General features: G+C 43.1%; 2 protein-coding genes across 10 annotated transcripts; both read left to right on the top strand.

Annotated features, from left to right (window-relative positions):
• The first annotated feature begins 23,143 nt into the window (after window positions 1–23,143).
• LOC119372697 (membrane-bound transcription factor site-1 protease) lies at window positions 23,144–85,489 on the top strand. 2 transcript variants are annotated; one of them, XM_037643152.2, is made up of 26 exons: window positions 23,144–23,336; window positions 23,603–23,879; window positions 25,401–25,552; window positions 26,147–26,255; window positions 26,441–26,520; window positions 29,908–30,025; window positions 30,421–30,531; window positions 30,634–30,743; window positions 31,124–31,240; window positions 35,035–35,102; window positions 35,203–35,305; window positions 36,241–36,317; window positions 37,680–37,754; window positions 42,718–43,027; window positions 45,575–45,757; window positions 46,372–46,448; window positions 48,276–48,371; window positions 52,210–52,289; window positions 52,398–52,433; window positions 55,246–55,527; window positions 57,047–57,124; window positions 58,075–58,218; window positions 59,049–59,168; window positions 62,673–62,799; window positions 79,817–79,979; window positions 85,105–85,489. In XM_037643152.2, exons 2-26 carry the CDS (start codon window positions 23,687–23,689, stop codon window positions 85,366–85,368), a joined length of 3,273 nt encoding a protein of 1,090 aa, XP_037499080.1. In that variant the 5' UTR covers window positions 23,144–23,336; window positions 23,603–23,686; the 3' UTR covers window positions 85,369–85,489. The 2 variants fall into 2 exon arrangements, with proteins under 2 accessions (XP_037499080.1, XP_049275664.1); XM_049419707.1 differs by lacking the exon at window positions 23,603–23,879 and having other exon boundaries at window positions 23,147–23,336.
• An 8,899-nt stretch (window positions 85,490–94,388) lies between these two features.
• On the top strand, window positions 94,389–117,857 carry LOC119372687 (NADH dehydrogenase (ubiquinone) complex I, assembly factor 6). 8 transcript variants are annotated; one of them, XM_049419682.1, is made up of 10 exons: window positions 94,389–94,617; window positions 94,744–94,786; window positions 94,894–94,974; window positions 95,034–95,132; window positions 97,769–97,871; window positions 99,625–99,758; window positions 102,098–102,193; window positions 110,652–110,708; window positions 117,557–117,693; window positions 117,812–117,857. In XM_049419682.1, the coding sequence occupies exons 1-9, from the start codon at window positions 94,454–94,456 to the stop codon at window positions 117,683–117,685; spliced, it is 906 nt and encodes a 301-aa protein (XP_049275639.1). In that variant the 5' UTR covers window positions 94,389–94,453; the 3' UTR covers window positions 117,686–117,693; window positions 117,812–117,857. The 8 variants fall into 8 exon arrangements, with proteins under 8 accessions (XP_049275639.1, XP_049275621.1, XP_037499060.1 ...); XM_049419664.1 differs by having other exon boundaries at window positions 94,687–94,786; window positions 117,557–117,651; window positions 117,770–117,857; XM_037643132.2 differs by having other exon boundaries at window positions 94,687–94,786.
• Window positions 117,858–144,179: the final 26,322 nt, after the last annotated feature.

Below are 144,179 nucleotides of genomic sequence, written 5' to 3'. Positions count from 1 at the left end.
GGAGAGCGAAGAGAAGAAGCAGGCGTACTCATTTGCAAAACTATGGTCATGCTTAGGGAAGAGCCCTAAAAGTCATGCTTAGGGAAGAGCCCCAAGTGCTCGTGTTAGCAAACAGCGAAAAGGTCAAGAGGTAACTGCATGACATAGAGATGGGAGCTTTAAAGAAGACAGAAGTATCGTGGAAAAACAGGGAAAATGCTGGACTGCATGTATAAGAACCTCAAGTAGCATACATGTCTATTGTCACCGGCCCGTTTCGAACGGGTACCAATAGCGATCATCATCATTAATATCATCGCCATCGCCGTAACTTGGGTGTTTCGTTAACTCCCCGACAGTTGGCCTCCTGGTCGTGATGGCAGCTTTCCGATAGGGGCGTAAAGGATGAGAAAAAGCACGCTTGTTCTAATATTTTTGTAAAAACACCAGATGAGCGAAATTAATTCGAAGCCCCACACTACAGCGTCCCCTACAGCATCCTGTGATGTGTGACGATAAACCATGCATTTTAATTCACCATCTGAATGTGCCGTACGCGTACATACTCGGGTACGGCCGCTTTCTGTTTTGTGGATAGTTAGCCGAGGAATTTTCAGGCGGATCGTTGTAGTAAAAGCTAATCGGCTCGTAGTTTTCTTTCGTTTGTTTTGTAGCGTTAGCTAAACTGGCCGAGGCGGAGCAGTTTCGCGTGGCAGTTCGAGAGCCGTGCTGCGCATGCGCGAGGAGCAGGACGTCACACGGCGCACAGCTGGCGCACCTGAGCCGCCACCGCCGCGCGCGCCTCATCAATCTGCGCGTTTCAGAGGAGTGACGTCATAGCCGTGGCAGACGCATTGGCGCTGACGCGCGCCAAGCTGTGCGCCTCCATTGCGCAGTGGCCGGTGGCCGGTGGCCGTTTGACGCTGCGCCGGAGCCGCTTGATAGCGCCTCTCATTTTGCGCGCATACGCAAACGTATCAGCGGGGGTATACATATAGCGAGGGGAGGGGGAAGAGGTGGAAAAGAAAAACGGAAGGACAGGGAGATTAGCCATTTGTCAGACCGGCTGGATGGCGTTTGCCAGTTTGGTATAGCCATGGAGTAGGAGAGCGCAAATGCTGCTAAGCGGTGCAGAAATCGGAGAAGCTTGACAACCAGGAAAGCTAAGAATAATCAGCTGAACCTTAGCTGACGCTACGTATATCCTGGGATAGCCGAGCTAAGCCACTGGAATTTTTTTTTTTTTTTTGTGTGTGTGTGTGTGTGTGTGTGTGTGTGTGTGTGTGTGTGTGTGTGTGTGTGTGTGTGTGTGTGTGTGTGTGTGTGTGTGTGTTGCCCCGCCACGGTGGTCTAGTGGTTATGGCGCTCGACCGCTGACCCGAAGGTCGCGGGATCGAATCACGGCCGCGGCGGCTGCATTTTCGATGGAGGCGGAAATGTTTGAGGCCCGTGTACTTAGATTTAGGTGCACGTTAAAGAACCCCAGGTGGTCGACATTTCCGGAGCCCTCCACTACGGCGTCCCTCATAATCATATCGTGATTTTGGGACGTTAAACCCCAGATATTAATATTTTTTTGTGTTGACAATGAAGGATAAAAAAAATGTATCACTCTCAAAAAAATGACGCTTCGATAAACCTGACTTCTTGTAGCTTATATATGCTTGCGTTTGATTTGTCCTTGTTCCTTTTGCACCGCAACCGTCGACACAAGATATCAAACCACCATTCAACTCAAACCTGCTGAGGCTTTACTGCAGCGGAACACTGCTGCGATTTTTTTTTTAATCAGCTAAATGCAGAAATACCGCACGAAATATGACGGCCAAATTGCACCGCTCATTCACTAAGCGCTCGCGCTTGTAAATATTTTCCTTTCCTCTAAACTAATATGCAGTCCCCCATTCCCTCGAAGTCACTGTGACACATAGTATTCATGTATGCAGTCACACAACCGCACTAGCTATGGGGCCGCATAGTCAAGTACGAGCGATCCTCATCATTCACTATTACGAACAATGTGTGCTTTGCATGCTGCGTAAGAATGTTCGATGCTGGATTCACATTTGTACACGAGTCCCACCCAAAATGAGTAACCAACGATATTACAGTTTTCCTAAAAGTTGCACTCGAAAATATTGCAAACATAATATAAAAAGAAAACTCTACCGCGGTTGGCGCATTCACGAGTGATTAGGCAGAAAATAAGGATAAAATGAATACACCAATGGTTTTTTTTTTTCTCACTTAACGTTAGCAAGGTTCAATGAAAAAAAAAAAAGAAGAAGAAGAAAACTGGCAAAATAAACGGTTATGAGACATACGCAGCGTTCGGTCATCTGTCCTATTCCGCTAGCAAAGCATTTTAAATGCGAAGCATTTCTTAGCGAACCTCTGGCACTTTGAGCGTTTCTATCTACGTATCTATCTATCTATCTATCTATCTATCTAGCCGCCTACGTCTGGGTGTTCTCACGATCGCCTCCTTAACTTGGTGTAGACCAAAATTTGCATGGGAGGATAAGAGCATTTGACGAATATGATTGCCGGGTCATTACAAGAATAACATCAAAATCCTGTCGCATACGTCGTCAAACCCTTTCCACTAGGCACGTGTGGCACATACCCGTTTACTACGGGCCGTGGTGTACGGGTATGCGCCACAGGTGATTGACAGTTTATATCTATCCAGGAACGGCGAGAACAGTCATTGGTAACTTAAATGCGAGAGCGTTAAGGGAAACCGACATCGGCAGCGTTGACTAGACGAACGTAAAGAATGAAAATTACGAACGCAGCAGGAATCGAACCCAAGCATTCTGCGTGGCAATCAGGTATTCTACCACTGAGCCACGCCAGGTCTATAAACTGGTTTTGAAAAACAGCCTACGCAGGCGTGATGTCAGTGCAACGTCTATTGTGATTGTGGTGCTGGCTATATAATTTTACAAGAAAGCAATAAACACTACATGATACTCCTACGATGTGTACTCCTACGATACAGGCGTCATATCAGGTTAAAGTCTGTAGTTCCAGTGTTGGCTCGGCTTTTATAGCAGTCTAATGAACATTACGTTTGTATTCCTATGATTCAGCAAGCTATATTGAAGCATTGCTCGACCCCGGTGGAATACATTAAGGAAAGTTGCATATGATATCCACATCACCGCACCGTAACATGCACTTCATGCACCAGAACGACGCAGTGTCCTCTTCAATTCTTACGACGCTGGCCGATGGCCTCATGCTGACCGAGGATGATGCCAGATTGATTGACAGCCGCTTTGTAGACTAGGCTACGCAGGCCACATACGCCCAGGTAGTCTAGAAATACGACAAACACCATCCATTGATGTTGGTCTACGTAGCACTATCCAGGCCTACCAGCCTCGTCGGCCTATACCTCACCAACGCGAAGGGTGGCTTCAGGTTCCGACATGTCGCCGGCTCTGTCGACAGACAATTTGTCGATGAAATGACCGAGGCATCCACGAATTCCAACAGCTCTACTATACCACATACTTCACCACACATGGACCCCTCGTCACCACGATCACGACCGGATCCTATAACAAGTCATGACCAGCTGCTGGTGCTCACTGATCACGGTGATGATGCCCTTGTTCAAGAACTGTCAAGAACTTCTTGCACACACGCACACGGGTTCGTGAAACGTGCGTGCATTCTCGGGACACGTATAAGCACTACATATCAGCTTACCGCTTCTCGTGTTGGTAATACCCACGTTGCCGTTGGCAGCGTTACCCAACCGTAAACAACTGGTTATATAACACATATGCGGCTCTTGAACATATACACGTGTGCGTATAAAATTTATACAAATCATTAGCGTCATTTTTTAACGTGTCGCTCAGTAAAAAAAGTTACGTCACAGTCACCTACCCACCGCATGCTTCGCATAACATCGACTCCCACGGTACGTGGGATCTGCCGAATTTTTTTGCATGCAACGTACCTGTCTGATTAAATGAAAACTATTAAAAATAAAACAAGTGGCAGCTTGGCTAGCGTTAGTTAGCTCGCTCCACTTGCACGAGTAAAGTGCCCGGAATAAAAGAAAACAACCCCACTACATTATCTGTCAAATATATGATGATGTATACTAAGTATGTGCAGCGCAAAGAAACGAAGCATCTACCTAGCATACATCAAAGCATGTACCAACTAGCCCACCAGCGCATTCTTTCAGAATATTATGATAATCGTAATGAACCTTAATTTAACGCTAAGGAAACACGTAATCTTGACGTAATCTATGCATTTTTTGCTGGTTCGGGTGGATTACTGCGCACGCCGTCTTTCAATCCATGAAGTGAATTCCTGCAGAAAGTGGGCGAGTCGTTTAGTCCTGTTTTATTTTTTTTTCTGATCCTCTTTGTCTGACGTTTTCGTCTCCGTTATAATTATGAGCTGTAAGTCACCCCTATATTGTTCCCATGCGGATGTTTATAAGCCACATAAATCATCGACGTCCGTATCGGAAAGATTTACCGTATCTGAACGTACATAGATAAAGACAGTAACACCGTATACCCCTTGCAAGCTTTATTTTTCCTTGTTGAGCGATAACTTTATTATTTAGACTGCCGATCCTTATGACATTTAAACACTGAAAAACACGTTCCGTATTGAAGTTTTTACATATACATCCCTTTCCCAGCCCCTTATTATGTTATTTTACTATCTTTTGTATCCACCCCAAAGGTGAATGCCCGTTTTCGAGAAATTTTCGCACATTTTCTTCTCCGAGGAATACGATTATAGCATGTTTTTTTTTAAGCCAGTAGGTAACGGGCGTAGTTACAGTTTGGCCAAGAAACAACTTGACATAGAGTAACGAGATGGCACAGAATGAAGTGCGCCTAGGGTTCTCTGCGGGCTTTTATTACCTCTTTTGAGAAATGCGTTACGTCCTGAAATGTCAAGCGATAAATCCCTGAATACAGAAAAATATGTTATGGGTAGTATCCACCTCTGAAACAATCTTGGAAAGTAGCAGGGCTGGTAATTGTATTTTCTTTTTCGTTTCCTAGCAGCCTTTAAACAGCATATAAAGAAGCGACGCGTGAGACCCAGCAAGCCAACTACCAGCTTTCTTTAGCGCGCCGCGGGCGTAGCCCTCTCGGAGGTCATTGCGAAGAGCCGCGCGTTCTAACTTAGCGATGCTTCCTCTCATGCTAAAATGTCAAAATTTTGCAACCCTGCATTTATGCGTCTACATAGGCATAATCCAGTCCAAACTTAGTTGCAGTTGGCCCCTAAGGCATTTCCTAAGCCCCCTCCCCTCCCCACCTCTTCACTTTCTCTGAAAAAGGCCACGAAGCTCGCCTACTAGTTATCAACAAGCGCATTTTATGCCTCGAGCGATCCCCTCTCAATGACGCTATATATGTAGCGGAGCTAACGCGAACGTCCAGAAGCTAATTTAAATTACATGCGCGCGCTGGCGTTCCATGGGCAGAGCGTTTGGCTCTGCCGTTGTCTCTGCTGTGCAAGACGTTGAGGCAACAGCACTGTTGTTGTATATAGTGGTATAGGGTGGATAACCGTAAAGGTGATGAATGGCGATAGTTTTCTGCCGATTAACTACGTTTCTAAAGAGAAACCAATTCAAGGAATAGTTGGCTTCAACATGATACTAAGCTGGTGCCCTTTAAAGGCAGATACGTTTCCCAGGTTCCTCGTCGTCGCGCCCGTCGTGCGGGGTCGCTCTTCGCTTCTCTTCGTTAACGCAATGGCTGCCGTAAAACTGAAGAACCTGCTGTTCTCCGCAAAGCTGGCGATAATTAACACAGTCAAACGTGGGGAAAAGTATGACCTCTCGCCGCTGTGTACAGCATCCCAAGAAGCACGTTGTGCACGATAATGAAGAACAAGGCTGGCATTAGGACCAGGGCAGACCAGAGGCATCCAGCGCCCGACGAGTACGTAAAGTTGTGTATAAAATATTGAGCCGCTGTTTGCATCAATACCGTATTTCCTCGAGTATAACCCGCCCCTGCATATAACCCGTACACCCCAACTACGAACCGCGGAGAAATAAAAGCCAAAACAAGTCACCGCGTATTGCCGTGGAGCAGCCTTCCTCGCGTTATCGTGAAGCAGTGCCGTGAAGCCAACCTGCTCACCAAAGTACACATTGATAATACAATGAATTCTTGAAGGTTTTATATCGAATTATTCGGTATATCGAACTGATTCCCGTTATTTTGTGAGTTCGATATATGCGGGTTTGACTGTATCCACGTTCTTGTATACACTACAGTGCATTGTTTCCAATCGGGAACTCTTTCTCTTTAGCCAGGCTATTCAGAATAGCATTTGCTTTGTCTTCATCATATTCATTTTAGGCCTACTTTAATACTTTGTTGATGTAATTCCTCAATCATTATTTTGCATTTCGTTGCCATCGTTACTGAAGAGTACTGCCATCTTCAATTCGTAGAATGCTGGGACATTCTCCGTTAACTTTGATTCCTGCTTCTTCCCGGTCTAGCTGTTTAAATACTTCCTCTAAGCATGCAGCGAACAACATTGACAATATTGTATCTCCTTCTCTGACACCTTTTTTAACGTAATTTTATCGCTTTTGTGTGTGTGTGGGGGGGGGGGGGGTGTGTGCGTGTGGAGAAGTAAGGTAGCTGTGGAGTCTTTGTAGATGTCGGCTAAGATATTGACATAAGTTTTAGGTACTCCTTGTCGACTTAGTGCTTTTAAGACTGTTGGTATCTCTGAATGTTGGTATCTCTGACGATGAATGTGATCCATTGTAGAGTATTCTTCCCTGAAACAAAATTGTTCTCTAGGTTGGTTGACGTCAGGTTTTTTTTTTTTTTTTATCCTCTCTGAACTTACCTTTGTAAAGTAACTATTTCGTAGAGCACTGAATGCAAGCTGATCGGCCTATAATTATTTAAGCCTTTTATGTCTCATTTCTTGTGTATTAGTGTAATATTAGCATTTTTCCAGCTCACTGGAACTTGTTTTGAGGCACTGGGTGTAAATCGTAGCAAGTTGTTTCCAAACAAATTCTCAGTTTTTGGTCAGATCAGCTGCTATTCCGTCATCACCAGCCGCTTTTCCGCATGGCATATCGCGTATGGCCTTTCTAACCTCGTCGGTAGTTACAGAAAATGGAACTTCCCTATCTTGCTCGTCGTTACTTCCGCTCGTGGATGGATGACTTATTTTCGAACTATATAGTTCCCTGTTCAGCGTAGAATTCCTCCGCCACCCGAACTATGTGACTGAAGTTGTCGATGCAGTTTTTTTTTTTTTCACCGTTTTGATGCTGGTGCCTTTTATGACTGCTGCTTCTATCGCTTTGACGTTGTTGTTCTTTATGTCACGGACCTCTTCATGTTTAATAACTTTGTTAGCTCAGCGAACTCTATTTTACATCTTGAGTTAGTCTCCTACATGTGCTGACCTTTCTTTAAGTCTTTCGTGGATTGTGGGAGTTTGCCTACGTACTCCTTAACTTGGCGCTTTACCTCCAACTTCGATTGCTGCTTCAGAGATCAGTCTAGCTACTGTTTCGTACATTCCCTCGACGTCAGTATTTTTCTCTTGTCGTAAAGCTGCGTATTTGTTCTAGATCGTAATCCTAAAATCTTATTTTATTCTCATCTATACGTCTAGGTTGGGTTGCCTTTTGGTGGGTAATCTTGCTCGAGATGCCTCAGATTAAGCGCTATCCTCACCCTCACTAACCTACAGTCACTGCATTTTACCTTGCTTATGACATCAACGTCCTGTACTATGCCTGGGTTGTCGCAGAGAATAAAATCTATCTTGTTCTTTGTTTGTCCGCTAGGGCTTTTCCACATCCACTTCTAATTTCTACGCTTTCGAAGAAGGTTTCTATTATGCGGAGACTATTTCACTCTGCGAATTCTACTAACATCTCTACTCTGTTATTTCTAGTCAATACCATAGTTACCAAGTTCTTCTTCCCCATTTTGTTTCCTTCCTACTCTTGCATTGAAGTCTCCCATGATTATACTGTACTGGGTACGTCCTTTTTTCATTGTTAATTCAATATACCCCTATAGTTGTTCCACTCCTCCGTCGTCATGACTGGATGTCGGAGCGTAAATCTATACTAATTCGGGCTTGTATCTTCTGTTTAGTTTTATCACAAGGCTCGCTATCCTTTCATTGATACAAGAGAATTATTCAATGTTGCCTGCAAGGTCTTTGGGAATTAGAAATCTCGCCACATTCTTTTTCATCAGGAAGTCCTCTACAGTAGAGGACGTGAGCGCTAGTTAGTACCGTACATTCTTCCCTGGCTCTTCTAACCTCACTAAGGCCAATAGTATCCCAGTTAACATTTTCTAACTCCTCAAGTAACTCAGCTAGTCTTGATGCACTTGATGAGGTCATTGTGTTAAACGTTCGTAGGTTCAGTTTCCAGTAGCGGCCCGTTCGAGTCCAGAGATTATTAGTACTCTCCGCTGCTTTACAAGTCCGACCGCTGCCGTGGTCAGGTGTTCGGCAGCTGCTGTAGTCTGAGGACCAGGGTGCAGTTTTTATGAGATTCATTCGGGAGGTGTCGGCCAGATACCGCACCAGGGAGGCCAATTCCTGTTCTGGTGAAGGAGTAAGTCGTATTGAGTTAACACAAAGAGTATATACCGGTCAGGTGCCTCGCCGGCAACCAAGGGACACTGACAAGGGAGGTGATTACAATCCATCCATACATCCATCCAACCATCCATCCATACATACATACATAGATACATACATACATACATACATACATACATACATACATACATACATACATACATACATACATACATACATACATACATACATACATACATACATACATACATACATACATACATACATACATACATACATACATACATACATACATACTCCCTTTCGCATAAAGGCAGTGAGGGAGCATGGTGATGGGCTAAGAGCTGTATTGTTCAATACAAAATGTTTAGATTTCTTACGTGCTGCCTTATCGCGACTCTTTTCCAAGATTCTTACTCGCTTGAGGATAGTCTTCATCAGCATTGCTGGCAATAAGGTAAATGGGAGCCGATTTCGCTAGATAAATACCGTTCACTAATTAAATTAAATTCAGGGCGTTTACAGGCCAAAACCACGATATGATTATGAGGCATGCCATATAGTGGTAGATTCCGCGTACTAATTTTGACCACCTGTGGTTCTTTAACGTACATATATAAGTCTACGCGCACGAGTTTTCTTGCATTTCGCCCCCGTCGAAATGCGGCCGCTGTGGCCGGGAATCAAATAAATAAATAAATAAATAAATAAATAAATAAATAAATAAATAAATAAATAAATTATTTTATTTTCCACTTCAGGAAGTAGAGGGCATGGGAAGAAAAAGCTCTTGTGAGCTTGACTAGGCTTCCCAGCCGATTACAGTTCAGCATACAGTGACGGTATACAAAAAACTGGCGTACATAAGTATAAACACGCAGAGAGCATACATTATTCATGCACATATTCACAAAAAAAGAACGCAACAGGTGCACGCAATAAAAACATACATCAAAGATAAGTTCAAAGCTGACATTTTAGGTATCAGCTCACGAAAAAAGCATGAAGCGCAGGCCTGCAACAAGAAATATCAAAATCATTTTGCGATAAAAGATTTAACACAGAGGGCAAAGTTACTCTTAGCATCTGGGCGCCGTAATTTGTGCGTGGTGTTCTTGTTTCGTACTTTCTCATGAGCCGTAAGGGATACGAAGAAGAGTATTCAGCTAACTCTGCCAAATCTGCAAGCATTGGAATATTGTTCTTTATTTCATATTCATATCTAAGAACAAGGCGTAAGTTATACGTATTAAAAACCGTTGGGATATCGGCAGCTCGGAAGAGCTGGGCAGAAGGGTGATCTCTGGCTAAGTTATAAATGATGCGTAAAGATTTCTTTTGTAGGACGTAGAGCTTCCTTAAGGTTGTGTGCGTGCCAGTGCCCCGTACAAGTTGGCAATAATTCACTTGAGACATAAACAACGATTTGAAAAGCAACAATTTGATATTAGTTGGAAGAACGCAGTTATTGCGGTATAAGAGACCAACAAAACGCGAGACAGCTAAACACACGTGGTTGACATGCACATCCCACAGCAGCTTTTCCGTAAACCAAACACCAAGGGTTTTAAAGGCTGCTACGATTTCTATGTTTTTGGAGCTATAAGTCAAAGATTCACAAAATGATACAGCTTTACCCTTAGGGCGGAAAATGACCGCTTTCGTTTTGGCTGCATTAATTTCTAGCGCATTTAGTTTCGACCAGCCTTCCAGTGTGGTAAGCATTTCGTTAGCTTTTCTTATCAGTTCGTCAGGATTTTTACCGCTGAAAAATACACTGGTGTCATCCGCATATATAACATAAAATGAGTCATCATGAATATTGACGATGTCGTTAATATATAAATTAAACAGAAAAGGCCCCAGTATACTTCCCTGCGGCACACCTGAGGTAATACCTAGCGTTTCTGATGAGTTCCCATTAACTTTAACATATTGACGTCGATGCGCCAAATACGAGTTCACGAGTCCAGCGGCACGTCCTCGAATCCCATAGTTTTCAAGTTTGGCAAGAAGTATTTTATGATGTAAACTATCGAAGGCTTTCTTGAAGTCAATAAAAAGGGCAAGTACTAGGCGTCTTTCTTCAAAGTTTCGAAGAATGAATTCTTTCTGCGCAAGTAACGCAGTTTCAGTCGACCTATTTTTTCCTGAAACCGTGTTGAAATGGCGTCATAACGTTATGTCGCTCAATGAGCCCGCATCCTTAATTTTGCAGCCGCGCAACATCTTGGCTGCCACAGCGGGTGTAAATACCATTCATGCTATTTTAGTCCTTTGGAAAATGACCAATAAAATAAATTATCCACAAAATATTTTTGTAACGTGCTCCGCAAAGCAAGTACGTACGTTATGATGTCGCTAATGCAATTTCCACGCCACCTAAGCTCGCACGCCATCCGCAAAACTATTTCTTTACGTGGAACAAAGCTCGCATGGGAAAAGAGAAATACAAAATTTATCGCGGCATTAACAGCATATAGAATGTAGGGAAACGGGACGGGACCAAGAGCGCTCTTTGCCTCTTCTTGTCCTGCCCCGTTTCCTAATCTTGTATGCGCTAAATGGATCCTTACCAACTCGCCCCAGCTTCAACTATTATATTTACTGTGCTGTCGGCAATATAAAGTCTATTAGGTTCCATGGATTCTAGGGTTACCAACTCTTCAATGAAGCGAGTCGGGACAAAGGGGAGGGGGGCGTGCACTAACACAGGGAGCTAGCGAAGTCGGTTTTCTTTATTGCGCTATCTTCCAGACAAATCCGTTTTTTTTTTTCTTTTTTATGTTGCGACCTCTTGAAGTGGTACCTCACCTGGATACGTTCTGCTCGCAACACTTCCTCTTGCTGGAGAATGTACTAGTAAAAGTTGTCGCACTTCACGCGGAAGTTTAGCTAAAGTGGCTAAAGCACCTCGCACCCCTTTTGTCTTTTCCTTCTTTTTTGCTTATTTGATAGATACACATAAAGATCACAACGCTTCTGCCAAGTGTACCCCTCTGCGCCCTCCCCCCCCCCCCCCCCCCCCCCCCCCCGTCCACTCTGTTTCCTCAAACCATCGGCCCCTTTTAAACTGCCACCGTGCCCTTCAAGGGTTGCAGAAATAGCAATAGCAATGCCTTTTCAGCTATAGTTTGCTCTGGCCAGGTCCGCACTCTTAAAAAAAAGTAGTGGTGCTTACTAACTTTCAGGTAGTAAGTGCTTGTCACCTTTACTACCTATGTATTAACTGAAGGTAGTAACTGCCAAATTAGTAAATTTGCTGCCATAACACTTACTACTTACAGTTACTACCTACAATGCAGCAGTAAAAGCAAGTTAGTAACTTTACTACCCAGACAAGCTCAAATAAAAAATTAGACTGTATACGGTATTGTCTCTTCATGTGATTACCCTCGTAAATGCACACCACAATGACATCCTCAGATAATAATGTATGCGAACACACCCGCACATATAGACCTTTTCAATAGAGAGAAGGATCACCTTCTTTCTGGTCTGCGGCACGGGAGTACAAAAGCTGACGTCACAGTCTCGGCAGTGCATTTTGGAGGGGATCACGCATATTAGCAACAGCCTAGAGAGTATTATGTTGCCGCCCATGGAGTTTTTGTTGACAAGGTGCATATGCGCGCAAAGAATATTCAGGTTTCTGCGCGTAATACACTCCTAACAGCAATCCAAAGGATATATACAGGGTGTTTCAAGAAATGTGTCCGAAAATCTTCGAAAGTGAGGAGAACGTAATATTTGCTCGCTGCCTTCACAAGTGCTTTTCGTGTGGCGGCAGGCATCTTAAGATGGTTAAAGACATCATTTGGGACAGCAATTAAGAAAGTTAAATTAATTAACTTTTTAACTAGTGGAGTTAGGCGGTTATGCCAAATAGGAGAACTCAAGTTCTTCGTGCGAAGGAACCATCGCAGCTTTGAGATATAAAAAAAAAGCAGTCCCTAGAAATTATTTTGGGTAATGAAATTCAACGGCAAAACCGAAACCAAAGCACCGTTGAGCGCAACAAGCAGACGACTAGAATGACGTACGTCACTGTTCAAGAAAACGATTACAAAGTGAAGCTCTTTCGCATTCGCTAGCGTATGTGCGCCATGCGTGCCATAATTGCAAGCGCAGCCCGCACACCCCCACAACGAAGTCGGTCGATGGTTGATATAACATATAACAACGCTCACACATTCTGGACGTCTCAGCAGAATATGGCAGTTGGGCTCTTCCGCTTTCGGTGCTTTTGCGAAACCGAAACGCACCGAAACTGAATCTTTCATGTGATGTTGTGTCTACTTTCACCTTGAGCAGTTTAACATGGAGGAAATTAGTTTTAAGTATGGAATACCAACTAGACCGATCCCACACGTTGCTTCGCCGCTGAATTTGGACGAATTTCGTTAATTACTTCGCAATTATTAATAGAGGTCGCTTTCGAAATCTCAAAGCTGCAATGGGTTCTTTGCATGAAGGACTTCACTTGACATAACTGCCTAACTCCACTAAATAAAAGAAGTTAATTAATTTTACTTTCTTAATTACTGTCCTAAATGATGCCAATATTAAAATGCCCGCGGTTACAGAAGAAGTAATTGTGAAGGCATCGAACAGTTATTGCATTTCCCTGATTTTAGAGGATTTTCGGACACATCTCTTGAAATACTTTGGGGTGAGCTAACCTAAAGTCCCTAGATTTTTCACTTTCACAAAAAAAGATAAAAAAAATCTAGAGACTAAGTTTACCATGAACTTATACTTAGATTTGATGTTTTGGGCCCGGATTTTTATACCTTACTACACGCATATGCGTGTATCATGAATACTAGCATAAAACTGTTATACCAACATAATTAAGAAGATCGTAGTCTGGCTAAATTTTTCACTGTCCCAATAAGGGATTGGATTGGATTGGATTGGATTTATGGCCTCACCCTTTGTAACGGGCGGGCATCAACCGATGCCCTGGCCTAAGGACTTAAAAAAGAAAGAAAAAAAGTAAAAACGATAGCGCGTACACATAAGTGGCTACACACACATCTAACCACCACGGTACATGCACATGTTCAACGAGGAGAGCTTCGACATGTCAATGTGCGCGCACCTTTGTCCACCACTCACTGAGTCGCTTCTGCAAAATTTACAGCGCCATCTGTCGACGATCCCATAAGTTCGATCCATGTTTTGTTGGGCGCGAAAACGAAACCACTCGCATATCGCAGCCTTTCAGATGCTAGGGAATGTTTTTTTTTTTTTTTTATCTTCATTCTGCGACGACTTCCCAATGCTTCGTGCGCTGTTCAGGCAATGAGGGAGCCCTGACAATGCCGGGGACGAGGTAACACTATTTTTAGTCGAATTTATCGGTTACTTGAACAAAGAAATATGTACTGACGCGAACTTGTTTCGTCAACAAGATCCCCCTCGTGGGTATGAGCCAGTCTCCTTAGGGGCAAACAAACAAACAAACAAGATCGGCACTGTGCTTTGGTTCGGAAGTGACCGGCGCGCGCGAAAGCGCTCTTCAACCTCAGTTATTATTTCTCCGTGCGATTTAGTTGCTCGCCTGCAACATAAGCTAGACTTGCAGAACAATATACAGTGAAACCTCGGTGATGCGATCACAGCTCGTACGAATTTCGGGGTGATACGAATTTTTCGTTGGTCCCGGCCAAGGCCCATTGGCCTGCAATGTAATGAAGTGTGGTTGTTGCGAACCGATTTTCAGCCAGCGACGTTTGATACGAACGTACGCTACCGTCCAGGTACGAAGATGTGCTGTCCGCGCTGTCGCGGAAGACGCGCCAAGCACGCGCGAGCGCGGGGACGGAAACGTGGGCATGCGTTACATTCGTTACTTTCGTTACATTCGCTGCAGTACTCCGTGATGCAAAAAACCATATTAAAATTTGGAAGGGATTACCTCTGTCGCTGGTCACAGCACACCTGGTTCATTAATTAAATACGCGCGTACGGGCTGTATATTTACGAGTGCTAGTACGATTGCCGACATCTAAAAACTTAAAGGACCCCTGACAGCGACATTTTTGTTGGTGACTTTTTGGCTGTAATTTGTAGCTTTGTGTCTGGTAATCTCTAAATTAAATCGTAAATGCTCTAGCGTATCGTACAACTAATTCTAGCGTAGTTAATTGTGACCATTTTAGCATCACTTCAAAACGCCCGCCTAAAAACCACAAGAAACTGACGCCCCATGCGGGGGAGCGTCAAAGACCACGTGCACTCAAGCTGTGGTGACGTTGACAGCGCGGTTTTCAAATCAGGGCCCCGAGCCAGCGCCTCCTCCCGAGCGCGGTAGAGATTGAAAGTATGTGGGTGCCAGTGGCGTAGCCAGGAATTTTGTTCGGGGGGGGCTCACGTTGCAGCGCGACCTCCTCATTGAATTTTTAGAACGACTAAGTATATGAATAACATTTATTTATTTATTTATTTATTTATTTATTTATTTATTTATTTATTTATTTATTTATTTATTTATTTATTATATCCTCAAAGGTCCCATATGGGACTTTACATGAGGGGTGGGCGTCATAAAATGGCGGTATCGATGAAGGTGTATGTTAGGATGTGGTTGAGTCTGCTTCCTGGATGGCATTTTTGAAGCGCGCAAAATCGCGGATGACTGCTGCTTCGTTCGGAAGGTCATTCCAGTCTCGGGTGGTGCGCAAAAAGAAGGGCTGCTGAAATGAGGTGGTGTGGGCACATGGCGGAATCACAGCATTTGGATGACTTGTGCGATGACCTCGATGGACCGGCTGGATGAGGTGGTTGTCACGCGGGGTTGAATAAAAGAATCTGTGAAAAAGGCAGAGACGTGCAATACGACGACGAAGAGCGAGGGTAGAAAGATTTAACTTGTATTTGAGGGCGGAGACGCTCGAGTAGCGGGAATAATCTGAAACAATGAATCTGGTTGCTCGGTTCTGTACTGACTCAAGTATTTCGATATGATTAGTTTGGTGGGGGTCAAAGACAGCAGCTGCATACTCAAGTTTTGGTCTGACAATGGTGTTATAAGCGAGTAGTTTAACGGAAGGTGGTGTCATGGAAATGTTACGGCGTGTGTACCCGAGAGCGCGGTTATCGGAGTGAATTATGTGATTTATATGGTCGCCCCAAGATAGGTTACTCGAAAGATGAACACGCAGGTATTTAATCGAGTCAGTAGCAGCTATATGACAGTTGTTGATTGTGTAAGTAGCCGGCGTGTGGTTTCGGCGACGATGGAAAGAAATTAGTAATGTTTTTTTCGCATTAAGGGACATCAACCAGGTGGTACACCACTTCTGAATGCGTGAGAGGTCATGCTGTAGAGAGGAGACATCGGTGGGGTTATTTATAAGGCGGTAGAGGACACAAACATCAGCAAAAAGACGGATGTTAGATTCAACGGAAAGCGGAATATCGTTAATGTATATTAGGAATAAAAGAGGCCCTAGGACGATACCCTGGGGCACGCTGGACAAGACATGCGAGAGGTCGGAGGAGTGATCATTAACATGCACGAATTGTTTACGGTTTGTTAGGAATGCTTTAATCCAGTTAAAAACATGCCGATGAAGGTTTAGACGCAAGGTTTTTTGAAGGAGACGGGAGTGGGGTACCTTATCGAAGGCTTTTTCAAAATCTAAGAACAGTGTGTCAATTGGGATGTTACGGTCCATGTGAAGGTGAATGTCGTGCAGGAATAATGTTAGTTGGGTCTCGCATGAGTGATCTTTACGAAAGCCATGTTGGTTTGGGTGAAAGAAGTTTACGGATGATAAAAATGTAGCAACATGAGAAAAGATGACGTGTTCCATGATCTTTGAACAAACACTAGTGAGCGAGATTGGTCGGTAGTAACCTGCAAATGAGCGGTCACCTTTCTTGAAGAACGGAAAGTCCTTCCCAACTCTCCAGTCTAATGGGACTTCACCTGTGTCGGGTGACTGCTGAAAAATGATTGACAATATGGAACTACATACATGTTTAGTATTTTTCAGAATTTTGGCGTTTATGCCATCTATACCGCATGACGAAGAGTTATTTAATTGGTTAATAACTTTTACAATTCCCTCTGAATTGAATGTAATCTTTGGCATTGGCGGAAAAGCAAAATGCGGAAAATCAGGAAGTTCGTTGTTAGGTTCGTTAGTAAAGACTGAACAAAATGCAGAGTTGACGGATGGAACGTCGCAGTCGGCAACGGGGGATCCAGAAGTGTCACAAATAGAGACTGTGGTTTTGTCGTCCGGTTTCATAATTTTCCAAAAGCGGCGTGGGTATGTACATGTATTACCATGTACATACATTGTCACTGGTATTACCATTAATATGTATTACCAGTGAAAATTTGTATTAGATGCTGCAAATCACTTCTTGAATGGTCGATGGATCTCAATGAAATTCGCTGGGTACGTTCCTTTGCACGTTTCCGTCATTTATGCCAAATTACAGGCTTGAGACATGCACAGATTGTTTGCAAATGAATTTTAAAGATTGTCTGCAAACGCCCTCCTGGCTTCCCACAATTATTGGCAACGTTGCGTCTGTGACGTCAATGTTGGGAAGGCGGCGGAAGTGACGCAGCTGAGGGCACCGCTAACTTCGGCGCTTCGGCCGCTACAGCGAGCGTCTGCTGTGCACAAGGCGACAGACAGCGTTGGTTTGACCGGCGCTTCGCTGGTCGTCCAGGCTGTCACAGTTTTCATACTCCGCGCCGGCGTGACCGGCATGCCTTGCCCGACTTCCGGTTCGTTCGTAACAACGTCTACGTCATACGTAGACAGTACACTCGGTTGGGTTTCGGTTTCGGTGTTGCGCTTTTTTGCTATTTAAAATTATTTTCCAATTTGCCGAGTATTTCTGCTATCGTGCCCGTAACAGGAGCGTCTCAGGAGTAAGAAATGTGTTTTTTCGTAAAAATATTATGTTGGCATGCCCGCAAAATCTTTCCAGGAATAACTGTCTTCAATCTTTTCAATATTTGTGTTTGTGTGTGTGTGTAACAGGTACGGCAAATATCACGTAAACTTCGGAACTGCATCAGCTTTGAACTGAAGAGGTGCCTGATAACAAAAAAATGAAGTCCACGAAATAACCAGGATTTTAATGCAGATTGTTTACGCAAAATGTTAATCTTTTTGCACAAATGATGCGGCCAGGGAAAAGCAAGAATGGGAAAGTACACCTCGAATACGGGCAAAATATAAGTCACCGGAAACAGTGCGCAGTATGCTTACGCAAAACTTCACAAATGTACATTTAAATATGCAATCAATAAACGGAACTAAGCAGTGATCACTATACATAATGGCCAATTGATATGTCCTTGGGCCAAGCTGCTGTCTCGGACGCACCATGTAAACAGAACTATAAAGGAAGAGCGCAGAAATAACGAAAGAAACTACTTCAAAACTGTTTTAAAAGTGCGAACCACTATTGTGCACTCAATTTAAAGGAAGGTTGCCGCTTCTAGTTCAAAAAGCAATGAAGAACGAAAACGACAAATGAAAGTAACAAACAATGCTGTTAGTACGGCTTCCCAATAGTTGAATTTGTTTGGTAACGCCGCGTATGCCGACCTCTCAGTGAACAAGGTGAAGCTGTCGATTGGCTGGTAATGTCCACCTGATGCCCGTATTCTTATGTTTATATTAGGTCACAGTGTTAACTGCTAAAAGGTACAAAATCCTCACGGCTTTAAAAGGTGGTGAACAATAATATTGCGTCAGAATTACGGGCTCATTGACCTGAACTCTGGAACAGTAGTGTCTTTTCCTTTCGTTTGCGCTGATTTTTGTCCTGCTCGGTATCAAAGGACAACGTTGACCCGGCGAGGAAGCTTAGCGAAGCGGTCAATGACTTCCGACAAGCTGATGTCGACATTTCTGTGGGCGTACAGAAGTGCCTGGCCAACCATGCGTTCCTCAGACATCGTGGAGCGTAAGTAGTTCTTAAGTAACCTCATGCTTGAAAACGTTCCGTCTGCGCTGGCAGTGGTCACTGGAAGGGTGACTAGAATCCGGAGTAGCTTGTACACATTCGCACAGAACCTGCTGTCGCAATGAGAGAGGGCATCGGTTCCTGTACCGGGGCTCTGGTTTGCTGCTTTGTTCGCCCACTTTGTCCACCATAGTCGCAGTTCTCCAAAACCAGCCCTCGTTTCGACGTCATGCGCAAAAACGGTCAGGAGATTTTCTGCTCCTTTCTCCCGATCATCTTGCATTGGTGGTATTGCGGATGATACAATTAATGAAAAGTCCTTTAGAAGTGTCCTGTGCTGTTCGAACCGTTGGTTTAACTGGGCTAGTACGTGGTTCATGAACGGAATGAACAGGGTTCTGCGAAAATATTCTTCCGCACTTTCGAATGCATTGCTCCCAAGGTTTTGCTTTCGGACACCGGCTCGACGGCTGGTGATCTCCACATTCAGTTTTTCTGCCAATGCCTGCATTTGTGCAAATATTTTTGAGAAAGAAACATTCGTGTTCTTGCGGTCACTTTCAATTGTCTGCTGTATCACTTCTATGTCGTCAATGGCAGCGCTCATGTCGATACTCCTCGTCTGCAGCTTCTTTGACAGAGTAAGTGCTAACACGTGTTCCGTCACATGCAGGCTTACAAGGAACGCTGGTGAAAAGAGTGCCAACATTAGACTGTTTGCCTGCACTGGACTTTCGCCATTTCCGTTAAACTCAGTCTCCTCTAGTGCTGCGATCAACGGCTGAAAGAGGCTCACAAATGAAAGCACTGCATCGTGCTTCTCGGCCCAACGCGTTTCGCATAGTCCCAAAAGGCGCTGCCTTGTAGGCTCAGGACAGCTCAAACTTATCACTTTTCGCAAAACGTGTGAGCGGCTAGAAGATTTACGGAAAAAGGCTGACGTCGCCTTCAGAGTCCCAAACAGTTTCGAATGTCTGTGATGGAGCATGCTGCACACACAACTAGATAAAGGGAGTGACACGCGCAGTGAATACATAGAGTGCGGCTGGATATTTCTCACGGACAGCAGCTTGAACACCATTCGTTTTGTCGGCCATCGAACTTGCACCACCGTAGCCTTGACCACGGAGATGCTGCATGTTAATTCCCATTTCTATAAGGAGCCGTATGATGGTGTCGGCCAGGGCCCGGCCATTTGGTCGTGAATTGGCACAAAGCCTAAGAACACTTCTTCGATTCCGTTCGCATCCTTATTAAGGTACCTTGCACAAACAGTAAGCTGCTCGATACCCGCAACATCCGTCGTTTCATAAGCAAGTACGGAGAAGCAGCCTGCAGCGTTTACTTTTGCGACTAGGCTTTCCTTGATGATTGCAGCAGAGATTTCTATAATGTGGTTTTGTACATATAAACTAAAATATGAGGCCTTATTTGGGCAACTTTCCAAATGCTTTTTTTTTTATCTGTGTCGCCACAATCCGCGCGCATGCGAAGCAGCTCTTTGAAGTTGCCTGTATTTGTAGAGGAGGCTGTGCTTGAATCCATGGGACCACTGTCTCTATGTCCACGGAGAGCCACACCTTGCCACCCGCAAAAGAGAACTGTCTTAACAATAGGCTGTAACTTCCTTCGGATCTCTCTTATTTGAATTTGCCTGCCATGGTCCAGCTGATCAACAACACTGGGCACACATCCTGAGAAGGTTTGAAGAAAACTATCGGCTACCAGATGAGCGTCAGTGTGATATTTAGTGACTTCATGTGCACCGAAGACTTCGAGGGCGTGCTTCCACTTTTGAAATGGATTGGATACGAGGGCCTTAGTGCGCGCATGTTGGCCCTTGCCAATCTCACTTCTGCTAAAAAGGACACACACTCGGCAAAACGCGCCCTCTTGAAGCGCTGAGAAGCTAAGCCATCGGTACCTGTCCAGCCAAGCCACGTAAACATTCGTTTCTGCTTAAAATCGTTCATAGACTTAAACATATAGCATGGCGGAGGAATCCAAGGAGAAGCTAGCAGTTGATGTTTTGTGTCATCATCCACTTTTGAGCCATCTGTGTAGAGCCCGATATTAAACTTGCTTCTGCTAACGTTTTGAGGGTCATAAAAAGATAAATAATTAAATAAATGATAATCAGGCTGAAGCCCAATAAATCCCACCACCCGGGTGACGCCGCTGGTTGGTGGTGTATGAGAGCACGAAAAATTTCGGGGGGGGCTGAAGCCCCATAAGCCCCCCCCCCCCCCTGGCTACGCCCCTGGTGGGTGCCTCGGTATGGGTTAAACCTGTTTTCGTGTCCCCTCACGAAAACTACCTCGAGAGCAGCCCGACAACAGAGCCAACACTTGGAACGTCACACGGGGCCTCTATCTACGTCATACCAGGATGTCGCAAGGTGCAGCCAACTCAAGTGAGCACTCACGCTTACTTTAAAACCAAATTAAGATATCTTAAAGGCAACGTTCGTCACTAATAATCGGTCAGATGTGCCCCCGTATACAGAAAAGTCAAACAACACAAAGATCTCGAGGTTTCAGTTTTGGTGTCAGGGGTCCTTTAAGTGACAATTATTCAGTGTTCTTCGTGACGTTGCTGTGGCCCTGAAAAACAATAAATGCAAATGTACGGCAGCTTTCTTTTGTCACATGCTAATTTTTCATGCTTTCAGGTGATACGAATTTCGAATGATACGAATATTTTTGGTGGTCCCGTGAGATTCGTATCACCGAGGTTTCACTGTATTACGTTATATGCATTAGGGACGGCCGACGCCGCACACGTGCGAGAGAATTATTGATCAACATTAATTTGTCGGTGTTGCAGATCCGCGAAAGCAATGATTTACGTGTATAAACGTGTGTAGGCAGTGCCACATCCGTGGTTAATCAGTGCCGCCACACGAGACTTGATCGGCGCAGAGGTTCCAACAGGCATCATCTTTGCAAGCTTCGCAAGGCAGTGTGCGCCGAAGTACATAGTCCACATGCCGCGTCTGCCCTTCACTTTACGCATCCTTATCCCTCCCCTTTTATTTTTCTTTTAATTTCTTCGGTCAGCGTGCGCTGCGAACACGGAGCAAAGAGTTTCGGAGCCGTACAGTAGATGGAGCTGTATATTCGGTAGAGGTGACTTTCGGTAGAGGTTATGTCCGTAAATTTTAAAAGGAACACTAGGTAGATCATCGCACTCATCTTTCCGCTGATCGCTGGCCCTCGCATTCGTATGCTGTTCTTAATATCGCGCGGTTATGCATGCCTCCAAGGCGTGCGAAAGCAAAGAGCGCAATATTTTAAAAAGATATGTCAGTGAACGCACACGTATAGCGTATAGCGTTCAAGAAAATCGGAACGACAATACTAAATGCATGTGATAGATTACGATCACAAAACATTATAAACAACCAGTGTGCAGTAAAAGGGCATTACTCGGGCCGCTCTCTTTGTAAACAGTTGAAACGCGCGATCATATGCACATGTCGATGATTGTTTATTTCGAAAAAAAAAAAACTACTACACACGCTACTGCGGAGGGTGTAGAGATAAGAAATCAGCCGAGGAAAGCAGCACAGCGTTGCACAGGTCGCGCAGAAACAACGAAGTGTCGGTATCTGACGAGTGTTTGACGCGTACGTGTATAAAATCACAGTGTACAATGGAGATTTATTGCAGTGCAAGGTTATCTTTGACGTTTGACAGTCACACCTTCTCTGCAGAGAACACTTTTCTTGAACGCCCACCTTAGATCGGAAGCGCACGCCACTAGAGAACAGCCGTTCAGCTTTGCGAAGCGGTGCGCCTCTTGCAGCTGCCCACCGGATGAGTTTTTTAAGAGCGCAGAGCTCCGATATTGAGTTCTCGTAGATTTGTGGCAGCCTAGTGATGTCCGCTGATATTCGGTGCTAGATGGCGAAAGAAACAGCCGCATTTTCTTAGTCTGCAAGCATCGCCAACGACTGCGGCTCAGCCTCTCTGTGGCCTCTCCTTATGGCGGCGCTAGCAGACGATTCCGCGACGGCGCCCAACAAAAAATGGCGGACGCGCCCAGTGTTGCCGGAGCACCAAGCATTATAGCATAGCGCAGCCGACAGAGGCAGTAACGTCTACTAACTCGCCACGTACGCAAGTGCCAAGTAGTAACCTTTATTAACCCTTACACGCTAAGTAGTAACGACAATATGTACTACTTCCAAATGAGAAAACGTTAGGGAAAGGTAGTAAACGTACCAAGGGGGTAGTAAACGCTGCAGTTACTACTCTTTTTTTTAAAAGTGTGCTACTCGATTTACATCAGAGAAGGGAGGCCGGGAAACAAAATAATTTTTATTTGATACAGTGCCAACTCTCCACTTTTTTGTTACAATCTACAGCATACATTAAGGAAATTTCTGCTGTGGGGAGACAGAAGGCGTGGGGGTTTGCCATGTCAGAAAATTTCGGGGGTGCGCAGCCTACGCCTCATAGAGTTTCTAACTCTATGCTACGCCTACATCGCTTCAAACTTGCCTGTGCGTACCTGTGCGTGAGGTGACGGCCTTTCTGGCTACAAATGGCGCAAGCTGTGATTTTCACCGTTGCCTTTTGGCAACCATGGGCTAGCAAGAGTCATCTTTAAAAATGGCCGCTTTGGTGCTTTACTTACGAAGATGTCAATTTAGGGTAGTTGTTTAAGCACACGAGTGATGCGATTTGCGATCCCGCAATGCATGACATAACGCCGGAGGTTTGCAAGAGACGACGGAAACTTTTTGTTTTACTTCACAGTGGATCAGCAGATGAACAACAAATATGGATCAGGTACTTTGGTTTCGACCACACCACACTGCGGTCTACTGTATTGTGTTATATGTAGTACCACTACAGTACATACAAGCAGTACTTCAGTTGTTCTTGTGCAAGGTGCCCAGTAAGATGACGGCAAACGCATTCTTAAAACTTGGCGACCTAATATCACCGTTTAGTTTCGCTGTGGAAGAAGTGCGATGAGCAGTTAATACTGTGGTGGGTTAGTGCCAGTCGTAGTTTCGTCCGTGCGTTCACATTGTGTTCTTGTTTATTTTCAGTACTCACAGTGCACGTGCCTGGATGGTGTTATTGCGGTGACTGAATATGCTTGTTGCCGTTGAATTGAACAATTCCAAGAAACCATGAAACTAAGGGCACGCTGGAAGCGCAGGAGAAGTCATCTTTTTCTCTCCTGGTTGACTATCCTTTGGGTATTATGTACTCCGACGGGAGCCAGGAGCGGTTTGAAAGCTCAACTGGCGGAGTCTGTGTGCAATACTAGCCATCCTGAGCAAAGGGTTTTGCTGCAATACTCCACTTCAGTTGTGCGAAACGGTACGCGTTTATTCTTTCTATGCCTACATATAACATTTGTAAAGTCGCGCAGATTGCCAGGCGCTGATCCAGAGAGCGAACTACATGTGGCATGTGAAACTAAAAGACAAGTATCGTAACGTGGACATTTTTTATTGTGAAGTTATTCGTGCTTTTCAACTGCAACGTGTGTGAATTGATATCATGTAACGTATCAGCTACATTTTCATTTTGAAAATCAATATCTAAAGCTTCTAGCTTTCGAGTGTTTATCATGGTGTTTTAGTTTGAAACAGCTTTTGTTGTTCCCAAACGGTTTACAAAGTCTGCTTTTTGGAAACTGTTTGATGCACAGTAAAAGTTAAATCCTTATACTGACGTAAGCTTTTGCAGTAGATGTCTTGAATAAAGAGCATGAGTGATTCCGTGTATTAAAGTGTTTAGCTTTTGGCTGTTTAAACTAGACTATGTATAGCATTTAGTTTAGTTTCATCATGTTTACAAACACTTCAAAAATACAAGGTGAATTCTGGAGGCAGCTTGTTCTGTACATTGTGTAACTACTCTGCTTTTGTGCTCAGTGAAAAATACAATGCCTTGTATGTAACAAACATATACATAGTTATTAAAAAATAGATGTAATAGTTCTGATGTTCTTAGAAGTGTCTGCTTTTTTTTTATCAGTTTCAAAAGACTTTCTGTCAGCACTGTTTGCAATGGCCACATTGAAGGAAGCGACCTCCCATTTCTTATTCACTAGTAATGAAAATACTTTGGCAAGCACAGTTGAAAGGGCAGTCTTCAGTACATTTATTATTTGATTGTGTTGCATGGAATAAAAGGTATGAGGTTGAAATCAGTTAATGAAGTGTTTATTGGCCATATTAATTTGAAAATACCAGTGAACTCAAAGTGCCACTTTCATTCCATAAGTATTCGTGAAAAAGTAAACTGAATATAGGAGAAACTTTCACTTAATACAAAAATAATGAACTGCATATTGACTAACGTGCCAAACTTCAACATGTTTTGATGATATTGGATAAAAATACAGTGTTTGGGGATATTTTGATAGTGAAGGGTTACTGTGGAGTTAATTTTTTGTCAGGAAATCCCAAAAGTTTATAATAAAGACAAGGAAAGTGTAGGCAAAATACCTGTGGTCCTAATCATCAGGTTGAAATGATCATATAAGGAACATGAAAGTGAATTAAAAGAAACTTGCTCCTGATGGTTGGCAAACCCACATCTCCCACATTACAGATATGATGCTCTACCACTTGAACTGTTGTAGCAGCTGTTCTCCTGTCTACTTCCTTTTGTATTTATGTCTCTATACAAGATCCCCTTGGAAGTGTTAGCCAGTAGGATATAAAGTTTTTATTGAATCATATGGGCCTATTACATGTTTATTTGCATTGTATTAAAGGAACAGTGGATTTATTTGCTGTGATCTCATCGCAGCAGTTAGCTTCTTGATTACGTTGCGCACCATAGCTGTGTATAGTGTGTATTGTGTCTACATCAGGCCTCTTATTTCAGAATATATTATCACATTCAAGCACTATTATCGGACAAATGCACGAGACAAGTTCATCAAAGCAGCCCTCAGAGGCTCAGGAATTCATAACTGGGAGCGGTTGCCCCGCCAAAATGCAGCTACTGACTACCCCAGTGACTTTGAACTTATAAGGGTATGTGAGTACAAAGAAAAAAAGACAGGTTGTTGTTGTTGTTGTTGTTGTTGTTGTCGTTGTTGTTGTTGTTGTTGTTGTTGTTGTTGTTAAGTACTGTCGAGTCACTGGCGACTCCTAGTGACACCATGAGTATGCAGCTGCTGCTGAATGGCATCTCAAGATGACTATCAATGAGAATGTCTTGCACACTAGGGAGCAGATCGGTTGAGCTGGTATAATATAAGGCATAGTTGTAATAGCGTGCTCAGAAAGAAAAGTAAACGAGAGAAGAGCAAAGAACATGTGGTTTTTTTCTGTTCATCCTTCTCTTGCTACCTCTTTTTTCTGAGTGCACTTTACGCCTATGCATTATCTTGCGCACTGTTCATGCAAAATTACTGTTACATACTGAAGGAAAAGTATTTTGCTTGTCCCATTCTCATGTCAAAAGGCTGCAGGACTGTTGTAGTAATTAAAGTTTGAATACACTTTGAGTAATTGTTTGTAGCATAAAGTTTTCTACTATTCCAGTAACTTCATCTTTTACTTTATTGTGCCACTACCGTTTGCACATTCTGAAGTAACAGTGTTGCTGTTTTGCTCTACCCTTAGCTACTTGAAGGAACTGTAGAAGAGGGACTGGCAGCTCTTCAGGATCATCCACTGGTCAAATATGTTACGCCACAGAGGAGTGTTACTCGTACCCTGAAGTTTCTTAATGGCAAGTAATTATTTTTCCCTGTCTACGAAAGCTGCACTGAAATTTCCCAGTGTGTTGTCAAATTGTAGCTGTTGTGACACCCCTTCCTTGTTTTTGAACTTTCTCGTGGAACTTTTACTGTGGTGTAATTGTCCTGCTATGGGTAAATATTATTGTGCACTTACATACTTATCTTTACTCCACAGCCTCTGATGAAACGCCGTGCAGGGGCACTTCTTGTTGGCATTCATCACGTTCATTCTCGAGACGAAACAGCCTTGCGTGGGTATGTCGCTGCTGCTTAATTCTGGATTACTGCATGGCTGAAAAGTTCCTAAAACAGTGTGTCACAGTGGTGCAATTCGGATGGCATCTGATCATGTGCACATAAAGCTTTCTTTTTTTTTTTAAATGAATGGGATAACATTTGAGAGTTGCGTATATGTAGCTTGAGTGACTCACTGCAATAACGTGAAGTTTTCAAATTCATTAGTGTTAAGTAATGGTCCTTGCAAATGTGTGTCACAGATTTTCAGGTCTTCGGTTCTACTGAATGTAAATTTTAGAACATGGAACAAAACAGCATATTTGCGGAGTAACTTCCAAGTGTGATATCTTTCAAATACATTTTGGGCTCTGGTAAACACTAATCTATTATCTGAGTAGTGTATGCTTCTGCTGTGTGCTTTATGGTTTTGCTGAAGTTTCAAGTGGATGTGTTGGATAGTAATTGCAATTCAGCAGGAATGTAGTTGTACACTGAGTTTTGTCGGGCAGTTGGCATTCTAGAAACTAGGAAATAAAGAAAGGTTCAGCATTTGAGGTCCCTATTTTATGCAACATCTCCTCAGAAAAAAAAAAATGTAGCTGAAGGCAAGTGTTCTTTCCATTCAAGAATTTTATGTTCGCATGAAATTGTTTCGTTAAAAAATAGAAATACTTCAGCTTTTATGTCATGGTCTTGAACCCATAATTGAGGTGCACATGGAATGAGTTGCACATGTTCAGTTGGTATAATGTACAGAATGAGAAATCTTTTGCCATTATGGTTTAAGAAACAAATTTACTGTGCTCTTGTGCAATCACACCTACATTACTGTCTGTTGGTCGGGGGAAGCAAAATGGAATGTAACTTGCAATCACTATATATTTTACAAAAGAAAGCTATTAGAGCCATTAGTAATATTAAATCTCAAGATAGCACGTAAGAACACTGGAACAAACTGGGCGTACTAAACATACACAACTTAAAGATCCTGTGGTTGGCTCTTAAGACACATCACTTACTTAAGAATGGCTCTGCCTTTTCACTCGCCTTACAAGGCCCTAAAAAATTTCTACCTTGTACATTTTGACATGTTAGCTATAAGAATAACAGGATCAGGACAAACTATGGTTCACAAATGCTGCGCTACCAGATTACGACACTCTTGAACAACAACAAATGTGTAGAAGAAATAATAACAAACCACAAATCAGGAAAAATAATAAAGTGAGAAATAAGTCAACTACTTCTTTCATAGTTTTTTTGTGTTAATTCCAGCGTATATTGCTTTTTTATCTGTGCTTAATGATTTTCATTTACAACAATTATACGTTTAAAATTGTATATTTATCTGCAAAATAATATTGTATCTTTGCATAAGTATTCAATGTTTTACGTGTACTTTTACTCTTCTGTATGTTTCCTTGTGTAAGTTTTGAATCAATTCCGTTTATGCTCCCAATGCTTGTGTGCAAACTGCTGTTGTTACAGGTGGGAGGACCTCATTAGGCATTACCTAATGCCTTTTGTCCTCTCTTTCCTAAGTGTAATTTTTGTACACTTGAATAAAAATCAATTCAGTTCAATATTCTGTTGGCACATAATTACTACTTTCTTAGTCACCCTGTTTATTGCTATGATGCACCTGCCAAAAAGAATATTTTCACATTTATTCCTACTGATTTAGGTGCAGAAATGGCACGAACCACTGAAGTGTGTTGGATACAAATGACTTCATTTGCTATTTGTGACATCACAGCCAGGGGCGTAACCAAGGGGGGGGTTGGGGGGGTTCAAACCCCCCCCCCCCCCCCAAAATTTTTCAGTTTTGCTTGCGTACATAGGCATGCACGCATACAAACGCACGCATGAACATACATAAAGTATGGTTGAACCCCCCCCCCCCGAAAAAAATTTCTGGCTACGCCCCTGATCACAGCAATCAGAGACTGTGGTCACTTGGTATAACCACTATGACATGCTAAGCCTGCTGCAGTGCTCATAAAGTATACCATAGCTGTGTAACCTGAAGCTGGGAACCTGACACCATGTCAGCCGCTCTTTCTTCAACACTGAACTTTGCTTCACTCTGAAGGGACCTTATTTTCTGGAAGCATGGAGCAGTCCTCTCATTTTTTTCTGCACCGTTATTTCGTCAGGCATTCAGCGTCACAGCCGTAGCGATTGCTGCACTGGGCTGATTGAGGGGCACATTGGCAGTTTACAATACGACGCGATTGCCACCTCTGATTTCGGTGAAGTCATGTAGAGAGATGCCTGTTTCACTCTTGGTGTTTGTATGGAAATGATGGTCACATTAAGAAATCGTTTGTTGTGCTTCCTGGGAACTGAAGCTTCATAGTGGAAACAGTGATTCAACAGTTATCCACTGAAGAAAAAGCAAATGAGACAAAAGTGTTGTGTAGAGTAGAGTTTATACATAATCTGTAACTGAATGTGTATCTGCTCTGAAAGAGAGTCATGTGTCTCTGTGTATGCAGTAATTAATAGGAGCCTTTATTTAGCTTCATTTACCATGTCATTTATCATTGCTTGCATGTAAGTGTGGAGTGTTAGCAAGAGCTAGGGTTTCTTTTATTATAAGAGTGGGGCATTGCTTATCTTCATGCATTACTCAGACTAAAACTGAAAAATAAATCACATTCGGGGCCGCAAAATGTTGAACTATTTGTTTATTGAAGTCCTGCTAGCATATACAATGTTGCACCTGTCGGCACTGGCTACTCGAGACTACCTGCGTCGCGTGCCCGCCTCGTTTCTCAGGCGGACACCGTCCTCTTCTTTGTCAGCGATGCTGCTAAAATGTCGACCTAACTCCGTCAGCAGCTTGAAGCTCCAATGAGCACATTTCCTTGGCCCGAGGCAGACGCCAGCCAGTCAGTGGCTCGGGGTTCAACATCCGCGCCAAATCGTTCGTCCATCTGGTCTACGGGCCGTTCTTGCGACACTGAAGTCAGTTGTACAGCTTTTGCAAAGCAAGGCACAGTGGCATTCTTTCGCAGGGATATCGGAGACTGCGATTCAGCCGGCTGGCACCTTGCGTGAACAGTCTACACGGGCGCACGTATACGGACACACCCCCTTGCCCTAAACATGGCGATTTCTATCCCATAATACTTTGCAAAATCAAAACTGATGAAAAAATCACTGCAAGGGGCCGTATTTATGAAAGGGGTCTAATGACTGAAATAGATGCGGCCCTTGGACCAAATTATATGTACAAGTTATACAATGCATCGTTAAATGAATTCTGGCTGTAGTGCCTGTCACTGTCTTTATTGCCTCGTGTGGTGCAGTTCTGTAGCAGGTACGATTGCCACTTGCTTTCTCTTATTCTACAGGGATGTGGATATGTACGGTGGAACTGTTTGTTTTTCTGGTACGCAGGACAGTGCCTTCGCACACGAACCAGAGCGTAGTCCGCAACGCAAGCTTATGCGTGCTATTCCTAGGCAAATCACAAAGGCGCTACAAGCTGATGTTCTCTGGAATCTTGGGATCAGAGGTATGTAGCTTGTGCACAAAGGCAGATATACTGGCAGAATTTGTGGGCTTAATGTGTAATGGTTTCATCAGCTCTGCTCAGCTTAGTAATAATACTTGTAGGTTTCATTCAGCTTTCTTGTAATTACCAGTATAAATTATGAATCATATGCTGTAAATACTTCTTAAGTTTACTTTCTTTTTTTGTTTCTGTGTCACGTGTGTAAATGTGAGTTATGGCTAGCGCGTTCCTGGTATGCATACCCTTGTTTCAGAAATGTCAGCGTAACAGTAAGCAATGCTTCTCTGCATTCTATGCAGGTTTGCTTGCTTGCTTGCTTGTTTAGGAACTTGTAAATTTGTGTTGTTTTTTTATTTTTTGTTTTTGTTGTCGGTTCTGTCACTTCTGTGTTTCAGGTGCCAAGGTCAAGGTGGCAGTGTTCGACACTGGGCTTCCAAAAAACCATCCCCATTTTAAGAAAGTCAAAGAGCGGACAAATTGGACAAATGAAAAGATGCTTGATGATGGTACGTCCTTGGTGGTTGTGAGCACAAAGCTTTGCGAGTAATTGCATGTGGCTATAGCGCAAAAAGGGGTACGAGAAAGTTTCTCATTGAGTTCACCTGCAGGTTTAGGCCATGGCACTTTTGTGGCTGGTGTCATTGCAAGCAGCCGTGACTGCCTTGGCTTTGCACCTGAATCAGAGCTGCATGTGTACCGTGTCTTCAACAAGGATCAGGTCAGTGCACTTACTTGTTTTGCTGCTTGCAGTGTAGATGTGTAATCAATTTTATTTTATTTTTCATTTGTTGTGCTAAATGGATGCTTGCTGCGTTTGTTTTGCTTTTGTTCCTATGGCATTGATTTCTGTTGTTGGCAGCTCCAAAAAAATGTCAGATATATGCTTTACAGGGAAGTCATTAATTAACTAGGTCTCTGAAAAGCCATTTGTTGCATTTTTCTGAACAGTGTGGTGATATTTGGTCAATTTGTGAAAGTATGTATATTTGTACCGAGTGTAGGTTTGGTGCAGGTCTGTTATGTTACAAAGCTGTTATGTTAGTTTGATCAGATTCATTTGCATATTGTAATATGTTGCTTTCCTTTGATAATTTTCAGCTGTCCTACACGTCTTGGTTTTTGGATGCTTTCAACTATGCCATCCTGAAAAAGATAAATGTTCTTAATCTGAGCATCGGTGGGCCTGACTTCATGGATCATCCTTTTGTGGATAAGGTAACTTTTCTTTCCATGGTTCCTGTTGATGAAACTTATAGCCACTGAGCTTAGTTCATTCTAGTATACTCACATTATTGTGAGATTGTGTGCAAGCTGTGTACATTTTCACAGAAGTAAATTTTGACTTTTGTGCAAATACATCTGTGTATGGGTATTTTTGCATCCAGCATTGCCTGAGACCTTCATGAATTAAATGCTGCTCATTGTACCAGAAGGTTCACACTTTTGTTCCTGTTAGCTGATGTGTTTTTCTATTATAAGTGAAATGGAGGATTGGTGAATTAGCAGTTACTATCAAAGCTTTACATAAATCAACAATTTATATCTCTACGTATTGTCTAGGAGGTTCTCCTCCACTTTTGCCTCCAAGGCCAGAACACAGCACAAAGGACACAGTATGAAAAAATGAGTAGTTTAGGCAAAGAATCCTTCAAGAAATCCAGTTAGGTGTTCATCATTAAAATAAAGCATATCAAAAGTGCCAGTAGAAAGCATTGTTAGTACTAGTTCATCACTAATGAAATGGTTTTGCCTTTCTTTATCTTTGTGTTACAGTTTATTTTACCGCTTATGCTTCAGCCTTATTTTCAAAACCTAATCACGACCACGTTTGCAGCCTTATAAAAAAATCCAAACAATAAAATATGTAGCAATATGAAATTGCACTTGCCTGTTAGAGTTTGTCTGATTTAAAACCTGTTATAACTGCACTGGGGAACACAAACACACACACACACACACAAAAACTGCATGGACACGTGGTCATAACTTTACTGTACAATCTATTTCAGTTTGAAGTCTCTATTTGTCCTTTTCTTTCTCCTGCTCATAACCTCTTTTTCTCTTTTTCCCTGTGTAGCTGTAACAGTAAGAAAGCCTGAAAGCTTGGATAAAAATGATGAAGCGGGCTAATCTGACAAGGCAGTTATTTTAAAAGTTACCATATTAATAAAAGATTGTGTTTGCTATGACCAATTGATACATTGAGTCAGCACCTGCTGACTTGACATCTAAAGTTTGTCCTTTTTTTTTGTCCATTTAACTGCCTTGTCCTTTTTTATCCATTCAATTTTTGCTCACTTAACATAGTGATAATGAAGAAATTCAGTGTCTTTGGCATTCACCAGTAACCACAGGATAACTAAAGCCTTATATGGTTCAATGTTTTAATTAGGTTTACATGCCATGCGATGTACAGTCGCGCTCAATATGACTCGCAACACGGGAGCGCGTGGCCTCACGAGTTCAAAGACGGCGCATGGCTTCCACTAGCCCTTATTTCGATAACTAAACGCTGTTCTCGCACTTTGGTATGATCCCAAATACGAAAATATCAGTTAGTCTTTGAAATAAAAACAGTTGAAGTCATGCGCAATCTTTGAACTCGTGAGGCCACGCGCTCCCGTGTTGCAAGTCATATTGAGCGCGACTGTACTTGCTTTTGTTGTTTATTATGATTTGTGCACCTTCCAAAGGGAACTTGGAAAAAGTAAGCAGCTGTAGTTGTGTTGTGTAAGGGAGTTGTGAATTGTTGAGGCTAAGCTGCTAAGCATGGTCTCATGTAATTATTTTTCTGTTTCAAAAAGGGAGGCAGAAAATTAAATAAATCTTAATTTATGATTGCATTCATTGCGGTGCTGTTTGCAAATGGAAGTGTGCTCAACTGAGGGCATGTTACAACTGAGCAAAAGAAGAGAAGCCACTGTTTCTGTGGTTAGGACAGTCGCTATGTTGAGGAATGGGTCATACATACATTTTGAAATGCACATACTTTGATGTTAGTCTGGTTACATGATTGCTTGCATTGTTTAGAAAAAGAACGTAATGTTGATGCATTACTACGCAGTGCTTTATATAGTGCAAATGTGGCCTTCAGCCGTATGACAGAGCTTCACATAATTTGCAATAAAAGTGGGTACGGCCCAAAATAAAACATTCTTGTTCAAGTTACCATATCTTGATATGTTCGGGCATGTTCGTATTGCATTTTAGCCTTTTAGCACAGGAAGCAACATGGCGTGATATATGACAAAGGCAGGTGCCGACTGTCCAGCAGATTTAACATCTTTTGGAAGTTAGTGCCTGTCTTCGTTATGTACAACACTGTCTATGTGTTTTTTCCTGTGCTAAGAGGCTAGGCAGGTATTCTATATTTACTTAGAATGTTTTGTGTGATATAATTTTGTCAGATTCTGTTACTTTGATCCTGATGGGACATGAGAAGTTAGTGTGGCTTAAGCAATGTTTAAATTTAGGGGAAAGAAATTGTTTGAAATAATTCAGCTACTTTTGGGGACTTTGAACATAGCTGGATCAAAAGCTAGGTCAAATTAACTGATGTTAAATTTACAGAATTCAAGTGTCGTTGAAAAACCTGGATACTATAAGGTCCAAAAATATATTAGTTTGATTTTAATTAGAAGTACTTATTTCAACTCACAAATTTCGTGTGTTAAACTCCTGCTACTTTGAAGTAGAGCTGTTCACGGGCCGTATTTCCGAGCCCGAGCCCGGCCCAGGCCCGCTGACTTTGTCGAAGGCCCGCCCGAGCCCGACGGCAAAGGGCTGCGAGCCCGCCCGGCCCGGCCCGATGTACGAAATCACAATCCCGGGCCCGGCCCTTCCCAGCTTTTTGAAGGTTCGCTGCGAAAACAAAACATCGTTTTCCAGTAATTTGGCATTTTATTGAGCATATCAAATATGATCAAACGGCACACGACGAACAGTCTCATTACACAGATTACAAATTGTCGTGCAAAAACAGCAAGCAGTCCAACGATTCCGGCTTCAACGAAGTGCCACGCTTTTGCGTTATGTAGCCCGCTGAGCTGAAGTTACGTTCGCTGCTTGCACTCGTTGCCGGAATTGCTAATATCTTTATTGCCAGCCTGGCAAGCTTGGGAATTTTATTTGCATCGTATACCTGCGAGAGCGCGGCATTTTTGCTATACAAGTAGACGGCCTCATGCCAGGAACAATGGAGTTCGCTCGCCAAAGCCGTCACCTGTATGGGGTATGCCCATGCAAGCGTCAGCCTGTACGAAGGCGATCTACGTCGGGTCGCTCGTCACTGTCGCGTGCATTTTCACTCATATGGGATTTGGCCTTAAATCTAACGCGAACAGTCGCGTGGCGCCGTCACTAGCTCAGGTGGTGTTACTTCTCTGTTTGTCGGAGTGCAACAGAGGCAGTGCTTTACCTGCTCCCCTTTTGTTTAAGGTGGTGAATGGAAAGGAAAAGCGGTAAAGGGCGGTCGCGGAAAAGGCGCTGCATGCATGCTGGAAAACAATTCCCGCTCATTCTTTATATTTCGGGCTTGAGTCGGGCTTTGCGCCGGGCCCGAGCCCGGCCCAATAAAACTCCAAGTAGCCCGTGCCCGGCCCGGGCCCGAGCTGAAAGTACGTCGGCCCGCCCGAGCCCGGCGCGCGGGCCGGGTCGGGCTCGGGCTTTCGGGCTACCCGGAGCCCGTGCACACCTCTACTTTGAAGACCAGCAGTATAGAATTAAAACTCCATGCGATTGTTTTGTGTATGCAAACTCAGTAGTATATTGTAATTAATGCAGAAGGTTACTTGAGCCAAGAATTGGCGACTTCAACTTGAATTAGAGATGTGCCTATTTTGGGAATTACTAGTACAGCTTTTATATGTTAAAGTGTACTGTCATACCTCTCTATAAGTACTATCGTGCATTATGTCGAAATAATCTGCTTGTATTCATCTACCCTCACTCCAGCCTTGTGTGTTTAAGCATTATAGTTGTTAAGAAATTTCTCTGATCTTGCAACGCAGGTATGGGAGCTAACAGCAAACAATGTCATCATGATTTCTGCTATTGGCAACGATGGCCCACTGTATGGGTAAGGCACTTATGAAGCATTGATTTTACAATGGATTTCCTCTTGTCCATTTCTTCATTTTGGACTTGTGAAATTTGTTTTCTTTGCATGGTGTTTCAAGTACTCTGAACAACCCTGCTGATCAGATGGATGTGATTGGTGTGGGTGGAATTAACTTCGAAGACCAAATTGCCCGTTTTTCATCCCGAGGAATGACAACCTGGGTAAGTATTTTTAAGATGTTGAAAGGCTGTATTACTCTTGATGCTTTGTTGGCTGCCCTGCTGCAATATAGTGATTATAGTAACCAAAGCCACAGCTTTCCCATTTTCCTAGGCGAGGGGAGGCTTTTGTGCCAGACGGACTAGCTGTGAATTGAGGAACGCATATAAAATAAATCAGTTATCAAAATTTCAAATCTGTCTACTTGTGGTTTATTGCAGCAGTCTCCTACATGTCAAGATCAAAATGCAGCCAGTAATTGGGGCTGTCAAAGGTTTCCCCTTGCAACTGAACCTTATGGTTTTAACTGTGCCAGATTAAGTAGTTGCATCCTCTAAAAAGTACTTATGCATTGAGTGCATGTAAAAGTATAACATGACAAAATTGCTTTCACCTAAATTTTCAGGAACATGCACCAGGATATATTAAATGTACTGCTACCATTCGGCATAGTGGTACATGTTTCTGGTGGTGTGTTTCAAATATTTACAGTCATATACTACTTCATACACAGCCACTAGAAGGAATAGCTTTTATAATATAGTGATTCCTGCCGCTTAATTCTATGTCACTCTTATCAACCATTCACAGCTATCTAATCTCATTAACATGTTTTTTTTTTTTTTTCACATTTCTGAGCATTGACCGAAGTGGGAAAAGAAATGGTATTGGGCATAGGATCATTACACTGCCCATTGTTAACATAAGTTTACACAAGCACACAATTTAGTTGAATGCTGCTAGCTTTACAAACAGAAACTTTGAGATCAACTAATGGCTGATACTAGCGATGCCAGGGGAGTACCACTCTGTCAGTGCAGGGCAGCATGTTTTCTAGACTAGTTAAGGATTATCTCTATAAGCCTAATGAGCACAGGAAATGGCTTATTCAGTAGATGTGTGATATAGTGAAAATACTTTCATGGTCTATATGTAGGAACTTCCTGGTGGCTATGGGCGCCTAAAGCCGGACATTGTTACGTATGGCTCTTCCGTCCGAGGCTCTGCTGTTTCGTGAGTATCTTTTGGTTTGCATTGTTCTTTTCTCAGTAATAATTACCTTGCAAAGTTCTGGCAAAGTTTAAGTCATTGAATGCTGTGTTCTCTAGTTTCTTCCAAATAAACTGTACTGTAGTTCTTTTTCTTTAGTGTGTCCAAATGAACAGTACTTCTGAACTAAAAACATCTAAGTGGTTTTCGGTTTGTGTCAGTTTAACATTACCTTATACACTCGACTAAGGGCCACACTCGTGTAAGGGCCGCGGGCCGCTCCCTCCAACTTGGCAGTCCAAATTAAAAAAAAAGAAATCTCGCCAGCAAACGGTACCGTCGTCGTGTCTTGCGTATGGCGCATTTTGCGGGAGCCACCAGATGGCATTAGCTGTCCTGCGGCTTCGTCACGCGGCGCTATCTGTGAGCTTCCGTCGCGCAGCACTATCTGGGAGATCTTGTCACTTTTCTCGCCGGCGCCATTGATCCTTTGTGCCGCTGTTCGTTTTGACGACTGCCTATAGCACAACCGTTTGCGAGACGCCCGATATCCCATCGTTACGTATATATGGCACAATTAAATAAGTTTTTTCATACGTGGATCGAAAATTGAACAAAAATTTCACACTTCTGTGGAAGGGCCTCACCCTATCAAAATCGCGGAAAAAAAGTGCGGCCCTTACACGAGTGTATACGGTATTAGCGACACAGCAAAAATTGATTGTATGATATCAAGCATAGCAGTTGCTACGTTGAGGCAATCAGGAGAATCTTGATTAACATGCTTCAGTAAAAGTCAAAAGTACTGTGTCACCAGATGTGAAATACCATGATGTGGTAGATAAAGATGTCTCCTTATTTGACACTTGATATTTGTATACTATTTTTAGTGCAAAAATAGGTGGAAGTAATGGGGTGTATGAGATGCAAAGTGAGTGAATACCTTGATGTGGTATGCTAAAGATTAAGCACACAAACAAATAAAAATTATGTGATGGACTTGAAATCGATTGGTGATTTGACAGATCAGAACAATATGAATCACAGCAGTGCAGCCAAAATGACTCAACTGACCATGACACAGTACTTGCTCATCACTTCATAGGTGGCTGAATCTCCTCTCAATATTCATACCTTTGAAGCCTCCAAAGTTGGATAAGGACCCAAGCATGTGTTTTATCAACAGTTCTCGTAACCTACAAAATGTCTAAACTTAGGCTAAGGATGATTGTATACAAGCTGTTTTCGTGTTTGTTGATTTACACTCTTTCTTCTTTCCTGTTTTTTTCTTTTTGCCAATTTTCAGCTAGTATAATATGTAAGGCACTACGTTAGGTTTTCTGGAAATTTGTAGTAATGTTTTTGCTTTATTCTTCATCATAACAGAGGATCATGCCGGTCATTGTCAGGAACAAGTGTTGCTTCACCGGTGGTTGCTGGAGCTGTGACACTTCTCATGAGGTGAGGCAAGTGCAGTGTAACATACAAATACTAATCCTACAAATATACATCATGTTAACAGTTTGGGCTAAGGGCACTAGAAAAAATAATAAATTCACCTGAAAAGGTGGAGGGTGACAAGACTCGCCTTAGTACTACCTCAGTAGTGCCTCAGTGCAAGTTTGTTGGCTCGACCCCCGTCATGCCAGCTGTGTTCCCATGGAGACGTTAAAGAACACCCAAGTGGCTATAGTTAATCTGGTGTACCTCACTACAGCATGCCTCATAATTACATAATGGTTTTGGCATATAAAAGGCGAAAATTTAATGAAAATAATTCGACAAGTTCAAATATTTGGGCACTGGGTAGCATTTTACATGCATTGAGGTAGTAATCATCAAAGGAATCTTATATTCGGAGCTCTTAAGTACAGTAGAACCCCGCTGATACGTTTTTGAAGGGACCGTAGGAAATAAAAGTAAGAGAGGGGAAACGTAAGAGCCGAAAAACAGGAAAAACGACACAATATTTAGTGGTACAGAATTTTATTTCAATGCTTACGAGCAGCACGTAAATTGGCGCGCTCAGCCGCGATCTAATCGATGGATAGAAATGCGGAGCTGGGGACGGCCTCATCCAGAGAAATGTAATCAACGTATATGTGATTTTTTTAATACCAACAGCTGTAGGCATGAAAGAACTAAGCACACGCAATCACGACCAGCGCGGCGAGTCCGACCGCGAACCGCGCGCACGACCATGCGAGCTCCAACCAGCTCGAACTCCTCCCGTCCTCCGACAAATAACGATGATGATGAGTCTACGCCAACGCGATGGCAGAAGTGAATGCCAATCTGGAAGGCCTCTTTCGCGAGCAATTGCGTCATAGATGCCATGTTTGTGCTGTACAAATCTCAAAGGCTATGCTTTTGCCAATAGTAAATGCCAATCTCGAAGGCCTTGCTTCCGCGAGCAATTACGTCATAGACGCCATCTTTGCAATACGAATCTCGAAGGCCATGCTTTTGTTTGCATCAGTAGAAAGATCCTGTTGCTTGCGCCTCTCATGTGGCTAATATTACGGTCAAACCAGGCCAAGCTGCGTGAAAATGCACCATGGCCGCTCTCTTCGGTAGTCATTCGGTCGGCTCCGAGCGCGCTTCGCAACGTATCATACGGGAACGGTCCGACAGTTACGGCGTAACAGCGGGGTTCCCAATACATTGTATCCTATGGGAGCTATGCCAGGACCGGCGGAAAACGACGTAACAGCTGGGAAAACGCAGCAGTGAGGAACGTAACTGCGGGGTTCTACTGTACATGGGAATGGAAAAATAGTTTTCCTAAGCAGCCACTGCACCAAATTTGATGAGGTTTGTTGCACTCGAAAGAAAAGGCTTTGTTCTATTGGTCGTAGGAAATTGATTTTTTATTTATACCACAAGGCTTCAGTTTTTAAAACGAATTCATGAAAATAGCAAAATTTCAAAAAATTAATCGAGTGAAGTTCTGTTTCCAAGAAGCTACTTCCAGTAATATTCTTTATTCCGATGTATATTTGTGCATATTAGTATGTAATGCATTGCAAATTTTTAATATAAATGCCTGGTATTGTTTCTGGCCTTTTTTTGTATGTATGTTATACCATCCTCTCAATAATGCTCCATGGGCCCTGAAGATATTGTAATAAGTAAAATTAATTTACAACTCTTTAACTCAACAATGAACAATTGAAAATTAAGATTACAATTCCGTAAACTGTACCTATTAACACACCGAGAGAGGGCAAAATCGATGTTCATACACTTTTCTGGAATATACCACTTCTCTGCAAGTATGGCTCATGCAAAGTCTTGGTAAACATGCTAACAAATTCACAAGATGTGAATTCATATATGTATAAAGATTTGTTTGCTTTAGATGCAGTATACAGTACATTGATATCTTTTTGGTGCAAAGTTACAAATTTCTTTACTTTGGACTTTTACAGCGAAAGCTGTTATAAGATCACAAGGGCCGTTTTTGGCGCTGTAGTTTTCCGCCGCCGCCGCCGCCTCCGGTGTCTGTAACCACTATCGCGCGAAATAAGAAAAAAAAAACTAAATAAGAAAAAAATATACCTTGATCGAATGCCATGCCGGTGCTTCGAAAGCCACGCTGCTTCGAAAGCCACGCTGCTTCAAAAGCCATGTGAAAGCCTGTTCGAAAGCCATGCCGGTGCTTGAAACTGCTTTGCAAAAAGGCACTATACACAGGCTTCATGTCGGGAAGGAACCACATTAACATATGTAATGTCGCGTGGTACAAGAATAAAATAACAAATAGGCGTCACACAACGTGAATTCTGTAACCAGGCGTCACACAATGCGAATTGTGCAGCAAGTGGGTTGTTGAATGCTTCCAACCCATTACAAAGGGCTCTGCCATAATTCTTTATCGTCATCAGCCACAGCATCAACAAAGTGCACACAATGCCTTACAGGTGTTTAGCGGGTACCAGTGCTCTCCGCAGAATGATGAAAAATTGCATAGTGGCCGCTCCCCTACTTCACAAAAATTATGATGATTTATAGCGTAGTGGGTTCCTCACAAGTGCACTTCTATTGGTTGCCAAGGAAGCCCATAAGGCTCCCATGATCCATTTCCTCAGGGTCTCAATAAAGTTAATTCCCTCTCTTTCTTTCTCACGTTAACGTATGGTATAAAGCGCGGTGGGAGAGTTAAATAACGACCAGGCATCACACAATGTGAATTACGTAACTAGTGGGTCGTTTAAAGCTTCCAACCCATTACAAGGGGCTCAGCCATAATTCTTCCTCATCAACCGTCGCATCAACAAAGTGCACATAATGACTTACAGATGGTACCTCGCTTCTCCGCAGAATGATGAATGATGTCGTGGTGGGTGCTTCCCAACTTCGCAAAAATTATGATTTGTGGCGTAGTGAGTACATTGCTAGTGTACTTGTATTAGTAGCCACAAGAGAGTTTATAACGGGTTCTGGAAATGCTGCTCTTCCAGCTTTCGCTGTGACTGTGCTGCACTTTTGGCGCAGGCCTGGCGTTCTTTTTTTTTTTTTTTGTGCTTGTACATCTTCGGCAATTTTTGCCAAAAAACCTTGGGCCTTAAATCAAATTTTCGAGCAGTCGCTAGAATGTAATCTCTCTCAAACACAACATATTTTGGTTAAAGTAGCCAAATGCTTTTCTAAATTTCTGCATTTTACATATGTTTGAATAGGTAGCATCAGAGTTGACCCCGAGTTAGAGCTTCCTGTTAATGTCATTGCTATGCAAATGTAACCCACTCTGTCCATTCATTGAGCTCGCTTCTACTGATTCCTATGGATTTTAACTTTTTGTTTTTTATATGTGGTGGTGGGCATTTCATGTTTCATGACAGTTGTAATCTACTAAGTTAATGCACAGGGTGCGCACAGGTCCTTGAAACCCTTGAATACCCTTGAAAATCGAAAGTCTGTTTTCAAGGCCCTTAAAAACCTTGAATTTCAGACCAGTCCTTGAAAAACCTTGAATTTGTTTAATGCTAAATTTGAATTGGTATTTGTCATCATGGAAACTGTTTTCATTGCTGAACTTTTGTCTTTTGTTTGGAGTTCTGAAATGCGGCCAAGAAACCATACCAATTTTTATACCTATTTAGCCGACTCTCGTTAGGTAGCTGGCAACATTAGACTTGGTGCGAGTCTCGGAGGCAGCGTTCACTGTAGATGTCGTGTCAGTGACCTAAAACGTCACCATCGGTACTAGCGGAAGTAGTATCGGCTGCGAGCACAGTGGCCCCATCGCTATCGCATGTCCATTGTCTTGTCTCTGCCCAACTAGTGCAACGCGGCGTCCGAGTTTGTGCGCGGGCTTTAACCTTTTCGTGTTCTTGTGCTATCAGCACTTTTTCGAATGAGCCTGCCTTCGTGTTAGTGCAAGGGGTGCAAGTGATGTGTGGATATGTGAAACAATGCCCAGAAAAAGCAAATTTCAGACTGCGTGGCTCCACCATGACGACTACAAGCACTGGATTGCACCTGACACGACGAATCCACATCGGGCTAAGTGCGAGCTTTGCGGCAAAACTTTTGATGTGACTGCCATGGGTGAATCCGCTTTAAAAAGTCACATGAAATGTGCCAAGGATATTGGCGCAATCAAGATGAGGCGAGGGAGTGCGTGGAAAAGCTACCTGACGCCTGTTGTGACAGAGCAGTCCACTACAGCATTTCCGTTGCAGTCGCCAAGCTTAAATGATGCTTCTAAAACACACGAGCTTTTCACTGACAAATTTACATTGCGATATTTGGTAAACATGTCTTTATTTATTTTTTATTGCGTGCAATACAAGCAGATTTGTATTGTGGCATGTGCTTTTCTTTGTACAATAAATGTCAGACCTTTTGAGCGCACTGTTTCAAGATCTTCGACATGGGCAAAAAAAATTACCTCTCGAAGAGGGCCTTGAAAATCCTCCTATAGGGCCTTGAAAGTTCTTGAATATCCTTGAATTTTCTCCTTTGAAACCTGTACAAACCCTGATGCAGTTCAAGTACACAGCTGCTTAAGGCAGTACATGATGAAATGCTGGCAGTTTCAGTTAGCTTGCAACATTAGAAACCTGCTATATATATATATAGTGACCACTATTGGGAGAACCGTAATTATAGAAGTGAATCAGTGTGTCAGAATATTTAATGCTGTAGACCTGTATCACATTAGCAGGGAAGCTGGCATTGTTTTAGCACATTTTTGTTGTTCTGTGCGTAATGTGTGTGTGTGTATGTGTGTGTACACATACACACACGCACATGTTGCATGTACATGGTAGCACATTTCCAAGTTTCTTTTGTATGGAAGCTTATGTATGGCATATTACAATGATAATACATTAAACATAACAAAACAAGACAAATCAACATAATATGTATGTATGTATATATGTATATATGTATGTAACATTATATACTTATACAGTGGTGCGCTGCATCTGGGATCAGCCCTGAACCCTGCCAGTGTGAAGCAGGCTCTGATGGCATCAGCCGGCCGACTACAGGGCTTCCCTATGTTTGAACAAGGCTGGGGCAAACTGCAGCTGCTTGAAGCTTACCGAGCTTTAGTCAACTACCGTCCTCAGGCAACACTGAGTCCCAGCTACTTGGATCTCAGTGAGTGCCCCTACATGTGGCCCTACTGTACCCAGCCACTCTACCATGGTGCCTTGCCCGTCATTGCCAATATCACAATTCTCAATGGCATGGGTGTATCCGGCCGTATTGTTGGGAAGGTGAGTGGTACATGTATGAGGCTAATCCTTCACTTTTTGTTTATATAATTTTCTAACCATTAAAAATCTGTTTAGCTTTATGAACTGTAGCAAATATATACTGAATTTATGAGAGTAGCGCTGAGGTGAAATCATTTTTTTTTCATAGTTCTGGGGAAGACTCTCTTAGTTCAGTAATTTAATTTTGCATGAGTTCTGGCTTATTGCCATAAGCCTAGGGAATAAGAACAAGTACAATTGTCTAGACATTTAACATCATGCAAGGGCTGGTCTTTCTGGCAGTCGATGCCTTAACAGCAAAAAGTAGCGACGTTGGCTCTATTGTGATTGTGGTGTTCTGTGCCATTCAATTAGTGGTAAGACCCATACTCTGCCAGAGCTGTCTTTTTTTCTCCTGCGTATAAAAAAGTGGTGCGAAGCCGAGCACCTTGACATGAAACTATATCAACATATGCTAAAGAAGGTTTAGTTTTGTAGCAAATAAGTATTGCAGAAATTGGACAGCACACATGTGCTTGTCTGAGGAGTAATTTCTCTGTGTTAACCTTTATGAGTGAGTCACTCACTAGGAATTAAAAATGCATTACCTCTATGTGTAGCACAGGTTTTGCTCATACTATTCATTGTCTTCAGAAAATTTTGAACACTGGATAGTGGTACTTGTAAATGATAAAAGGGGGGGGGGAGCTGCATGCTTATATGCTTTTATTTCCCCCTTTTGCTTTGTCCATGCGGTCTTTTTTAATAATACATTAAAACGTTTTTTTTTTTTTTTTCACTTTGGACACATTAAGAAAAAAAAACACAAGCCTGCAATGCAGCTGTGGTGTACACAGGGAGATAAGACGCTTGTCCCCTTTGTCCTTTCTATACTACCTGTGGACATGTGGTAGCAGTTGCTAATTTTAATGCCAGTTCTTGCTCTTTTAGCTTTGAAAGTAAAATATAATGGTGCAGCTTTCTGAAGCTCCAGTCCCTCTTCTTTGCAATGGTAACAACGTAGATGAGCTGCCTCAATAGAAAGCCACACAATCCACAGTGCAGTGGCGCCTCTCAAACCCCAATTTTCTACCTGATATTTTTCAACAGCACACTAGAAAAGCACAGTTTTTCTCAGCTGCCTCTTTTGATTTTTTTTCTGGTATTGCCTGATGGGATAAATCACGCAAGAAAAAAAAAACTTTGGCCAAATTGGCCATTCAGATTTCAGAGTCTCCCCTCAGAGAAGTTGGCAGTAAGCTGGAAGGGTGAACAGCATTTCCCGTGTCGCCCACTGTTGGGAGAACCATAATTATAGAGCAGTGGTATACAGTGTGTCAGTTTATTTAATGCTGTGGACCCGTCTCACATTAGCAGTAGAGCTGTGCGAATAGCAAAATTTTGGTTGCGAAGGGAATTCGAGTATTGAAATGTGAGTGCGAATCGAATCGAATATTTTTCTAATATTTCTCGAATATTTCTAAAATATTTTTCGAATACTTCGAAGCAAAATTGCAGAAAAAAAAAGTTAGAGAGGATTCTTAAGCATATTCTTATGAGATAGCAACATGAAAGTGTTTCTTTTCGCTAGGTGGATGAAGCACTTGTGGGTGGTGTTTCATAGTTGTCTTATCAAGAATGAGGCAATGTAGAGGCCGAATTCTATTTAAGTACATGATTTGGTGCAACCAAAGTGTTGCCGACAACACTTTACACGTGATGGGCAAAGATGCCATTTCCTCAGCCTCTCCTCCTCTTTCAACTTCTGTGGAAACCCAACTGATGTGGCAGGCAAGGGTGTGCTCCCTTCAAGTCCGAAGTTCCAAATCTGCCCTGTACACGTCGATATATAAGAACATATGAAATTTTGGAGGCTAAAAGGGGGGGCTTCGGCTTCCGATTTTTCGGACTTCCTGCCCAAATTTCAGGTCCAAAACAGCATTAATTGACCCTCACATCTGCCACACCTTTCATCTCCATGTTGGAACCAGCGTTTTCTTGAGTTAATACGTTTGCGATCGTAGCAGAGCTTGAAAGGCAGCTTTGCCGCAATACCGGGGTGTGATGAGGTGAAGCATATCGAAAATCTAGGGACCACTTCTAATCGGACGTTAAATGTGTCTTGGCAAAGTTCGACAGTAACGGAGCTTGAAAGGCAGCTTTGCCGCAATACCGGGGTGTGACGAGGTGAAGCATTTTGAAAATCTAGGGACCACTTTAAATTGAATGTTGACTGTGTCTTGACAAAGTTCGACCGTAACGGAGCTTGAAAGGCAGCTTTGCCGCAATACGAGAGTGTAATGAGGTGAAGCATATTGCATATCTGAAGGGGTCACTTTCAATCGGACATTGACTGTATTTGTTTTTGGGAAGTTCGAATAGTAAAATTCCAGTTCGAATCGAATCGAATAGCAAACACTATTAGAAAAATATTCGAAATTTCGAATATTCGCGCACCCTTAATTAGCAAGGATGCTGGCATTGTTCTTTTAGCATATTTTGGTTGTTCTGTGCATAGTCTCTGTATGACTGCAGTTGTCAGTTGAATGCCCACTCTCCTCTGCCCAGCCCGAGTGGCATCCATACATTCCAGAGCATGGCCACTACTTGGAGCTTGCATTTGGCTATCCTGAGGTGCTGTGGCCCTGGTCAGGCTTCCTCTCCATCCACTTCCTGGTGACTGCAGAAGCTGCACAGTGGGAGGGCATTGCCCAAGGCCATGTGTCTCTCACTGTAGAGTCCTCACCTGGGGTAAGGCGCTCCAGACTGTGCTCATGCGCATTAAGGCTGCTTCATAGTCTTCTTGGCAGCACATGCATTTGCAGCAGCCCTTGTTAAGGAGTTAACACAATGTAATGCTTGCCAGAGCAGCCATGGTTATATAGAGAAATGCAAAGTATTTATCACTGCTTTTGTGCACACGTGCACTATCATTGCTATGGCTCTTTAGATTAGAGGCATGCACATCCTTTGGCATTATTGGAAGCCACGGCTTATGTAGGTGGGATGCACAACGTGCCCTTTCTAGAAACTAATATATTGTTACCTGAAGCTCTAGCACTGTCAGTGATTGAGTGATTCTTCACGTGCGAATTATAATGTTTCTATGCTAAGAGAGTTTTTCTAGTTGCTCATTAATACCTTTGCCTTATTTTCCTGATTTACATACTCTTCCATTACAAATGTAACATTTTTTTAGTTCTTGCTCCTTATATTTTTTTCTGATTGGAGTGTGGCGTTAAATTTATTTAATCTGATTTTTAAGTAGCCGCGTGGTATTTGCTTTCTCTTCATTTTCCGTTAGTTTTCTTGTGGTGCTTTCTTGTTTATTAAAAAAAATTATATTCCACTTTTCTTTCTTTTAGGAAGGGGAAGTAGAACCACGGCGATCGAACCTAAAGTTGCCAATTAAGGCAAAGATTATTCCAACCCCTCCTCGCAGGTAACCTTTTTTGCTTTTTCTGTATAGTAATTTTGTTGTGTTGTAACTAATACTGTATTTACTCACGTAATTTCCGCGCCCCTAAAATAACATGTTGGCTTTGAAAAAGAAATTTTTACTCGCATATTTTGTGTGCCCTGTCCCATGGAGTTTGACGCAGTCACAACACCACATGTGTACTTTGGGCTGCATACAGAGAAGTTCAAGCAGAAACTCCATGTCGGGGCATTGTCGTATGCAGTAAATCCTCATTGTTGCGTACCCTGTTTAATAAATACTAATGGCTAAAATGTAGTAACTAGGCTTGTGTGAATATTCGAGCATCTCGAATATTCAAACGAATATTACAGTATTCGAATTCGCTTATATTCGAATTTAAATTATTGGAAATTTTGAAGTATTCGAAATGAACGAATAGGTGTATATTAGTCCGCATGTATCCCCCCTCTGTAAAGGTGGTTTCACTAAAATGGAGGGGTGCTGTACCGTGAATGCAACTTTCCAAGAAGAATCCGCACTGCCGCTCCACTTCAAGGTTCACTGCTCTTAAAATTTTCTTATTTCTTGATCGATTTTGATGAAACTTGGTGAGCTTATGTATATTTGTGTTCTGATTTCAAATATACAGTTATTTTTCTAGTATAATGAGTAGTTTTTAAAACACAAAATATTTCATGTGCCTTTTGGGGAGCCAGATTTTTACTAAACTGAGAGAGTTACAAAGTAAATACACTCAAACCTCGTTATAACGAACACGGATATAACGAATTACCGGTTATAACGAAGTAAATGAAGAATAGTCTTGTCATAGCTACAGTGTTACAAATAAACGTTTATAACGAATTTTCAGATATAACGAAGTTATTTTCGTGGCAGATGCGACTTTGTTATAATGAGGTTTGAGTGTAAGCATATCACAATAATCTGGAAGCGGCAGGTACCAAATGTATTTGCGAGAGCCTGGGCGTGCACCAAAACGCCTGGTAATTGTACTGGGAGGCATTAAAGCTATTTCAGACGTGGCTGTGGCGATTTGACTGCTTGAGCAGAATAAAAAAGCATGAATTCATTTTTTCGGACTGCCCAATTTTTCGGACGATTTCGCGGTCCCTAGGGAGTCGGAAAAATCGGACGTTGACTGTAGTTCTCAGTAGTGCACAGATATAGTTATATAAGGATGATAGGCTCCATGCAACAGTAGGTGTCTCATTTAAGTGAAAGGGCACTGGTTTCTGTTGAGTTGTAGATTGCCTTGCACAGGTACTTCAGATAGGGAAAAGCTATATGAATTGTGTGTTCTGCCACAATGTTTCCTGTCATAGTTTGAAATGCTCCTTGGTATAGCCACTGTATGCTGTTGCACTTTCATGCAAGAGAGAGAGGGTGGGTTTTTTCTTTTTGTCTGCACTTTGGTAAAAAGAAAAAAAAAATGCCTTGTACTAGTACAGTGGCAGTTAGTGCATATTTATGCCACACGTTCCCGTCAGGTACATATTATTGGGCTTTTACTTTAGTGAATAGAATAATGGGATTAGGACTTACCGCTGTGTCTGTTTTTTGGTGCTTATTGTTACTCGCTGCCACTGTTCAGTCAGCTGAAGCTTTGGTTATAATCGAAAGATTTTTTTTTTGGTTGGAATCAAGCAAACACAATATTTTACAAACCATGACTTCAGTAGATGTTACTGAGCTCGTGTTTTGAAAATTACAACTTCCTTTTTTTAACCCCTAAAATAAGTAAGTATGCAAAACTACACGAGTAAATACTTATTAATAAGCTCATCGAAAGAACATGTAATACATCTTTGTATGCTTTTTCTATTTCAGCAAGCGCATATTGTGGGATCAGTACCACAACTTGCGTTATCCTCCTGGCTATTTTCCAAGGGACAACTTGAAAATAAAGACAGACCCTTTAGATTGGTAAGACCATATAAGTTTCATCTGGCATTATAAACCAACTGACCTACATGCCATGTTGTTATTTCAAAACAATGTTACTTTGTAACTTGATAAGCAAAGATATACATTCACTGTCATATGAAGAGCATATACGAACCTCGTTAATTCAAAGTCACTGGGACTGCGAAAAATCTTCGAACTAAGCGGGTTTTCGAATGAACAAAACATACAAAAAGCAGGATGGAAGGAACTTTGAATTACTGAAATTAATTAGAGGTGGTTGTTTGCTGTGCCTGCTAGTTTGCGGCTCGAAGGGTTATGTTTTCCAGCAATACCCGGCCCCAATTTTGCCGGAAACCCGGTGAAACGGCCGGCCTCGCTGCTGCCAGTGCAAAAAAAAAAAGAAAGAAAAAAAGACTGTTTCATGGTCAGCTGAAATGCGTGCCTGCAGAAAAGAAGATGTGCTTCACTGCAACACAGTTATGACACGCGGGCAGCTGGTCACCTGCTCCTCGCGGCGTGAGCGCGTCATGATGCGACCATTCACCCATTCTTTCTGGTAAAATCAAGAATTTAATAATGGTCAGTGGGATGGAATTTGCGAGGTGTTCTGGCTGGAAAACATGATCATTGAAGTTTTCGAAGAGTTTTCGAAGTAGGCATTGCAGGCAATAAACTCCACCAGCAGCGCAAGTGCGCAAATAGCCGGAGCAACCGCCTTTAGGAGGTTCGCATACATCGCGAATTCCGTCAGAATGTCCTTTAATTATTTCTTTATTTTCCCAGAAAGAATGGGTAAATCATGACGCGCTGACATTGCGAGAAGCATGCACCATGCTGCCCACGTGTCACCGCTGTGTTGCAGTGAAGCACGTCTTCTTTTCCGCCGGCGCGCATCTCAGCTGACTACGAGACTGCTTTTTTTTCTTTTTTTTTTTCTTTCTTTGCGCTGGCAGCAGCGAGCCAGGGGCGCTTCACCTGTCACTCATTAGTATCGCTACATTATATTGCCTTGTGGCTCCTAAGGGCTGTCGTTTCCGAGGATTCGCGGCGCAATCAGGATTGAGAATTGGCACATGGCACCCAAAGTTTTCGAATTAACCGGGCTCGTGCTGGCCGCCGCTTCAAATTATCCATTCAATTTTGCATTGCAAAATACTGGACTGCACAAATCCTTCGAATTAAGCAGGATTTCGAAATAACCGAGTTCGAATTATTGAGGTTTCACTGTAGTAGGCACAACAGCTATATTGTATACAGTCATTGTCTGTCCTATTTTTGGGACTCTCTAGGGACCAAAATTGTTTGAAAAGTTGGGCAGTCAGAAAAAACAAAAAGGTCTTAGCATCTGAACCATTGCATTAGCACCACTGGTAAGATTTAAGTGCTTCTGTACGTGGCATTTGCATTTCAGGGATTTCTTGTCATTGTATAGCTTTCTGCCCCACTCTACCTTTGCCAAAGTTACAGGAAGTAGCGAGTGCGCGACCTTTGTTTTCAAACAAACACAACTGCAGTTAACAGCCATTGACCAAAGTGTCTGTTACAAGTGAGGTTGTTGACCAACATTGAAGAATAACTCGTTCTTTACGACCAATTGTTTTCTACATCCGGTGTCTGTTACAAAAGAGGTCCAATTAATGGGAGAGCTAGGGCAGCCAACCATGTGGCTGCATGGTTTCTATTACATCAAGTTTTCTGTTGCACCAGTGCCTTTTATAACGGGATTGCAGTGTAGCTGCGATTCCTGTTATCTCCTGGCTGATTAGCGCTCGCATCTGTCTAGGGCGTCGTGGCTTTCTTTAGAGTGAGCCGTGGCATGAGATCCATGTCTTCATCCAAGACTGCTTTTCTCTACCGTGTGCAGATCTTGATTAATCATTTCCTTGAAAGTGGTTTAATCAGTGATAAATTGTCCTTCCATCACAATGTAGCCTGTGTTTTTTATGCCAGTGTGCAGACTGCAGTGAAATTGCTTTTCTAGGTGAAACCATTGCTCACCACAGCCACTGCAACCAAAACTATGGTTTAATCAGTGATAAATTGTCCTTCCATCACAATGTAGCCTGTGGTTTTTATGCCAGTGTGCAGACTGCAGTGAAATTGCTTTTCTAGGTGAAACCATTGCTCACCACAACCACTGCAACCAAAACTGTGGTCACATTTGACGTGATCATCGATAGTCACCACGCAGTCCTGAAGACAAGCGGTCAACACTGTATATTATGCGACAGTGAATGCATGAATAGAGGCTATAAAAGTGCAAGAAAACATGAAGCATTCTGTCATTCCCTTGTCATTCCCATACTGTTCCCACTGATGACTTCATCGCTTTATTTTATTTGGATGCTAGTGCCATTTTCACTCTTGTATGTTGCACATTTGTGGCACTTCTTGCTTGGCGCACTGCAAGGGTCATCCAAACCGGGGTGCGGCCAAATTTTTCTGAATAAACGAGGGTTTGATGTCATTAAACATTGCATACAGTTTCCTTGACAAGTCCAAGTTATTCTATTTTACATATTAACATGAGCCAAGTTAACAAGGTCTTACTGTAATATTAATTAATGCAACTCACAAGAATAAAGCCATAGTTGCATGTAGACCGTAGAAAAAAAAGCAAGATTTGATAGAGTAGCTGTGGCAGTTGCATCTGTTTCTTCTGAAATATTTCACAGGCATGTTTAATTAGCCTTCTAAAACAGTTTTATCCAGTTTTGTCATCTTGTTATTTTGAATCGCAAATAAGACGACAAAACAAAACAGCTCAAAACAAAATTGTGTTGACAAATACTGAATGGCCTTCAATTAGTTTAACGTAATTGTTAAGATGGCCATGCTGGCATGCCTAGAGATTTGTCCATGCTCTTTTGTGGAGACGATAGCTTATTATCTCAAAGTTTAAGACCTGATTGTTAATGGTTAAATTAGCAAATGCTGCCAACCATTTGCACCTAAAGCTCAGACCACATTCAACGTAAGTGTCAAAGGGGTGTCAAGGTACTGCTCTCCATAGACTGCTTCATAAGAGTGCAGTGTTGTAGCAACTAGAAACAGCTGAGTGAATGTCCCAGTTGAGTTGCTTGAGATGTTGGGTTGACCTCATTTGGCAAATTGGTAGCCTGCATTGTTGTTTTTGATGAACTCACTTTGGCTGGCTGCCTATTACTGTCACAAATGGTCAGGCTTTTAGGCTGGCCATATGTGGCCTTAGCAAGAATTTCTTGGTTGTACCAATGAGAACACTTTCTCAAATTGATACATACCCTGGGTGAGACACGGAGCATGTTTAGTTCATGTGCAGGATTGCTGGTGTGTGCATGTGGCAGTTCTGCCATTGCCTTTTATCATATTTCGTAGGCTTTCTTCTATATACTGAAAAAAAAGTCATTATATAAACTGCAGTGTCTCGGAGACAAATAAAACTAATATTTCCGTATGTTTTCCAGAATTTTCCATTACCATATTTGCTGTAAATGCAAAAATGATGAAATTAACTATTCCTAACTAATTAAGTGCTAAAAGTGCTGGGGGCCATCTTAAGGCAGCAGAGTACTACTCGTTTAATTTACGTAGAGGGATTTGCTTTGCAGGACTGCAACTGTTTAGTCATTGCACTGCTTTATTCGCTGCTGTCTATTCCCCTTTCCCATTCCTCCAGTGTAAGGCGGCCAATCAAACACTTTTCTGGCTAACCTCTCTGCCCTTCTGTTTTCTTCCTTCCTTTGCAGTCTTACGTTCCCTTAATTGTGCTGTCCACATGTCATCAGCCTACCAGCCCATCTTTCTACCTTTATAATTTTACTGTTTAAAAAAAAATTTCTCCAAATGTAACCGAGAATTTGCTCTGTCCTTACAGGAGTGGAGACCACATCCACACTAACTTTAAGGACATGTACCAGCATTTACGAAATCATGGTTATTATATTGAAGTTCTTGGTAAGTACGACACACTGCCTTTACCCTAGAACACAAATACAGCATTGTTGTTTTTGTGAAGTGTGTTGGTTTTGAAGGGTATTGAAATTTTCCCTTTTATATCTGCAGGTTTCCCATTCACATGCTTTGATGCACAAAACTATGGTAGGTGTTCTGAATTGTGCATGCTTTGTTCAAATTCCCATGTTTAGTTTTTCTATTTGTATATTAATAATAATAATTGTTTGGGTTTTAACGTCCCAAAACCATAATATGATTATGAGAGAGGCCGTAGTGGAGGGCTCTAGGAATTTTGACCGCCTGGGTTTCTTTAACGTGCACCTAGTTTTTCTATTTGCTATAGCATGCTATGTTCTCTGAAATATTATCACCCCTCTCATCCAGTGTTGTAGGCATTACAAACAAAAGAAGTAACTAAAATACGTTGCTCATTACGCTAACAAAAAAGAAACGCGTTACCGCCCTATGTTACCCACACACAAAAAAAAAGGTAACACGTTACCGTTACAGAAAAAAAAGCAACACTCGTTACTTCTGCCATTACTCCATTTTGAGAAATTTTAATCAGTGCGCCTTCGCTGCAGGAACCCAAAATAACAATTTCGTCAAGCTCATATTTGTATATTTCACATAAAACTTCTAGCCCAAACAACAAATTTAGAAGAATTACTGACATAACGAGAATATTTTGCATAATGTGCTGGACTTTAGTGTATTGGCCTAAAGTTGACCGTAGAGTTGCATGTGATGGCTCATAACCTTGTGGCACATGGCCAGTAAAAAGCCATTTCTCAAAGGGACATTTGGCAGAAAATGAGACTTCAACAGCAATGGGCTCCACTCTCCGGGAAAAAAAACGTCGCTGATCTCTCAACAAATTTACAGTAGTTTTCACGGCATGCTTATTCCAACAAAATGCACTGATTTTATAGCAATAAAGATGTGCTTCATTTGCATAGTTTCAGAAAAATAATTGCAGCATAAATAATTCTTGCCCTTTAACCCTTTGTAGGCTCACCTATATTTTTGACACGATGTTATAAAAACCGGCTGTGGTATATACATATAAAGCACAAAGAAATAGTATAAAACCAATTTCATCAAAATAAAGCTACTACTTTGCTGGGAAATAGTGGGACACGTATGTCCCACTGACTCATGAAGGCAGGGCCGTAACTAAGGGAGGGTTGAGGGGTTTCAGACACCCCCCAAAATTTTTTCATGCTTTAACTTTTTGGGTGACACTAAAGTACTTGTAGTAGGACTGAAACGCGGGCAAGTTGGACCCTATCTATGGTTGGGTAGTGCACAGACAGACAAGACACGAAGGAAGAAGACGGGACAAGTGCTGGTCTAACAACTAAAAGACTTCATTTGAAAAATTTATATATATACAGAAAACGTAAGCCACACACAAGCTTACGACAGATCAATGAAAATAATCTCTTGTTCCGATAGTGACACCAACGACTGAATTATCATATTGCTATCTCACTTTGCCATGTGGTATGCCTCTGCTATCTCACATGTGCGTTGATCATGATGGTGTGTGCACGCGCACTTGCACGCCTTCACAGCAACCACCAGTTGCCAAAGTTAGCTGTTCTACACACAAACACCACCCAAAAAATTCGTGGGTATGGCCCTGCATGAAGGTACCATCATGCGATCACATCATTGGGTATTTTGGATGAAACGACCAAAACAAGTGGCAGAGAGGAGCACTTGTCAAGTTGTGCAGAGGGACATTGTGCGCAACACATTTCCAGCAGCAGAACAGCACCTCTTTGCCTTAGAAGCCTTCGCAGGGCTGTGGTGTGTTCCTGTAAAGGTTGCAAAAATTGCAAGTGTTTATGTGAAGGCGTTCGAGATCAGCTTTGCTCGCTCAGGAGCTCTTTTTAGCAGGTTTAGTAAAACTTCTTAATCGCTGCCAGATGTCATTTCTGAACCAATCGTTTCTAAGGTAGGCTATCTGCTCTTTCCTTCAACTTCTGTCAACTTCCTGAGCCTATAATCCTACACTGGAAACTGCCTGCCCCTTGCCTCAGCTTACTGCAGTGCCTGTTCCATGTGAACTCAGTTAATCGTCATTATTGCACAGTTTAAGAGGAACAGCAGCCACTACTTTATGACCGCTGCTACATTATAGACATACATTACTTTCACCACAAATATACAGTCAAACCCAGATATATTGAACTCAAAGGTGATTTCAAAATAGTTCAGTGTATGTTTGAAATGCACAGTAGGGTTATTTGAAATATATGTAAAAACTCTACGCATTTTAGGCAGTCTCTTAAGATTGTTAAAAGCAAGAATTTACTGATTTCTTGCCCTGAGGCCACATCAACAACATAAAAGTTGAACACTATTTGCCAAAACAGTGCCATTTTGTCTGCATGAATATTTCTGATCACACGTGTAACTTGTCGTTTTGTCTGGATGAATATTTCTGATCACACATCTCCTAACTTTCCCTCAGAGGAGAAGAGCACTTGCAGGGTAGCAGCCCGGCGGAGTGTTGAATATGTGGAATTTGGGGATTGGGAGTTTGGTATAAGTGTAGAACATCGCAAGACTTTAACACTGGATTTCCAAGGGGATCTTATTACTATCCGATATAACAAATAATTCACCGTCGCCTGGTTTTGATATATCCAGATTGAACTGTACTTCTGTACTATGGTTTTCTGTAGGCAATGTTACTGCCATTTCATTTTATGAGCCATTTCGTTATAACTCGCCCAGCTTTTTACCTTGCCACATTTTTAACTGGTGTCCTTCTTTCTTTGTACTGTGGTGTAGCCAATTTGATACCTCATTTCCATGATTTGCAGCCGCAACCAGCAGCACTTTTTTGATGTCTAAGGGTTGTGAAAAAGCTTAGCAGGTGTATTTTTGCACTTACTTGTACTGGTAGCATAGAGTTCATATAGTTGTGCTTTTATGTTTCCAGGAACTTTGTTGCTTGTTGATCTTGAAGAAGAATACTTTCCCGAGGAGCTGGCTAAGCTGCGTCGTGACGTAGAGAATGGGTTGTCGCTGGTGGTGTTTGCCGACTGGTACAACGTTTCTGTCATGCGCAAGATTAAGTTTTTTGATGAGAACACACGCCAGTGGTGGATGCCCGACACTGGAGGTTCAAATGTGCCAGCCATCAATGACCTGTTGTCATCTTGGAACATTGGCTTAGGTGACCACGTCTATGAAGGCGAGTTCACCATTGGAGACCATAAAAGTAAGGCGATTTCAATTATGACTTCAGATGCATTAATCACAACCATATGATGAAGCAGACAATGAAGCTAGATGCACAAGGCACTTGAATTGCACCACATTTTTTCCGTTTTTGTAGAATCTGTGTTTGTTTATTCTGTAGCTTGTTTATGAGTAGGCATTGCCATGTTGTCAGGGTTGCTGCAGAGTGCTTCTGCCTAGTTGGCAATTATATTGTTAACTTATATTCAGTGCACAGTTCAACTTACAGTAACTTATTTTTCATTCATACTGTTCGAATGATCATAATATAGAGCAGGCAAGCATGAGAATCTTATGCTAAAATAGAAATACAAAAGGCCATGTGAACCGAATGTGTTGCATTGTTGCAGTTGAGCAGCAATTATTTTGTGCTATATAATTGCTCTTTTTGGATGCTAGAAATCGGTATCACAATGGTAGCCTCAGGTGAATTTATCGTAAAACCATTAGACTAAATAAAAGGTATGTAGAGTTGTCTATGGAAAATCCACACGTACTGGTTGCTTTTGTTGCTTCTGATTCAGTTGCTTAAAGGGACACTAAAGGCAAATGACAATGTATGTCAGAGTGAAAGGTGAACATTTGAGAACGCCTAAAACGTCAGTATCATCAACAGCAATGCTCTACTAATCGAGAAATTAAGGTATATGTAGAACACGATAAGCACCACTAGTGGGACACTTTGCCCGATGACTTCAAGAGTCCCGAGTACAATTAATCACTAGTATTCAGACTACTTATAATAAAAAAATAATATTCCGTACATTAAAAGATGTAATAAAATGCTTGTGCTTTTCTGTTTCATTCATGGAAAGAAGAACTTGGCGTTACCAAGGAGAACGGTGCTGGTGGTTTAAAAGTTCTGTTTTTGCCAGGCTGCTTTCCGCTCGCGCGGTCACGTCTCAGGAGTAGTTTTGTTGTCGCATACTGTTGCGTGTGCTTTGCACGCTCATGAAAGTAGCTCTAACGGAAAGTTCGACAAAATGCCGCGTCCCTGTTGTGTTACAATATGTTGAACTTTCACGAGTGCATCAATTTCAAGCTGGGACTTCCTTCGCAAATGTTCAACATACCGTAACTTTTGTTCTAATGGGCTTAGAACATCCATTTTTGTTGCGTTGCACTCAGTTCTAATAACAGGTTATTGTGATATGCTGATTGACTTTGTGACTCTCTCTGCTAAAAAAAATCTTCCTCCCCAAAAGGCACATGAAATAGTTTGTATTTTAAAAACTACCGGCTATACTAGAAAAATAATTGCATATTTAAAATCAGCACACAAATATACATAAACTCACCCAGTATCATCAAAATCGATCAAGAAATAAGAAAAAAATTTTAAGAGCAGTGTCCCCCCTTAAGAAAATGGCTAAGTGGTTAGTGAAAGAACACCTTTGAATATTCCACCCACATAATGCATTGGCATTAAAGTGTCTTGTGTTTTGCAGTTCTGTTTTTTTCTTTCATGTTAATTTTTTCTCTGCCTCTTTGTTCTGCAGTGTACTACGCCTCTGGTACAAGCATAATCAAATTTCCAGAGAATGGCCTTCTGATTCGGAGAACGCTCACCAATCAAGGTTTGAATTGTACTCCTGTTGTGGGTCCGAACGCTGCTGTGTTTTCAATTGGGGACTTCTAGAATAAAGTTCCCCAGACTAACAGCCTACCTTACACGTTCTTGGACTGACTTATTTTTGTCAAGATGGCCTTGTTATTTGTCGTGTTAGTTCTGTAGTTATTTAAATGATGTGGCAACAAGTTAGTGTCCACAATGGAAGAAATCTGCAGTAAACCCCTGCAACATTCGCTAACCCGCATGTTGGATTCTGACACTTGCAGCAATAGTAACTCGAGTTAGTGTTGATGAACTCTGGTGTTAACTCAGTAGTTTTCCTTCTCTTTTTTTTTTTTTGACACTTTTGTACTTACTAGGATAGAAGCTGAATAAACCACACAAATCCCTATGTACCGTTACTTTACTGAGCTTGTTATCTCATAAATCTGATTTGAACTTAAAGCAAAGGTTGACTTGTATTTTTAATATGCCTGAGCGAGTCTTAATTGGGAACAGTTGAGTAAACCATCGAATAAAAAAATTCTCTGCTAACGTATTTTCAAGGAACTTGTACTTTTATTGTATTTGTTTACTTCTTTATTTTACAGATGTACTCATCATTGCTGCAAATAAGGATAAGCAACTTGTTCAAAATTTTCTTGTTGTATGGAGTTTAGGTTCTATGCAGAACAGGTGCATTAGCTTAGTAGCTGGGGTGTTACCCTCAGCTGCTTTATTTTGATAAGGACGAAATGCAGAAAGCTCTAATGTGCTTGTAGTTTGGTGCTTTTTGGAGGTTTCCAGCTGGTCAAAATTAATCCACATGCCCCACTGCATTATGCCCCACAATGATAGTGATGCCTAGTGACAGCCAAAGCCCCAGAATTTTTTAAATTTTTTATCCTCTGTAGAGTTCAATTGTAACTTATGTGGATGAATAGAAGGTGACTGAACAACTCTTTTTCATTTCAGGCCAGGAAGTGTTGGAAAAGAAAGCAGATCATGTTGAAGGGGTTCCTATCCTTGGTTTACTGCAAACTGGCAGTTCGAAGACTTCTGGGCGCATTGCTGTCTATGGAGACTCTAATTGCATTGACACTACACACATCCAGAAAGGTTTGTTTTTTGTCTTTTGTTTTACAACTGGTGATTAACTGATACTTGTCAGTTAGGGTTTGTGGTTTCATGGCAAAATGGGATGCATCATTGTTTGAAGTGACTCACAACCGGCCAGAATGTGTGACAAGACACTGGTGGAAGTGGATTGACTGAATTATAGTGACCGAATCAAGCATTATTTTTATGATTTGAATAGAATATGCATTTTTAAATTGCATTTGAAAGTTGCAGAAAGTGGCATCGTCACATTACATGGCGGACAAGCCTTGGTACTGCACGAATGAGTTGATCGGATCGTTGTGCATAGTCTGCTGTTGTTTAGGCACGCCACAATTTGTGCTTAAAATTACAGTCTGTATATTATTTGGAATCCCCACTTTATTCTATGCTTATTGCCAAGTAAAAAAAAGTCAGCGCTGACAAGCAGCACTGCTTTTGCGATAACTATTTGAACTATGTCTAGCTGCTGCGCATCAACACAAATCGTTGTCATGCTCATCTACCACTGTTTGCAACATGTGTCGCATGTAAGGCATCATCAGTGCTGCAGATCAAAAAACTCTGATAAGTAGTGTTTCCTGGTGTTTTCCGTAATAACACTCCATGATTAGACATTCTGACTGGTAAGCTTTTTGTTGCACTAAAGAAAACAAATACCATAAAAATTGGTTGTCAGTCCCTTTAACTGTCTGGTATTGGCATCTTCTTGCCATGTTCACTCTGCCTTCATGCTTACATTTGCAAGATTACCGTGGAATGCATACTGAAGTCATCTCGGTGTCTAAGTCAAAATATTATTGCCCCTCCCTCGCTCTCTCTATTTTCAGATTGCTACTGGCTGCTGCACGCTCTGGTTCAGTATTCAACCACAGGCCTGATTGCACCTTTCTTTGAAACTACCAATGCAGCACTTCCCAGTGATCCAGTGTTGCCAAAACGAATGGAAGGTAAAGTGTTCTTGGTTTATTGTACTCAGTAAGAAATGTGATTGAATATTTTGGTCCTTTCAATCTTTTTCTCAGGAATGTAATGAGATGCCAACTTTCAATTTGTATCAGTAATGCAGCCACTTGTTGATGCTGGGATTCTTTCCATATGGCAGCATTGTCCATCTTATAGAATTTTCATGTATTAAACACTGCAAATGTCAATGTTTTTACAAAGTACAGTATTGGCATCTCCTTGCTCTATTCATCGAATGCGTGGTGATTGTGTTGAATATGATGGAAATTTCACTGTTTACTATTCCTTTAGGAGCAGCACTCTTATTTGTAGCAGCTGAAGTAGTCGCATGAAGTTGTAAATTCCTTGACAAGAGCAGAACCAGCGCAAGCCTTGAGTTGATAAGTTGTCTTTCTGCGGGAGTAGCGCACCTTGCCTCACTCAGAGTAGTGCTTATCTTCGCTACAATATATATATATCTGTGTGTGTGTGTGTGTGTGTGTGTGTGTGTGTGTGGTGTGTGTGTGTGTGTGTGTGTGTGTGTGTGTGTGCACGCGCGTGCGTGCGTGCGTGCATGTGTGTGTGTGTGTGTGTGTGTGTGTGTGTGTGTGTGTGTGTGTGTGTGTGTGTGGATTGGAAACCTGAGCTCTGTAAATGCACCTTATATGTATGTCCAAAGCGACTCGTAACTTTCTCATATAAGCCCACATCTGCCTTTTAAGTTTGATGTGAGCAGTGCACTGAAGAGGAACAATTTGGTGGTACCGTCTAGCACACTTTTTAGTACAATAGTGTTAAGGAGCCAGTGTTGCAAAAAATTCGGTGTCGTCAGTCTGTTCATGAGCAAAAAATCCCAATGACTGCAAAGAATAAAAACAGGTTAAAAAATGCTCGGATTGACTCCAAATTTCTCAGGTCAGCTCCTGCAAACAAAGTAAAGTAATTGAGTTGTAAAGAAAATTCGGTAAATTTACGTCGGGGTGGGAATCAAGCCCAGGCCTTCTGGGGGCAAGACGGGCATGGTTCCCAAATCTCATGGCAGCTCAGTCATTCAAGCTGAATAAAGGGAGATCTAGTGAGCGGGCGTGCAATCCAAAGCTTTCTGCCCTAGTGCTGCCATCATTGCTGCTGCTAGCAGCCTCTGTGAGCAGTCCAACCTTTGCATTTGCGCACATTTCAGCGAGATGGCACCACCTGCTCCCATGATTTGAAGGCAATGCGAACGGGGCTGTGTATCACTATTGCGTTCCACTATATTAAAGACGAAACTTAAGCGTCCTCCAACTTTTGGGTGTTTCTTTCGGGTTCATGTTCCTCAAATAATCTAGTTTACAACAGCAGCGTACATTGTGCCTAACTTACCCAAAGAATCAAATAACCTTTCCTTTATAAGAGTGATGCTCATTCAAAAATTCATTTTGAAGACTTTCATGGCCAAGATTCATTACAATGTTGTGCTCAGTAGTTCTTCTTTTGGATGCCAGAAATGAAGACAGCTGGAAGGCTGTAGTTGCAGTTCTACAAAATTATGTGGTTCCATGTCTCTTGATTCTTTGGACTTAATGCATGCGCAATGTCATAAAATGGAAAAACGTGGCCATCATGAGCAGAGTTGCCTTAATTCAGGCTGTTGCCTTGCTGTAATGTGATTTTAGACAAAAGATCCTGTGTCTGTCGTGTGTGACACTAGTCGATGTTGTGCATTGATCGGACTGAGTGTAGAGCAAGTCGATTAGATCAGTGTCGTACCTCTGGGCAACATCTGAGGTTTTGATGGCAATCCGTGGTGACGGAAGGGGAGGGGTGCAACAGCTTCTCTTACGCTTATTAGCACAGTTCATTGGACCTTCATTCCTTTCGGCTTTATGTGTAACAGCCACCGTGTATAGATTACTTCGCCAGCATGGTATCAAGTTGTGGTAGCCAGATCTCGGGTTCAGGAAAATTTATGTTTAATAATGTTATTGGAATTAGTATTTTTTTATTTCTGCCTATTATTAAAGCATTTTTGTGGCACAGTCCATGTGAAAAAAAAATAATTTGACTATATACTTTGCATAAAATATCAAATATCAGTATAGCAAAGTTTCGATATCACAAAAGAAATTGCCAACCTTACCAACTTCATTATATCGAGGTTTAACTGTATTAGCTGTTTGCCTGATTACTTTATAGCCTAGGATTCTAGGTAATGCCCCTGCGTACGACAAGCCTACCTTAGCTTAGCTTTACATTTCCCTCAAACATCCTGTTAGAAAGTACAGTTAAAAATATTAACGAAGGCCATCAATGTAGCATATATGTATGGTATGAATTGTCCATATACACATTTTGTTTATGTGCACCTTTTGTGGCTTCCGGCACATTTGTTTTGTGCATGAAAGGTAAAGAATAAGCAAGAAATGTTAGAGAAAACATTCTGGCTCTGATGGTAGACTGAGTGTTACGGATGCTTTAAATGTTGTTTGGTTTGTTATCCGAATATTTTAGGCATTTGTTGGACTTATCAGAGAGTTTAGCATTGTATACCCAGGACTTGAGTGTCTTGGGTTTATTGGGTTTGCGTAAGCGCCACAGATGTTTTAGAATAGGGCTTGCCCTCTCTAAACCCAAACACAAAATAATGGTGCTGGAATGTTCACAAGGTCAATGCAAAGGAGCTATGGGGGTGGCTTGGTTATGTATACTATTTTTTAAAAATAGGGGCTGGAAGCACATGACGCATGCACAGTGGGAACAACCCAAGACACTTGAATATGCAAAACTCTGGGTGCTATATTTTAAAAGTGTCCGTTATTTTGGAAAATGAAGTTGGTCTTAAAATTGGGTAAATATAGTATATATATGTGTGTGTGTGCATGCATACTTTTCTATCTCTGATTAAGGCCTGCACACAAGTTTGAAGGTTTCAAAAGCATTTTGCCTATGTTCCACTTTTTAGCAAATTTTTGGATTGTGGACGACTTCTTTTGCATACTTCAAAAATTTTGGGGACTTCATTGAAACATTGTACTCATGGTCTTAAGTTCTCTTATGTTCTCGTCATATTGTAATATCTTAAAGGTCAAATTTCATATAGAGGTAGTCAGGGTGTACAATCATGTCATACTACCATATACATGCATTAGGTAATTCAGTTAATAACACTGAGAAAATGGCTAATTATGTGAACATTGACTTGATGAATTCACAATTAAATGTAAGAAAAACAACAAAGGTTTAACAAATAAAATAAATACAGTGTTCCTCATTAAATGCCATACAGATAGCTGCTGTATAAAAACAAATGAGTTTTTATTAAGTCATGCGCTGTTACTGGCTTGTGTTTTGTAAGTTGGGATTGAGCAATAAATGTAAAAGTGAAGCTTTCTTTCCCTTCACCATTTACCTGCCCAACAGGTTTTATGGAGCGGTTATGAGGTCACTTATACAGAAATGAAGAAACATTATTTGTGTTTCCTAGGAAACTATTTGTACTTCTACTCCAAGACATTATTTGTGTTTTCTAGGAAACCGTCTGTACCGGTACTCCAAGGTCTTCCAGAACCACCCTGGGGTGCCTGAGCTGCGGGCATTGCCTCCGTGCCAAACGCTGAATTGGGCAGTGCCACAACCACTCAATGAATCAGCACCAAGGTGAGCATCTTTCAAATGTGGTATCTAACTTAAACCACAACAACCCAATTCAATGTGACCTAACCACATTATGAAAATGGCAGAAAATGGAGATGGAACACTGGAGGCCCAAATGGATGAATCCCTGATTCACAATTAAATTTATGGAACACTGGAGGCCCAAATGGATGAATCCCTGATTCACAATTAAATTTATTTGAACAATATTTATGGTTATGTTCTGCATAAAAAAAAAAGGAAGCACTTGTAAATAGAGCTGGAAATAACATAAGAACCTCCACATACCATAGTGCAAGCACCTCTTTTCGCTGTGGCAATTGCAAGCCTGTCCTTGTGCTTGTAACATCTCTTTTTTTTTCTATAACCTGCATTGTTTTCTCCATACTGTATATTGTTTAACCATCAAATTACCTAGCTGTTAATTTGTTTGAGTTTAAGGGGAGATGCGGCTCGAAGACACTTTTTTTTTCTAATATTCATCCTAGAGCACGGTGTTAGAATAGGTTAGGTGTACCGACGTTCCGCCTCCGCCACACAGCCTCCTCGCCAAACATAGGGACGCGCTTCGCGTTTTTTCCGACAGGCTGCGCTGGGTGTATCGAGGCTTCAGGTCAGCCGCTTCAACGGGGGCCGCGTCGCTTACAAAGCTGCATTTGCGACAACTCTTTAACTGCTGGCCGTTCCTTTTTTATCAGGGTAACCGCACATATCAATCTGATTTGAAAGTAAATGCACAACATCAAGAAATTCAGTGGCGGTAGCCAACAGATGGAAACACATAGGAAATATAGCCTCTGCGAACAGCGATAATGAGTTTACAGGTGAACACGAATTTCAAAAATATTTTAGCTCGTGCACAAATAAGGCCACAGTGGCAAATTGGTTGAGGCCACCGCGACAAACTGGGTTAATAATAACAGCTGGTGTTTTACGTCCCAAAACCACGATATGATTATGAGAGACGCCGTAGTGGAGGGCTCCGGAAATTTCGACCATCTGGTGTTCTTTAACGTGCACTGACATCGCACAGGCCTCTACCATTTCGCCTCTACCGAAATGCGACCGCCGCGACAGCGGAACACCGTGCCCATGACCTTCGGTTCAGCAGCCGAACACCTTAGCCGCTGGTCCACCGTGGCGGACCCGAACTGGGTTAGTCAAAAAGAAAAAGGTATTCCCTGAAAAAGAAAGCGGGGGTGAGGGGGGTTGACGTCTCTCTATATGATGCTTGTAAGAAGAAAGCAACACATTTGACAATGGTAGGTTAGAAATTCCTTTCATGGGCATGCACCATATCGCATGGATTCAAGCAGCCGCCCACGGTGTTAGTTATTGTTCAGCCGCCTTTGAAACGTTTACACGTGCTGGCTGGCGCGTGTTAGTGAAGGTTAACGTCCGTTTACCGACTAATCCATCATGACTCACCATGTGCCATTCTGATTCTGCCTCTCGTTATTCGTCACAGACATGCTGTTTGTTGCAGTAGCAGAAGTAGAACTTTGTACCCTGCTCTGGGTGCACAAACGTGAAATGGTCGTGCCCGTTTCCTTTTCAGCATCCTAACCATTTGCTTTCCAGTTTTTCTTTCGGGAATGACAGGAATTGGGAGTGACACCATATTCCGTGACGTCACTGTCTGACCCGTTAAAACTAACACGCCAAACCAGACGAGGCCCCATTCGTGCACATACGTTCGCCAGTCGAAACGCCTGCCGCCTAAATGCTAGCCTATTTGAAATAGCTTATCCTTGTTCATCGTGTGCTTATTTACACAACTTATATTGTCCAGATGGGCAAGAAGTGCTGTTTGCCGCGATGCATCTCGGGCTACAAATCGTGCACGGAGCAAATTTGCTTTTTCGCTGCTCCGAAGGGTAGTGACCGCTTGAAAATGTGGCCACTGCTATTCCACGGAAAAATCGCGAGTTGGAAACAACAAATTTTGTTTGTGAAAAACATTTTGATGCGCAATTTGTCACCAAATCATGGGAAGCGCTATTTAAAAGGAAACGTTCTTGTGAGGAAACATTCTTTCGTATCATTTAGCCGCATCATACAATACTCGAGCTAAAGCAGCTTTTTCAGGCAAAAATATGTAAAATTCGTAGATTGTGCCAATACTGTGATAAAATTCGTGGCGCACCATAAAGTATATATATCTTGCAGTCTATTTATTTTGAATATGTCAAAGAGCGGCTTCGTAGTCATCGGCCACAAGCTGTCGCCCACTTCATTGCATTCTCTTTCAATCCTGTATTTTCCGACGTGGGAGCGGCGCGTCACCTGCTAGTGCACGCCCCGAAAGACATAGAGTTATTTTATTCCATTACATCAAAGCATCCGTCTTCTCGCAAATGTTTACAGAAATTGCAAATAAGCAGTTCGTAGTAAAAGATTCTGAAGGCTCACTTGATCTCATATGCGAAATGCCCCTTAACATGACACCTGCTCTTTATATGATGCTGACCGCAAATACATTAATTAATATTTCGAGGGCAAATGAAGGGTGAATTCAACACGTGTCACGCAACTGCAGATTTACATTTGTAGACAAATGCGGGCACGATCGCCTAGGCCACGGTGTTGCCGAGGCCGAAGGTGGTGTTTATGAGCTTCACGCCGCATGCCGAACCGTCATGCATAAAACACTACGAAGTCTTTATATCTAACTTATGTATATGATATTACAATACCACACAATCCTCACAGGCCCTTGCGATATTGCTAAACACGCTAAAACACCGCATGTTAGAAGCGTCAGGTTTGTGTTGGGTATAGCCAGGTGGCCACCGTCCCGCGCGCGCCTCCTTTCGGCAAGAAAGGAAAAGAGGTCCCCGATTTCTCCTCATTCCGATGCGCCATCGCTCCACCTAAACTATTCTAACACCATGTCCTAGAGCAATGAAACTTAGGGTATTTTTAGAGATTTTTATGCTGATTTCAAATATATAATTAGTTTTCTTGTATGTTGCATACTTTTTGTTGTGCACTATGACAAATGTGTAAAACATAGGCCTTGTAGCCCCCCTCTTTCAATCCTTAAACTTCTATATATTTTGACAATTGATGGCTCATATTGCTCCATTTGAACTGTAGCTCTCCAGAAAGTGCATATAAAATATTTACTAGACGTGAAAAATTCAAACATGGGAAGTCCATATTACCCAGACCCCAGTAAATGTTTACTTGCAAATTTTCTAATATGCATAACATAATATTGAGATTTGGAGGAGATAACTGCACTCCTCACACATTAGAGAAAATTTGGGCAAAATTTCATGCAGATCTGAGCACCAGAAGTACCGAAAACAAGAAGGGCACGTTGAAAAAGTTGCCAAAAAGTGTGTTTTGAGAGAAACGAACTTTAAAGTTAAAATTAGATGTCTATTTATGAAAGAGGTAACGAAGTCCGATCAAAATTGCACACAAAAGAGGTAAATTGTTCTTCTAGTAGCCACTACCACTAAAATGAGCCAGCGCCATAAGTTTCTCCTTCACAGCTCTTTCGAGCAGAGTAGCTATTGCGCGAGCTCCCGCTGCCGTAGGTTCTGCTTGCAATCGGTCCGTCACTCGCCCGCCGCCCCTACACTGGCCTCCTCGCTAGAAGCAACTCGCCGCAACGTATACGTCATCGAAAGAATACTTTCGGGGCACTCGCTGTTCTCGCATTGCAGTTCCAGAAACGGCGCCTTTGCCTTTGTAAGCTGGTTCCCGGATGCGTACAGTAAAAGCTCGTTAATTCGGATTTCTAGGGACCGGAAAAAATGTTCGAATTAACCGAATGTCCGAATTATCGAATGGTCGAAATAAACACAATAAATGCACGAGTTTTTTCAACATACCTTTACTTAACAAAGTAATCGCGGATGCTTGTCTGTTTTCGAGCAGAAATTCGCGCGGACACAATTTTTCTGAGCCCTTCAGGGTGCTCAGCAGCTCGCATGATGTCTGCAGTACCGCAAAAGTTTCACCCGTCATCCACGCTTTTCGGTTGGCACGGTAATCCACGGGAAGATTGTTGATGTTCTTAAAGCAGCGTGGCTTTTGAACCTTTCCGATAACGAGAAGCGGCAAGCGCTCTGTTCCCGTCACGTTGGCGGATAAAAGTACGGTTACTCGTTCCTTGCTTCTTGCCGCCGATTGAAGGATCCCCTTTCATCACTCTTCATCACTTCTTGTCGGGAGAGCCCGTTATTCAGAGCACGCAAAATTTCTACTTTGGTGGTGAAGTCCTTGGCCTCGTACTTGGGCCGCTTCGCCGGCGTTGCCATCGGCGGAGAGTGCGGTCGCACGAGAAGTCAGCACAAAAGCACCAGCAACGATCAAGCTAAAGGAGCCGTACTGAAACGTTCCTCGATAAATCGGCGATCAACGATGCAGCACACTGATGTAATCGGGGGTCTGCCCAGATGACCGGAGCCAGCCAGAGTCCCGGGGAGATGTCGAGGAGAGGAGCCCGGAGCTGTTAACAGTAACGTTTATTTACAGGTAGCGTGTTGCTACATGATGGGGTTAGCATCATGGAAGCTCTCGGAGCTCGTGAGAGCTTGAGAGAACTTGTGAGAGCTCGTCGGGAGCGCATCGGCGCTCGCATTTTATGTCCTGGCCTTCCCAGGGTTCCCTGTAGGAAAAAACAATGGAGGCCAGGACAGTCCAATGAAAATTTCCATCTTCACCTCCGCCCCCAAAAAAGGGGAAGGTGAAACGCCGCCTCCTTCCCAACCCACGAAAGGAGAAAGAGGCACGTCCAGTTCGTCCCATGGCGAGGGAAAAACACTGCCCACCGCGCACTACACGGCACAGCACGAAGACGTTGAGTCTTACGTGGAAGTCAATTTCGTAGTCTGTTGCAATGATGGTTATGCGCGAGGCAGACCACGAATTGTGGAAACAGCGGCAACAAGGCGCCACAGAGAACGTGGGAAATGCATCCGCAGACTGTTCCCAGACGCTGGGTCCTTTGTCCGGGGCACCTTGACGACAAAGCAAGCCGCCTCGACGGCCAACAACTCTTCCTAATCTGTCAGTCGGTCAGGCGTGCCCAAAGGGTTTTACGAGGGGCGCAGACAACCTGAGAATTTTAGACGAACGACTTTCGTGTTGTCGCCGCTCTTGGTGCATCTCTGGAACCGCTGACCCGGAAGAAATCAGGGTAGTCTTAGCCGCAACGTCTCATGCGTCAAAGCGGCGCCAAGCCAGGCAGGCCGATCATAACAGCCCGTCCACCGTCACAGGAGGTCTCGAAGGGGTTGCAACACCAAAGCACTCCGCAGAGACCGTAGATCTGCTCCCTTGTAGACGTTGACGCAGGCTGCACCAATCTCTGGACCTGAGCCATGGTCAGCAAACGCCAGAAACGAACCACGCAAGACCCGAGGCACAACAAACATAGAGCACTCAACTGACCTCGAGAAATGCCAGGTTACAGTTTTCGTAAAACTCCCTAAAAATTTACAATTGGTGCGCTCACTCGTGAAAATCAAGAATCAGATAACGAAGCCATAAACTCAGACCTACTACGTGCGAAGCAAATCAACAGCCTAACGTTTTGTATCATTTCCCAAAGAGATTCACAGCGTTCAAGGCACGCAGGTGCTACGGGCGAAACAAAACGAACGGAGGTAGTTAATGAATTACGCCTCTCACAGTATAAGTAAAACTCAAAATCAAACTTGCGCGTATGAAAATAAAACAAACAGAGAAACAAAAAACCTACACTACACTGATGCGCATACTAACAAATGTGCTGCAATACAAGGTTTATACAGAGGCCTTTACCCTCAGCCTACTTCTCTGTTAAAAATCAACTTGCGCAAAACCCTCTACTCGGGTGTTAGGTTTCGCTAAATGTAAGCAAACACTCAGTTCAACAAGTATCTTAATGTCTGCAGTTATCATGAGGAAGAAAATGAAAGTTACAAAAATCGACATATTCCTTGCTCATCTGCAGACACGCGAACATTAAAAGCAAAACAATTCAGAACTGGATACAACAGAAATTCTTGGTAGCCTTACACTGTCCGAACATTATGCGGATAAAATAAAATCAACAAAAGCAAAAACCTACACTACATTGCAAAAACATAAGGTTTAAACAGAGGCTTTTTACCTTCACCCTACTTCTCTGTTAAAATCAGCGCAAAACCCTCTACTCGGGTGCTAGCTTTTGCAAAATGTAAGCAAACAGGCAGTTTAGCAAATATCTCAATGTCTGCAGTTAAGATGAGGAGGAAAATAAAACTTTCAAAAATCGACACAGTCCTTGCTCATCGGCAGACATGCAAACGTTAGACAGCTAAACAAAACAATAATAAAACTGGATACAAGACAAATTCTTAGTATCCTTCGTGACACTGCGTAATTTAATGCGGCACCCTTTCAGACGTGCTCTGGGGGGACGCGCATACCACAGTTGTCGATGGGCCAGATCGCGACGGAGGGACAAAAAGCCAACCTGTCCGAAGCGCTCAGTGGCGGTGACCTTTGTTCCGCGGGCGCCGAACTCCGACAAAGAGGCACCCGGACGCTTAAGCTTCCTCATTGTGGGCCTTCCAGAGCAGCGGTCACCCTCTCGCAAACTTGGGGGAGGACCTTTGTCGTTACAGTCGCGTACGCACCACCTCGCTTTGCTCCACCGTTTAGCCTTCACCAAAGATGATGAAACCAGGCGACCACTTCGGCGTCTCTTTTTCTTGGCCCTCGCGGCACGCTTTATGCCTAATCTCGATTTGTGCGAGACCCGCGACTTTTGGCTTTTAGAGAACCTATTAGGGGTTTCCAGCCTCCGCTCGAGGCAACTTGGACCTTTCCCCTTTTCCCGAAGTTTTCGCTGGCGCCTTTTTCTTTCGGGGCGGCACGGAACGCTCACCGACTCGGCAATAATACTCGGAAGTACATTGCTCAAAACTCCAGGCGGCTCAACTGGCTTATCCTCGGCGTTATTTCTAGCTGTCTGCACTTCAGAAACAACGCTACAATCGACACTTGCTAAACCAGCCGGCTCGCCATCAGATGTCTCTCCTTGATGAGAGTCATCACCTCGCGCTAATCTAAGCGCTTCATCACCTCGCGCTATGTTGAGCGCCTCTTCCTCTCGTGGTAAGCTAAGCGCCTCATCATCTGAACTTTTACAGTCTGCTTCATTAGCGCTTTCTGCTTCCGGAACCTCATGAGCAGACTCACAGGCCATCGGATCCGTCATAGCTGCCGCCAATTCGTCACCAAAACAAAGGCCTTTCGAAAGCATATCCACGTCATTCTGAGAGGGATAATGCTCGGGCAGGTTTTGGGACACCAAAGTTTCCGTGGCGAGCAGTCTGAACGGTCCCTCACTCGCAACGCGGGCTAATGGCAAACACACACTTTCATTTTCAACTAGTTGCCATGCATACGGGCGTTCCCCTGTGGTCACCTCATTTGTCAAAGAGTACGGATGTACACTATCAAACGTTGCGGCAGAGCCCCGCGGTACGTTTTCCTCAACTAATTCCTGAATGGGGGGTTTCAATTGTTCCAGATCATTGTCGCTGCTGTCCCCAAAACAGAGAGCATTCCTAGGCTTGCGGCAGCCGATTGCGATGTGACCTAGCTCTTTGCAACGGTGGCATACAACCGGCTTCCTAGCCTTAAACGCCTTTTCTTTCTTTCGATCTTCTGAGTGGCTCACTGTAGACGTGGACTTAGCAGGACTGCCTTTCTTTTTCTTATCTGAGGGTGCTATCTCTTTATTCGGGTTACTTGATGCCTGATAAAGTGCTAAAGCCACTCGCCTTTTCTCATTTATCCTGTCTTCTTCAGCCCATCTTTTATTCTTCTCAACTTCCTCCCAGCACTCCTCAATTTCATCATCCTCCGCCCCGCATTCCTGAATAGCCTTAATCAGCTGTGACTCTCTCTCTTCTCTCCCAACCTTAATTCCCAGCTCTTCACACAGTAGTAAGAGGTCTGGTCTCTCTAGCTTCTTTACCAACTCCATGGTCTTCACGAGTGAGGACTTTTTACCCGCCGTGACGTTAGGTAGCGAACAAGCGAAGCCTAGACGCACGGTAAAACACTGCCAGTTTTAGAACATGAAAACTAAATTGGTGAATAGCTGTGACGTATGGTAGCGGTACAACGAAGCCTATACGCACAGAAGATTACACACAGATTTAGAGAACTTCAAAAGCTAAAACCTGGCAAAACTCAAAGAAAGTCAAGCACTCACCATATCGTTGAGGCCCGAGTCAAGCATGGGTCATCCCGTTGCTGCTAACCAGTTGATGTGATCCAGTTGTCAGCAGCATCCCACCGCTGCCACCAGTTGATGTAGTCGGGGGTCTGCCCAGAGGACCGGAGCCAGCCAGAGTCTCGGGGAGATGTCGAGGAGAGGAGCCCGGAGCTGTTAACAGTAACGTTTATTTACAGGTAGCGTGTTGCTACATGATGGGGTTAGCATCATGGAAGCTCTCGGAGCTCGTGAGAGCTTGAGAGAACTTGTGAGAGCTCGTCGGGAGCGCATCGGCGCTCGCATTTTATGTCCTGGCCTTCCCAGGGTTCCCTGTAGGAAAAAACAATGGAGGCCAGGACAGTCCAATGAAAATTTCCATCTTCACCTCCGCCCCCAAAAAAGGGGAAGGTGAAACGCCGCCTCCTTCCCAACCCACGAAAGGAGAAAGAGGCACGTCCAGTTCGTCCCATGGCGAGGGAAAAACACTGCCCACCGCGCACTACACGGCACAGCACGAAGACGTTGAGTCTTACGTGGAAGTCAATTTCGTAGTCTGTTGCAATGATGGTTATGCGCGAGGCAGACCACGAATTGTGGAAACAGCGGCAACAAGGCGCCACAGAGAACGTGGGAAATGCATCCGCAGACTGTTCCCAGACGCTGGGTCCTTTGTCCGGGGCACCTTGACGACAAAGCAAGCCGCCTCGACGGCCAACAACTCTTCCTAATCTGTCAGTCGGTCAGGCGTGCCCAAAGATTTTTACGAGGGGCGCAGACAACCTGAGAATTTTAGACGAACGACTTTCGTGTTGTCGCCGCTCTTGGTGCATCTCTGGAACCGCTGACCCGGAAGAAATCAGGGTAGTCTTAGCCGCAACGTCTCATGCGTCAAAGCGGCGCCAAGCCAGGCAGGCCGATCATAACAACACCAACGGGAACAAAGCAACAAAACCCACACTACAGTGTACTAGAAGGGGAAGTGTGCCGTGCGCGGCGCGTTACAATGGAGGTGAGGGGGCCCTCGCAGCGATGAAGCAGCTTTGGTACAGCTTGGGGACGCTAGGGGCGCTGCGAGCCAGAGGAGCGTGTGTGTTAGCACGTGTTGCATTGCCAGTTTGTGCTGTTTACGCGGGACCAGTGCTTCGTCGCCCGTACTTCTCGCCGCATTGTGCTGTAGTTGAGTGAAGAAGTGGCGGTGGTGTCTGCGCTTGTCTACGGGAATGAAAAAAAAAAAATGACGGCCTACGGGTTACCATTCGCTCAACTCTGGATATTGCGGAGTACCTTAGCTCACAGTGCAGTTTCCGTTATCTTCTAACCTGTAGGCTGAGTCAGGACAAGTTGGAAAACTTGTTTGGGATTGTGCGACAATGCAACGGCTGCAACGATCACCCGACACCTACCCAATTTTTGGTCACTGTGAATGCACTGGCCTTTTATGGTGTAGCACAGCCACCAAAAACAGGAAACTGCAGTCCTGAAGTGATCAATTCACTAGTTGGCCATTGCAATACCAGGTCAAGCCAGGATAAGCCAAACCCCATAAATGCACTTGACTAGAGTGACCTAGAATGGTCACTCTAACTTGACTGCCTTGTTGATGATGGGAAGCTCGATGACGTTGAAGCTGTTTTGGATTTTCTTCCACCTGAAGATCATAGCAGGTGTGTCACTCACCACAGCTCAAGCCGCCTAATACATTATGTTGCAGGCTATGTTGCTAGGAAAGTTGCCAGAAAAACTGCTTGTAGTACATGTAATGGGCTCTTGACAGTGAGCAAAGAGCAGGGCCATTCAAATACCAATAATGACTTCATTACACATTGTGATTATGGCGGTCTGCTATACTCATCTTCTGGGCTTTCCGGTCTTGTGAGCGCTTTAGAAGAGTCGTTTACCGTTTTCTTCAGTTCAAAGAAAATGAACGCAGAAAGCATGCAAGACTTTGCCATGTTCCTCCAAAGTGTTGACCTGCCAAAGCCAGGGTGTGACACACATCACAAAGAGCTGACACTAAGTATAGCGAAATTTTATGTACTTCTTCGTTTTCGATTCTATGCTAAGTCATTGAACAAGGAGCGCAGCTCTAAGAGACAACAGGCGAAACACCTGAAGCTGAGGCGATGTAATTAAGCAGCTTTCTTGACAGGTGGGGTTAGTAGTAACTGATAATTTCTGGGTTTCTACGTGGGAAACCACGATATTATTCTTTCGATAAGTTTGTGTCTCGTGAAGATATTTTGGTTTAATCGAAAGGAACAGCTGGGCTGAAAAAATTTTTGAATTAGAAATAAAGTTCAGAATTATGTTTGTCTGTCGGTGTCTTCCTTGCGCGCGACCAGTCGCAAAAGTAGAAGCAACACGCAGATGCATCCGCATGAAGCTTCCCAACTGTTTAGCATGCAAAGCAATATAAAAGATATAAAACATGCATTACCGAACACAGTCATACGCATTAAATAGAGATGTTTAAGCTCTATGAGTTAATGCGTTAAAATTCATCCAATACCACTTGAAGGTATGTCACTACTTGATAGTATTCCTGAATTAAAAAAAAAAAGACAGGCTCGACTGGCGAGAACAAATTGTAATCGGGTGCTTTTTGTACACGCTCGTTTTAGCGAGAAAACTGCTGCCGCCTGTGTGGAAGGGCTAGATTTTCTGATGAGGTGGCGTTGCAGTGGTTATTAATCGCATAAACAGCCGCACTTGCGCGGCGACAACTCTGAACGATACAAAAAACAGCCACGCAAACCAGTGACGCAAACCACTCGCAGAGGTATCACCGCGGCGAGCGTAGCGCTCCTGTGGCCAGTAGCGCCCTCTGGTGGCGCGCGGAGCGGTCATCGCAAGAAGGACCCTCTTTCCGGCGCCGCACGACACACTTCCCCTTCTGGTACACTGTACCCACACGCAAAAAAAAAGGCGTTCAACCAGTCTCAATCCAAGCCAAGTCGATAATTGATGTCCATGGCGATGCTGCGTTTGAGCTTCACTTTTGTTCCGAATTGTTCTTTTTTCGTTTTCGAGCCTTGCCAGCGGCCCGAAAGTCGCCGAATTATCCGATTTGCGGTCAAATCTGTCCGAAATAACGAGCGCCCAGTCTCATAGAGTGATGCGTATATTTACAGGGACCAGATGACGTGTCCGAATTAACCGATTTTCCGAATTAACGAGAGTCGAATTAACGAGCTTTTACTGTATTCCCGAACGGTGACACGTTGGACACACTGCACTGATCACGAGGATGTTCAATGCTGTTATGTCAGCGATCAAGGAACTCTTTCTACGGTGATCTTTCTTCGTCGTCGAAGAGTCCGATCTTCTCTTTGAGAGGCAATGACATACTCGAACGCCACGGCAAACTCATCGGAAGCATCGCCGTCGCCGTCGCTAGGCCTCGCGGCAGCAGACGCACTTGCCGTTCGGCAAGTGTTTGGCTTCGATTTTCGCCGGCGTCCTCGAAATTTGTTCACCGAGCGATACTTCACTGGCCGGTGACTGCACTTGCTATGGTTCGCTTCGTCCATGGATGGATGGATGGATGGATGAATACACTTTATTTCAGCATGATGAAAATAAATGCGCGAGAGAAACGTTCAGCTGCGCAGCTCGATGAAACACGGACCCTGCAAGCAGGCTTCACAACACGCAAGGCGTGCAGCGGCCAATGGCGGTCCCCGATTCGTGCCACGTGATTTAAAAGCCAGTCGCAGCGCTTGAAAAGCGCGGCAAAAGCATGCTTTCTTTATTATTTCTTGCACTTCTGCAGCGCAGGAAACCGTGGTTATTTGGAGATCTCCTCATGCGATCCCCAATTGCAAGCGGCCGTGTGTTATCGGCCGCGAGGTGCGAGAAGACGTCACACTTTCGGTCAAGATTAACAGCCACCTTGCTCTTAGATGCAGTTTTAACGCATTTCCAGTTGAGTCTCCACTTTGATTTTTATTTTTGGAACAGTAGAGATACTAATCTTAACAAAACAAGTGAAAACAAAAAATCGATAATTTTTGAAAAAACTCTCGTTTTTCGACCCGCATCTCCCCTTAAACTTAAACCTAACTTAAAGGACTGACATCCAGTTTTTACAATGTCTTTCTTTTTTTTTTTTAGTGCAATGGGAAATGCCATACAATATTTTCTATCAGAATTTTTCAACTTGCATAAGGATGAAATATGAAATTGTACACTGGAAGCTTGCTGGAAGTGGTGATGGGTGAGCGCAGTAGCGATTGTATGCCGGCATTGGCAGGAAGTGGTAGGATATGCTTGTAGAGCTATTCATTTAGTGCTGACACCACCTATTTACAGCAGAATCAAGCATGAAACACATGGTGCAATTTTGGATACTATCCGTTGTAAGACTATTCAAATCAACAGCTGAATAGGGTAGAGGTCCAACAGGTTGCGACAGCATGCAGTTTCCGATTTCATGCCGCATACACAACCAACTTACTGGATGTGATCATCAATCTGCCACGTTGGTCTGACAGTTGCAGTGAGTGGCGGCTCCCCCAAGATGCATGTCAAGTAGTCCTGGCAAGTAGCCCCATCGCCAAGTAGCCCTGGCAGGGCAGGGCTGGCAAGCTAGTTCCTCATTAAGCTGATTACCCCAGCCAAAGCACTCACTTCTTTGCAATTGACAGCAGCACAAAATTTACTGCGATTTGTTCCTGACATGAAATAACTAATAAAATAAAGTAACTTCAAAAATGTGCCTGGTATGAAACGTGGTGTACAGTAGTAAATCATTGACTTGAAGGTGTTAGAGGCAGTCAGTGCAGATGCCACAGCTATTGTTTCTTTGAAGCTGGTTGTTTGGCTGTCATGTTAGCTCATCAGTGCCAGAGGTGTTGGAAAAACTTATTGTATTTGTGCAGACAGTGGTTGTGTTGATGAATATACACACTAATGAATTAGGCATACTATATACAGTCAACTGCCGATTTTTCGGACTCCCTAGGGACCGCGAAATCGTCCGAAAAATCGGGCAGTCCGAAAAAACAAATTCATGCTTTTTTATTCTGCTCAAGGGGTCAAATCGCCGTTGTGGAAAGTTTGCCAAGCATGCTTTTAGTGATATTGTTCATGTTGAATGAGTAAGTGTTCTGCAAAAACATTTCTTTTCACTTTCTTGGCAAAGGTACAAGCGATTTCAAGTGTACACAGCTGGGCTCTGAATTTTGGTGGAGCCTACACACCACTCGCTCGTCCTTGTCATGTCACAAATGGTCATATGAAGCAAGTTGGACTGCAGCACAACGCGAAAGCAATGGCCTTTTGTATCTTACAGGGAGACCTTGGAACATTACTTGCACACTTGCACTCACGTGCATGTAAAAGCACTGAAGTGCACTGTCATTCACCAAGTGCTGTTCCACTAGTTGCTGTAAAAACAGTGCCACTTGTCAGCACGAAAATTTTTAACTGCATAATCTATGAATAGAATAAAGAGCAAATACCTGTATAACGACTGCAGTTTTAAGCACTAGATATAGTGGCACTGCATAACAGCAGACTACTTGAAGCATCTTGAATCCCTCCATTGCGCAGTACCAAGACTTCTCTTGCAAAGTGGTGCGATATATACCTAGTTTTAATGCACTAGTGCTAGGGCTTCCAATCAACAAGCTATTGTGTGTCTATCAATGCGCTGTGCAACCATGAAGAGCCAACAGCAGTGCCATGTGGTGGATAGGAGGCTGGTAGGCTTGTGCGAATAGCAAATTTTAGGTTCGAAGCGAATTCGAAGCGAATAGTGATTTTGGTCGAATAATTTCGAATCGAATTCGAATAGCATATGTCACATATTATAAAGAAAAATGACCGTATCTGTCATGACCCAACCAAACGGCACAATGTTTTAAAATTGTAACAAGGCATGTGCAAATGTCATTCTTTTTGGTTCTAAGGAAGTGGAAGCAACCTTGAATGGTAGCAGGATTTGGCTTTCGGTGGAATGCAGGTGATAACCTGTAAAATATGTGACGTTTTAAAATTTACTATACTTGGAGCATATAAGCTGGTATAAGAAGCTTTTAAACTTAAAAAATGATGGATCGATGTGAGGGTAATCTGTTCATTTAACCTTGAAAGGGTGCTTCGCGGCAGTGCGGATTCTTCCTGGAAAGGTGCATTCACGGCATAGCACTCCTCCATTGCAGTGAAACCACCTTTACAGGGGAGTTACATGCGGACTAATATACACCTATTCGTTCATTTCGAATACTTCGAAATTTCCTATAATTTAAACTCGAATCGAAGCGAATTCGAATACTGTAATATTCGTTCAATATTTGAAGAGCTCGAATATTCGCACAAGCCTAAAGGCTAGGAATAAGTATGCCATGCATTGGAGGAGAGTAACCAGCTGCTGCAGCCAATGATGTGTTCCCGCTTCGCATGGCACAACCTATAAGAGCATGTAAACCACGACAGCTGCAGCCAGTAGGAAGTCATGCTCAGCCTCCATTCAGTCTGGTGGGGGCAAGGGGCACATGTGCTTCTCCTTGTCTCACAGATAGTGTCGAAACAAGTCGTCTCGCAGTTCCTCAGAGATGGGCCATAAATGAGGCACCATGTCCTTTTGGGTTGTACGACTAAGGGCAGGCTCAATGGAATGCACAACTATGGCTGAAGTGACAATGTGAGCATGCGTCGACTGATCCTGACATTGCTGCTTAACAGACAAGTTGGAAGCAGGCAGGTTGAGCAAATGACATGAACACGCAAATGACATTTCTGCACAGAGGGAATGCCATCTCCACACTGATGCCAAGGCCACGAGAAACGTACAGGCTAATGAAACTCCCAAACAGGACATTGCTGCACAGACACCTACATTCATGCTATGAGGGCCGGGTGAAGGAATGATGCTGATGCACAGTAGTTCAGGCTTAGCCAGGGCTGATCTGTCAGCCTTCTCTCTCTCTTTTTTTTTTTTTTGTGACATTGTGTGGCAGTTTAGAAGAATGATTTCCACCTAAATAGCAAACACTATGATTTAACTCTATCATTATAATTCATGGTCTTTTCATTTCTACTAACACCTCATGACACGTTTTGCGAAGTTGTCAGTCCCTTTAACCTAGCCCATTCAGTCAAGGCTAGAGCTTGCTAATAGGGGAACAGTTGGATGAACTACACAAGAAGTGTCAACAAGTAAGTTTGTGCTGGTGTTGGTAGTGTCGGCAAGACCAACTGAGAATTCAGTCAAGAGTGTTTCCGAATACAAGGGAAATGATTTGGAATCCATGGAATTATGCTAGCTACCAAAAGAAGTCATCCTTTTGTCGAGTAACAAAGTGAGGATGTCCGTTTCTTTTTTTTTTTTTTGGTACCAGTGGCATTTGAACTAAACTAGTGCCAAGACACAGCAGCCAACAGACTGTGCTGACCATTGAGCACATTGCACGTATGCCCTTGTGATCTTTAATGCACAGCTTGGCAAAGTGGCTTTTAGAGTTTCATTGCATGTGCTGCTTGTGGAGGCAAGAAAATAAAAATAGATCACTTTTGTTGGAACAGTTAGCATTAGTAGCATCTTGTGTGCCGTAAAATAGTGGTTTCAAAGGATAATTAGCCAAAAGATAAATGATGGTCAAAGAAATGCTGTCTCAGGATGGATCCAATGTTTCAACAAGGGCACTTATGTTTGTCAGGGCACATAGGGACAGACATATTGAATTAGTCACTCCAGCTTGAGACATAAAGTACTTGAAAGAGCCATGACACCCAATTTTCAGGGTTTAATTATGCGTTGCATGTTAACCCGTACGCATCCCGCGACAAGCTCGGATCATTTGCTCAAGTTTGCTAAATGGCGGATCGGAAGACAAAGCTTGCTGCACCATGCGACCTGGCAGCGAATTTCTTCTTTTATCACAACTTCTTTGTGACTATGTTGGGTACAATTCTTTTTGAACGACCTGCCTCCAATTTGCAGCACATCAGCTGCGTGGCCGCTAAGCTGAGTTGGTCACATTTGGCTTGAACTTGTTAAATACTCAAATAATGCAATCTTTTTTTTTTCTTTTAGTGCAGAATGGATGACAACGTTCTTGATTTTAACCGAAGTGATTTTTCAAAAAAATTAAGAATGGCCTTTATTTAAAAAACTATTCTCAGGTTTCTGCACTTATTGTAAGCCACATATGTTTCAGTACAGTTTTAAAGTATAACAGTGCGAATACAAAAGTCAATATCCACCGAGTTTTATTATCCTCGGTTTAATTGTATGCACAAAATAAATTTCTGTATTACAAATATCTTGACCATTTACCATGTTTCCGATTTTTTTTTTTTTCTGAAAATTCTTTCCTTGACGAAGTGAAATAAAATACTCATAAGGTTGAACTTTACTTGTTCTTTGTTGGGAAAAAATATTGTGATCGAGAAGTGTGCCATTTTTTCTTTTTTCGCTAAGTGCGCTCAAAGTTCAGAAATTCCGAAATTGGTGGGAAAGTGTTTTTGGCGGCTGAAATTTGTATGTACTTTTTTAGGCAAGTGAAATTGTTTCCACGAAACCAACTTTGGAATTATTGTTCTGGGTCCAAAACCTGTACCTAGAGTAAGTTTCGTCAAAATCGAGAATGGTGACCATGGCCACCTATTTGTTGTTATCTAAATTCACCCCACAGACGTAGGAAACGATTTGAACTAGAAAAAAAGAAAACTGGAGGTTATTGCGACATTAATGTTCTCATCTCAGAGCTCGACTGCGCTCTTGAATGTTCTTTATTGCATATATATAATGTATGGTGATTGACTGATTGATTCATCAAGCTACACTTTTTGCCGTGTGTGCAGTGTCTTGTGGAAGTCCCAGAAACTGCTCTCCGTTGAGCCCCTACCCCTGGGAGCTGGCGCAGGAGGTGTGGTTGATGTTGCCGACGAGCTGGCGTTTCCGTCCCTGAAGCAGCGTTGGGGTGGTTGGGCCTTGCAGCCAGATGAAGACGACAACAGGCAGGCTGTGAGCGCCTCTGAATATTTCTCTCCCTTGCGACTGGCGCTGGAGCAGCGTCGCACAGTGCTGTGCTTTGGGGCACTGATAGCTGCCATCTGTGTCTGGCTGCTGTATCGCCGGTGCTGCTGCTGCAGAGCAGCTGCCCGCAGAGGGCAGGGCCGCAAGGGTCGTGCACGTCGGCGCATCCTCTCACTACCGATTAGCAAGCTGCTGCGGGGCGTGTGATGTAATTTTGTAAAGTTTTCCAGCCTCTCTTGTCCACCACAGTGAACTTGTTTCTTCTGTGTCTTTTTTTTTTTTCAACAACATTTAAATCTCGCACACCTTTTACACCATGGTGAATGTCAGAACCGGTGTTTGAAGCTGCGGCAGGTGCAAGAAAAGTTATTCTTGCATCTATTTTAGCGCTAGCAAGTTAAACTGCTACTTATTAGCCAAGCCCAAAATAGTCCACTCAGCAGAAGGTTAAAGTTATTATTTGCATTTTGAAACCGGTGAGCGCACGAAGACGGGGACAAGATGACAACACTTATTTGCAGCTTCTGTTTCTCAGCACAATTTTTTTGTTCACTGTAGTAAGCATTAAATGCAAACTAAGGGATCTTGAAGGTCACTTACATACACGAAATTACGTATCATTTAAGCTTATCTACAGGAATGAAATCACCTATGGCAAAAGCTTTCATGAATTTGTAAAATGAAAGGTCAGCACAGATAATCAATACCTCACATTTATTAGAGTTGTGTTTATCTATTTTTAAAACTGGTGTAGTAGTAATCTTAACAGCTATCGCTGTTTACCTGTGTCAGTTTATTGTTTCAGTTTGCTGTTTAGTACATTATTGAGTCCACCATGGCAATTTGCATGTCTAAGCTTTTACACACTTGTGCCATATGAAGAGTTAGGGCTACCCTTTCTTAAGCTACATAGATATTCAGCATCTTCAAGTTGCCTCTCAAATCCTCGTTTTTCTGTATTGTAGAATTTGGGTGGAATTTCAGTCCCAAATATTTCTTCAAGAATTGCTTCATTTTTGTGTGTGTAAAACAACTTGAGCCAGGATGAGCTCACAGCAAAAAAGCCTACATTTTAAGCTAACTGTTCATAAACCTCTTAGCCATTGTCTTATTCGTTAATATAGGAAAGCACAGCGAAACCTTTATTATGTCTCTAAAGCACGGAATCTGTGTAAAATTGTTCATCGAATAGGAGGGCCATTTCCAATTGTCTGCCCATTTGCTGGGTCCTGCCACAGAAAGTTTTGGACAACTTTAAGTGTTCTCATTGTTGCTTTGGATTTCGTACTGGACTGTTTTTAGGAGGGACTCTAGATGTGCTTCTGCAAATTGGTTAAAACAACCATCATCCTAAATAACTGTGGGCAGGTATACTTGTGACACATTTGTAGCTAATGGTAGCATATTTATTTTTACCCTGCACTCAAAGGGTATATGTCATTACGTAAGGATTAATAGACAGGTAGCTATAAGTCACAGTTGCTCAGTGAATGTGAGGCACAATTGGTTAATATGCTGCACATAAAAAAGCTGCCAATAATACAAAACTGAGTGACCGACCTCGCAGTTCAAGAAAGTAGGGAGATTTTGGATTAGATTACTCTTTCTTGCTCATTAGCTCAGGAGGCCTGTCATTTTTGGAAATGAAATGCATTTTTATCACCTCTACTAAGAGCAGGCAGTTGCTTGCATCTTTCTTGGACATTTAAAACAGTTATGTGAAAATGAAGGCATGTGCATGTTTAAACCACACAAAACACCACGGGCCACATCATTTTCCTGCAAACACCTAGTGCCTTTGCAATGAAAATTTTTTTGTACTCATTCTGGTGTGTGTAGGAACTTGGAAAGCAGGTCTCTCATGCATATCAAAGGAGAGCAAACATGCTACATGTGCATCACACTTTTTTGAGTACTTAATGGAGTGGTCAGAAAAATAAACAGCAGTGTACTTAATCTCAAAAATGCTTTTGTTCTAGATAGACACTTAAAAGGTCCAGGGAACAGACAGAATTTTTCACTTGGTGCATTGCACCTGAAATATGTGGGCGCATGCAAAATAATGAGACACACAAAAAAGCACTGGATTGCAGCTGCAGGTACATTACTGAGACACTTGTTTAACAAATGCATGGCATATGTAAATGCTCGTGCTGTGAAGGCTACTATGCAAAAACAATAAAACTGAAGATAACTTTCCTCTTGTGCGTGACCAGGACAGCAATCAAATGCCCAGTAAGCATGCTTTTTTTTTGTGCAACTGAGAGGCAGCTAATAGATGCATTGTTTCACTTGTCATTTTCTTTTACATCCAAGTGTTTTCCTTGGTATAGCTTATTACATTCCCTATTCAACTGAGTTTTTGTCGGTGTGTTTGAATGGCCACAATCTCTACAGTGAAAAGCCAGATGGCCTGAATATTTTTGTGTAGTTGTAATTGGGTGCTGTTAGTCCCATGTTGAGGCATTGTCTGTTTTTCACAGTGCACTTGTGTTTCTCAAGTGTGCTGTTTTAACGAGTAAGGTTTTTACTTGTTCACAATGCCTCTTCAGGCTGTACTATATTAAAATGTGGCATCCTCTTTACTTTGACAGTTTGGTTCATGTTTTTATAGCTGAGGTCCACAAGGTATAAGCTTTAAGGTGAAAAATTAACAAGGAGTAAATCTGAGCTTTACATACAGCGCTTTTGTACACCTACTATGCCACTTCATTTTACTATAAATATTGTAATATTGTAACCTGCTTTCTGAAAGTAGTGTTTTTCATTGTTTGTATTCTAACCACCAAATGAATTGATGAGGCAGAGATTCATAGTATGAGAGAAACACTCTTTTAAATTAAAAGCTACTCTTTTAAAATCTTTCTGGCATAACAGAAAGCTATCCTTTCCCACACGTGATACTGTTTGCCTCACTAAGAGCATTTAATGACTTGACAAAATGCAATCAAGTTATCAGGGATAGGTCCCCATCATGTATACTTTTTAATCATACAAAAGTTTTTTATAAATTTCAGGTAAATTTAGCATTGCAATCAGTAGCAAAGAACATGAGATAAACTGTTCCATCTGTATATCCAAAAGTAAACGATCATGAATTGCTTTGAGGATCAAGCATTGCATGCCTTCTTTGTAGGGATGGGTGTGTTGGCACTTTTTTTATCCTCTTGTTTTTAGATGGTGTTAAAACATCACATTGAAAACCAGCCTCCTATTCTGTACGGAAGTGTATCATGTGTTAAGTTATCAGGTATCACATTCTGTGATAATATTTACTGTATTAGTGTTTTCTAATAAAAATTTATCTTATCCACTTGTGCAGCTATCGCATACCTGCACTAAATGTGGGCTCCATATTCTGGCAAATCATGTAGAATTACTCCTAGAGGGCTATGGAAGGAACATTGAACATGGGTACTGCAGAAGTGTTACACTGCAATTTTTGATGCTTATCTTTTTCTAAACTAGGCAGTTGATTCCTCTTTACAGGCAGTGATAAACAGCAATGTAAAATGTGGTGTAGCACCAACATAACAAAACATTGTTTCAGTGTAAAGTTTGGGAGACAATAAGAAAGTAACAATAAAGAATGTATGAAACACTTTTTACAGTTTGAACAGTGATGAGACAAGGTATGGTAACTTTGCTTGAAAAGTCTAAACATTTTGCCCATACTTTGAAAATATTGGGAATCCCACCACGCTGCTATGGAGGCTTGCCTTTTAAAACTGTCCTGTAAGCTGCCCATCCTTTCAGCCTTGCTTATTCATACAAAATGTGGTTCTGCATTTCGGCTTACGGCAGAAATATAAAAATCTTTTCAAGGCTAGTTTCACAGTGCCAGCAGCTTAGCATCCTGACATTCATCTTTCTTTATCTTAGGAACTTTATTTTATGAATTCTTATGAAACTGCGGATGTATTTTCATTTTGGCTCATGTACTTTATCTGCAGCATATGATACAGTGTGCAGTGTGTTGTCATTTAACCAATGCTATGTAAGGGTTATCAATCTTGCATACCTGTTTTAAGAAGATTGATGTGTGTTGGTGATATGTCATGTTTTCATTTCATAAAACCTTACTTCATTACACAGTTATCTCAATGATATGCTTTGTTGCATTGATTGATATAAGGAACTACTTCAGCAGATAAGTTCAAGTTAAACAACCTTTCAAGAAAACCATTATACGTACGTGTAATGACATTGCATCATCTGGTGCTTAGCTGTTAAATTTTCATATTTATTGTCATTGCTGTGGGTTTGGCACGTAAAGCCCCATAATTTAATTTTTTTATTGTCTTCATCAATTGTCTTTGACAGGCATAGACTGGTGTACCTTGTGACTTTAAATCACTCTAGAATTGTGCCCCGTCTTATAGTATGTAGTGCGGTTTGTTAGTGCTGTGTAATTACTGTTGTGCAGCATTGTGGGTGTGTTTTTACTGTGAATGAAAGCTCTTGTAGAGGCTCTGTGAACATTATAGCTGTACAAGTGAATATTTTGTAATCAATTAGTGACAAAATTCTTATAATAGCAGCTACCTGTCGGTGTTTTTTTTTTTCACCTTCTATCTCGCTGTGTTGGCTCGAATTTGACTAGCAGCTTTGACATGGAAAATGAGCCTTTGTGATTTTCTTTGGTCAGAAATGCATGTGATATTTATTGAGACCTTAATTTGTTGCATATTTAGCGCCTTCATTTCTCACTATAGAAATATATACAGTCCAATCATCCATGGAGTACTGTGCTATATGTATGCATGGTAGGGTTCGCAAGTTATCACTGTTAACTGTATTGCGACGAAGTACACTGAAGTGCCTTGCTCATTGTTGTCCATCTTGAAGACTTTGATTTTGTTGAGCTTCACTCATGTGCAGTGTGTCTGCGATTTCTAGTACTTCATCAGGTTGAGCCATAATATTATGCAAGTGGTGGTGGAGATTCTTTAGCCCCTGTGTGGAAAAGGTTAGGCCAGCTGCCTGCTGCCTTCATCTAGGCAGCTGGAGTACTTGCTGACTAACCCACTCTGGAGGACTAACAAGAAGACTCTGAGTGAGGGTGTGACCTTAACGCCATCTGGGCCCGACAACTCTGTCGTGTCTTCTGCAGGTGGTTTCAGAGGACAGTGTGGCAAAAGACAGTGAGCCATTTTTGTGGAAAGATGGCGGTGTGGTGCGAGACCTGGTTGAAGCTGCTGAAAATGGCCATCACCGTATTGACTGGTCCTCCATGCCTCAAAGTTTCCGCCGCATCTCTGATCAACATGAAGCAGGACGCATGACACCGGGTGTGGCCATTGATGATGACACAGTCAATCATGTTCATGTTGAGGTTCATGTTAGTGTGAACTTGCACCAACATATTGAACTGTGACAACATGGTTATTTATGAACGCTAGTGTATATATATTAACAATACATTGTGTGCATTCTGCGAAACTTTGTACATCTGGAAAAGGCCCACTCTGAGAAAATAAAAATCTGTTTTTTCTTTATGCAGTGTATGTTTTCTTTTTTTCATTTGTATATTAGCAGGCCTTTTGTGTGTGTATAAGTAGTATGGTCGCACACTTGAAATAATTATGCTTTCATGACGTCTACAGCACAGCATAGTGCTACTTCTCCAGTGAAAATTTGGTTTGTTGTGGTTCTGCAGGGGTTAAAAGTAAGTTAAAATATCTGTATAGGCTCCATCGGCTGTTTTGAAGCGGATGCTGTATTTACGTTAGTACCACGCCCCATGCAGTTATAGCTACTGACAGGGGGCCATTATTTGACGTCGCCAAAGTAGTGATGCACATGGCTGTACTCGTTGTCGTGACAACATGCATGGCATGGCATGGCATGGCAGCCATGGGGCACCTTTTTCTCCCTCTTGCTTTTTATTTTGGCGAGCTCATTTCCTTCACCTCCCTTCTCTCCACCTTGTACGTCAACACCCGCTATCCAGGCCACGTCACACGCCTGCGTTTCTTTAAAGGGGCCCTGCAACACTTTTTCAGCATGGTCAGAAAACTCTGCCTTTCAGTAGTCGAGGCTCCTGAGAACACGTGAGCCAAGCATTGTAGCGCAGCACCCGGCCTGAGATTTATAATACTCAGTCAGCTAATAATTGCTTCCTCTTCTCTCGACGAATGATTCTATTTACTCAAAATCACTGTGTCATTGACTCAAGTTCCACGCCATTGGCTGATTTGAACATGGTGCGCTCGGTAGTTACTGCGGCTGCTGCGGAAGGCCGCCACATGCCCGTGCGTGCGTGCTATCGCACTGAAAGTACGCCGCGCGTTTGAAGAAAAAAAAGTGCTAATGGTCACGAGGCGGGCATGACATACCTTCTTCCCTCATGCCATCCCTCCCTGCTTAGCTTCCAGCGCTTTCGTCAGGTTGAGACAAGAGAGAAAGCAATTACAGCGTGCGACAAATCTTTGTAACTCCGCTCGTACTGAATGGATTCTAAAAATGTTTGCGGTGGTTGATTCATGAGACAATAAGCTCATTTAGTGAAGCCATTCCATGGCTACTTGGAAAAGTGTTGCAGGGCCCCTTTAAGGTGAAAGCCTTAAGGACACAGGGTAGGGTAACATCTTTTTTTTTTAAATCGAAATTTGGTTGTTTGCTTGTTTGGAATGATAAGGCCTTCCTTAACAATATCCAGTGCCCCACACATTTTTGCACGTTTTGATTGAGCCAAAAGGACCAGGTTTTCGAGGCCAACTGATGAGCAGCCAAGCCCCCTTTTCTCAGATCATGCACAAGCTGAGCTTTCTGCCTCAAGTGAGCTTTTGAAAAATCAAAACTGGTAGTTTCTCTGAGCTTAGCAGGTTTATAACAAAATATTCCGGCACATGACGCAGTTTTTCTTTAATGCGCGTGTCATTTACAGAATCCACTTGCCTTGTGTGTGTGTGAGACCCGTATGGAGACGGGGTTCTGCGCATTTATTTTGAGTTCAGTTGCACCTTTGTTGATTTTGTTGCGGCGGCAAAAGATATTCTCATGTTGACAAATCAAACTGTTTAGAAAGCGCAGTATTATTGGAAATCGACACGCTTCGGCTACTAACAGAAACACGACCGAGAGCGCTCGTGTGAGCACTTCATCAAGTAAGCTTTAATTGTCCTCATTCTGCGTCTCCGCAAGAACAAAATGTTACCTGTGGTGACAATGGCTATTTATGTGGATCTTCTACAAACCGTGATACGAGTAACTGTGTCTGCACAGAATGTGGAGGAACCGTGGCACTCGTAGAGAACAAAATGGATCGTGTTCCTTGGGATTGAAAGCCTCAGAACTGCGACCTTTGGAACCATTCTAACTTTCAAAAAGGCCTGCATGGCTTGAGTAAACTTTCTCAAGGCCATTTGGCATATCACCGAGGCGCAACACTGCGATGTGGTTGGGTGAGATCGACCGCCATCAAAAGTATTTGTTCAATAGAGACACAGAAGATATTACAAAACAAGCCAGGAAACCAAGAAAACAAGCAAAGCAAAAAGCTGATAAGTGTGATGACTATATGGCACGTTGCTATTAATCAAATTGTTCAGTACATCTTCTTTTTGAACAAAACATGAAATAAACTTGTTTCTCCTCTTTAAAGGGACTCTAAAGAGAAAAACTATTTTTGGCGTATTAGTAAATTACAGTTTCACAATACCGAAAACACCACTCTTACTGCTAGAAGGTGCTTGAAAAAGTGAGAAAACGCGTGGAAAGGAAATGTGGGTGGCGACGCCACACTAAAATTCCTGCACCAAACGCCGTGACGTCATAGATTTTGACGGCGTCTACTACGTCATATGTTGTTCCTAATCGGTAAAAATGAAGTACATCATCCTCTAAGGGGCCATAGACTTAACATACCAAGTTTTGGGAAATTTTGTTGAGTCAAATGTCACCAAAATACGAAAAATACACTTTGAAAATCCGTGACGTCATGCGCGGAGATGTCGGCGCGAAATTTAAAAATGAAACTTTTACCTTGATTTTTTGGTCTATTAATCAACATATGATAGTGAAATTAACGACATTAGAGTTCTCAGAGTACAATTTATCAATCTAAACTGATTCATTGTTTCTCTTTAGTGTCCCTTTAACTATAAATATCTCGAAATCAATTTTTTTTTGTACATTTGCCCCATTATCAAAACAACTTGTGAAATCAGAAGACTGATTTTTAACCAGAATAAACCAAACATCAATACAAAGCTACTGAACTAGATTGGTTTACGTATGCAGAATAATTTTCATTTTTTTGGCAGTTTTATTTTAAAAATAATAACAAAAACTACCTGCTTTGCTAAAAAAATTGGAAAAATGTCAGCACTTGAAATACAATTGTAATTCTAGTTCCATTGCAATAAGAGACACTGACGAATAAAATGAAACAAGCCTGGACGCTTCACCTAGAGCAGTCTCTGAGAAAATGGGTCTTAAAGAAGCCTTAAAGGGGTCATGAACCACTTTTCGAAGTAATGATCTAATCACCTCAGTATCGGAGTTTACTGCCTCCCGAATCGATTGCCGCAAAAATTTCTCGAATCCGTCAAGAATCGGCGGAGTTACGGGGGTTTGGTGCACGCTCCCAGCGCTTTCTCTCTTTTCTCGTGCCGACGAGCGCACTGGAAGCTAGACAGGGAGGGATGGCACGTGGGAAAGAAGTTACGTCAGCGTGCGTCATGAAACGCGATCGCTCTCCCGCTGTGATTCGCTTGCGCGAAGGCAGCTACCGTGTACTGAGGAGTGCGGCACCGGCAAGTGGCGACACACCGCGGCAAGAAGCGCATCTGATCCGAACGCCGCTCTCGATTTACGTCGGCTATCGGCCAATAAGCATGCTATCTATGTCTCTTGCGACGTAAACTGGCAGATCCGCGACGTCAACGTGTAGACGCCCCGCCCACCGACGAGAGTGAGAACCGGCCTCTGTTTGAAAAGAGAGTGCCTGGGGAAACGGCAACTTCATGCTCCGCTTGTGGCCTTTACGTGGCGCGCACGGCTGTAATATTTGGCAGAGCATTTCATAGCCGTGTCAGCTTTCCGGAGGATGTATTTTTTCAACAAGCCCAAGGGGTGCTTCATGACCCCTTTAAAATACATGGGAGGTATAGGGCCTACTCTGTGCCCTTAAATGTCTATTTCAAGGTCATGTTGAGGTCCAAAACAAATATTCCAACAAAAAAAAAAAGAAGTGAGCACGTCAGCTACATGTGTACTTCATTCACCTCATCTTTGCGGCATTCATGTGAGAAAAAAAATTAAAACACACGTGAACGCGTGAGCTGCAAGCCTGCTTGTTCAGTGGCATCTTTGCGATGTTCGTGTGAGCAAAAAAAAATCACAGCATATCCAGGAAGTAAATGATGATGAATCCGGTAAACCATGAATCCTCTCTACATCTGCTCAATCATCATCATATAAAGAAGTGACACAAGAGTTGTTGTGGTGTGATTGTATATACATATTATATACACAAAGTTTATAATTTACATATCGATGCACTATATACACAAATTTACATATTGATGCAGTATATACATTTTGTTCAAGAGCTTATTTACGGATCACATAAGATTGGGGGAACGTTTTCCTTTTAGTATAATGGCTTCTTCTGCTTCACGGGCTCTCGGCTCGGGGTCCGCTTGTGTTTGCGCCCGCTTCGCTGCGGGCTTGCGGCCTCATGCCACCTCCGGGTCCACTTGTCGACGAGCCCGTTTAGTAGCGGTAGCAAAGTTTTTTTTTTCTTTTTTTCAAGTGCACGATTCAAGGGTGCGTGGTCCGCTCTCGGCAGAGCACGTGCCCTTGAATCAACGGAGGGCACAGCTGCACCTCTAGCGGGAGTAATGAGAACTAGCATACACGGCAGGAGGGAACAAAAGACAACACCCCAGCAAAAGCATCATGCTCCTAAAATGAAAATTCAGGCGATGCTTAGAACTTTATAAGAATGTGAAGGCGAAAGCCTACTTGGACCTTCTCTTGATCTGCTGTTCAACTTTCTGCTGATGTGCTGAAATCTATGATGCACGGCAACTACTAATAGAGGCATGTGTATCGATTTTTTGCATTTCACCATAAGGAATGTGTAAAAGCGATTAAGTATACTTGATGCTACTTCACAGATCATATGGTAATGCTTGTGAGTGTGAATACCAAGCACTTGCTTGGAGTTGCTGGGGGTGGTGTATGCACTTGTGCTGTGAATCAAGTGGACAATGATATGTCGTTTGAAGTGTATGTGGAAGATGTGTGCAATGGTGATTGAAGTGTGTACTGGGAGAGTTGGATCTCATAGAGCAGGGGTCTCAAGCACTCGGCAGGCGGGCCATATGCTGCCCGCAGACGTTTTTTTCGCGGCCCACGGCTTCACAAGGAATAAAATGTTCAGAAGGACGGAATGCTGGGCGCACCACTGTTCTAGGTAAGAATAAAATGTTTGTGACCTTGCTAAATGGTACTCGCATTATTTACTTGCCTATTGCACTTTGTTCGGTTAAGCTACAAAGGCGGCATTGTGTGCTAGTGTTTTTTTTTTTTCGCTCGTGAGGCACCCCATGAGGTCATGGGGTGTTCTTCGTGAGGCATCCCATGCGGACACCCATCAAGGCTTGAACGGGTGCCCGTCGAAGCCTTGATTTCGGTCACTGTGTGTTGAAGCATAACCACGAAACAAAATCTCTTTCATAATTGGAGTCCAGATTTGAGTCATTCTAGAGATCAGTATTGATATGGCACCAAATCCCCTTCAGCAATTATCCATATATCAAATGCACTCTTTCAGTACACCCCCCCCCCCCCCACCCTCTGCTTTAATTTCCTTCATTGTCCCGGCCCTTGGGGAACTAAATTTCGTGACTGCGGCCCGCAAGCCAAGGTGAGTTTGATACGAGACCCCTGCCATAGAGTATTATTCAAGTTGCAATTAACCCTTTGCAGTCCATTGTCGGGCCCCTCCCAACAAAAATACATGGCTGCAGCGGTCCGTTGTCAGGCACTGCTGGACAAGCTCTTTCATGGTTGATTCACACACGTGTTTTCTCACTGCATTATGCCCAATCTTTTAAAAGAGTAGGTAAACTTCTTTTACTAGAGCTTTGCTTTTTTTAGTTTTGGACCGAAACAGATGAAAGGTGGGGAAGGTTTCGGACCATGAAGGGTTAAACAGTTCATTTAGTATGGTCCGAGTTCATTGCAACTTAATAAAAAGAAAGTGGTTTGAGAGCTTACATACACAATTTAATGTAAGTGATCGTAGTACAGCATCGGTTTGACATGACTCTGGCAGAAGGTAAGTGATACTTGAAAGTTCTCCAGACGTTTGTATAACAGTACATAAATGTAAGTACATAAATACGGTGTATGATGGTCAACGGGAAGTTCTTCGGAAGCCTAACAGGAGGTTTAGCTAAATTTCCACATGAAGTCTGACAGAAATACTGTCACAAAGTTTGACAGGACATCAACTCTAAGTGGAACATAAACTTCAACTGTACATCAGCAGAGTGTTCATCACAAAGTTCAGCACATCAGCAGAAAGTTCAACAATACATAAACAGAAGGCACTAGTAGGCTTTTGCCTTCACATTCTTAGAAAGTATGAAGCAGCCCCCCAATGTTTTTTTTTTGTACAGCTGTCAGCGTGCTTAATATGAACGCTCTGTAGCCTGGCCTAGACCAGCTTCGAAATGCTCGAATATTCGCACATGCCTAAGCCATGAAGTGCCTTGGTGAAAAGTAAAGAGTGGTACATACATGGATGTTGCTCTACTAGCTTAAAAATGTTTTCACTGGGTCTGGATCGAAAGTTCTTGAATATACCCTTGGATTTTTGTCTCTCAAACTTGTGTGAATCCTGACTCGTGACATAGGGAAAGCTTTCCTAGATTAAAGCAACTGCAGTTGCTCAAAAAAAATGTTCTCCTATTTAACATGATATGTCTGCAGCTTCTCCTGGCATGTTGCAATGTTGGCAGCAAGAATGCACGATTAGCGAGTACCACGACACATCATTGGATGTTAGAAAAGCAGCAAGCGATGAATTGGAATGGAATGGCCTAAATAATATACATGAAGAGAATAATAATAATAATATCTGGGGTTTAACGTCCCAAAACCACGATATGATTATGAGAGACGCCGTAGTGGAGGGCTCCGGAAATTTCGACCACCTGGGGTTCTTTAACGTGCGCCTAAATCTAAGTACACGGGCCTGAAACATTTTCGCCTCCATCGAAAATGCAGCCGTCGCGGCCGGGATTCGATCCCGCGACCTTCGGGTCAGCAGCCGAGCGCCATAACCACTAGACCACCGTGGCGGGGTACATGAAGAGAAGGAGATGCGGGAATGTAGGAAAGGTGTATATTCAAAACCCCTCCCCCCTCACTTGTGCACATGAACTGTCACTTCCTGTGTCAGTTTATATTGTGCACTGTGGATTGCATGCAAAATTGTATATTGAAGTAGCAAGCGTGACGGTAATATTTTTTTCCGGACGTTTTTTTTATGACAGAAGCCAATTGGTAATCATTGTTGTGAGTTAGCTTTCGTGATACCCTGCTCTGCATAACTGCATTGCATTCGTGTTCGACATGTACAGTCGTGCTCAATATGACTTTCAACACGGGGGCGCGTGGCCTCATGAGTTCAAAGATTGCGCATGCCTTCAACTTGTTTTCATTTCAGTAACTAGATGATATTTTCTCATTTGGAATCATCCCCGAGTGCAAGCACAGCGTTTAGTCACGGAAATAAGGGCTAAGGGAAGCCATGGGCAGTCTTCGAACTCGTGAGGCCATGCGCGCCCGTGTTGCAAGTCATATTGAGCGCAACTGTACGTGTCATTTGGCAGCAAGGCTCTCATGGCACGGAATTTTGTAGACGATATGCCAGGGTGCGTTTCTTTTTTTTTCTCTTAAGGACTCCAAAGAGTTGCTGCTTTAGCTTGCTTGAGAAGATGTTGCAGATTTCTGCTTCATAATCTTTCAAAATTATATTGCAGTTGACTCCCTCACCCCTCGTGCATATGCTGAAGAATGTGAAGCTGGCTTCCTTGTTGACGATGCTCTGTAGGAGGGTCAAGGTCTTTAACAGCGAAGCTGTTTCAGTTTGAGTTCTTTACAGTAGCTGGCGACCGCTCAAAACTCGGCGTAGCTGTGCAAAGCGAAGTGGTAGCATAGCATAGCCACGTATAGTATGGTATATAGGGTGTGGGAAATGGAAGTGAGGGTGAGGAGGGGAAAGAGCATAGCATAGTCGTATAGTATAACTAGGGGTGGTAAAGGGAAGTCATGGCGAGAAGGAGGCAATGGAGGAGAGGGTAAAGCATAGCATAGCCATGTATTGTACAATATAGCAAGAAGGTGGGAAAGGGAAGTGATGGTGAGGAGGAGGCAGAGGGTAAAGCGTAGCATAGCCATGCGTAGTATAGTATAGCAAGGGGTGAGAAGTGAAAGTGAGAAAGATCGAGGGAAACGAGGAGGGGAAAGCCAACAGCTCTGCTGTTTCCTCAATCTTCGCACCACTATAGTGTATGGCTGCCCCAATTATTTAGCAGTATGCCTTTTGATGTTTCGTCTTTTTGACTGGCCAGCATAGCCATTAATGAACGGGGTTAACTCTGAGAGAACTCCGCATTTAGTTCATGGAATGAGGTCGACATGGAATTAAAGAGGCCTTGCAACACTTTTTGAACATGGTCAGAAAATGCTGCCAATCAGTAGTGGAGGCTCCTCCGTACATGTGAGTCAAACATTTTAGCGCATCACGCAGCAGAACATTTACAACTATGTTTCAAAGTCAACTTGAATTTATTAGTCGCCCTTCTCTCGACAAATTATGCGTCATAAGCTCGGACACGCCCATTGGCTGACATGAGCATCGTGAACTGCATAGTTATCGAGGCCGCCGCGTAGTGTCTGTGTTTCTTTTTCTTTGTGTGTGTGTGTGTGTGTGTGTGTGTGTGTGTGTGTGTGTGTGTGTGTGTGTATGTGCGTGCGTGCGTGCGTGCGTGCATGCGCGTGCGTGCGTGTGTGTGTGTGTGTGTGTGCGTGTGTGTGTGTGTGTGTGTGTGTGTGTGTGACTAAAGATCTCAAACTGGTGATCATTGGTTATTTCTTATTTCCGGCTTCTAGCGCTAGAATCTTTCAACAGCCTTGAAGACCGTCAACTGTCTCCGAGCATGCTCCGAGTCCTCAGAGTTTCACGTAACGCAGTTGTTGAGGCAATGGATAATACAAAGTGAGCAATATCATAGCAAATTCGAGGAGGAAGGAGAGAGCAAAATATTTCTGCAACGTTGAACTTAAAAAAAAAAAAAGATTATGGTTTCGGTTTTGATTTTGCTGGGACGAAACAGGAAGTCGAGACAAGACAAGTAGTGACAAAGATTGAGTTTCGTTTTTGCTGTGCATGTTGCTGTGCTGTTTACAGCATTTGCAACGAACGGCAGTTAAGCAGCATGTTTTGGATTAGTTTAAGAACTACAGCTCGTTACGGAAGCTTACGAGAGAAATGCATTAATCATAGGTCACTTGTAAAGGGCACATCTATGCCCAAATTATTCAAGTCGTCAATAGCGGAGCGAAGAACGTCCCCAGCTGCTTACTGCATGGATCAAGTAAAGTAGGTATCACTATCATTGCATTTTCGCCTGCTCTACGCTGAACATTACACGCAAACATTATATTGCAGGCAGTACGACTACGAGAATTATCTGTGCTCACTTCTCTTACCGGCTGGTTTGCGAAGAAGTGCCTTCGCTATCCGGGCGTTCAACGTCGAGCTCGCTCAGGTGATCGTGTCGCAGTACATGTACATGTTGGCTTGTTGTAGAAGCGTTTTGTTCACTGTAACTTGTTCCCCAAACTTCAAACTTCCCCCTCTCGTTTCTGTGCGCAGATTAGAGACGTTGTGTCAAGAGCGGACATCGGTGTGATGAGGATACACTTTTGGAAAGATGCTGTCGAGAGGGTTTACAAGGTGGCACCCCCTCTTGCGAATTGTGTTGCCTGGACTGGACAATATATTTAAATTTACAGGGAAATCCTCCCGAACATCCAGTCGCACAGGAGCTGAGCGTGATGGTTCAGTCAAAACAGCTGTCACGGCATTGGATGAGCAGAATGATTGAATCAAGGGTGTGTAACCTTCTAAGCGCCTTTTCATTGCGATGAAACCTACATTGTTTTATAATTGTTATAAGCATAGGTCTAAATAAGCTATCAGTTTTTATAAACTATGCCACCTTGAAATTCATGTTTGAATTTTTACTTATCTCTGACCATTGATATGATCAGTATATAAAGCAAAAATTAGTGCATATGTCACACGTACGGTGTGTTTTTTACCATCATTTTTGCCTCTAACATAGAAATAGTGGAATTACCTTCCTGTTGACATTGTATCCGTTAATAATCATGAGAATAAAGAAAAGTTAATATTGTATTCTAGCAAGCATTTGTATGAATTAATGTTACTTGTTCTTTATGCTGCTTGTATTAGGCTTTGTCATAATGCTGTACTCGGACTCACATGGAGCGAAAATTATATAATTAGAGAGTGATGTGTATAATCCCATACATTTTCCTCTGTTAGCTCTTCTGTAACTCACTCCCATCGCTAATGTATAGAGACAGTGAGTGTGAAAATAAATTGTAGTGGCTGTTGCTATTAACAACCGCTAAACTAACAAACTTAAGGTTTCTTTATACCAAGCTATCAGAGAAATTGTCAGAGTACATGTACACTGGGCAAGTGAGGTATTTGAGGACATAGTGACAATCTTTAGGAGATACCGGCAGTCTAGTTGGCCGTACATGATCAATAAACAGCAGTGCAATTTAGAAGACAAGGACAAACACAGCCTGTGTTGTGTATAAGTGACTTTGTTTGTCCTTGTGTCCTAAATTTCACGGCTGTTTTATTGATCAGGCATTTGGATCAGGTATTTGAGCTTAATTTTGCACACTTTTTTTTTTCATTAAAGTTATTGAAAACTGTTGAGTAAAACCACTTTCAGCCTCAATAGTAGACTGAATGTAGCTTCAAAAACTGCTGCATGCTTGGATCAGGATGAGCATGTTGATAAAACATGTCTTCTTTGATATAAGCCTGAGAGTAGCCATATGGGCTTTCAGGTTGACCACTGGCACTCGAGATGTAGTTGTATAATGAGTTTGTTTTATGAACAAGAGGGTCATCATGGGCGTGACGTACAGTTTCACAAATATCTACCCTTTGATCACTCTGGTTATATAGGAGATATATATAGGAGACAGGCACGTAGCCAGGATTTTTTTTCGGGAGGGGCCCAAGACCTAATTGTTCGAAAGAAAGTCTTTCCATGGCAAAAAGAAAAAAAAAAGTTGCCTGGGAATATAGAAGACTGGACGAATTTAGGGGGGGGGGCCCTGGCCCCCCCTTGCCTACGTGCCTGATAGGAGAGTACACTGGAGCTTTCCACATGCAACAGCAGTGCCAGAGCACACAGCCTAGCAGACAGAAGAAGCAGAATTATACTGTGGGTAGACTATAGGTGAACATGGCACACACCTTTTGCCCCTTTTAGTCATTCATTATTAGATGGACCATGGCTGGATATGACTGGCCTGTAGTTCACGTCCGGTTTTTTTAGACATGTGCTCCAGGCCAGCTGTGGGCGGGACCAAAGGGAGGACACACGCACGTGTATTATTTTCTTCTTACACCTAGCAGATGATGTTGGAGACTGGAGTGTTAAATGAAAGTTATGTAGTGCCCTCAGTTCAGTGTGTGGTGCCTATAAAAAGATGCAAACTCATTACATAATACTTCTGCCTGATGACCTTGTGCATAGGAAATCTGACTGTTGACTGCCTCCTGAAACTGTATGACAGTATCAATCATAGGCCTTCCACTGCTCATGATGGCCTGCACCTGTGGTACAAGTTCAACTGTTTGAATGGTGTCTGACTTAATGAGTTCACTAAGGTAACAGTCTGGGCTTGTTCATGTGACATGACACAGGGTAAATGCACAGAAGACAAGGACAGAGAAGAGGCTTGACACAAAATATTGTCGTAAGTCCACTCGTGTGTGTCAAGCCTCTTCTCTGTCCTCGTCTTCTGCGTATTTACCCTGGGTGACTTTATGAGGCTTATAGCGTATGAAAAAGTGCTGACAAGGAAAGGCGTGACACACACAGGCTCCTATGTGTGTCATGCCTTTCTTTATCCTTGTTTTTTCATGTGCTATAAGCCTCATTGTGCCATACCAACACTCCGAAAACGCTACGGTGTCTGACTGCTGTTAATGCTTCTTTTTAAGAACTTAGGTTCGGGCACACAAGCATTGGAGGAAGCAAATTCCATTTTAGGCTCTCTGAATTCTTTTGCATGTCCAGCAGTTTTCACTGAAACATATGAAGTGAAAGTGCACGCAATTGTTATCCTGCATCAGCAAGTGGTACCTTCTACTAGGAAACAAATCTGCCATATATGTAACAGAGGATTTGATGAAAGCAAAAGGAAGCAAGCAGAAGCATGTATTGGAAATTGGAAGCTTTGGCAATCTAAAGCTACGTTCTCAAATGCCTTGCACATGTGCTTCATATCATTGGAACCAGTTGGAAACAGTGGTACAGGTTGTCTAACAGCCACATCTCATTGTACATCAGACACCTCCTATTACCGTATTTTTCTGGTTGGATAATCAACTCATGCCCTGTTCTCCTTCGACATGCCGGGAAATTGTATAATATTGCAAGTATGTGAGCACTCCTTTTTTTGTTTTTCAGGAAAGTCTCCTTGGTGACAAGCCACATAGCACCATTAATGAGCTCGAAGAATACGCTGAAAAAAGTGTGTCCTCCACACTGTATCTTATCCTGCAAGCCATGGGTGAGTGTGGAAGTGTTGTTTACAGAAAATCTTGAAAGTTATCATTTTATACTTTCAGATAAGTCTACCATTTGCAAATTTTTGTGTTAAAAGTTTGAGTTTGTAAATATACTCATGGAAATCTCACATTTCTATCCTAAATGCTACCAGAAACATAATTCAAAAGCTTGCAACATTGGTTGCCTTTTAGAGCCCTAGCTTGAAAATGAGATACAGTGCTTACTGCTTAAAAGGGCCCTGCAGCACTTTTTCAAGCAATGATCAAATGACTTCATTAAAGTAACTTATTGTCGCGGCATCTCGCGGCCACGGCGGTAACTATGCAGCTCACGATGCTCAAATCATCCTGTGGCCAAGGACTTTGGCTTTATGGTGAGGTCACTTGGGTTTATGGCATCATTTGTTGAGAGAAGAGCGAGCAATTTCTAGCTGACTTTGAGAATTAATTGTAAATTCCAGGCCGCGTGCTGTGCTCTAATGTTTGCCTCACATGTTCTCAGGAGCCTCGACTACCGATAGGCAATGCTTTCTGACCATGCTCAAGAATGATTGCAGGGCCCCTTTAAAGACATTTAATTTATTGTCTAAGAGTTTTGTAACATGGGAATAAGAGTTTTGTAACAGAAAAGGTATAAGAATCCCACATACTGTGGGAACCATTGTTATGGGAAGCATCCTGCAGATCACTTGCTATCTAGCATCATTTCAGGTTCTGAAAAGTGATATTACATGGTGCGGGATCTCCAAGTCATGCAAGTGTGGTGTGTGGGATGCAAGTGCATTTAGATGCAACTTGCTGGCAACGTAAGGTACATTAAATATTGCACAACATTGCACATTGCATCAGATGAAATTGATGAGACACATTCTAGGCAGTTATATAGCATTTAAGCCACTTAATCCCCCTTCCTTTTCTTTGTATTTTTATAGTGCAGTGTGCATGCTGGTTCTGCGTAGTTTTTTCCCTCACATTATTAACTTATTCTCACAAGGTCACACAGCTGTCTTCATCAGAGATGAAGCCACAATCTGCCTGATTTAACTTTTTATGACAGGCAATGACAGGCTATTGTAATTTTCATTGTTGGTGTGCAAATATTTTATGCATTTACTGTCAGCTGCATTGTTTCAGCTGAAGAGATGGGCTGGACATGGTGAGTTTCTTGTGCTTGATGAGCTAATGCTATAGCATATCATACATAATTATTTCCTGCAGCTTGAACGTGTTTTGCACTAGTCAATGGACTGGAAAGCTGTTCGAGTCTCATTTCTGACCTGATCGTAAATATGAAAAAAAAAAAAGATGAAGGCAATTTTTCAGTAAAAAACAGTGTTGTATCATGCACATGGACTTATTCAATTTCATTGTTCAGTTTGCAACACCGTGGCCTTGCGATTGTGTATATTCATGGTGCAGTTGTCAGGATTGGCTAGTAGCCTTCACATATGTCACTTCAATCACCCAGCACAAAATAGTTTAGTTTTAATGCAAGTCTGATGTACGGGATTGTGATTGCAAGCCAGTTGAAGCTTTTAAGCTGTTTAGCATATCACTTGGTATTGCCTTCTATCAAATAGTACTGTGAGATCAGGTTATTTATTAAAGCCTGTGCATTGTATTGTTGATTTATAGTTTCTGTAGAATAATGTAAAATACTTAATTTTATGTTCTTACTTATTCACCTCCGGGTGTTTAAGAAGGTTTCACAAAGTTGTGTACTTATTTTTCCTCTTTTATCTTATTTCTTTTTAGGTGTACAGAATGTAGCATGTGATCACGTTGCCAGCCATGTTGGAAAACTGCAAGGATTAACAAATCTGATTAGAGGTGTCCCTTTCAATGCTGCTAGAGGCCGCGTTTATCTTCCATCTGAACTCATGGCCAAGGTAAGACTGCTTGAAAAGATGCATACCTATGTTGAAAGTTTTTGCCATACTTCTTGCTAACCAAGGAATATGTCTAGTAAGGAGCACTGTGAGAAGAACTCCAAGGCCATATATTTTAGCCCGTAGAGTGATTTGCTGTTTGTTATAAGGACATGTTCATTAGTTTTCCAGATATACTAGAAAGCAGTCATATTTTTCATGCTGGCCAATCATTCTTGCCACGCACCACAGTACTCAGCAACTAAATATGTTCCTGCAACATTATCTTGACAGTCAAATAATGTACTTCTGTGTCTTTGTTAGACAGCACTGAGTTAAATTAAGAAAGAACTGCCGCAGAAATTTGTGCCTGAAAGCGTCCCAGAAGTACTTGTTGTTGGACTAGTTGGTGCATCTTCTGTGTCAATAATAGAGTTGGTGCCAAAACTGCGACCTCGCAATGAACACATAGATGGGACTGTTTTTGGCATGATTTGCTGTTTTTTATAAGACACTGAAAGATAGCTAACTTCACGAATGAAGCTGACATTTGACATCTTGCCATGCTGGGCCAGGCACTGATCCATAAGACCTGCAAGGCTTTCAAGTACCTGGCACAGACTTTGCATAGGTGTCAGATGGCTGCACATCCATTCTTCAGCCTGCATACATGCATTGATGAAATTGTTTAAAGACAGCCTCTATGAGACGTGGCCTGCCTTCACCTTCACTGGGGTAGTAATTCCCAAGAGCACTCTGAGGATACCGTCATGGCAGGATGTCAGGACCTTTGCATCCAAGACTTAGGCGTCCATGTCCGCAGTAGTTGTGTGCCTCTTTTATTCAAGCACTGTGGAATATTTACCATGCCCAATAGGTCCAAGACAGTGAGCTATACGAGTGGCTGGCATTGATAACTATACCTCCTACTCCTCTACCAACCACATCTGACCATGTGTGTGTTGAGGTCATTGGCATTTTGTTTGAAAGCAATAGTGACTGCTCTTTTGTGGAAGGGGCATACGAACAATCCTTCACAACCGTTTCCATGATACTTCTTTCGACTTTTCTTTATTTTACACTAAAATTTGTCCCTTTTAATCTTTTAACTTACCTATTTAACTGTAGATTTTAGGTGGGCTGTCTCTTGGGATATTTATTATTTATTTTATTTACACTTCACCTACATTGCCGTAAGGCATTGCGTAGGGGAGGTACACATGGGTAATAACATAACGCAGTTAACAATCGATATAATAGTTACAACAACGACAACGATACACAAGATACTTTAAGCTGCAATTTCTGCCTCCTCACCATTAGTGGCTCCCATCCCAATGTTTGTTTTATTTCTGTTATATACTTGAAAAGGAATTATAGTTGTTGCTAACAAATCTGGCTGCTTGATTTTGAATTTTTTCCAGTCTGTCAATCAAGTACTGCTGATGGGAATCCCAGATTACACAAGCATAATCCAGAATAGATCTTACATACATGAGATAGAGGGTTTGTTTCACGGTCTGTGTAGCTTGCTTAAAATTTCTGTGTATGAAGTATAGCATTCTACCCACCTTTGTCACGGTCATATCTAGTATGTGTTTAATCCACTTACCATTGTCGGAAAAATGGACGCCCAAATACTTATAATGAGTAATTAGGTTGTGGGTTGGGGTTAGCTTGTGGTTTGGGGGTAGAATGCATTACCTCACATGTAAATATGCTTTTGATGTAGTGCATCAGGGGCTTAGCCAGGAGTTTATTTCGGGGGGATCCGACGCCTTTATATGTATGCCTGTGTGCGTGTTTTTTAGTGCACGTGTATAGACACCATGAAAACTGGAAAAATTCCATGAGTAGGAGGGTTTAATGCCCCCAAACTCTGGCTATGCTTATGGTTCACATCAAAAAACCTGATGTGGTCAGAGTTAATCTGAAATCCCCTACCATGGCATGCCTAATAATCAGATACTGCTTTTGCTGCGTAAAACTCCAATTGATCTGACACTGTTGACATTGTCAAGAGAGTTGAAGCATGTTATGCTTCCATAATAAATTACAGGAGATTAGCACAGTCTAAACATACTCAATTTGTGTTGCATGGCCCTGTGAAAAAAAAAAAAGTACTAGCAGTGTGACCTCAAAAGAGCTCTGTGTGCAAATTTATTTTTGTTTTCTTTGTTTTTGCTGTATTGTAGATGGGTTTGGTTATGTTGTGCCTTTCACTTGTGTTAGTGGTCGTACTAGGTACTTTGGCACTGTTAACAGTGTAGGCTTCAAAGCTCAAAAGAAATCACGTTTACCTGCTGTTGGACGTCTTTTAGAAGAATTTAACATTTTCTTCCTTTTTCCTCTCCTTGCAGCACAAGGTGTCGCAAGAGTCAGTTGCACGTGGAAAGGCGGACTTAAAGGAATTGATATATGACATTGCTTGCACGGCCCATCAACACTTAGCTAAGGTACAGTGCAGTCTTGCTCATTACTGTAAGTTAATGCTGGTTGAAATGAATGAAAAAAAGGGAGAATCAATGGAGGGGCCTATTTTTTTAGACACAATGATATGAAGGCAAGAAAAGTATAAGGGGTGTAATTAGTAGTTTTATTGCGATAGCAATTATATGGACACTCTCGGCGGGTTTTTGCCATCGGTGTTGCCATCATGTTCCGTATAAAGTCCAGATTGATAACATCCCTCCACGCATCGTATGTTCTACCCACAGGTAAAAGCGCGCGTGAGCGGGGGCGACAAATGTAGCTGAAGTAGCGATCAAACGAGCCGGCCCATCTCTGTCGCTTGGAGGGCGCATGCGATAACATCCCCCTGCATGTTAAACCTGCCATCAAATGCTGTTCAAGCAGAGAGGAAACGCCCCACCCATCTTTAACAAGCATGAAGGGACGTGGGTGCATGAAGGAACGTGGAAGCATGAAGGGACGCGGGCTTGCTCGAGCAGCAGCTGTGAACTTTGATTCTAAGGGTGCGGTCGCGATCGTTGGCGCGCCCGCTATCTCGGCAGGCATCAGCGGACGGTTCGTATGCCCTTCTACATGCTGCGCTCTCAACGCGAAGAGACTGTGCAAAAAGAACATCTGTCCCTATAGCAGCCGTATTCTCTTACTCCAGCGTTTTGTATAGTTACGCAAGATCGGATCCAAAACAGTTAGCTGCCAGCCTTATACTTCGTATAACATTACAATTTGTTGCTGTCGCATTTATTGCTTTGCCCTTGCAGTGAAACTGGGATATTTTTAATTGAAGTATAGTAATTATATGATAAAAGAAAGTGAAAGTGGATGAAAAAACATCTTGCCACTGGTGGGAGACAAGTCCACAACCCTTGCAGTATGCACCCTGTGCTAAGTTGGTGACTATTCCCTCGTACACTTTCTTGGGTGTCTATGTATGTCCAACACTGGGAGTGTTAGCCAGTGCCACCCATGGTTATGGTGGCGAATGTGGAACATTCTTATTGCCAAAAGGCATCGCATAATATGTGACCTTTATGTGTTATCAGCTAACCAACAAACCCTCGCATGCTATCTAAAGGTATTGAACTTGCCAGTGTTGAGATCTTTGCTGTGAAATGAACAAAGGGGAATCGGCTGAGGGACCCATTGAAACCAACCACAGAGTCACTTCAGACTTATAGGGTTTTATGTCTCTCTGGTAACCATAGGTCGGCAAAAAATGTGGAGCTGACTCAGACTCACTCATGGAATATATTTTGCCCTTAGGGCTCACTCGGACTCAGACTCACCAAAATTTTCCTCAGCTGGACTCACTCAGACTCACGGCTCGATCTGAGTCTGAGTGAGTTGACTCATGAGTCCATTATTGTATAATTAGCTTTTTGATCAGGATGTCAGCACACTTAAACGCCAATATGTCGCATAATCGGTGCTCTACGATACGCATTTTGATCTTGTACCTTCACATACGAGTTATCAGTGAGTGCAATCCACTAAGGACATTTTTATTGAAAGATAGAGTCAACTCACACGAGATTACATTATGAAGAAATTCCTTTCAAAAATTTTGTGCGGGAAGGGGTCAAGGCACGCCTCTGATGAATAAATATTGAGCTGGCGTATGAATGCTAGTGCGTTAAAATATCTGTGAGTAGGATTGAGTATCAACGTGAGCCATCACAATGTTGATGCTAGTAATGCTGAAGTTGAGTAGTTATCACAAGAGGTCAGCAAAAAATTTTTGAACTCATTCAGACTCACTCAATAATTATATTTTGTGCTTAGGGCTCACTCGGACTCAGACTCGCCAAAATTATCCTCAACCGGACTCAGACTCACTAAATTTTTTCTCGACCGGACTCACTCGGACTTAAACTGACCTCATTATTACTCACTTGGACTGACTCAGACTCACGACTCGATCTGAGTCTGAGTGAGTCGACTCATGAGTGAGTTTGCCGACCTATGCTGATAACTGCACCATCAATGTCTGCCGACAAAACCAGTCGGCAATAATTTTTTATATGGGTCATTCCATATCAAGTGTACCAGATAAATTTTTGACCATCTCCGATCATGCTGAAAAAAATCGTGCTAGTGTATGTGAATGTGAGAAGTAGTTATTGAGGCGCTATATTTCGGGAAAAAATTTTACGTTGCCTAGAGGGCGCTTCGAACTTTGGGCACGGAAGTGAAACTGTGTCGCGCTAAATAATTTACGTAAAATTACTGGTTTGAGCAATTACTCTGAAACGATTTTTTCCTTTATCTCAAGGTGCTGATCTTTCATGACTATGATCGTTTATTCATTTTTGTTTTAACTTACACTATTTTTGGCCTCGATGAAAAATTGCAAAATGCTGCATGTTTAGCGCTTTTTAGAAAAAGAACGCACACACACACACACACACACACACAGTGAAGTACAGTATACGGGCGTGTGAAGCAATTTATTGACGTTTCGGCCGGGGTCTGGCCTTCATCATATTCTGGTGAAGGCCGAATCCTGGCTGAAATGTCAACAAATCACTTCACATGCACGTCTGCATCTACTGTACTCTTTTTTCTGGCATATATGTGTGTGTGTGTGTGTTGTATACACACGCACGCATGCACACAGAGTAGACTCTCGATAATTGAAACTTGAGGGGACCCCAGGATTTTGTTTGAGTTATCAGAAGTTGCTTGGGGCAATATACCAACTTGTTTTGTAATGAAACATTTACACATACATTCCTACGGACCTCAATATTCTAGAGAATTTTAAAGGAAGGGGGTGGAAACATGACAAAGGGGAACTGGTGTGCATTTTATTTATTGTTTCTCAAGGCAGTAGCAACGTCATAGACAGATCTCAGTGATTGCCAGTAACATTTTTAGAGGAGGAGGAGGAGGAGGAAAAAGACATTATTCACCCCAAAAGGGAAAGGGGCAGTGGTGGAGGGAGAGGAGCAGCCTAGCCGGGGTAGGTCTCTGCTACCCTCTTGGTCCAACCCAGGAGCTGGTCCTGGACCTTGGGCACACACGCTGCTGCACATGGCAAGTAATAGTAAGGAGCAGTGAGAGGTGCACATAGAAACCTCCCACTACTCCTTACAACTAATTATAAGAGATTTAGGTGGTGGGTGCTGAGTACACCCCCCCCCCCCATAATGTGATCGAAATTAGCCCTTTGATGGCATAAAATGCATAAGGGGGAGGGATGTATCGCTGGGTGTATCAGATGGCAGAAAGAGAGGGTAGGGAACATACGAGTTTATAATTGGCACCACAGTATCTCGTGGTGGCGAGTAGCTCCTCGGTGTATGGGGGTGGTGCTGGTATGTGGTGCACTGAAGGCGGTAGTGATGTGTTCTTATGGATGGTCAGAAAACGATCCCTCACGCTGAAGGGGGGGGGGGGGGGGGCGTGTAGTCTAGGGCTTCGTCACTGGCCTGCGCTTGGCCCATCATTCCTTGGGCACAGGCATTAGGCGCCTCATTGCCACACAGCCCCACATGTGCGGGCATCTATATGGGAGTGACATCTTGCATGGAGGGATGTTTATTAAGAATATGAAGGGCAGTTTGTGACATGAGATCTGCACTTAAGTTATGTATGGCAGTTTTCTCAATAACAATCATAGTGATATCGGGGATGGATAGAGCTAATGTGATGGCAGCCATAGCAGCCTCCTCCGATGAGGTGACAGTGATGGGTGGTGTTGTGATCGCCCTGCCGTTGGAAGCCACAGCCAAAAGGGTGTAGGATGGAAAAGATGGGTATTCTGCCACCTCGACATAGAGCACATCAAAGGCTTCTTGTAATGTTTTCTGAAGGGCTGTTGCCCTTTGGATTCGACGTTGTGCATGATAAGTAGGGTGCATGTTTTTGAAAAGGGGAGGCATGTGTAATTGGTTGTGTATGTGGTAGGTAATGTTACACTTAGCATTGTTGATAGAGGTGAAGTTAATTCAGCAAGAAGCTAATGTGTGACAGCGTGCGCTATTGGTTGCGAGCTTAGCGTATTGAGCTGTTAAATGGGTTTTGCTAATTTCTGGTAGGGTATTGATGATTGCTTTCTGATGGAGTCATGTGTTAGAGGCATTGGATGTAATTCCTAATGAGTATTTGAAAACTCAGCGAAGGAAGGTGTTCACTACTTCCTCCTCTGCCGCTATAAGGTATTGAGGGGAGTGTATATGTGATTTTACTGATCACCAAAACCTGTATGAGACGAAGTATCTCTGGCTCCCAGAGCCCTCCGCTTTTACGTGAGATTCTTCCAAGCATACTAAGCGTGTTTTCAATGGTAGTGCGTAAAATGTCAAATGTGCATGTGTTAAGTCGGTTGTTTTGAATAAATAGACCTAACACAGGAATGTGTGAGACTAGAAATCATTAATGTGAACCTCGATCATTGGAACGCGTTTGTTTTGACAGTGAGTTGGGAGAAGGAGTAATTCGGATTTGCTGGGGGTACACTTAAGATTCATGTGAGATGTGAATGCTGCAGCTATTTCCATAGCTGCTTGTAAAGTGTCTTGGATGTGTCTATCTGAGCCTCCTTTCACCGATAAAGTGATATCATTGGCATAGATGAAAAAGATTAAGTCTGGGACATGTTGAAGAGCAGTGGTTAAAGGATGGGGGATAGCACCGATCCCTGATGCATGCCAAAGCTGCCTACCTTCCGAATGTTAATGTTGCTGTGCGGTTTGTGAAGAAGCTATTAATGTATGAGTAAATTTTAGAGCCACAAGAAATGTCGAGGCCAGAATATACCATAAAATCCTGAGCAAGCGCCCCTACCCGAGCAAGCGCCCCCTGCTCCTTTTCGAGACATTTGAAATATGCGCCAATGACCCAGCAAGTGCCCCGCCCTCCTTCCTGCCATCTTTTGTTTCACCCCGTTCTCCTCTACAGAACCCTGCAGCAGCAGTTCCTAGGAACCCAAGTTCTGAGAGTCTTTAGATATGTCCACAATTTCTTCGTACTTTTACAGCGTAGTGCCTTGGGGTTGCATTCTGAGTTGTCACAAATTGTCAGAACATTTGAAGAACGTCTTTCCTTCCTTGTCATAACAAATGAAATTTCACACGAGGATTCCCTCCGGTTCAGTAAAAACAGTAAATGCACGTGTATTCAATAAAGCATTTCATCAGAGCCCCCCCTCCAAATCTTGTCCGATTATCTTTCACCGAAGGGGGGGGGGGGGGGGCGCTTGCTCGGGATTTTACACTATAGCCAAGTGGCTATGTTATTGTAGACGTCAGCGGTCATACGTTATAATACAGCGTGCACATGCGCTGTAATATAACGACAGATTGTGCTGTGTCCCATGACAACTGGTAGCCCCTTCCCAATCATAGCACACTTTTCTGCATGACACCAGTGTACTGCGGCGAAAGTGACTTAAAGGGCCCTGCAACTTTTTTCGGCATGGCCAGAAAATGCTGCCGATTGGTGGTCAAGGCTCCTGAGAACATGTGAGCCAAACAATATAGCGCAGCACACGGCCTGGAATTTATAATTAATTCTCAAAGTCAGCTAAAAATCGCTCACTCTTTTCTCGACAAATGATACCATAAACCCAAAGTCCATGGCCATTGGCTGATTTGAGCATCGTGAGCTGCATAGTTACCGCTGTCGCCGCGGCATGCCGCCACGGGTCTGCTGGCGCGCTCGCGGTCACAAAGTAAGCCGTGCGTTCAAAGAAAAGAAAGTAAAGAAAAAAATGCTCTACGTTATGATGCACGCTGATGAACGGATGTAGCTTTTTACCTCTTTGTCATCCCCCCCCCCTCTCCCTGCGTAGCTTTTAGCGGGCTCCATAGTACGAGAGGAGAGAGAAAGCACTTAAGGCATGCGATAAATTCCTGCAACTTCGCTCATACTTAAATTCTATAAATTTTTGTGGCATTCGATTCGTGGGGCAATAAACTCCTTTAATGGAGCCAATCGATGATTACTTGGAAAAGTGTTGCAGGACCCCATTAAAGGGACACTAAAGAGAAACAATGAATTGGTTTAGATTGATAAAGTGTGCTCGGAGAACTTTTGTGTAGTTTATTTCACCACCATAGGTTTATTATTAGAGGAGAAAATCAAGTTCAAAGTTTCATTTTTAAATTTCGCGCCGAACTTTGTAATTCGTGATGTAAAAGACTTCAAAGAGCATTTAACGTATTTTGGCGCCACTGGCTCGACGAAATTTCCACAAACTCGTTATGTAAAGTCTCTGGCCCCCTCAGAGAACAATGTACTTCGATTCAACCGATTAGGAACTACGTAGACCCAAGCAGGCGCCGTCAAAAATATGTGACGTCACGGCAAATGGTGCGGGAATGCCAAGGCGGCGTCGCCACCTGTATTTTCTTTTTGCGCGTTTTCTCGCTTATTAAGCATCTTCGCGCAGAAAGTGTGGTGTTTTTGGTATCGTGGAAGACTACTTTACTAATGCAAGAAAAATCGTTTTGCTCTTTAGTGTCCCTTTAAGAAGCGTTTGGCATGCGACAGACCAAGGCCAGACCGCCTCGTTCTTTTCTTTCTTCCTTGATGCAGTTTGCCCGCTTTGACCCACATAGGCAGGTAATTGGCTTTATTTGTGACTGTTAGTGGTATAAGAACACAAATGTTCAACTAGAAGCAGTAAAGCCAGCAGATATTTTATGGCATGGACAAGCAAAAAGTATGAATTAAATGAATTATCGCAATGGAACCGGTTCATTGGCAGATCCAGAGGGGGGACGGTAGGGGCGATCGCCCCCCCCTCCCTTCAGCGCCCTTTGTCCACCTCCTTTGTCAGGTTGCTTCGGCTACCACTGCTCAAAAGGAGAAACGAAAATCTTGTCCCCGCCCTCCCCCCCCCTGCACGATCGAATGAAGACCCCCCCCCCCCCCCCCAAAGTAGGCACCTGGATCCGCCCCTGACTGGAACAGTTTGAATTAAGCGGCTTTAAAGTACATTTAAAACATAGCAGGCCAGCCAGAAATCTGAAATATTTTTGAACTATTGCGAGTCTACTACATGTATGTGTGTACGCATGTGCACACACACACACACACACACATGCACGCATCTCTCTGCTACCTTGAAATAAAATCCCGGCTGCTCCCTTGTCCATTCGTGGTACTTTCTGAACAGACAATAAACAGGCTTACACATTCAGAGTTTTGACTGTTGGTTTGAGTTTCAGGAAAATACCCTAGGTCCGGTGGGTTACCACAATAAGTCTATTTCCTTTAACAACCTCTACATTTACTAATGCTATCTTTATTTATTAAATGCGTAGCAGCTCTTTGACTAGCCTGTGTAACGCTGTCCGTCCGTCCGCACAAACGCGAGGCAACGCGCTTCCCTCGGCGCAGGTGTCGAAGCGGTGCCAAATAGGTCACGCCGAAGCTGGGCGTTGATGTCACGCACCCCTCGCATGCTTCCCTCGCAGGTGCGCGCGTACGTCTCTCTCTCCCTCACCCGCCAGAGCACCGCAGCTGCCGGCTCCAACGCCCGCTCGCTTCCCGTGTCTGCGTTTCAAACAAACGTTTACACCAGTAAACGCTACACCGAGTTTCGCTTCAAACGAATCTTCCTGCGCTCACCGCAGCACCCGCGTTAGCGCCGTTCAACCCATGACACCACCCGTGCGCAACGCTGCTGCTTCGCATCCCATCAGCGTTCCCTTCGGGGAGATGGTCCAATTTTTTTTATTATAATTATTGCGTTCCCTTATGAGGGCCCATTTATAGAATTTCTTGCACCTTTTTTTGAAAAATATCTCTCGGTAGTTTACATTGAGAAAGAAACGGCACATATATTGAAACTCTGCTGTTGCGAATAATGTATAGAAAAATTATTCCATGTGGACCTTGTTGCATATTACTGACAATTTTTTTATTTCACTGTAGAGAAGCTGACACACAGGCATTTCCAGTGCTGCATCAGAATGTTGTGGTTATTTAAAAGATTGTGATTTCGGAAGCTGAATATGGCCCGAGGTCCTTCCAGCATTATGTCCAACATGTACTTTATGAATTCCCTTTTCAAAGGTTGCATTCTTTTTTCCATATTGATCATTATCATGATAAGCAGTGAACATACTGTGCAACATATGTTAAGGTTCAGACTATGGTGGCAAGCTGTGCGATACAAATTTTTATTGAGAGTCTGGGCATGATGGCTGAAATCGAGTGTGTGGCCTATGTGTACATGTTTGACCTTCCTGTATTGCAACAATTCCACATTTTGGAACTGTGCCAGAAGCTGTAATTTTTTTTTCTGATGTCATAGTTTCTTAACGTTTGCTCATTGCATAATAGCACCTGCGTGTGTTTTAAGTTGCATAATGCATGCAACTGCCTACAGCATAGACAGGTGCACTGTGGGTATAAGGAGCTAAGGAGCAATCTCTGAAGATAAAATGATGCAGTTTGACCATTATAACTAAAAATAATTTTGTGCTCTTGCAGGCACGCAGTTTGAAAAAAGATGTACCAAGGGATGTAAGACTAGTTTATCTTCCTGCGGTAAGTTGACACATGTGTTTCTGGGAAACTAGAATTCACAGCATTACATTTATCGTCCTGTGGCTGATTTGTGGTGCATCCTGAAGAAATAAATGGTTCAAGGCATGTCAGAGTTGATCAACATGACAAGTTCTCAACCGCACGGGAGAGAGTCTGTAAAACTTTGATAGGATGAGCATGTAACGTAATACAAAAATGTGCCTAAATAGTGAATTCATCAGCTGAAGATTTAAGTGTTTAAGCGGCATACATTATGTTTGTAGAATAATTATAGTTTTACCCAACATCTTGTGGATGAGCATTCATAAATGAAAGACGTTTTTGGGGAAAGATAGGCAATAATTTGATGATTGAACTTTTACACTTTTTTAATTCAGTTTTGAAGAAGAAGAAAACGAACCAAGAGGTCCAATTTTTGTTAGTCACAGTTTATGAAGCCAAGAAAAGCATTGGGTAGTTACCATTAGTTTTAATAGGTATGTAGAACTTGTAAGCTTATAATTTCCACACCCTAATTAAAACTACGAAAACATACCTTGTGCTTTTCTTTGCTTAATGTGCTGGTTCAGTTTCGACAACATATGCCTTTAAGAAATGTAGCTTGTAGCACTTACTAACAAAGGCTAAATAAAGTGCTGTAAGGTTAATTGCTTAGCTATACTATTAATTAATAACTATACATAATAATTGACACTTACAGCTTCAATGAACTAGTAGTGTTTGCTAATGTAAAGATATGCAAGCATGCTGTCCACAAAGATGCTGCTATGTAAGCTACAGGCAACTATATGAATATGTGGTGCATCATCATTGCAGAAGTTCCATTACTTGGTATAAAATTGCGTCATATTTATATAATAGCATAGTGGAATGTTATTGTATGCACGTAATAAAACACCAAGAGCAAACAAGTAGTGTTACCTACACCTTAACTCTTCAAATGCAGAGGAGAAGTCTTACACGGTTGCAATTTCTTTTTTCGCAAGAAATGCTGTAGACATTTCTGTCTTATCCATGTTTTTGGGCACTTTTTCCAAGTGCCAATGATGGGCCAGGCTCATCCAATCCATTTTGATGTATAAAGTTCACTCATTGGTCATTGGGAGGCCTACAGACTCCGTTCGTCTAGCAGAGATCTTAAAAATGTCACCTACCTGTTATGTGTTCCCACGCTAATTTGGATTGCACGGTTTTCATTTGAGTTTTCAGGCTCCAAAGAAGATGTGCTTCCGGATGAAAGCATAGACAGTGATGGTAGTGTTTTCAGTATGGGTGTGCGAATATTCGAGTTTCGAATTCGAATCGGATAATACCTTATCGAATAATTTGATAAGGTATTCAAATAATACCTTATCGAATAATACCTTATTGAATAATTCGATTTGACTTTCGAATAGCTAATATTCGAAGTTCGGAATAATTCGACAGGACGAATATCTAAAGCCCGACAAAGGACAGTGGCGCAACTTGGTTAGGGTGAGATGGCTAAAACTAACACTAACAGTCGTTACAGTGGGCCTTTCGTTAAAACTTTCACCAATATCCTGGTTCAAAAGCAAGTGCATGTTTACTTTAAAGGAGATTATGTCATTTCCGCACGTAAAAATAAACACATGAGAAAACTGTCAAGCCCTTCACAACTTCGCTTCCAAAACGAAGGCACGGTCTTGCGTAGTTTGTTTGCGTATTCCGCAAGCGCGGTAAAACGTCCAGACTGGCCCACGAAACGCTTGGTGGTTGACTTCACATATGAAAATTTGTTCACGCTGTGCAGTCGCCACTGCTGCACTGCACCACTCGTTCAGAGACTCCCATCGTTCCGGTGCAGTTAAAACGCTGCTGTGATCGGGTGCCTGAAGATTTTTGGACCCAGAGCACTCAAGACGATGAAGGACAACGTTACTTTTGTCAGATGAGCCATATTGCGCAACCATAGAGAAAAAATTAAACAAAACTGCTTCCGTACCCCCTCCGTTAGCAATTAAGGGGTTAGGAGTGGCGCTGCTGACTGGAATGGCGGCTCTTCTATCAACGTGGTTGCGCACCCTATAGAAGCTGAAAAATAAACTTTCCCGAACAAGCGCGTAATAAAGCTGTCGCCACGCCGTAGCGCACCCCCTGGTTTTTCCTTTGTCTTGCTGTAACTGGCAGTACACGTTTCGTGTAAATATACACTATTCGATATTCAATATTTTTGGCCACTATTTGGCACTATTCGATTTGAGATTAAATTTCACTATTCGCACACCCCTAGTTTTCAGTGCTGTAGACACATCCAGTCACTCTAGTGTTGCCTCCTATGTTGACAGTTTCGATATGATGTGGGCAGACGAAGCCTTGTCAGTGCCTATTTGGAGATCTATCACACAAAAGCTTCCTAGTCCTCCATAGCCATTCTGCTTGAACTTTGATTTTGTACATTTACAAGTATTTCTCAGTAAATGTTTGCTCTAAAATATACCTTAGCATCAAGCACTTGCGAAGGAATTGAACTCCATTACACGGAATTTTCTACTCAATGTACATGGTTTTCGTTATTTTCTGTTTTTAGTTACAAGCATTTAATTCTTTGTCCCTATGTTCTACATATTCCAAATTTGAAAAAAAAAATTAAAAATGCTAACCAGATATGAAACTTTATAAAAATGCCACTTTCTAAACACTTAATATTTTTTTGCTGACACTTACAGTGTCAGTTTGATGTCATAAGGTACAATCTTATTGTTATTATAATTGTAATTTTAACATACAAGTTACGACTCTGAACACCTGTTTGCTGTGTGAATACATGGTCAACTATCCGCAGGTTTCACGTTATAGTGTACGTTTATGCATGTTGGTAAAGAACATGTTCAGCTTAGAAAGACAGAATTTACTAACGGGAATACAGTAAGACATTATATTGAATTAAAGATTGCTGGGGCAGAATTGGCTGGTTTTGTTTACTGGTTTAACATAGACACATAGTAAGAATGTTACTATTCAGAATTTGTAGATCAGAAGTGTTGACTGTTGGGCAAGAAGGTGCCACATTGTGAAGTCTTCAAGCGAAAAAACATGTTGAGCCAGTTGTAAGTGAGGGTCTGTCCTGTTCACATCTTTTTCCAGTACTGTTTTCTCGCTGAACGACTTCAGGATTTGTAGGCCTTTCAGGTTTAGGCAAGGGTATAAGATTGAGTAAGGTTATGTTATTAATAACCATTATTGATAGTTTTCATTGAGTGCACCACCCAGTAAAGTTGCATGAACAGTATATATGGTGTGCAGTGAAAGTGTTCAATAGAAAGTAGAGTAGCACTGCTGGTGTGTATACATTTGAAATTTGTACTGCAATGAGGCACCTTTAAATCAGAGTACTTAGTGCTTGTGGCTGCCTTCAGATAACACATGCTGTGCAAGTACCAAAACACATGAAGTGTTTTCAGCTAGCACAAACATGCTCTTGTACACAGTGTTTGATACTATACATAATGTCTTGATGAGCACCCGAAGCATGTGACAACCTTGCAAGGGCCTCACTGGGCACTCTGGGCTAATAAATTAAAAAAAAAAAAGAGATAAAAGATAGTTATAGGTCTCTACAATAAAATGACCTGTATAATGATGTGTATCAAGTGTCCTGAGCACTTCTTTATAAAGGTAGTTGACTGTATATAGTATATTCCACTGAAGTTTGTGTGAATGAATAGGCATAGTACTGTCTTAAATAAGAGGCACACACGCCTATTCACCATCTTTATTGTTGCTCGCTAGCTCATTGCTCTCACTCTCTCTGTGCCTCAATGGGGTCCCTATTGTTTCAATCACATTGTGGTACAGCCTGATCTACTTGCTGAGGAGTGGCTTGACACATTGAGTGGCACTGTCAGTGGCATACAGAACCTGTCTCGCTTGTCTTGCTCCCGTGTTCAGATTTCATTTCCGTTCTTACTTATATTAATGCAATATATATTAATTATCTTATAATAATGCGATAGCATTAAAGAGCCTTTGTCGCAGAAAATGCAGTGTCGGCATCAGTAGCATCGTCCGTGGCTTCGTCCGTGAGCAAAAAATCCCGACACATGCAAAGAATAAAAACTAGGGTTGAGCCAGAATTGAGCCCATTCTGTATAGCAGTCAAGTATCCTATTGCATAGCCATGCCAGTCCTTGAAACTGCTTCGGAAAAGGACTGAAGCACTTTCAAGCTTCAGCAATATAGGTGTCTTGTCGGGTGAGGAGTCACATTAACAGATGTAACATTGCATGGCAGAACTGTAAAGTCACGCCAGGCATCCCGCTGTGTGAATTTGTTAGTGAGTGGGTGGTTTAAAGCTGCTTACCCATTACCAGAGGGCTCAGCCATAAATCATGATCATCATCAGCCACAGCATCAACAAAGTGTGTCGTTGCACAGATGCACATATCGCCTTATAGACACGTGGTGGCTACAGACACGTGGCGGGTACTTCACTACAGAGGCAGAATGTAGGATAACGCTATCTTGTTTCACTCTTAAAGGTGAAACTTAAACATCTTTCAATTTTTTTGGCTTAACCATGTGGTGGTTGGTGCAGTCAACACAAAGTTATCAAGACTATTGGTAATATAGTTTCTCAATCTGAAATGGCTGCATTTAAAACCTTAGAAATACTTTTCTAGGACTGGTGAAATAGCATAGGCGATTTAGCAGAAAGCTCAGAAAATGACATGCAGTTCCTGCTTGCTGTGATGACAAGCGAAAGCAGTATTGACTTACCTAGTATTAAAAGCCACATAAAGCATGTAGTGATGGAATATAGATGACAACTTGGCCTAATGTCATCACTAGAAATTGCCTTAAGTAGATTAGTAGATAGAACAGTTACTGACATGAATTATATTGCTCTAAGCAGTCTTTTTGTGCTGAAATCCACAAGTTACTGAGCTCAGTGATGCAGTTTACAGACAGTCACTGTTTTAAATACTGGGCTTGCTCCTGCAGCACATCTGTTGCCAACCATCCGATGGCAGTCAGTGTTAGCCCATGTTAGAGCTATAGAGCTAGTCAGACTGTCAATTGAAGGACAATTGCTAACCACTGATTTCATACCTTTGTCTGTCCACTTACTCAGTTGGTTGCATGATTGATCCGAGCTTTCACTTCCCAAATGCTGCAAGTATATTGAAAAAGTTTGTTGTAGCTTGACATTTTGTGGTTTGGTCAGTGTGCTTGAAACTGCCACTAGGGTGAGACTTTGCTGATGAATTCTTGTGCACCGCTTACGTATTTGGCACAGCAGCCCCCTTCCTCTGATATATGTGCAGCACATGTATTGAAGCTTCTCACGCATGCATTTTTTCAATGTTCCCTCCACAGCACAACTGAGGTGAGCAGGTATGCCACAGCTCCATGTTTGAGGGTGGTCTGAAAAGTTCTCGGCCTGACGTAGAAAAAAGCGTTTTGGACCTTCAAAATTATTTTTATTTTTCAACATAGTCTCCTCTCAACTCTACACACTTGGTCCATCGATATTCCAGAGCCAGGATTCCGTCCTTAAAATGACTTTGTGGAAGTCCTGAAAAGTACTCATCCACAGCAGCAATCGCTTCTTCATTTGATGAAAAACGTTGCCCACCAAGAAAGATTTTGAGTTTTGGGAACAGGTGGTAGTCTGACGGGGACAAGTCAGGAGAATAGGGTGGGTGCTCCAACAATTCGTACTTCAAATCGTGAAATTTAGCCATTGCAAGATGTCCTTTGTGCACCGGTGCATTGTCCTGATGAAAGATGATTTTCTTTTTCTGCAAACCTGGTCTTTCCTCACGAATTTTCTGATTCATTTGAGTCAAAAGGTCAGAATAATACTCCCCAGTTATGGTTTTAGCCTTTTCAAGATAATCCACAAGCAGAATGCCTTTAGCGTCCGAAAAAACAGAGGCCATCACCTTTCCTGCTGAGGGAACTGACTTGGCTTTCTTTGGTGCAGAGGACCCGGCTTCAGTCCACTGCTTTGATTGTTGTTTCGATTCCGATGTGTAATAGTGAATCCAAGTTTCATCCATTGTTATAAATCTGCGCAAAAAGTCCGCTGGATTTTTGTTATACAGCTCCAAAGCACGCTGTGACATCGTCATGCGGTTGCGTTTTTGCTCAGGAGTAAGGATGCGCGGCACCCATCTTGCACAGAGCTTGTTCATGTGTAGTTCATTGTGCAAAATGTGACATACACGTTCCACTGAGATGCCAACAGCCTCGGCAATTTCGCGCAACTTCACTCTCCTGTCTTCCAAAACCATATTGTGCACACGGTCAATCAATTCAGGAGTTGTTGCACTTTTTGGGCGCCCTTCGCGCGGGTCATCTTCAATGCTCTCTCTCCCCTGCTTAAACTCAGCAGCCCATTTCTTGACTGTGGAGTATGAAGGTGAATCTTGCTTGTAAACTTTAACAAACCTTTGGTGAATTTCATTCGGATATAAACCTTCCTTTACAGAGAACTTCATCACCGCACGGCACTCAAGCTTCTCCATGCCTTCCGGTGCTTCACACTACACCCACTGTGATCGACTGTCAAAGCCAAACTACTAATCGGCACTAGATGGCGTTTCATCTGAGACTTGCAGAGACTTGTATGAACGTGCACATGAGTGCTACAAGTTCTCGCTCGCGTGATTCTTATTGAGGCCGAGAACTTTTCAGACCACCCTCGTATTTATACAGGAAACTCGTTTGTGCTACCAAAGCCAATAAACATGGTAGGAAGCCTCTGTTCACTAGTGTTTAGATGTTTGTAAAATTTGTATGTGTACCTACAAAAGTTGTTTTGAGGACTATGCTGTCATAGTGGCCCTAGACCCAACATATTCTATTGTTTTGCTTTGCAGGTTGCTTCCAGTGCATATTTGGAAAAGCTACGTCGCACTGATTTCAATGTGTATGACGGACGACTACATGTGCGCAATGGCCTTCTGCCGTTATCTTTATGGTGGCATAAAGCAAAGAGAACATTTTAGACTGCTAGGTTAGTATTTTCATTTGTCATATACTCATTGGACATGTGCATTAAATAAACACTTCACTACAACCGCTTGTATATCCTTATGGTGGCATAAAGTAAAGAGAACATTTTAAACTGTTAGGTTAGTAGTATATTTTCATTTGCCATATACTCATTGGATATATATATATATATATATTAATTTAGGTGGGGGGGGGAGTATATGTAGTATATATATAATATACTACATATGCTATAACCACTTGTATTTACTTGGGTGCAGCCTGCTGGATCAAATCAGGCTTTAGTGAGCAAGGTCACTGGCTTGCCATTTTATTTGTTTACACAACCTCTACTCTAGTGAATCTATGGAGCTTACGTATGCACTCCTGAATATATTGGACCACAGTACATCTCAGTACTTGAGTAGCTTTGTAAACATATGAGTGAAATTGAGAGCTGTCTCTGGGAGCTACGTTTTATTGAAATGTTGATTTGGCATCTTTGGTGCTTGGTAATTTGTTCATAGTGTTATGCCCTACATAGACTCTGAAAGTGATTCCATCTTGACATGTATTTTGGAGGTCACAATAGTAGCAATGCTGTAGTGCAAGAAGACAATGTTTCATGTGTCGCAATGGAGTTCCTGAGAGCTTCTTCCACCTAGATTAAAGTAGCAATCTGGGTGAGTTGGTAGGTTAAGATCTTTGAAACAACAGTGCAAGTCAAACAGTGGGTACTGCTCATGTTGCCTGCATCACTGTCCATTGCTTGCCTCGCATTGTCATTTTCAAAAAGTTCTTCCACCTAGCCAGTAAAGACAGAGCTTCATGAAAAATGAGTGTTTGTGCCCTGTAATGGGGTTTCAAGACTTTGCAGCCAACCTGTAACTATAGATAACTTTTCATATTGTAGAGCTCATTAGAGTTTTCTTCAAAAAGAATTTACTACTGAGGAACAATCTGGTTTGTTTGTGATTAATGTGATGGCATGAAAACATCATTGCGAACTGCTTCCTAGTTTTGGTGGATTGTGACATACATACGTGTGGGAGTACCCAGTTCATAAATTCAACCTAAGAAAAAAAATACGAGCTTCACCCACAGCTATAAATCTTTTTGGAAGGGGTTCAACCATACTTTCTGTATGTTTGTGTGTGTGTTTGTATGTGTGCCTGCATATGTACATATGCAAACTTTAGGCAACATATACAAAAATCTAGGGGAGGTAAACTATCCCCCCCCCCCCCCCCCACTGGCTACGCCAGTGCCCACAGCCATTGCTCTCTGACTTAAAAGAGCATATATGATCCATCCATACAGCTTGTTTGTAAAATCAAACTCCAACAAACACAGAAAAACAATGTATTCAATTACGTTGTCTCATTTTTGTGATGTTGCACTTTTGCACGCTTAAGATAACCAAGTTTACCATACAAAGATTTGTTTATATCGGCAGTTTTGAGTCGAAAACTTAAGTTTTGTAAGAAATTCTGAGATCAAACCAAAATATTTTACACAGAAATAAGGGCCTTTTATTAAGGTTCAAGCCTTATATGGCTCATGAGTAAAACAATCCGATGTCTGCCGGCAAGAACATGAATGATACCAGACGTCAAGTGGGCCGATCCCGGTGGTAGTGCAACGCCAGGTGAGGTGCAGCAAGCTACTAGGTGGGGGAGACTTATAGGCCAACTCTGGTGACTTTTGATGAAATAAATAGAACCAGAGGTGAAGCACATGCAAATTAAAGTTGATAAAGGTAATTTAGAGAGTGTTTGATACCCTGCTACAAATATAAGAAAATTGTGTGGATACAGAGGTTCAACACATAATGCAAAACTTACTGCATTCGAATTGGCATTTGCTCAAATCAGCAAACTGCGATGAGTCATAGGCTGGCCACCTCTCCATGCCCACCTCCCCTCCCCCCTTCTCTGCCCATCTTCCTTTTTCATATTATTTCTGTCAGTGGCAGGCGAAACAAGCAAACAAAAGATATGGACTGCATGCTGAAGCACATTCAACTTGCCAGACTCGTTGCATCGGAGTGTAGGTTAGCTCTCTGGAATATTTACTTGCACTGAACCTTTTAGAAACAAGTTTAACATGAAAACAAGATCGGCATACGTTTTTTGGCTTAAACGTAAAACGTTGCACTCAAGCCATATTCGTCCTATATACACTTCGTGTCACAAAAATTTTTCATATAAGGTAAAGCATGTCATTTGCCATCAAATAACAAACACTTATGCACTTGTGGTTGTGCACGCAAAGTATTCATATTTACGCGGGGCGTGAAGGCAAGCACGGTACGAACACATGTGCCACCACTGTGGCTGCAGCATACAAGAAAAATCTGACGTATGTGCATACCTGATTGATACTACGGCTTCCATCAAAAATAAACTTCAGTTCATGAGTCTTTAACGTGGGATGCCGGCAAACACAGTTCTTAAATCACGGCTTCTCTTATAGTAAATTTCAAGGTGTCCCGAAAGGTTTCCTACCAGAAGCAGCCTTCTAAAGGATAACGGTATTTCGATGTCAATGAAAACAAAAAGACAGAAAAAGAAATTCGGCAGATCCTACGTGCCGTGGGAATGAAGGAAAGATGATGACATTTAAGGGCTCGTTTTTCTTCCTTAGACACAATATTAATGAGAACCAACAGACAATAATGCCAAGGAAAGTACAGGGGATGTTATCTGTAGTAATTAGAATATAAATGTGAAGAAAGTAAAGTGGACGAAAAGATAACTTGCCGCCGGCAGGGACCGGCGGCATGCGGCGGGAAGATGACTCTGGTGTACTTTTTTTATGGAGTTAAACGTGATGAAATGATGCTAAAGATATGTACAAATGTTATACGCACACACACATGTTGAAGAGTTGCATGTGTTATGAGTTTACAGTTGTGTAACAATGCCAACAGCAACATGGGTATTACCAAGATCAGAAGCGGTAAGCTGCTGTGTAGTGCTTTTATTTGTCCGTAATGACGAAGAACGCACGGACATTTCACGAACCCATGTGCATGTGTGGAAGGATTCTTGGCAGTTCTTGAACAAGGTCATCATCACCGTGATCACTGAGTGCCAGCAACTGGACAGGGCTTGTTATGGGATCCGTTTATGATCGCGGCGACGAGGGGTTTAGGTGTAGTGAAGTACGAGGTATAGTACAGCTGTTGGAAATTATGGATGTCTCCTGCGAAGAAATGATATATTATGCATGCTGTCCTGGACGTGGGAACGAGGTCTTGTGATGCCCTGTCCACATCGAAAACGTATTTGATGTAGTGTAACAACCAGGCATTGTCGGGTTTTGATAAACCAATGTTGAAGTCACCGGCCAGGATGATGGGCATGGTCCTCTCGGCAGAGTTATTATAGGAAGCATTGACCCCGTTTGTTGCGTAATTGACGGGGTGCGTTGATAAGAACCGCTGGATGGACTCCTTTTGCACTCCGGGGCTCAAGTGAATGGCGGTGAGTGCAATGTCTTTGTAATTGTAATTGATATGCACAACGCAGACGTCGCCAGTTCGGCTGCTTGCCCGTGCGTGTCCTGTGTCTGGCGGCCGGTGAAGTGTGATGCGGCCTGCGTTGAAGTTGCGCATCGCCGTGTTCTTATAGTATATGGCCACGCCGCCGAACCTGCAATGCAGCCACCTGCTGTGAACGACACATTGGGATCCCGTGGTTGCACTGGGCTCGTCGCTCCAGATTTCAGAGAGTGCTAACGTGCCAGGTTTTCTTTTTTGTGGTCTTGCACATGCGCGTGCACAGAATGTACGTTGAGCGCGGCGAGCGTGAGGTGATTGTTGTGGTTGTGGCACCAAATGAAGGCGGTAGCACGGTCCAAGACATTGTCTAGAGGCCTGTTTGCTAGCCGGGTCATTTTGTCGACAAATTATATGTCGATAGAGCCGGTGACATGTCGGAACCTGAAGTAACCTCTGGTAGCCCTGGATAGTGCTACGTAGACCAACTTTAGTGGATGGCGCTTATCGTAATCGTAGACCATCTGCACGTATGTGGCCCAGGTAGTCTACGTCTACGAAGCAGCTCTCAATCAATTTGACGTCATCCATGGTCAGCATGAGGTCATCGCCTAGTCTGGTAAGAAATGAAGAGAACACTGCGTCGTTCTGGCGGACCATGTGCCCGCCATCAATGAATTAGAATGTCGAGAGACCACGTGCTACCTGTTCGTGTGCGCGAGCTCCGACCAATGAGCCATTCATTGCATGTGGTGAACATTATAAAATGCGAAGCATTTCTTAGCGAACCTTTGGCACTTTGAGCGTTTGTATTTACGTATTTATCTGTCTATCTAGCCGCCTATCGTCTGGTCGCTCTCATGATCGCCTCTTTAACTTGGTGTAGACCAAAACTGGCATGGGAGGGTAAGAGGATTTGACAAATATGACTGTTGGGTTATGACATGAATAACCTGAAAATCCTGTCGCATACGTCGTCAAAACCTTTCCTTCAGGCAGGTGTGGCACATACCCGTTGACCAAGGGCTGTGGTGTACGGGTATGCGGCACAGGTGATTGACAGTTTATATCTACCGAGGAGCGGTGAGAACAGACATTGATTGGTACTTTAATTGCGAGAGCGTTAAGAAAAACCGACATTGGCTAGCATTGACCCGACGAATGCAAATAATATAAAAGATGCTCATTAAAATCAGGATTCCAGTAGGAATCGAACCCAAGCGTTGTGCGTGACAGTCTGGTATGCTACCAGAGCCATGTCAGCAGTGGCGTATCAACTCGTTTGCCAGTGGGAGGGCTGGTGTCTCCCACTATGTCAGCCATATATATATATATATATATATATAAAATAGAGAAAGAGGGACAGAGAGAGAACACTACATTTTCTGTGAATTTGACGTGATTTTTTGATTTTTTATGTTCATAGAGATGATTTCATGATTTCCTTTTCACAACTGTTTGTTTTTAAATCAAGGAAGAATCTGCACAAACAGATTGTGCAGGCTGGGCCGTCCTATACCGCGACAACACAGAATATTTTGGAAATATTACCGTCAATTTTAAAAAGCACAGCCACATTTAACCTGTTCATCTGAGCATTCCATCTGCAAGCTTTATAGTCTCAGTTTGATGTAGTAAATACGTTGAGTATGAAGAACCTCCTATATGACTCTAGTACCTTATATTCTCACTTATTAAACAAAACGTGGCTGACAAAGCAAGGTACTTCGCAGAAGTCTTCAGGATAAAGCCAGCCGAGTGCCAATTTCATTACTGTTAGAGCCCTCTAATATAAAGTCTTTCTAAAGAAGAAGACGAAGTACAGTCGATTAATATTTATGGAAACCACATTGAGCTGGTTGTGTATAGTCATAAGATTATAAATGACTATGAATGTATATACTAGGTGTCATTCCTTGCCCTCCTACTTTTCCCAGCTTGGGTGGGGGTGGACGGGAAAGCGGCGAAGTGAAGTGACCCTTTACTCCTCCCCTCCGGCTCCTCCAAGAAAATTTAGCCTACGTAAACTGTGTAAGCTCAAATTTGCTTTGAGAAAATGTGGGCGATTATAACGGGGTAGGCAATAACAAAGACAATACGGGGTAGTTTAACGTCGTTAAACTACCCCGTATTGTCTCCTTTCGTATAGGTCGTTAGCTGTTAATGATTGGTCGAAATTTTTTGGGTCATGCTCACAGCACCTGCTTGTAATACGACGCAACAAATGACGCGCAAGTGATGCGCAAGTGATCCACCGTGTAATTATCACTTATGCATGACTGCGTAAAAAATAATAATAATAAACTATTTTCAATACGGCATATTGTCATTGGTTCTTTGCTATTCGTCAAAAATTTTCGGGGTGCCATAAAATCGCCTCCTTGTTAGGCGACGTCACAAGTGTGCGAAAACTTGCGGTGTTAAAATGAAGTCTGCACAATAAGCAGCACATTACTGTGCTGAACAATATTTTTTTTTTCGGAATGGCCAGACAGTGTATCTTTCTGAACGTAATTCAAGAAGGCTGCCCGCCAATCACATTGGTAGCGGCTGCTTATAGCAGTGGGCGAAATGGATTCATATGTTTATAATAGATACTTTCAGTAGTAGTATAAAGATGTTGAGCTGGTTTTTGCGCCTATAAAACTTTCTGTAAACTCATCTTTGCTGACAGGGAGGTAGAGAGAGAAGTAAACATTCTTAGGAACAGACACAATCTTTTGCAGGTGGGCGGCCTTCTTAGTCCAGAAAACTGTGGACTCTGATCATCTGCCTGGTAAGGTAGACATGGTTATGAGGCAAACTTGAAAGCTGGGCTTCTCAATGGGCTCGACTCCACTGCCTTGTTACAAGCCGCCGCGACCGCTGCAGGCTACCATATGATAAGCAAGGTGAAGCAGGTTAACCGGAGACTAGAGTGGGAATCTTTTTAAAGACGATAGAGAAATTTAGATCTGTTTAGAAAAAGTTTATTTCATCACAGAACGCTACTAACAGTTCAGTACAGTGTTATAATCAAAGACAGTAACACATACAAGTGTCTGCGCACTATATACATGAAACATTTAGATCTGTCTGTCTGTCTTTCCGTTTGTCGGCACGTCACTCGATTCAGGCACTCGGCCAAAGTTGAACCACTTGCCCAAGGGCCGGCCATCTTGAACGGCTGACTAGGTTCATACTTGTGTACATTGTCGATCAAAAAGCAAACATTACGCATATCTGAGGCGCAACATCACTAGGTAAGTATGAGGTGGTGTGTTCCTTTAATAGAAAATGCATACATACATAATTCGAAAGACCCCTAGTTTCTTAAGCTGCGCTGAAAATGCGACTGCGCTGAAACTTGCCTTTCTCCGTGCCCTCTGCGCGAGCTCGTTGTGTTTCGGTTTCGGTTCTGTATTGCACTGTATGAATGCCATGGGGCGCCGCTCTGGCATTCCTGTTTTACCCAGGCGACGCGTAAATAAAAGAGTGTGTGGAGAGTACTCGTTGGGTGCGGACGTTTCTTCTGCTTCAGCGCTTCGCGCCAAACCGCGTGTTCGGGCTGGCTGGCGTCCCCGCCGGTCGTGTTGGTCACTGCCGGTCTTCGCCTGCTGCTGCGCCGGGACTACCAGCCCGCAACACAGCACTCATGTTTCCCGACGTATTGCCAGATGGCGTCCATATCTCACGCAGCGCCTCTTCTATCGTCTTTAGGCGATATTTGCAGCGAAGCACGCAGATACGCGGCCAATTTTTTTAGCTCTCCTGGCTAGGCATAACTAAAATACTCGACACTTCTGCACACTCATCAACTCACAACAGCTTGGATATGGAGCAGTGGCGATGCTAATCGTTTTCAAAAAAAGAAACTTTTCCTGAAAAAAAGAGAGCGTTTGATCGGGCTATAAAACGTTCACTGGTTCCCTCCCGCATTTGCGTCACCGATTACGTAAATTTCAAGCCAGGCAGAACAAAATAAAATCATGACAGATTGCTGTATGTTATAGAGCCGCAGCTGTGCGATAGCCTCCTCTGCAACGCTAGAGCGCAAGACGCGAAAGCGTGGAATAGGCAGCCCGCACCGCAGAGAGCGTACAGCGCATGGTCATATATGACACACGGAGGACAGTCGTCACAGCAAAATCGTAGAACAAATTTTACTACATAATTACGTTATTGCTGCGTTTAAGTAAAACTTTGCCTGACTTGTTAGTTTCCCAGCTCTGCAGCCGACAATGTACCACTGTCGAAAGAGGGGGGGCTCCGCCCCCCTAACATTTCTCAGTGGGGGGGCTAGCGCCCCCCTTGCCCCCCCCCCCCCCCCCCCGGTAGATACGCCTATGCATGTCAGGTTTATAAACTGGTTTGGAAAAACGGCCTATGCAGGCGTAATGTCGGTGCAACGTCAGTTGTGGTTGTGGTGCTGGTAATCTAATTTTACAAGAAAGCAATAAACACTACACACAGGCGTCATATCAGATTAACGTCTGTGGTTCTGGTGTTGGCTCCGCTATTCCTATGGTTCAGCAAGCTATATTGAAGCATTGCTCGACCCCGGAGGAATACATTAACGAAAGTTACGTATGATATTCACATGATTGCACCATAAAGTGCACTTTCGATAATACGCAAGGTATGTACAGTCGAGCGCGATATGAAGGTTATCGCGCGAGCGTCGACCAAGAACTACAACAGCCCCACGGCCCAGAATCTTCTTTCGAGGAGAAGCTTCACTCACTCTTTGTTCCTTAAGCTGTGGTCACCCCCGTCTGAGGAAGAAGACACATCTTCATTTTTTTTTTTTTTTATGACAACGCGATATATTTTGTTCAACTTAGCAAACCATTCACACCAGCTTTATCAGATCTTCCCCAGGAATTTTGTTGTCATCCGCGGATCTAAAAGCCAACGAAAAATACTTGATCTCAACGAATGGAAACCTTAAAATAGAGAGAAAGTGTGTGAGAGAGACCGTCGTAGGGTTGATTGTTGTAGCATGGAACAGCCAACGAGGGCGAAAAGAATGCGTAGTCTTGGTTTTCACTGTTCCGAAACCGGTCGACGCTCGCGCGATAACATTCATATCGCGCTCGACTGTACTCTAACGTGAGGGCTGACGTTACGTCACACCATAAGTTACCCTTTAACGCCAGTGTTGTCGACGTGTCTGGTAAGCCCACGATGTGCGCACAGAACAAAAACACGTCGATGCACCTCTTAACGCTTGACTCAAAGCCATAAAATACAGCATAGAATTAGTACTCGCTGACTGCTTCGCATGAAACCGATTCCCACAACGCGTGGGATCTGCCAAATTTTTTATGTATTAATTTTTTGTTTATGTATACCGCAACTGACGTCCACAGCTGTTATACTCGGTGAGTGTTATACGCGCCAGATTCTCACAATGCGTGACATCTGCCGAAATTCTCAATGTGTATGTTTGCTGTTACTTTGTTGTTTGAGACTATCATCTGTGGCGCATACCCGCATAACATGAACTGTGGTATGTGGGTATGTTGTGGGTAGTTCGCTGAATGAAGAAAATGTGGGTATGTGCCATACGTAACTGACGGAAAGGGTTTCATGACGTACGCGGCAGACATTTTGCGTTATTCATGTCTCGACCAGTGAATCGTGTTCGTCATACACTGATCCCCTGCTATGCAAATTTTGGTATATAACTATCTATGGAGACGACTAGGAGCGCGCCCAGACGTAGGCGGCTACACATGCAGAGAGACAGACGTAGAGCCACTAGAGCACTGCACGGGCTCGGGCCTACCCAAAAACCCGGGCCCGTCCCGGCCGGGCCGGGTAATGTAGCTTTCAGGGCGGGCCCGGGCCGGTCTCGGGTATGAAGCTCCGGGCTTAGGGCCGGGCCCGTGTTTGAGGTGGCGGGCTCGGGTCGGGCCGGGCTCGGACATTCCTCAGTTTTTAAAGAGACACTAAAGTGATACAATGAATCGGTTAAGACTGATAAAGTGTACTCTGAGAACTCGAATGTAGTTAGTTTCACTATCACAAGGAGAAAATCAAGGGCAAGGTTCTATTTTTAAATTTCGCGCTAAATGACCGCGCGTCACGTAATGGATTTCAAACTATTTCTCGTACCTTGGGGACATTGAGTCAACGAAACTTCTTGAAACTTGGTATGTTAAGTCTAGGGTCCTCTCAGAGGTCAATGTACTTAATTTTTAACGATTAGAAACTACGTAGATCCCAGTAGACGCCGTGTTTGTTGCACGATTTTCAAGGCGGCGTCGGCACCCGCATTTTCTTTTTGTGCGTTTTCTCGCTTACAAAGACTCTTCTCGCTGCGAGCATGGTGATTATGGAATTTTAAGAGTAATTTACTGATAATAGAAGAATTGTTTTTTTCTTTAGTGTCCTTTGACGTGTTCCTCATATATTTTGCGCGTACATATGCGTTTCACATTTTATCTCGATAAAACGATTTTTTTTTATGTGGGGCAAGCTATTTGGAGAAGTTTTATGAGCGACAAGCACTGATCTTCTTTTGCTTCTTGCATATGAGGCCACTTGATTTGTCTGAAACGGGGGGGGGGGGGGGGGGCACTTGCTGAAAACCTTGACTATTTGAGAAAAACGCCTATTTTCATGATTTATTTTCGATAAAACACCATGTGTCATCAAAATTTCGGGAGGGGGGGCTGCCCCCCCCCCCCCGGCTACGGGCCTGGGCGCCTATGTAGTTAACATCTCGCTATTCCGTGCTTTATTTGCATTCGTTATTATTTCATATCTTAAATATTATTCTCTAATTGCTGTAATAAATGTAGTATAATAAATTTATACCTATAACTTATCATCGCAAGCGCGATCACGGAGCTCCAAGGCGGGCAAACGTTCTTCCAAGTTCCAGCCCTCCAATAAAACGAAAAGACTGCGCGGAATCTCGTTGTAAAAAAAAAAGCCTATAACGACATTCTCTTTCCGTGGCTCCGTCTAGGCTCCCAGAGGTCACGTGATGCGAGATGGACATGCACAGCCTGCTTTGTGTGCCCACATTGTTAACATCTGAGCGTTCGTCTTGTTCCGCTATATCAGGGGTCTCAAACTCGCCTCATCTAACGGGCCGCATTCACGAAAATTTACTTCCGCAAGGGCCAGGACAGCGACGAAGGCAGGAGTGGAGGGTGAAGGAGGAATAGGTTGTGCCAGATGTCAGCTAACGTTGCCATTTTAAAAACCTTTCTAATATCATATATATGGGTCATTTCTGAAGGGTATTTGGCGGCAAGTTTCCACTTACATATTGATACCTATCTTCCAAAATGACTAAAATCTGGACGCCAATTCTGCAATACCGAGTTTTCTTTCATGGTTATGTATCAACGCATGGTAGATGCAGGCGATGCCTCGCGAAAAATCTATTTTAGACCTGTCATGCCTGTGTAGCTCAAGAACCAGGCCCGTAGCCAGGAATTTTTTTCCGGGGGGTTAGGGGTGGGGGCCTACTTGCTGCAAACATTGACTATTTGAGAAAAACACCTATTTTTATTATTTATTTTTGGTAAAAACACCTATTTCACCAAAATTCCGGGGGGGGCGGGGCAGGCCCCTAGCCCCCCCCCCCTGGCTATGGGCCTGTCAAGAACGTACTTATAAAGAAAATAAAGAAAAATGAGACAAAGACAGTCATGTGCGGGCCCCGCCACGGTGGTCTAGTGGTTATGGCGCTCGACTGCTGACCTGAAGGTCGCGGGATCGAATCCCGGCCGCGGCGGCTATATTTTCGGTGGAGGCGAAAATGTTTGAGGCTCGTGTACTTAGATTTAGGTGCACGTTAAAGAACACCAGGTGGTCAAAATTTCCGGAGCCCTCCACTGCGGCGTCTCTCATAATCACATCGTGGTTTTGGGACGTTAAACCCCAGATATTATTATTATGTGCGGGCCGCAGGCCGCTAGCGAGAGCTTCGCGGGCCGCGTGTTTGAGACCCCTGCACTATATAGTGCGAGAGCTGCATGATACATTCACAACAGCGTTGGAATGTGCAGGAATAGCATAATGGCATTAAACATGTGTATTCATGTTTAAAGACAAGGTATATTAGCTTGACGAAATATCTGGCTTGAAATAAGAATCACGAATTTTATGCCGGGTGATGTCTCCTTACCTCGAATAATATGCATCCAATGAGTAAGCTTCGACAACAGGGGCGTAGCCAGAAATTTTTTGCGGTGTCATTTTGTGGTGTGTATGCTATGGCAAAAAAAAAAATTCGGGGGCGAGGGGGGGAACGGGCCCGGTGTGATGCCACCCTCTGGCTACGCCACTGGTCGAGAATCTTATTCGCACCTTTATTACCAAACTGGAATGAACCCCGAAAATAGATCGCAATCACTTCGTCCACCTACTGCCAGTCCTACTAGTGTAGTCTTACCAGCGTAGATCACCTTCTACCGGTGCAACATCGGTAGGAAGGCATACACCATTATAATATAAAAAAAGCGCCCTGTGCAAGCCGTGCATAACAAACACTGCTTAAAACTGTAAGGAGAAGCCATCAGAGGCATTTATAGATTATATTAAATAGTGGCACAATTTTCGGAAACGAGAGAAATGAAAGGATCAGCTTGACAGCTATTTTCATTCTGCAGAGGTACAAAAATACATCCTAAATTTGCTCCAGTGGTGGAAGTTAAGAACTACGTCTGCCGACGCCTTCACATTTAGCAAGGCAGATGTGCGCCCCTTCGGCTAGCGCAAGCAGTGCAAGTAACTTTAGCGCGGTAGGACGTGTGATGCAACGGCACATGGTGTGCTTATAATGAGATCTCTTTATAATTTTATTTTTTGTACAATAACATGCGAACAAACAAATAAACTATAAACTATGCCACAAAAACTTAGACTGTATAATAGCAGTGGTGTGATACACGAAAAAAAAAAATGCTATGTCAAATAGTTTCTTTTTCCCATTCGGCTTCTTACACGTATTTGCAAAGTGCATGTGGTGCGCGTGGTTCGGTATAGTTTTTATCTAGGTTAGTGTATATAGAACAAATCTAATAAATTTGGCTTTTTTCCTCTATTTCTGTTGATGTGGCAAAGTGCTACTATAATGGAGATATATGTGCTACATATCAAGAAGGCTGCACGGTTGGCTTTGTCGTTATGGCACGCTTTAATGCGACACTAAATAGAAAAAATGATTTGTGTCGTATTAGTACATTACTCTTTCACAATTCCAAAATCACCACGCCTGCCGCGAGAAGACGCATGGGAAGCGAGACAACGCGCAAAAAGAAATTACGGCTGGTGACGCCACCTTGAAATCATCAAACGCGTCATAGATTGTGACGACGTCTGCTAGGTCCTACGCAGTTCCTAATCGATAAAAATGAAGTGCACTGTCTTCCGAGGGGGCCATAGACTTAACATACGAAGCTTCAGGAAATTTCGACAAGCCAAAGTCGCCAAAATACGAAAAATACGCTTTGCAATCCGTGTTGTCACGCGTGGAGATTTTAGCCCGAAATTTAAAAATGAAACCTTCACCTTGATTTTCTCCTTTATTGATGCATCTGTGTTGGTGAAACTAACGACATTAGATTTCTCAGAGTACAATTTATCAATCTAAGCCGATTGATTGTTTCACTTTCGTGTCCACTTAAACTTCAATAGAGAGCGCAATAAAAACGCCAGGCCTGCGCTGAAACCGCAGCACAGTCACAGAGAAAGCTGGAAGAGCGGCGTTTCTATAGAGCCCGTTAAGCTCTCTTGGGGCTACAATACAAGTACACTAGAAAGGTACCCACTACGCCATAAATCACATTTTTTGTGAAAATGGGAAGCACCTACTAAGCCATTATTCGTCATTCTGCGGAGAAGCGAGGCACCAGCTACACGTCTGTAAGGCATTATGCGCACTTTGTTGACGCGACGACTGATGACGATGAAGAATTAAGGCTCAGCCTTTTGTAATCGGTTGGAATCTTTAAACGGCCCGCCAGTTATGCAATTTGCATTGGGTGACGCCCGGTCGTTATTTCCCTCTCCCGTCATGCTGTATAACATAGGTTGACGCGGGAGAGAGACGGCGGGGGGGGGGGGGGGGGGGGCGAAGAACTTCACTGAGACCCCAAGGAAATGGATCATGCGCTTATGGGCTTCCTTGGCAACCAATACAAGTGCACTTGCGAGGAAGCCACTACGCTATAAATCATTGTAATTTTTGAGAAGTAGGGCAGCAGGCACTGTGCCATTTTTCGTCATTCTAAGGAGAGCGTTGGTACCTGCTATACGCATGTAAGGCATTATGCGCACTTTGTTGATGCTGTACCTGATGACGATGAAGCATTATGGCAGAGTACTTTGTAATGGGTTGGAAGCATTCAACAGCCTACTCGTTGCGCAATTCGCATTGTGTGACGCCTGGTTACAGAATTCACGTTGTGCGACGTACGCTTGGTGCTTATTTTACTCTTCTACCACGCTATATTGCATATGCTAATATGGTTCCTTCCCGACATGAAGCCTGTACAGGACCTTTTTGCAGAGCAGTTTCAAGCACCGGCACGGCTCAGAGGTTGAATACGGGCTCCCACGCAGAGGGCCCAGGTTCGAACCTCGTTCCATCCTGGAATTTTTTTCTTATTTCGTTTTTTTTTTCTTATTTCGTGCGATACTGGTTACGGACACCGGCGGCGGCGGCGGACAACTACGGCGCCAAAAACGGCCGGTGAAATGATCTCATAACAGCTTTCGCTGTAAAAACAAAGTGAAGAGAGCGTTCTGTTCCCCCTCTGTTTTTATTGCGCTTCTTATCAAAACAGAACTCATGCAGCAAATCACTTTTCTTCCTGCAATACCTGCTACAAAACGCTCTTGATGATCCCGATTGTATTCCCAGAAAATTAGGTATAGTATACCACTGCCAAACAAACGTTCATCGTACCCAGTATGTCCGCTCAACTGTTTCCACGGTGAGCCAGCCCCTTTTTATAAGAAAGTACCGTACGAGGAAAGCATGCGATCGATTCTACGTTCGGGCAACACCACTTATTGGGCTCGGGCCCCTGTCGGGCCCGATCTGTGGTCGGGCCGGGTAGGCGAAATTTTTTCTCGGGTTCGGGCCAGGCCCAGGTCTCACTTTGAGTCGCCGGGACGAGCTCGGGCGGGTAAATGTGAACGAGTCCCGGGCCCGGGCCGGGCCCGGGCCGAGAATCAAGGCCCGTGCAGTGCTCTAAGAGCCACGCGCCTTTAGAAAAAAAAGAACAAAAAAGTCGGCAGATCCCACGCATTGTGGGAATCGATGTAATGCGAAGCAGCCAGCAAAGAGCTGCATACATTGTCTTGTATGTCATTGAGGAACATGCGTGTCATGGTTTTCATGTTCACTCCTATTATTTATGTTCGTCACACAGTAACGTCGCGCAATACCAACTTCAGGGTAGATCAAGCTAGCGAAACGACCGCCAGCGCATCATGAGCGTGGCACGTAAGTCATGCTGTACATGACATGCGTGTCATGAATTTTATGTTAACTCGTATTTTTATGTTCGTCACACAGTCAAGTCGCGCAATACCAATTTCGGGGTAGATGAAGCTAGCGAAACGGCCGCCAGCGCCCCATGAGCGTGGCACGTAAGTCATGTTGTACATGACATGCGTGTCATGATTTTCATGTTAACTCGTGTTATTTATGTTCGTCACACAGTCACGTCGGAAGATACCAATTTTGGTGTATATCAAGCTAGCGAAACGGCCGCCAGCGCCCCATGAGCGTGGCACGTAAGTCATGCCGTACATGACATGCGTCTCATGATTTTCATGTTAACTCGTGTTTTTACGTTTGTCACACAGGCACGTCGCGCAATACCAATTCCGGGGTAATCAAGCTAGCGAAACGGCCGCCAGCGCCCCATGAGCGTGGCACGTAAGTCATGCTGTACATGACTTGCGTGTCATGATTTTCATGTTAACTCGTGTTATTTACGTTCGCCACACAGTCACGTCGGAAGATCCCAATTTTGGTGTATATCAAGCTAGCGAAACGGCCGCCAGCGCCCCATGAGCGTGGCACGTAAGTCATGCTGCACATGACATGCGTGTGATATGATTTTCATGTTAACTCGTGTTTTTATGTTCGTCACACAGGCACGTCACGCAATACCAATTCCGGGGTAGATCAAGCTAGCGAAACGGCCGCCAGCGCCCCATGAGCGTGGCACGTAAGTCATGCTGTACATGACTTGCGTGTCATGATTTTCATGTTAACTCGGGTTTTTATGTTCGTCACACAGGCGCGTCGCGCAATACCAATTTGAGGATAGATCAAGCTACCGAAACAGCCGCCAGCGCCCCATGAGCGTGGCACGTACGTCATGCTGTACATGACATGCGTGTCATGATTTTCATGTTAACTCGTGTTTTTATGTTCGTCACACAGGCACGTCGCGCAATACCAATTCCGGGGTAGATCAAGCTAGCGAAACGGCCGCCAGCGCCCCATGAGCATGGCACGTAAGTCATGCTGTACATGACTTGCTTGTCATGATTTTCATGTTAACTCGGGTTTTTATGTTCGTCACACAGGCGCGTCGCGCAATACCAATTTCAGGATAGATCAAGCTAGCGAAACGGCCGCCAGCGCCCCATGAGCGTGGCACGTAAGTCATGCTGTACATGACATGCGTGTCATGATTTTCATGTTAAAGGCCAACTCTGGCGATTTTTCGAGGTCGATGGATCTCAGTGAAATTCGCTGGGTACGTTCCTTTGCACGTTTCCGTCATTTATGCCAAATTACAGGCTTGAGACATGCGCAGATTCTTTGCAAATGAATTTTAAAGATTGTCTGCAAACGCCCTCCTGGCTTCCCACAATAAGAGGATTTTAGTCTGTCCGGTACACCGCTATACGCAAAATGCTTTGCGTGTACCGGAATGCCGGGTGTGAACAGCGCATGCGCACGCCCGGCAAACATGGCCGCGCCGCCGAAAGCGATTGCCGTCCACTTCGAATCTATCAAGGAGCCGTCGCGCGCTCTGTCGCTCGTTATTTCCGAACTGATGCTTTTATTTGCTTTATATTCACGTTTGTAAGCTTCGACAGCAAAGTATTCGTGCCGATACGGCACCGTTTTGGAGAGCCATACTCAAATAATCAATGTGTAGGCTTAGCGAGTGACAATCCCATAATCTCGAAGGACATACATTATGTGTTTGTTAGTTGTTTTTATCCTCCATAGCTGGCGCCACTTGACGTGGCGGCAGCTACGGCACACGCTATCCGGTATTAGGGCGTTACCGGAATACCGGACAGGCTAAAATCCTCCATTATTGGCAACATTGCGTCCGTGACGTCAGTGTTGGCAAGGCGGCGGAAGTGACGCAGCCGAGGGCACCGCTAACTTCGGCGCTTAGGCCGCTACAGCGAGCGTCTGCTGTGCACAAGGCGACAGACAGCGTTGGTTTGGCCGGTGCTTCGCTAGTCGTCCCGGCTGTCACAGTTTTCATACTCCGCGCCGGCGTGACCGGAATGCCTTGCACGACTTTCGGTTCGTTCGTAACAACGTCTACGTCATACGTAGACAGTACACTAGGTTGGGTTTCGGTTTCGGTGTTGCGCTTTTTTGCTTATTTAAAATTATTCTCCAATTTGCCGAGTATTTCTGCTATCGGGCCCGTAACAGGAGCGTCTCAGGAACATAAAAGCACCATTACTTTGAAATGGCCAAAAAATCGCCGGAGTTGGCCTTTAACTCGTGTTATTTATGTTCGTTACACAGTCACGTCGCAAGATACCAATTTTGGTGTATATAAAGCTAGCGAAACGGCCGCCAGCGCACCATGAGCGTGGCACGTAAGTCATGCTGTACATGACATGCGTGTCATGATTTTCATCTTAACTCGTGTCATTTATGTTCGTCACACAGTCACGTCACAAGATACCAATTTTGGTGTATATCAAGCTAGCGAAACGACCGCCAGCGCACCAAGAGCGTGGCATGTAAATCATGCTGTACATGACATGGGTGTCATGATTTTCATGTTATGACTTGACATTTATGTTCGTCATATAGTCATGTTACGCCATACCAATTTTGGTGTACATTCGATAAACCATGTGACCAGGAGAGCACAAAGTCGTAGGCGGCTAGATAGATAGATAGATAGATAGATAGATAGATAGATAGATAGATAGATAGATAGATAGATAGATAGATAGATAGATAGATAGATAGATAGATAGATAGATAGATAGATAGATAGATAGATAGATAGATAGATACGCTCAAAGTCGCAGAAGTTCGCTAAGAAATGCTTCGCATTTAAAAAACGAGGGTTGTGGCGTGCGCAAGACGCTGGTAGGCAGAGGCTGCTGCGCCGCGCGGTGCACGAGCCGCTCCCACACAGAAACGACTCCTGCACCGCACGGAAGTGACGTCATGCGTTTTCCGGTTAGGCGCGCCGTTTGAATATGCCGTGAATTTGCCGAGTCGGCAAGCGAGTATGCCTCCCCATCGGCCTCCCGTCAGCCGGACTTGCTGCTGCTGCGCTGCTGGCGGTCCTGTCTATACAGGCCCTTTGATATTGGATGTTTGATGATCAGATGCAGCTGGCTGCATCGGTTTCTCCGGCATCCGCGTCAGAAATGTTGATTTGCACGGCTTATCAAGGCTCCGATGACAGGACGTGGTCTCAGAACTGAGTCACTGGGCGCCTAGATTTCGCAAAGGGCTCGTGGTGATGTACTATATCGCGATGAAAAGAAACGCAAACTGCGTAAAGCGTGGCTTTCGGCACAGTCGAACTTCAGCATGCTTTGAATATCGCTCGGCGAATCTGTGCTTTCGGCTGGCGTCACTGTAGCGCTAGAATATTGCTCCGGCTGGCGCTATCGCATTGCGTGTGTGTTCCGAGTGCAAGTCATGACTGGTAAATGATAACCATAACAAATAATGATGGACAAGTTTCCTGCCATCAATTTTTTAGCAGCTAGCAGTCACTGTTTCTCTTCGCCTCTTGTAGCCACGCCGAATATGCAACACGAAATCTCATGCCGCTCAGTGTACCGTTGGTACCGTCACCGCCTCACGAAGTAATCGGCAGACTAAGTCGCTTCGAAATACTGAAGTGTCGCCGTGATGCGCTAGGCTACACTGTACTCTAGGCGATCAGCACTTCATAAACGATGCCCAATGGCAACAGCCGACTGCGTTAGCCCACCTACCTACAAAACAGTGCCGCACAGTTTGTATGCCTTGCTGAATAACACGGCCGGCGACAGCACAGCATGATTTACCTAGCAACGGATGAACGGCCGCTACGTGTTAGCACTTTGCGAAAAACCTGCAGTGCAGGAGCATTGGCCATCGGAGATCACAGGCTTAGTAAAAACACTTCGCAGCCGCACTGGGATTTCTTGTGCGTCCGGACGTTCACACGAACATTTATTTCATCGTCAACCTTAGCCTTCGCGACAAGCAAAATGAGGTACTCGGTTGCAAGGACACTTTCACCCTCGACAGCACCACGTTTTTACATCTCAAACTAGAAAATGCAGTACTTCGAACAGCAACGCAACAATCCGCAGATCATCAAACTCTGCCGCACATCATTTTTTTCGCGGCTGCTACGTTTGACTGCTGTTACCTTTCGCAGCGCCCCCTATTAAGGTGGTTGCGATGTCATTAATTAATAAATGTACATTAAATAAGTCATCAAACACGTTTTGTTTAATATTTTTGTAGGTTTAACACATTATAAACTAATAATATATCCAATTGAGTTGTTTGAAGTTTACTTTAACGAGGTGACGTCACTTCCGTGCGGTGCAGGAGCCAGTTCTGTGTGGGATCGGCATAGAGTTAATATACTGACTCTAGAGGAAAAGCTCCCCATAGGGCCCATGCATTGAAACCTATAACCGCATGTGTTCCGCCATGATGGAACAAAACGATCGTTGCCAGTGTTGCCAGACCCTGAGACGCTCGCTATATTTGACGGTGGTAATCAGTTTTAATCTACCAACCTAAGCCAGCTACGCGCTGTTGGCGCTGTTCAGAGAACATCAGCTGTGTTTTGATGCGTGAAGCCGTGTGTCAGTGTACGGTTGTCTGTGCAGCTGGTCCGGTTGATAACAGTTAAAATTTCCACCTGTTTGTGCATGGTTTTTACTAGGCACTCCCTACCAAAGTTTCTCCGTTCGCTGGCACAAAGGTCACTCGACAGATTCGCAGCTCGAAGCAAAGTCCGTAGGCCGTGGTCGCGCGCTGATTCGACTTGCAATGGCGAGACACCTGTATCCACGTTCTTTTTCAGCTCATTGCTGCCGTACTTCAGCGCAGAGAGCCGTAAAGCAGAACAATGTCGATTGCAGCATGCAGCGGGCGAATGTAAGTGAGACATCTCCCGAAAGCTTCAATCGAAACTAAAGTTACACGGCCCACGAAGGTTTATCGCCGTTAAAAAGTATTAAAAAAATCGGTTGCGACTAGTTCGTACATAACTTTCAGGGCTTGTCTCATCTCTTCTTTGCCGTCCGTCCTGGTTTGCACTGATGCACTGAAGTTTCCAGCTCGAAAGAAAAAAGGGCTGTCACATGAAGTCGAGTGGTATGCGGCGACAGAAAACGCACACAACGGGACACTATGACAACTACGAGATACACGTCGCGAACGAAGTTTCAGGGGCTTTGACACGACGCGCAAACCGGCGCAATCGGCCGCAAGCACGCACTCGCGTTGCTCGCGTACTCGCGAGTGTTGATATGGTGGTGCCATCTAGTTAACTAGCCTGCAAACGCTCCTTTCCGCGCGCAGTAAATTTCATAAATAGCCGTCGTATTCTTTCGTAGAAGTATTCAAAATAAACACAAAACAATATCCGCAAGTTTTTAATTGTGCAGATGCTTCTTTAGGATTGATATGTGATTGCAAAAATGACAACGTTCCAAGATGTCAGCGTTCTTGTGGTTATAGGTCTCGCGGCCCAGCTTTTCCTCTAGAGTCAGTATATTAACTCTATGGGGATCGGCTCCTGCACCGCGCGGCGCACGAGACGCTGCCATTTTCGTATGACACTGAATTGCGTTAAAAGCCCAAATGATAAAATAAGATATATCTTTGTTTCCGAAGAAAATAATATGCATTTAGAGGAGTGTTGATGGCCTGATCGCTCATATTATCTTGCAAGAGTTCGAGGCTCCTCAACAAAACCCGCAACACAAGGACACCCGTGTTTTCTTTAAAACTTGATGAGACCCGTTTTGTGGCGCCACATCGGCAAGAGACTCAACTAGGCGGCGCCCGCCGCTTTCAAGGCACGCAACAGGCCGTACATTTCTTTCTATCGAGCGGCCGTGGTTTGTGCGAAGTTTTTATGTCAAAAACCTGGACACAAGATCGTCGTAGTTCCTATAATAACGTTTTTATTTAAAAAATATAGACTAACGAATTACGTCTTCGAATTTAAAGAATAGCAGATATTTTTCATCTGTGAAGGTTGCTTAAACATCAAATAAATGAAATTACAAGAAGTACACAAACTAAGGTGTGCACGAAGTCGGGCTATGTGTAATGAGGTACCAACACGAAACAGGTTCCTTTGATGTAAGGTTACTTTGTCGAGTAGTATAAGTTCATCATCTGAGTCTCGTCTAAGTTTAGTGAAAAGAAACTAAACGTTGCACTACAAAAACTTTGCGCAGCTCGCAGTGTTGCGATTGCCAAGCGATTCCCAATCGAACGCGATCGATACCTAGCCAATTCATAGCATGGTAAATTCTCGCGATTTACCATGTGATCACGTGTGCGTAGTCAAGCCAGTACCAGCCGAGTGGTCGGCAGCTCTGTTCTGCCCCAGCCTTGCGCGACTAATGCGAGCTGCGCAAAGTTTTTGTAGCGCAACGTTTAGTTTATTTTCACTAAACTTAGACGAGAAACGGATAATGAACTTATACTACTCGACAAGGTAACTTTACATCAAAGGAACCTGTTTCGTGTTGGTACCTCATTACACATAGCCCGACTTCGTGCACACCTTAGTTTGTGTACTTCTTGTAATTTCATTTATTTGATGTTTAAGCAACCTTCACAGATGAAAAATATCTGCTATTCTTTAAATTCGAAGACGTAATTCGTTAGTCTATATTTTTTAAATAAAAACGTTATTATAGGAACTACGACGATCTTGTGTCCAGGTTTTTGACATAAAATCTTCGCACAAACCACGGCCGCTCGATAGAAAGAAATGTACGGCCTGTTGCGTGCCTTGAAAGCGGCGGGCGCCGCCTAGTTGAGTCTCTTGCCGATGTGGCGCCACAAAACGGGTCTCATCAAGTTTTAAAGAAAACACGGGTGTCCTTGTGTTGCGGGTTTTGTTGAGGAGCCTCGAACTCTTGCAAGTACAGTTGTACTTGCAAGATAATATGAGCGATCAGGCCATCAACAGGCCATCGCCAGTGCTTTCATGTGTTTCGTTGAAGGCCTTACGCCGAATCAGTTCAAGCCCGGTGCGAAAGACTGCGCGACAGCGAAAGGAAAGTGAAAGAGCGAACTTTTCTCCAATTAATGGGTGAATTATTCATGCTAGCTTCATGGGTGCGTACCTGACTATTCATGCGCCAGCATTCACCGCACACCTGAGGGGCTTTCGCTCATGTAAATCTTCACTACCCTAACCGAAATACGAAGAAGCATACCTCTGCAAGGAGATCTTCTGTATCAGCGTGAAGGTGCGTTCTTCTATTTTGTTTTTCACATTTTCCCTGTGTTTGATCAGATCCATATTTGGGATGGTTTATGGAAAACAAAAGACAATGTAACGGGGTACAACGAGTGTGCAGTTGCTAGTATTGAAAGTTATAACTACGTAATTCGTAGCTTCGTGATACAGTATTTATGTAGCCCACAATGTCTATGGACGTCCAAGCCTAGCTATATGAAATTAACCAGGTGGTGGTGCAGTATGAAACCCGCATGTATGCAAAAATGCGTGAAACGTATCAAAACACAAAAGATACAGCAGAGAAATAAATGAATGTTTTATTTTCAAGCTTAAACACTGCTTCTAATTAAGCAATGACGGCAAATTTTAAGAAAACAATAGCACACGCAGTGTAATTGTAGACGTTTGAGCCATTATATAATGAAGCTAATGGGCGTTGGATAGCCATACGTCTGTTCAGATGCACAAGTGCCTGGCCCAAACATGTATCAAAATAGTGAAAGTTCATTAAGTCAACAAAAGACATGCCTGTTCTTCAAGGCGAGAAGTACTGAAGAATGTGTGTAGAACGATAAGTAAAGAAAAATGCAGCTTTGATGTACCACTATGTTCATTATTTACAACCCCTTTCTTTTGTGCAGGAACCTGGCTGCTGAGACTAGAAGATACACCAACACTCTTTACAAATGTGCAGTATTTGCAGCGTTTGCATGACTGTATACAGAGGAAGAAAAGCTGCAGTTAATAGCTGCGCTGCATGGATTAGTCACACTAGTGTGGCTACCACCTGTATCTTCTTTATGATGTCCTACAAGCTCGAATTTCATGACAGTATGTAGGCTGCATATGCTTTATTGACGGACACCTTGCAGCTTTACACACTTGTATTTTGTCACCCTACGTTATTCTTCATCAAGCACATATAATAGAAATTCATTTACCCTTTACAAATGATTTAGAGTTTTTTCTGTGCTTTCGTGTTCAGACAGGATCGCAAAAACCTCATCTGCTCTGATTATATAGAAAAAGCAGTTCTACAACAATCAAACACGTTCTATAGAATGCAGCACTGTTCCTCTTCCATGGAAGGGGGGTGGCGCGGTTCCAACAGGTAGGCAAGCTGATTTTACTTGATAGCGTATATTTACAAATATTTACACGGTTCTTGTGACCAGAAGTAGCTGCGATGACTGCAATGCCCTTGAGAATCTTTCACCATTTCGGTGCTGTCGTCTTCGTTGAATCAGCAGAGTAGTTTACTCTGCTTCTTTGCAACACATCCGCCCAGGTTGAGTGCGTCCACACGGTCGTCGTTAAGGCAGAACAGCAGTAAAAGGCAGAAACGGCTTCAGTCTCGTGATGTGCAGAATAACAAAAGATGCTCTGGAAAGCCAAAGCGTCCCTATACAGGCACAGACGCCGATGCCCTCCTCAGCAGGTATTCCCAGGGGTCATGAATGCCAAAACATCAGTACACAGGGCACTCGTGCACTAATTACAGGCTGCCTGCGCTTCCAAAATAAAAAAGACAGGACAAACATTTTAAAATATGGCCGTTGAGTCCATTAGAATTAGTGACGTTAGGTACATCGACAAATGCACGGCGAATAGAAAAACGTTTATGGAAGTAATGAACTGCTAACTTATGCATGATCCGAATATTAAAACTTTGCATAAAGTATACCTGATGTCAAGAAACGCTGTTAAGAAGAAACCAAACACACATCAGTCCAAGTTAACCGACAACATACGCTGCCAATTAAAAAAAAAAACGACTTTAAAACACTGCTTCCGTCGATAGTGGAGAAAACACAAGCGAATGCTTTCCTCAACCTGCGTTACAGTCTAATTTGAACGCTCTACCACATGCATAGCATACGTACTCCTTAACGCGACACTGTGATAACTATGAGTAGCAGCTGCGAGCAGTCTCTACCGCATTTGTAAAATAAACGAAGCGGAACCACTACCAGTGTCGCGTTAAATGTCTCAGGAAATGAAATGAGAAAATAACAATTGCACAGGCTCCTGTAATTATGAACTATGCTAGCACTCCGCATCGAGAGCGAATTTACCTACGATAAGTAATTCCTGCACACAGTGCGGTGGCGAATTCCCCAAGCACATCAGTATAATGTGATCGTATGTAAAAATTACTCGCCCGCATTATCCGTTCTGCAGCTGCATCAATGAACAGAAGGCTGTCAGCAGCAGGAAGCTAAACAAAACGACAAATCGCCCGTGCGATGGGCCCTGCTTTTCGCTATCACTCAAGTAGTTCGTCAGTCACCATGGCCAAAGCTGGGTCACGAACAATACACAAGTAGACACTGCCGTAATCATATACAGCGATTAACAGACGCATGCGGCATAAAAGAAGCGCGTGGAAACGATCAGCAGCAGACACATCGGAATCAGCTGTTCTTTCAGCAGCCGGGATGCGACTGTTGCCAGATTTCAAGCGGCGGTTTCGCTTACTCTATCGGCTCAAACTTACGGAAGCTACACTACAGATTTAAAGGCGTGTATTTTGCCGTAACGTCGACTGATAAAGAAGATTAACTAAGAAAAGCACATCAATATTGAGCAGAAACAGCTATTTCCTAACCACATTAGGAATATTCTCGTTATCAGACGCCACTCGAGTCAAGGGAGCGTTGGCAAAGTGTCCCTTGGCGAAGGAAAGGCGGAGGAGCGTTCTTGAAACCCAGCGGCTCCTTGAGTGGAGGAGGGCGCTTCGCCTTGACTTGGTCAAGTCGAGGCAAAGGCTCGAGTGAAGGTGCGTTTAAGAATACGGGGGTAAGTACCCTATTTGGCTTAATTAGGTTTGGTCTAAGTTGCATATTCGTGGCTTGGTCTCGATTAGCTTGTATCCCCGTAAACCCAGTATTATTATAGCTTAATTAGGACAATTAGTTTACATGACCTAATTTGCATATTTGAGGCTGGGTCTCGATTAGCTTGCACCCGAGTCAATCAAGGCTTAATTAGCTAATTAGTCTAATTATCGCTAACTAGATTCAATCTTAATTAGCCTTAGCTCGGCTCATCATGCCGAGCTCGGCATTCCTGGACACACCAGACTAAACTCGACTTAATTAGCCATAATAAGCCTCTGACTAATTATCTTATTTATGCTTAGTTAATTAGGTATAACCATGTCCAGCCAGGCTTAATTAGGCTTGGCTATGATTAACTTGGCTTAATTAGTCACAGATATACTAAGGTATGAGGCCAAGTGTCTGGAGCCATAAGCACTAGAGATTATTTTAGTCTACACTGTAAAGCACACCTTTTTAGGCACATGTGCGCATTATAAAGCAAGTCCTATTTTTGTTAATTTTTCATAATTAAAAAAAATTCATTAAAAGCGGGCCTTACGCGAACACTCCTACCTCAAATTCAACTCAATAAGAAAACCTGATTTTTTTAGGGACATTAACCCCCGTATTCTTAAACGCACGTTCCCTCGAGCCTTCGCCTCGACTTGACCAAGTCAAGGCGAGGCGCCCTCCTCCACTCAAGGTTAGATGCGAAGAAGCAGTCAAGGAAAGGGTGAGAGGCGACAAACGAGTTTTAATAGGGAAGTTCCCGGGACATAGACTGGGATCAGTGATGAGACAAGCTAGCGCAAAACGAGTCAGGCAGTGACTATTCCGACCCTCGTGAAAATAGCACTTCGTTATTCTGACGCGGGTCAGAATAAGCAAACGCTATTTTCACGCAACTTGGCTTGGATCTGTGAAAGATTGTGGCTTTTTGCCTAAACTTTACGACGACGATTCAGGCAACCTACAATAGGCATGTTTTATTTTTTATTTTTTGTGTGTGTGTTATCGACTGCACACTTACGTCGATGTTCGTGTGCGGCTATTTGTCGTTGCCCGTGTGCTCAGAGAACACCCATACACTTGTGTGCTTGTTGAGGAGTGAATAAGGGATCGTTGGTCTTTGAATGCGTGTGTTATCGGCTGCACACTTACGTAATTTGTGCTCGGTATGGCTTTTGTGTGGTGCCTTTGTGTGGTGCGTGTGCGGTGGTCGATTTGTGGCCATCCGTTCGTTGTACTGGTTGTACCAGGTATACTGTGCGCGTTTCAAGGAAAGTACGTTTTTCACTTGCATGACCATACAAAGCGTTCGGCAAACTGCGCGATTGTGTCGGCTCAGCGAAGCTGCTTTTCCGTCTCGATTGAGGAATACATTTCGATCGCGATTGAGCGCGAGTTCCTTAATCGCGATTGCCTTATGCGGAAGGGAGTCCATTGCGGTCACGAAATTCCATCCGATCGAAAGTGCGGCAAGTTTGGCAGGTTT

This window comes from Rhipicephalus sanguineus, chromosome 1 (assembly GCF_013339695.2).
Source record: "Rhipicephalus sanguineus isolate Rsan-2018 chromosome 1, BIME_Rsan_1.4, whole genome shotgun sequence".
In the NCBI taxonomy this organism is placed as follows: Eukaryota; Metazoa; Arthropoda; class Arachnida; order Ixodida; family Ixodidae; genus Rhipicephalus; species Rhipicephalus sanguineus.
Note: the sequence above shows the minus strand (reverse complement) of the source record. Positions and strands in the feature narration are given on the sequence as shown.

Bases quoted from the DNA above. Each gene is read 5' to 3' on its own strand.
- LOC119372697 (XM_037643152.2), top strand. From the start codon at position 23,687: ATGAAACTAAGGGCACGCTGGAAGCGCAGGAGAAGTCATCTTTTTCTC. The intron at 59,169-62,672 runs GTAAAGTGTTCT...TGTGTTTTCTAG, and splicing joins GTTGCCAAAACGAATGGAAG to GAAACCGTCTGTACCGGTAC. The intron at 79,980-85,104 runs GTGAGCGCCTCT...TGTCTTCTGCAG, and splicing joins AAGACGACAACAGGCAGGCT to GTGGTTTCAGAGGACAGTGT.
- LOC119372687 (XM_049419664.1), top strand. From the start codon at position 94,454: ATGTTTTGGATTAGTTTAAGAACTACAGCTCGTTACGGAAGCTTACGA. The intron at 94,787-94,893 runs GTGATCGTGTCG...TTCTGTGCGCAG, and splicing joins TCAACGTCGAGCTCGCTCAG to ATTAGAGACGTTGTGTCAAG. The intron at 95,133-97,768 runs GTGTGTAACCTT...TTTGTTTTTCAG, and splicing joins GCAGAATGATTGAATCAAGG to GAAAGTCTCCTTGGTGACAA.